Below are 143,739 nucleotides of genomic sequence, written 5' to 3'. Positions count from 1 at the left end.
ACCTCAGGAGGCCCCAGCAGGAAGGAAATGGGAGAAAAGGCAGAGGGAAGCAGGGACCCTGGGACACTGCAGAACACCTGCACAGGTGCAAGGAGCAAGCTCTGTGCCCAGCCAAGTAGGCTCAGCTGCCCTGTGGCTGGGGTCTGCCAGCAGGGAGCCAGCCTAGGCTGCAGTTGCTCGGTCCTCAGTACTCTCCCAGGCCAGAGGCCAGCCTGCTCCCTCATACCAGTTTCAGCCAGAAAAAAGAAAAGGGTGTGTATGTGTCTGTGTGTGTGTGTCTGTGTGGTATGTGTGGTGTGTATCTGTGTGTGTGTCTGTGTGGTACGTGTGGTGTGTATCTGTGTGTGTGGTGTGTAGCTGTGTGTGTGGTGTGTGTGTGTCTGTGTGGTATGTGTGGTGTATATCTGTGTGTGGTGTGCGTGGTGTATATCTGTGTGTGTGTGGTGTGTGGTGTGTGGTGTGTGTGTTTGTGTGCGTGCGTGTGTGTGTGTGTGTGTCCCAGTCTGTCTTATGGACTGGTGGGGAAAGCACAGTCTTACTTCTTGGTATCTGAAGTGGTCTGAGAGCCTGCCAGGTGGCTGATGCAGGGGTTACGTACGGAGGCTCTTTGGTGTTCTCTCCGGAGGTGAGGTAGGAACTCTTGCTGAGTCTGAGAAGTGGCAGCTGAGGACAGTTCTAGAAGGACCCCCTCTCTCTCTCTTTGCCTTTCTCTGTGTGTTTCTTCCTGTCTCTGCATCGCTTCCTCTCTTTCTCTGGGGAGGAGGAGAGAGAGAAGGAGAAGGAGGGAGGGAGCGAGCATGAAAGGGAGCATCAGCATCTCCGAGTCCTCCCTGCTGTCCTCACTGCGGGTTCTGGGAGTCCATCCTGACTCACGTGGCACCGTGGAGAGGGGCCCACGTGGCATCCTCTCCTTATCCCGAGTCAACCCGGCTCACCGAAGCCTCCGCCGCGGCCCCCGGTTGTGCTTTCAGTCACCCAGGAGAAAGGAGATCCTCTGTCCACGGGCTCCTGCAGACTCACGGACGGAGGGCCTGGCCTCCCTTGCCACCAGCCCCGGCCGTCCTCCACCGCCTCCTGCCACGCATTGCGCCTCACGGGAGGACGTAGAGGACCTGCATCTACTTTGAATGCAGCCCCCCGGGGCTGTCTGCAGGTCTCTGGATGGTCGGTCCAGAGCAGAGCAGAGGTAGTCATTCTTCCTTCTAGAACTGCCCACTCGACCTCGGTAGGCATCCATTCTTCCTTTAGAACTCTGCCCTAGGTCTGAGCACCGTCCACTCTTTGTGAGCGGACGGCTCCTTATGGTGCGGTGTCCTCTTGGGCTCCCTGGCCCTGCCCGCCACATGCCAGGAGCACCTCTCCCCTTCCCAACCTCCGGCTGTAATAACCAGACAAGTATCCCGACATTGCCAGTGTTCCGTGTAGTGCAGGACCGTTCTGGCTAAGAAGGACCGGCCGGGAGACCACAGCCGGCATCGATGGGGGCTCTTTGTGGGACGCAAAGCCACACACCGGGTGTCAGTGCCATTTCGTTGTCAAGAAAGTCCAGCTGAGTGAGGAGCAGCCAGGTTGCAGCACGAATAACCCGGCCTCCGCTGTGCTTTCTTGGCTCAGCTTCTTTACCTCCGTGGGCCTCCGGAAGGGAATATGGCGTCACAAGGTTAAAGGATGGAGGGCACTGGAGTGTGCCTGGTGACATCTCTGACGTGGAGACACCTCTGCCCTCCATGTGAGCGGTGACATCCCTGTGGAGCACCATAAATGTCATCAGAAAGGGGAGGACTACACAGAGGGCCCCCCCCCCAAACTTTTAGACCCCATTAGCCTGAGCTAATGAGGTAAGCCGATCTCTCAGAGAAGGATAGGTAATGACTCAGTTTTTTTTTTCCCCTCTGGCTCAATCTCATTCCCCAGTGAAATTTTCCTTTTCTGATTATAGCTCGGTTGCCCCCAATCATGCTGAGGAAATCACGTTACAGTGAAATTCACGGCAGAGTTGATACACCTCCTCCTAACAGGCCGGCTGCAGCCTGAGCTTGCAAACCATTCATCCTCCCTTCTTCCAGCACGGACTGGGATCTGCCGAGGCAGCAGACCCACACCCAGGAACGTTCCCAAACACAAAACACGGCTGCGTGAAGCCGCCCCGCCCCCCGGGACTCAGAAAGCTGAGGTGATTCGCACCCATGTGGATCGCCAACCCCGCTCCCGGAGCTCGGCGCTGACATGACAGCTCCGCACAGGCCGCCGTGTCTGCGTGTTTCCAGGCTGCCCGCCTTGTGCCTTATCCCTGGAGATGGGTCGGGAGCGAGGCTGAGGTCAGATGGCAGCAGGCACTGCTAGACACTGGCCGAAGGAGAACTCTGAGACAGAGAGGGGTCTTGGGTGTCACACCCGCCGCTCTTCATAGATCAAAAAGATCCTGCCAGCAGGAAGGGGGCCTCTTCTCCTTGTTCCCCAAGGAGATGCTGGATACTCTCTCAGATAGAGAACTGTTACCAGTCTCACATCCAGCCTTTAAAAGGACCACTGGGGTCTTGAGATCCCTGGTGAAGAATGTGAAGGCCGTATAGTCACACCTGTCCCTTAGTGATCACCTGACCTGTACCTGCTACTATCAGTGCATCTTACACCAGTGCCACTCTTCCTAGAGTCCTGGCCCAGCCTTGGAGAGGTGAAAAGAGCTGCCCAAAGACTTCACAAGCAGGCAGGGAACAAGCCAAGGGTTAAGGTTAGCTTCAGGATACTTGGCTATGACTTAGCCTTTGGGTCAAGATGTATCTCCAAATCCTGAGGCCCTTGGGAAACAGGGGTGCCCCAGCTAGAGGATCAAGGTACATGAATACCTTAATCCTTAACACATGATTCCAGTCAGCACGCAGACCTCATGGGTAAAGTCTCTCTCTAAAAAAAAAAAAAAAAAAAAAAAGCTAAGTTCCTGTGGAGTCAATCCCCACCTCCTACCATTTGACTGGAAGCAGATTGTGTGGCTGCAGTCAGGCCCGAGAGGTTGCTGGTGCTGGTGACAGAGCCAGAGCCATGGACGATGCGGTTGGCATGCGTTAGCCACCTGGCGAGTAGCCTCAGACGGATAATCCATCCGTCTGCACTGACCCCCAAGGCCACCTGCCGCCGTGGCCGGGGAAAACCACGGTGGAAACACCTGCAAAGCGCCTAATCGGAGCGCGGCCTCTCGGCTTCGTGGGTCCGGTCATTTCCACACCTGTGTCCTGAGAGCCCTGTTTGAGCAGGACTCATTTCTGGAGCACATGAGCAGCCCCACCTGCGCTCACCCAGAGGCTCTCGCTAAGTTTCTGCTGAGCTACAGATCGTGCCCCAAGGGCTGGGGATGTGGCCTAGTGGCAAGAGTGCTTGCCTCGTATACATGAAGCCCTAGGTTCGATTCCCCAGCACCACACATACAGAAAACGGCCAGAAGTGGCGCTGTGACTCAAGTGGCAGAGTGCTGGCCTTGAGCAAAAAGAAGCCAGGGACAGTGCTCAGGCCCTGAGTTCATGGCCCAGGACTGCCCCACCCCCCACAAAAAAATTAAAAATAAAGATCATGCCCCAGCAGCAGTTGTGAGGTTCTGGTGTTTACAGCCGTATGTATATTTACAAATGATTATAGTTGTCCTAAATCACTGGACTCAGGTTTGGAGACTTCTGTGGTTCTCATGGCTTCATTAATTTAGCTTTTCAAAGTAGTGGGCAGCGGAGAGGGGTTTAAGATGCAGGTAGCTCCGGAAGGCTCATACGCTGTTAATAAAATGACTTCCATTTCAGTATCGTGTGAATATTTAGAGCATGGGTTTATGACTTGCAGGTCGTCAGACATGCAGACCAACGTCTCTAGATGTCTTGGGAATGATCAGACTGGCTTCCCAAGGAATGTGATATGGCCCAAGTCGCCTTTTGTACACAGCTTATTTGTGTGTGTGTGTGTGTGTGTGTGTGTGTGTGTGTGTGAGAGAGAGAGAGAGAGAGAGAGAGAGAAAGAGAGGCAGAGACAGAGAGACTGAAAGAGACAGAGATAGAGAGACAGAGATAGAAGCAGAGATAGAGAGACAGAAACAGACAGAGATATAGAGAAAGAAATGCAGGAGGAGGAGAAAGGGGGCAGAGGGAGAGGAGAGATGATGTGCCCGGAAGTTATGAGGAGAGGGCTTTCCTCTGCAGCTTTAAATTCAGTATTTAACAGTAAGGGCTTCTTCCTTCTGTTCTTTGGAACCGGGAACGGAGTCCAGGAGCCTGTGAGGCACATTGGGCCCATGAAGACACTGCTCACTGGCACCCACAGCCTAAGTCAGACCTCGGCTCTTCCTCATCCACACTTCATGGCCTGACCATGGCTGCCTTGCTTTTTATCTCTGTAACGGGGCGGGTGGTGTCTGGGCGGAGTGGGTAGTGAGGTGCTGACTCCCCGGGGATCCAGGGCAGGTGCCGCTCACCTCCCCCTAGACCTCCTTCCCCTGAGGTTGCCCCGGTGGAGCAGGGCCAGCCCACTGGTGGCAGCTCCATGCTTCTGGGATGCCCCAGGATGGCAAGTGTGTCCTACCTCCCTCTAGAGCCCGAGGCTGCCGGGGAGGGAGGGAGGGAGGGCCCCCTGTGGAGGAGGGGCCAGCCCGCATGGCTTCCTGTCTTGTCGGCCTGTCATCTAGCTACTCCGGAGGGTGAGGACAGAGAGGACGTGTTTGGAGGCCAACCACAGGCAGAGCTTCCTTCTGGCAACGAGGGCGAGTAACATTGCGTCCATCTAGTGAGCATGGGGTCCTGAGTTCAAACCTCCAGGAGGCCTCTCCGTGGGGGAGCCACCTGCTAGGACTGCCGTGAGCAATGCTAAGGAGACTGGGGCTTTGGGAAGGGCGGCACAACCTAGCACCTGTGTGTTGGCCTTTGGTTATGTCATTATTAAGCCTGAATTCTAAATTCAGGGTCTCTTTAATCAGTTCTCGAAGACAGCCAGAAACTCTAGTTCCCACTGAGGCCTCTAAGGGCAGAGAAGGAACCGTGGCCACCGTCCCCACGGGGTCAAAGGGCAAGGGCAGAATGATAATGAAAAGGGGGAGACCCCAGTGGTCCATTCAGGAAAGAGCCACGTGGCAGATGACGCACCCAGCAGCTTCTGCCTCCTTCCTTCCGCCGGCCGCCCTCCGGCTGTCATCGCAGCCTCAGCGCCATTCTTCCTGTCCCAGGCCCTCCGCCGGGCAGCAGCCCATTAGACTGCGAGCCCCCACCCCGCCCCCGCCTTCTGTCCTGCAGAATCCCCATCCTGTACTCAACCCTGGCCACTGATTGGCTATGGGACGCTGGGCAGACCTTTCCCCGCTCTGGGCCTCAACTTCCCCATTTACCAGTGAGGGAGGCACAGGGTGATTTGTGGTCTCCAAGTTCTGTGGGTCTTTTCTACCTTGTATCAACGTCCAAATGTGGCCAGGGGAGCGGGACCGATAGCAAGGGGCGTGTCGGAGGTAGACTTGGAGGTGGACTGAGGGTCCTGGGCTCTTTCTGAGCCCTCCACAGCCTGCACCTCTGAATGAGGAGGGGGGACAATGGACACCAGGAGGACCTAAGATGCCACCCCCCCCTCCCTTGGACACATGGACCGAAGCTTCCCTTTCCCTCCCTCTGTGATTCGGGGTCCATGTTGGGACTCCCTGAGGCAGCTGCTATCCGAGGCCACCAGCCCCCCTAGCCTTCCCGGCCGGCACATCCGTTCCCGGAGCAGGCCATGCTAGAGCAGAGCAGAGTGCTTGCTCGTTGGTTCTCGGCCCTCCCTCGCACGCAGGCTCCTCAGGAGGAGGAGCCGGGCTCTGAAGCAGAGGCTGATGGGGACCCTCCTGTCCAGTGGACAGGATCATGGAGAGCTCTCTTGCAACTACCTTGCTCTTCCTCAGAGACATGCAGGTCCAAGGAGTGGAAGACTTTCCCCGGGTCAGCTACCAGCCCCACCACAGAGGCGACCACAAAGCCGGCAGACCGCCAGCCACCGGCCCCTGTCATAGTTAGCCATGGGGTACAATGCAGAGCTGATGTCAGATCCTGCACAAACAGCTGACTGGCCACATGGCTGTGTGTGGAGGGGGATTATTTAGCCCCCCTTCAATATGTCCTTACCTCTCTCAGGTTGCATGCAATCACCCATGCCTGGGACACATTGAGTGTCATCTCTGCAGTGGCGTGAACTGTCCCTGTCCTTGCTCTCTAGACACGGAGCCCTGGCCCGCGGTGGCTGCCCCCCCTGAGTAACCCCCTTTCGTCTCCCCACAGGCTGGTGGAGCTCTTCTCCACGGCGCCCATCGGCTCCCACTGGGGGGTGCTGTCCAAGTGCTTGGCCTACAGCAAGGCCGCGTCCGACCCTTTCGTGTACTCCTTGCTGCGACACCAGTACCGCAAGAGCTGCAAAGAGATTCTCAACAGGCTCCTCAAGAGACGCTCCATCCGCTCTGCGGGCCTCACGGGTGACTCGCACAGCCAGAACATTCTGCCAGTGTCTGCTGAGTGAAGGAGCGGGCTCCCACTGGAGACTTGAGGAGGAGATGGCTGGGAAGGAGGAAGGCAGACCGGGGCTCCCGGACAGACACCACCATTCAGCGTGCCCGGGGCCAGTTAGTGGGGTTCCTGGACACATTGTGGGACCTGCTTCCTGTTGACAGATGTTTGGACTGTCCTCATTTGTTACCAAAGGATGGCCCTGGGCCTCTCTTTCTGAGAAGATTCTTTGAGCATCTAGACGTGCCAGGAGCTCCCCAGAGATTGACAAGCCAGCCCTGTCAAGGATGTACCGTGCCGGTGACAGAGAGGTGCATGGCATTCACCTATTTGCTAATAGCTGGACCTAGGGCTCCATGGTGGAAAGCGGGGGAGGGGGGGGCCCTCCATGGGACATTTCAGTCGTGCCGGAAGTGAGGGGAGCATTGGTCATTTGGCCCCAGAGGGAACACGGTGGTTCTTCTCCACTTGGTCCTGGTGGCTGTTTTCACCCAAATATTGTCCAGCTGGTACCAAGTGAATTGTGCTTTACTGGGCTCCTTGGGGTCTACACTCAAGGGGAAATGGTTAGCAACTGGTGGCAGTGACCGCTACCCACTAGTTGTCGTAGGAGTGGTCGATTAGATTCAACTTTTGTCCCTTCCCCTACCAAAAGAAAAAAAAATACCAACAAAAACAACCCAACAACTCATGTTTGTGTGCGTCGACAATCTCAGCATGACAGTGGTTTAAAAAGGCAGGTAATACACGTATTCTATTCTTCAGTGTTGACCATGAAGTCATTTTCATTGGATTCATGTGTCACGATGGTTTTGTGGCCTGGGTTGGCAGGAAGTGTGTCACAGTGCCTAGCACGTGCCGTGCAATGGACAGGCAAGAGCTGACCCGAGCAGAGATGCAGCTTTCGTTTGCAGGCACTGAGTTCCATTACTCTGGGTGGCTCACTACCCTCCTTTCGGTGTGTCTATCCGCAGAAAGCAGTGGCTGCCCAAGATCACCCAGGAAGTGCCCTGTGCCGCTCAGGAGAAAGTAAAACGGTTAGGGCGTATAGCAACGGTACTGCACGCCAACCCATTAGCAACCTGTCTTGATCTCTTCAAACCCCAGACGAGTGGCCCCTGCCCTCTGCCCACCTCATTGTTACTTTCATTGCAAATGGACTTGTGATTGTTCAGAGCCGTTTTTGTCTCAGTCCTGGAAGCCATTCTCCTGTATGAAAGTATAGGGAGCCAGCGAATCAGAGTGCTCCAATTCGCTCTAGCTTGGGAGTAAAGAGAGAGAGAGGGACTCTGTCCTTCAAGCAGGGGAGTCTGGTGGTTTTACCTGGCCGGCGATCCCAGTACTTAGAGGCAGAGAAGAGTCTGTGTGTCCATTTGAAAAGACATCGTCTCACTAACTCTTAGCTCCTCATTTAGAAAACAACACAACCAGACCTCCTACTTTCTGGTTTCTGTTTCCATGGAGACTGGCATAGCGACAGATGTAGCATCTAGGAGGTGTTGACACCTTCCCATTGCTGGCAGAGGTATGCTCACACCTGGTCACACCTTCCTTGTCAGAGGAAAGGAACCCGGGGGTTCAGAGGAGCCCCTCAGGACACTTGTGCGGGCTTCTGCTCAAGCTCTCCTCAGCCGACCTTCTGGGCGTAGTCAATACACGTGTTAAGTTCTTTGAAATCAACCAGGATATCCCTTTCCCCATCTGAGATTTGAAGCATCAGAGCAGCTCTGGTAGACATTTTTGTTAGGGTACAAAAATCAGCAAATGCCACAAATCAGGCTTTCTTCCCCCAGAGGGTTCAGGGCTGACAGGATAGGATACTACCACTACCAGGCACGATGTCGTTACTGCCACAGAATTGCCCTGCTCACGGCTCATTTCAGCCTCTCCAGTTCAAATCACAGCAGGCCTTCCCTGCTGTCGAGCGTGCCTAGTGGCAGGCAACAGCCGTCCACCTTCCATGGTCCCCAAAGTGCCACTGCACTGGAAACCAAGCAGGGAACCCAAACAACATGGACAGATGAGTCTTATCAGGAGAAGCGTCCCATTCATACAGACACTCCTGAAGTAAAAACAAGCAGTGCTTCCCACCCCCAGCGGGTGAGGTCAGCCGACAGCTAGAGGCAGCAGTGAAACCGTGGCATCGGCGTGGAGGGGCGATGCTGGCGAGCCTTCCCTCTGCTCTACCCACACGGTACCAACCAGATTCTCCCTCCTTCTCTGCTGAGAGCTGTCACCCAGAACACCACCTCTCCCGAAAGACGCATGCTGTCATTTTCATTAACCCTCTCACACGACTTAAATAAACCCAATCTGACCAGTTATATTGGCGTCAGGTAGACCAAAAAAAAAAAAAATCACCTCAAAACAGGTAAGTCTATTGATTGGGCATTTTCATTATCATTTGGACAAAGGCACTAAAACACCACGGGGAACGAGGAGCAAATTCGCTGCCTTTAACCCAACACCAATCGAGCCTGTTGTCATTCCCTTCCCACAAATGTTTACACTCATTTCAGCAGCGTAAAACTTGCACCCCTGACTTCATTATTTCCAGTTGAATCATCTACCTCATTTCCCCCCCCACCCCGTAATTTAAGTTTTCAAAAGTCACATGGTTTTCTCAGGTCCAAGGCAAAAACTCCCAAGACTTCTTCAGCATGCAAGTGAAAGGCCTGCTGTTGCTCCCTTCCTCTCTGCTGGTAGAGGTTCTCTAGCTATACGAGGTGGCAGCTGGACAGGGTGAAAACACTGTATGATGCTTGAGGACCACTGCTTACAAGGGAGAGGCTTTCTCATCCCTAAATCCACAGGGAGGGCTCAGGCCCTGTTCCATCACGCGTTAACTTTGCCTTTTATAATCCTGCCGGCACGCTTCTCTCCAGCTTTTCCCCAGGCCCCTTCTGGAAGCGGATGTTCTGAGCCCTGTTAGTTCATAGGGCACAGTCTACGGAGGAGGGCCTGGCGTTGGGTTTGGGTATCTCGTGGCGAGCTCAGCCTCCCGCCAACCCCTAAACAGGGGTCCTCTTAGACGTCAGATGGGGCAGGAGAGGCTCAGGCTTCTGTCACCCTGAGCAATAAGCTTTGCTTCTTCTTACGTTTGTGAACTCCATCTTCTCTTCCATGTGCCTTTCTTCCCGAGAGGAGATGGAAAGAATGGGGCCAAGCGTGCGTCCTGGTTGTCACCCTCTCATGCTTGGGTGTAGACGGATGTTGCTGCCTGGCTGGGAGGAAACAAAGGCTGTAGTCTGTTAGGATTGTACCTGAGTGGTGGATAAAATAATTTGCTTGGTTTTACTGAGGACATTTTATCAGGTGCCAGGAGCCCCACGGATCGGCTCCATCATCAGTGATCCATGGGTCAAAGCAATCAGCTCATAACCGGTGGATCAGTAATTCTTTGACCTCTCCAGGGGGGGAACGGCCTGACAGATGATGAGACCCTCGCTATCTCCCCAAAAGTCAGGGGAAATTTCTGTCTCTTAAACTTCTCCATTCCCAAATGTCACCGAGGGAGGAGATGTTGAAATAGGGGTCCCGGCCTCCCCTCCTCAGAGGTCAGTATAAATGATTGGTGTTTATGAGTGGCCTTCATACCACTCCCTTGGGGAAAGTGAGCTTCGCTATCTGGATGAGCTAACTACATGGGGAACTGGGTGTTTCTAAGTTCTCCATGTCTAGTTATCTTTCCCTAATTCTCCAAAGAAAGAATCCCATCTCTGGCTTTATTAAAGGGCTGGGTCATCTTGTCAGGAGGACAAGCTGCACCTTCACGAATGCCCAAAGCTTGTTTCTGGAAGGTGCTGCTGCTCCTCCCCTTCAAAGGCATCTGCCAAGAAGCCTAGATCCTTCCTGGGGAGGGCCGGGGGAGCACAGGAGGTACCTGGGGGTGTTGGCAGATGATGCTGGAGTTGGGACTCCTCATAAGAGAAAAGAAGCTGGTGTTCGCAGGAGGCCTCTTGAGACCCTCACTCGGGTCTTAGAACAAGCACTCTGCGGGCTGCCTGGGCTGCCGGAGCCTGTGGCCTCTGACAGCTCTTCCTACCCCAAAAGCTTGTCCCACTGACTGGAGCTCCTCTTGCTTCTCGCCAGATATCTAGAAGTGGATCCGGGTTGAGTGGGCTGAGGAGAGATGGTTCTATGCCAGTCCCTGGGTATGGGGCCCTTGTGAGCTCCTCTTCCACCTGTGCAAGGCCCTCTGGGAGAAGCCACGAATGGCGGCCGTGCTCACAACAGCCGGGGTGCGTGAGGGGAACTTTTTTAAGGGCTAGGCAGAGTTTCCATTGATCTCCACCAGTGCTCTCGTCGCCTCCACTTTTCAAATCTGGGGAGATTTGTGGGTCCTGGGGCACCGAGGTTTGAGAGGGAATGCCAAGCAGAAGGTCAGGCTCGTCATAGACAAGTCCTCAACTTCCCCCAGCCCTGGGTGGGTCTAGGCTCCATGGTGGTTGCTCCCCTATTGGCATGCGCTTCGTCTCCCCCCTCCTGCCGTCTCCTCTCTATGTATGTCTAGGGGTTCCTGAGAGGAAGGGCTCTGTACCCAGCTTCGTCTCCCCCCTCCTGCCGTCTCCTCTCTATGTATGTCTAGGGGTTCCTGAGAGGAAGGGCTCTGTACCCAACACCACGACTCACAAGCGCTCCTCACCTGCAGGGCCTCTATCGGGCCAGCACCACCGAGGTTGAGGACTCGCTGTCAGCTTCCGTTTCCCTGAAAGTCTAGGCTGGCTGCTGTGGGAGCCTCGGTTTCCCTACCCACACATGGCCCTCAGACCCCGGGCTGAGCAAGTGCGAGCCGAGGACAGGGGCCGCTTGGCTTGTGCAGTTTCCTCTTGAAGAATCGAGGCGATATCAGGAGGAGCTGGGAAGGGAAGGAGAACAATGGCATTTATTCTTTTCCTTTAAGGGCATTTATGATTCAAGGCACTGTTCATTCTTCAGGAATCATCGGCAAGCGGATGAGGTGGCGCAGTCCTGTAATCCCAGCCCTTGGGAGGCAGAGGCAGGCGGATCTTGAGTTTGAGGCCAGCCTAGACTAGACCTAGCAAGACCTTGTCTCAAAAAATAAATAGATACAAAGGAAACCAACTACTCAGGGCTCAAGCTCTGTGTGTATGCTGAGTGGAACCAAATGGATGCCTTCCTCTTTCCCACGATGGCCCCACCTTTAATATCAATGCAATGTCCGAGGGACACTGTCACCTACCCCTAAGGACAAATGAAGAGCCATCTAGCAGAGGCAAGCAGGTTTCAAAAGTGCCCCTCACGCTCCTAAGCAATTCAGCACCCACCCCTCGCTTCCAGTTCCACACAGTCCCTTTCTGCACTCCATCAGGTAAATGTTTAGCCCCCTAAAGGACAGATATTAAATTGGATTGATATTAGCAGTGCTTTTCCTTTAACCATGTGTACCCTCATTTAAGGACTTTAAAAAAATCACTGGAATGTTTTTGTGTGTGCCCAGTGTGTGTGTGTGTGTGTGTGTGTGTGTGTGTGTGCGCGTGTACTAATGTGTGGTACTTCCTGTGTCCCTTCACGCATGCGCAGTGACCTTGTCACTGACCTGGTCAGCGCCATACTTACCCTTTGGCAAGGAAGCTGTTGCAAGTCTTTAATGGCTGCACCCATAGTTCCCTGGTTCCAAAGGGTCTGAAGTCTGTGTTTGGAGAGGGGAAGTCTGCTTTGAGTTGTGAGATTCAGAGCGCCATTTGGACCCAGTCCTCGGCCACACCCTCTCTTACTCCGAGGAGTTCCGTCGGTTCAGGGAAGGTGAACATCGGAGGCCACCACTGGGAGGCTGGAAGTTTAGTTTGGGAGTTCGGTTTCCTGGGGTTCAGGGCCTAGGGACTGCTGGGGCTGAGCTAAAATACCTAGTCCCCAGCACCAAAGGCTTGGCCAGCCATTTCCTTCATTCAATTCATCGATTGCCAAATCTTTGCTTGCATTATTAATAGTAACCAACCCCCCCCCCCCCCCGTTCACAAACGCTGTGAGTGCCAAGCTTCCCTTCGAACTGAAATCCTTCCAGACCTGTTTTTACAACACATGTGTAGATACAACCTCTTCCAGAGTGCAGGGATATTTATGGGGTCTGGTGTCCTGCCAACCCCATCAGGATCTCCTCAGGGGAAACCCAGCTCGCCCGCCGCCATGGACGTCCCGTGACGAATCAGAAAGGGGCCTTCCCCCCGTGACCTGGCTGTCGGGGCTGGGCCAGGCTTTGATTCCCCAGGCTCGGGCTTTGATTCCTCAGGCTCAGTCTGGAGAAGGGATTGCGGTCTCCGCCATCTGGAGGGCCAGTTCTCATTCGGCAAGCCAGCTCCTCAGAGGACAGAACCCTTTCCTCGGATGACAGCAGACACTCTCTGCCGCACCTGGCCTGCCGCCTCGTGGGGAAGGACAGACACGTTGCTTTACCCTGCCTGGTGACTGGTGGAAGACCCCTTCTTTCCCAGGTGGGGGAGGAGGTCCCCGGCCACCCAGAGGCTCATACATCACCCCAGCACCCAAATCTAGGGCTTGGCGTTCCTTGAGCTTTCACAGACTTCATTATTTTTTTGGTGTCTATACAGAGGCAAGGAGACCCCCCATCTTCTGTAGCTTGGCGTATCCAGGGAGTAGCCAGCAGATGAGAGAAACGAGCCCCCATCAAGGAAGCCTGATGTCGGTGCTGGCCAATTATTTAATGTTCTACTTGCAAATATGCGCTGCATATTTTCAGAAGATTCTTTTGGAAACAAATACTTAGAGAAATAAAACATATTTAATTCCTGGGGACAAAGTGATCCAGTAATGATGGGTTTCTGTACTATGGTACCAAATTCCTAGGAAAATGGATGGGGCATCTGTGGGTTTGTGTTGGAGTGAGTGCACCTATCAGCGTGTTCATAAACACAATGTATGAAGCAAATGTTTAGCATCCTCTCATGTTTCTTCATGGTAAGCTTTAACTTTGTTTTCTTCCAATTTTTGAAACAAAAAATGGCTCCAATTACTTTTTAAGAAACTTACCAGTAGCCTTCCCACCGTGGCAATATTACCATTCCCATTACACACCCGCCAACGGCTGTTTTCGGTTGAAATGGGACTCAAGAACTCTGAATTCAAGGCCAATGCTGCCTGCTTTGTTTACAGTGGCTTGTGTTTCATGAGTATATATCAAATGCTGTAATATATTTTTATGATAGAATTGATGGTTAATACAGGGGAAATATATATATGTATATATATATACATCTATATTGTGGTTTTGTCCAATAAAGATGGCTGTTATACAGTTCTGCTCTACAGTCCGCTAATCTGGTGTGAACATATCTTTACACATAAGTAAGTTGTCGGAAATGTTAGCTTTCCACTTTCCATAACTTCATGATGATACTACATTTTTAAATTTTCTTTTCTTTCCTGTTCCAACCTTGTACCTTCTTTCCCACTGTCTCAGATGCCCTGGTCTCATGGCCTTCAAGTTGTGGGTATGTGTCCTGTGAGACCACCTCTTGATTTTCTCAAATTTACAATAAACCTCCTTATACACACCTGCCACCACACATGCGCAAGGCAGGTCCCTCTGTCCACACGCTTCCCAAGGACCGCAGGTCTTAACTTGTTCTGTGCTGCTGTGATAGCAAAACACTTGACATCGGGATGCTTCTAAGAGGTTCCTTTCTTCTAGTTCGGGAAGCTAGGAGTCCTGGTTGAGAAATTTTCTTCTGAGGAGAGGGGATGGGAGAGAGATGGAGATGGGAGAGAGATGGAGATGGAGAAGGAGATGGAGAGAGACAGGGAAATGATAGGAAGAGAGGGAGGGAAAGAGTGGGAGGAAGAAAGAGAAGGTGGGAGGGAGGGAGAGGGAGAGGTGAACAGATGTGGACAGGAAAATGAACTTTGAACTTGAGGTCTCCAGCTCTTTTGAATTGGTCATAGTCCACTCGGGAGGGCCCCATCTTATCCTCTCAACCCCTCCCATCAGATGCAACCTTCTCATGCTATTGCATTGTAAACTGGGGCTCCATCACACTCTGAGGGGGACACACATTCACACCCTAGCACCACAGAACCTCTACAATAGTGAGCCAGTTCCCTTGGCCCTGTCAGATGACTGACAGCCGCTCCCATCCCGGAGACAGAATAGGAGAGTTCTAGAAGGGGCAGGAGCCCCACACTTGTGGGGCACCCGCCGTGTGCTAGGTACCGCATGGGGGCCCTCGGCCAGGTCCTTACTGAGGACTCAGAACTGGGATTTCTCCTTTCAACCTGCAGGAGCCGAGCTCAGAGAGGGGCAATGACTTGCCCAGGATTGCACGGCAGTTAAGGGGCATTGGGACTTGAATCCCAATGACTGATGCTAAACCCCTGCTATTGTGTTAACTACAGAGCTGCCTCCCAGACTTAAGACATGGTTCAGCAAAGGCTCTTTGTTTTACAGCTGCCAAAACCCAAGCAGAGAGGAAGAAGTAGCTTCTCCACGTCAGACATGAAGACTCCGGTGCCACTTCCTTCTTTCAGAAATCACTGCTCTTTCCTGTTCTGAACACCGGGTTGGCCCCTTGATTGCTGTGCTACCTGTGATTCCCATCCACTTTTCCACAGGGTCTAGCTCTCCTCCTCCTCCCAAGCTGTGAGGAAGCAAGAGCACCTGGAAATGGGAGGCTAGCTCGGGGGGGGGGGGGGGAGGAGGCGGTGTGGAGCCTCACCACCAGGAGTGGAGTTCAGGGAGTGAGGGGGAGGCGAGTTCCAGGCCCTGAGACCCGCTGGGTCCCGGATGCTCCACCATGAAGGCCTGCTTACATCTCTGCCTCCAGCTGGCCTCTCCCTTCCACAGGGGCCCCGGGCAGGCTGATGGGCTTCTCAAAAAGTCATCCCAGTACCTGCACCTACACTGCTTACTACACTACAGTGGTCTTTCCTCCCATAGCCTCAGTTTTACATTCCAGGTCAACCACGGTCCAAAAATATTAAATGGAAAATTCCAGAGATGAACGAGTTCCTGAGTTTTAAATTGCACACCAGTCTGGGCAAAGTGAGGGACTCTCACGCCCTCCGGCTGCCTGCTGTCCGCCGGGTGACTCATCTCTAGACACAGCTGATCCACGCTGTCCATGCTACCTGCCCACCAGGAACATGGTAAGCTCTTCCCTTATTAGACCACGCCATAGGCGCAAAGCATAGGAGCGGTGGTGTGCGCAATTGGATGCACAGGTTACTGAGTTCTTGTAATCTGTGGTAAGAATCAATGTTCTCTTTGTGAAGGAAGAAGATACTCGAATGAGAATTTGCTTTGGCACTGCTTGCCAGCTGGTTTTGCTGCTCTGTGTGAAATTGAAAGAGTTATGGCCTTGGAACTTGGTCAGAATGGAAAAGGCCAGAACTTACAGGACTCGGTACTGAATGCAGCTGCACACAGTTGCTGGGGATTTTGGAACAGATCCCTTTTTCCTGGTTTCCAGTAAGTTGAAGATGGGTATCCATACAGGCTGTCTTCCTTCTAACTTCCTTTGACTTTCTCTGTCTGCCTTATACAAGACTCTTCACTCTCTCGGCTCCAGTTTTATCAACTTAAAAAATAAATAAATCCCTCGTGTATGTGTAGACACTGATATTAAAGAAAATTCCAGAGATAGACTGACACATGGGGCAGACAGGTTCCACTCAATGGAGGGTGAAATATTTCACTGGATAGCCACAAACAAGCTCTAGCTTGTGTCCTATGTTTCACTTGAAATGTCTCCTAGACCCAAATGTGAGGACTAAACATATAAAACTCCCAGAAAAGCATCTAGAAGAAAACTTTTGCACCTTCTTGGTATGGAAAAACACGTCTTTGATACAATGCAAAACCCAGGGCCACAAGAGGTAAGGGTGATTAGACTTCACCACCATCACAACCTTCTGCTCCTGGAATACCACTAATAAAAGAAAAAGAAAACCCTAGAAAATGAAAACAGTACTTCCATCCACAAGCCTGGCCAGAGATCTATACCCACCATATACAAGCAAGCAAACAGGCAAACTAACAAACAAATGATTTAGACACTGGCAGAAAGAAAAGATCTGCAAATGGCCAACAAGCATACAAAATGGTCTCAGCATCATGAACCGGCAGAGAAATGAAGGCTAAAACCACAGTGAGATCCCACCACCTACCACAGGAGTAGCCAAAGCGAAAGACTAGAAAGAATAAGGAAGAAGTGCAACTCTCAGACATTTCTGAGGTATGGTGGGAGGAGAATGCTATACCAGAAGACAACCACTTTGGAAAGCCCATCTAGCTGTTTCTTAGAAAGACAAACATTTCCATAGGTGCTGGGCACTTACACCTATAATCCTAGCTACTCAGGAGGCTGAGATCTGAGGATCACAGTTCAAAGCCAGCCCAGGCAGGAAAGTTACCTCCAAGTAACCACCAGTAAACTAGAAATGGAGCTGTGGCTCAAAGTGATAGAGCACTAGCCTAAAGAGCTCAGGAACACTGCCCTGGGTTCAAGCCTCACAAGCAACAACAACAAAAGACAAACATACCTGTCTCAAGCATTCCATCCATAGGTTTTCTCCTAGGACAGAGGAAGACATAGTTACAGGAAGACCTGTACCTCAGTGCTCACTGTTGTAACTAGAATCTGGAACAACCCAAACATCCATCAACAGGCGAATTGAGAACTGTGGGCTCTTCTCTGTTTTTCCACGCCATAGTAATAGGACACAGAGGTGATCTATAATGACCGTAAGAGGATCAATAGTTATTTGGGTTTGGAATGATAAAGACTGTAAAGAGCTATAAAGCATTATTTGGTGGGCAGTAGAAAAGGTGTTGTGTATGTTAATCATACTTTTGGTTTTATAGGTCTGATACATCCAACTCCCAGGCCTGCACATTGACAATAGGTCCGTTGCATTGTACACAGACACCAAGACCCTTCTGGCTACATCTAGTTGATTTAACAAAATAAAGCTATGTATCACCAAGATTTCTTCTAGTTCTTAGCAATCTTGAAATTACCTTCTCCATATTATCAAAAATCCTTCATTTCTCCACACAGCTGAGATTATCCCAAGAAGAATCCAGGCTAATAAATCTTCCTTTGGAGCAGTGGTCTCTTTTATGTGTGGCTAGCATTCTATAAAGCTGATAAATAACATTTAAAAAAAAGAAAAGTAAAGCCAGGTTTGGTGATACAAGGAGAGGGGCAATGGAGGCTCGTAGTCCAAGTCTAGCTTAGGCAAACGCAGAAGGCCTTACCTGAAAAAAACACAAACAAACTCAAATCCAAAGGACAGGGGGCATGGCTCAAGTGGTACAGCATGAGGCTCTGGGTTCAATCTTGAGTACTGCAAAAAATCAAAACATGAAACACAATTCATCTATTTCCAAAGGAATCGGTTACATGAAAATATGATAAGTATTTTTTTAAATAAAGTAGTATTTGGGCTTTGTTACTAACACACTAAATGGCATGATCGTGTCACAGTCTAAAATTTGCCATGGTTTTAAAGGATGAGCCTAATGTTTCAGACATCCATGGTCACGGTAGAGTGCAGGAGGATGCCACAAGGAGCCAACAGAGACACATCGACCCTGCCGTCTCTCCCTGCTTTATGACGGAGGTAATGCCAAACGCCCTTCACACTGGCAAGAGTGAAGATGTTGCCATCTTCCCTCCAGCGTCCTACCTGCGATCACTGCTGGTCTTGTGTGTGGTTTTGTCCCTCAGACCCTCTTGGGAAACATTGGATCGGATCTCTTTCAGTTCCTTCTGGTATTGACGATGGCGAGCAGGGAGTCTGACACATAAGGTACAGGGATGCAGATGTATGGGGATGCAGAGGTTTGGGGGGGGGGCACACAGAGGTATGGGGGACACTGAGACACAGGGGTGTGAAGGTACAGACAGCTGGTCCAGCTGGAAATCGGATCCTGCTTGGGGTGTAGAGCTCCTCTTGGAAGTTCTGTGGTGCTGATGGGCCAACTTCTCTCCGGAAAGCTATGTCGATGGGGCTCACAAGCACATGTTTCCTGTGTCCCTGGATGTGAAGGGCTCAGCTCGTGGGCACTGGCAGAAGAGCTAGAGGGGAGGGGTTTGGTAGAGCTGAGACGGGCTGGGTGCAAACCAATCCAGGTGCGCGCCTGTGGGCAGTCCTGATCCCGCTGGCTGAGGGTGGGCACAGAGCAGGCCTTCTCTGTACCAGTACCAGAGTCCTGACATCCTGGGCAGGCTGGGTGGGGATGGCAGGGCCAGGGGGTCCTGGTCCCTGTATCCTCATTGCCCTTGGCTCCACTTGTGGGTGCTCTGCCTTCTCTCCTGCTAAAATCCCCCAAGAATTACAGAGAACCAGAGGGGTGTCGTTAAAAACTCCCATGGAGCCACCTTGAATGCAAGTCAGAGGAAGAAGGAGAGGCTTACCCTCTCGGGGAGGGCTCTTCTTTCCAACAAGCTCACTGGTGGACACCCCTTGCAAGACAGGAGGGAGTACGTCCCATCCGGTCCACTTGGGCACCCACAGGCACCTAGAGGCAGAGTGACCTGACACACCATTAAGCACATTTTAGTAAGAAGACGTGGCCCAGAGAGCAGAAGGTGCTAGGGCCAGATTCCTCGTCGGGCAGGGGGTAGGACCACTCGCTGGCCCTCAGGGCAGCAGTTGCCTACCTAACCCTACTTCAGCACCACCTAGATCACCCACCACACCCGGTCTGCTGGCATCTGTCCCAAATCCACAGGAGCAAGCTCAGAGGTGGCCGGACAGGCAGCAGGCACAAGGTTGCCAAGGCAATGAACAGGGTTCCCAGGGCCCCCAGTGAGACCTGATCTGCCCACAAGCCATGCCTTTTCTGACTTCCAATGACGTATCCAAGGTCCCCAAAGGGGTTTCCACCAAAAAGAACCCAGATGCTGGTAAAATAATAAAGATGCTGATAAAAATTCCTGGGCCCGGGGCTGGGGATATGGCCCTAGTGGCAAGAGTTCTTGCTTCTAATACATGAAGCCCTGGGTTTGATTCCCCAGCACCATGTGTACAGAAAACGGCCAGAAGTGGCACTGTGGCTCAAGTGGCAGAGTGCTAGCCTTGAGCAAAAAGAAGCCAGGGACAGTGCTCAGGCCCTGAGTCCAAGGCTCAGGACTGGCAAAAAAAAAAAAAAAAAAAAACACAAAAAAAAAACAGTCATTGAAAAATTCCTGGGCCCCCCAAGCTGCCATCAAGTCTCAATAGCCTTCAGGACAAGGCTTAAATTCTGCCTGTCAGCCTGGCTATCAGGGTTCATACCGAATGAAGGAGGCCCCATACTTACCCTGACCTGAACAGGACCCCAAACAAAGCATCGGTGCTCTGAAAGCTTCTCACAAGTCCCCTGCTCCCTTGCAGAATATCTCATGCTCACTTTAATACGCTTTTTTGTATTTTAAAGTATGTCCATCTGCTTCACATCTCGCTTGCATTTTCTCTCAAAAGACAAGAGAATTCAGATTCTGCTGCAGTGACTTTCCAGTAGCAGCGGGACCAGGGGACTGCCTCGGCAGGGACAGCCCAGGGATCTAACATAGGACCTGGTCCCCTGTGTCCCCTGAGCCATCCTCTGGTGAGCTTCAGGAGGAGGAAGGGCGCTGGGGTGGGAGTGGGGCCAGATTCAGGGCAGGGGTCAGGCCAAGGATCTGGTTCCGAGAAACTCGGCAGTCTTGATCTATATTCTCTTTTTGTTGGCTGCACCTAAAACTAGGGAGCATGAGAGGCAGAGGCGGAACGGAGGATGGTCAGGGAAGATCGGCCCTAGCTGAGCTGGCACCGGCGGTGACATGAGGCTTGAGCAGGGCGGCACTTCCCATCTCCCCCCGAGTGCCTGTGGTGAGGGACAGTGACGTCTCGTGGGATGACGCTGGCCTGGGCTCTAAGGTCAGTGACCCCCGGACTCGGCTGCTCATCGACTGGGTGGCTGTGTTCTCTCAAATCAGGCTGCAGGCAGAGCACACCGGCCACAGGCTCTGCTGCCCAGACTTGCAGAGATACCCTCTGAGGTTCGGGGGTGGGGGGTACCCTGCCCATCACACAGCAAGGAGCCCCGCAACCCCATGTACCCTGAAATTGGGCTCTTGGATGATGTCTATCCTCGTGGCACCTGTTTCTGCTTCCAGGGAGGCTGTGCTCTTCCCACACCCCCTTTCTGCCCCAGCTTCCCTCCGGCTCTGCTCCCAGCCCCACTCTCTGCATGGGGCTGAGGTCTCAGGGGTCAGCCACAAGAAACTCCTTGCTGGGGCAGGGCTGCCAGTGGGGAGGGGGGGTATGAATGTGGAGCCCCAGAAGCCAGGTTCTGCCACGGGTAAACCAGCACTTGTCTAACCTTGAATCTACCTTCTACTAAGGCGTTTGCATTCTTTTTTCACACATTTGAAAGGTATTTCCAAAAGTTTCCTAACGCCAAGCTTTGGGGGCTTGCTCCTATAACCCTAGCTGCTCAGAAGGCTGAGATCTGAGGGTCACAGTTCATAGCCATCCCAGGCAGAAAACTCCACAAGATTCTTATCTCCAATTAACCACCAAGTGATAAGACTCAGCCTTGAGTGAGAAAGCCAAATGAGAGCATGAGGTCCTGAGTTCAAGACCTGGTGTGTACACACACGTACACACACACACACACACACACACACACACATCTTCCCTTGATTTCCAAGTAGCTTAGCATTCCATAATAGGAGCTAGCTCAGGGCCCTTTTGCTGTAGCGGGGATCTATTCTGTTTTATCCTTGAACATCAATTTGCCATTGACCCCAAATTGCTGCTTCAAAACTTCTGAACAAATGCAGAGCATGCATGTTAAGTGAATCCCATAAAAACGGAGTGGCTGACAGAGAACTCTGAGGAAGACTGCGCGGGGCTCTTCCCCTTTTCGTCTGACCTCCTGTAGACCCAGCACTTTCCGTAGCTCACAGGCTTTTCTGCAGACGCAGAAGTCCAGCATGTGGCCGCTAAAGTATCCAGGGCCAGTGTCTGCGCTTTCCAGGCAGACAAATGGCGGGTGGAGCTCTCCCACCACCCTCCTTCTGTGTGTCCTTTCTTCCTCTGTTTTGCCTTTCTGGAGTGGAGTCAGCACTTCTGGATTTGCTTCAGCCTAGGAAATTGATGGTGAAACCAGAGCCTTAGCCCCCAGACATAAATCCCAGGGGTTCCCACGTCAGGCCCAGCCACCCATCCCCACATGCCAAGTACAGAGATACCTGGTGGTGAAGGGTACAGACAGGAAAGTTCTCATTCGGTGTAGACAGCCCCTGGAAGAGGACAAGCGAGCGCTTCCGCCATCTTGATGGAATAGATGTGAGCTTTAGGTTCAAATAGAGAAAGGATGGTGGGTGGGAGGGGAAGAGAGGTTGAATGGCCGTGGCTATGCTCGGGTTGGTCGTTAGCTTAGTTTGGGGAGGGGCTTCACTTGCCACCTGGCCGTGCGGTTCTGCTGTTCCCTGACTTGGGGACCGCTTTCTGCATCCTTCCTTGTATGAAGGTCCCCACCAATCCTGTCCTCAGACCCCAAGGGGAATGGCCCAGAGCAAGGACGGATACAAAACTGGAGGCTGGGATGCCTCGTTTTCCTCTTGCTTTTACTTATGGATTTACATATGGTTCCTTCAGTCTCTTCCTCCCACCCCGCCCTCTCCCCCACATTCCCAGTGCTAGGTACACAACAGGTACTAAATAAATCCTCCTTTCACTGAATTCCTGTCACAGCAACGCTGCGTGAATAGTGCTTCCATAACAGATTTTTCTGTCACCCCTTGAGTTGCCTCAGACATTCAGTGTCACAGTATGCAATATTCTAAGTCAAAATATTCATGATGACACACGCTGTTTGCAATTCCACAACCCAAGTCATCGCCCCATCAGTAACGTGCCGGGTGGGGGTGGGGGGGCCGAGCCTCTCCCGGGAGTGCCTGCAGGGGCTGATCTCAGCGCTGCCTGCGGGGACTCAGCCTCCGGGGCGGCCTCCCTCGGGGTGCTTCTCCTGCCACCACCAGCAGGCATCCCAGGACAGCCTGGGCACCCCAGCCGCAGCTCCCAGGTGATTCCAGGCCCCACCACCCACCAGACATGCGCTGATTCCGGGGCGGGGTCTGGAAGGCCAGGGTCCTTTGTAGGCCTCAGAACAATATGGAAATCCCCGTTGGGCATTTTCCTCTGTTTATCCCATTAAAAACAATCACAGTGTGGTGCTGAAGTTTGCTCCCGGTCTCATTAGGGCTCCTCGTAATTGTAGGTTTTAAAGCAAGCTCAAGGCATAGCCTCTCGGGGAGATTAAACCCGAAGAGCACGGGAACGAGCAAGTGCGTGGGAGCTGGTAATTGCCGGCCTGTGTCTCTGGCGGGGGCTCAGACGAGCAGAGCGGCAGATGGGCTCTGGATCGAAGAAGAAACTGAAATGAAATGCTACTCCGACAAACGACTGGCCGTCAGAGCCAGCGAGCTCTGCGCACAGGCCTTTCGTGCTTGGTCGTGGCTTTACGTGGCTGTCCTTCCTTCCTGCCCCGGCTGCCGCCACGTACCTGTCTCTTCTCTTGGAGGGAGAGGAACTGGCAGCTCTTCCCTGCTGCTGGGCAGTGGACGCCAGCCAGGGACAGACCCCTCCCCAGCAGCCGCAAGCCCGCGGGTGGTGGGGGGGGCTCCTGACACTGCTCTGGCCTGGAGCAGGGGCTGGTTTGGCATGAAGCCCAGGGGATGCTGGAGAGGGTCTGTCGCAGGAGTGGATAGAAACGCCACCGAAAGCGCAGGCTCCATCGCTTGGTTCCTTTGTGCCGTGACTCGAGCCCCCAGGGACAGAACGGTGCTTGTGGTAGCTCCACGATTGGAAGGCTTGGGATTCAATGAGCTATTAAGGGAGGTGCTGGCACATGGTGGGTGTTCCTTTCATGCCAGCTCTCCGCTGAGCCTCCAGTTTCCCTGGCACTGGCAAAGATCCTCCGGGAGCGTCAAGATTTCTAGCCTGCCGGGGCGGCAGCTCTGGCTGGGGTGCTGCGATTTGGGGAGCGGCGCTCGACGTAGGTGGATCTCTGCGGGCAGTGCCACCAGTGTGACGGTGGCCCCAGGCTCACTGTGCCTGCCTCTCCCTGGGGACCCCATCCCAGGCCTGCCCCGCTCAGCGGACCCGGCTGCCAGCAGGAAAGCAAGTCCTGCAAACTGCTGAAGAGGAGCCCTGTCCCCACCCCGGACCAGTGGCTTAGACCGACTCTGAAAACCCACAAAGGACAGCGTTCCCAAGAATGTCCTTTCCCTAGCGACACTGTGCTGGCAGGCAGCTGGTGAAGGGGAAAATGGGCCCAGCTCCAGAGGTGGGAGAACCTTGCTGATTTCCTCTGCTGTGGGGCGTGAGAGGTACCCAAAGCCCTGGAAGCTTCCATTTCCTCACGTGACCAGAAGTGGGAAATTATTGTATCAACTGGACAGCACATGCCACCTGTTACTTTCCCCCCCAGCTCTTCCACCTCGCACCAAGTATACTCAGCCTCACATTGTGTACTGGTTTGCAGTCAGTTTAAAATTCCCATGAAAGGACCAGGCATGGTGGCACACACTTGCAACCCCAGTTGTTTGGGAGAATGGGGAGGCTCTCAGGGCCGGGTCAGCTGGAGCAAAAAGTGAGCAAGACTCGATTTCAACAAATAAGCGCATAAGCGGGGGTGCATATCTGTAATCCTGGCTAGGTGGGGACACACGTAGAAGGATCGCAGGCTGAGCCTGACCATGGGCAAAAAATTCAAGACCTTATCCCAAAAGTAACTAAACTAGAAAGGGCTGGGGGTTTGGCTTCCTCCCTGGCCAACAGGAGGGCCTGAGTTGAAGGCCCTTTGCCGCCAAACTCCTGTAGGAGGGAAAGTGCTCACCATCTCACCGAAACCCATTCACATCCAAGCAGCTTTTCAGATAATTGGCTTTGACCAAGTGCTATTTGGTGTAGACTGTTCTGGATAGAGTAACCACTTTCTGGAGTTGTCCCTGTCTTACTCCCAAGAACCTACAGATGATTTATTACCTGACATGGCCCGAGGCCCTTCCCGGGGAGGTTAAGTTCAAGGGGATAGACCCTGCATTCTCTACATGGTTGACGCCCTCTTGGCCTCCTTGGAAGATGGAAGGGATGCCAGAGAGAAGGGAACGTCCCCATGGAAGTACGAGGTAGAGCCAGGAAGAAGCTATGCTGCTGGCGAGGAGGAGCCACGAGGCAAGGAAGGCCAGTGGCCTCTAGAAGCTGCGGGAGGTAAGAAGGCTGGCTCGACGTCCTCTCGGGTCTCCAGGAGCAGCGTAGCCTTCACACGCCTGCAGTTGAGACTGCCGAGACTCACTTCGGACCTCTGAACAGCAGGGCAAGAAGATGGCACATAGGTGTTGCTTAAAGCATCCTATTGGTGATTTTTTTTTTACAATAACAAAGAATATGAATACAAAGACAAATGGATACGTCTGCAATTTGTGCAGAGAAATCCACTAGCTCTGGCACAAGGAGAGACATCAGTTTAGCAGATGAGGATAATGAACAGAACTCAGTGATTACCTACCTGCCTGCATTGTAGGCTCAGAGTTGTGTGTGTGTGTGTGTGTGTGTGTGTGTGTGTGTGTGTGTGTGTGTATGTTGTACAGCTTGAATTCAGGGCCTTGCACTGTCCCATAGTCTTTTCATTCAAGGTTCATTTTCTACCACTTGAGCTACATACATGCGCACATCTGGCTTTTTGCTGGTTAACTGGAGGCAAGAGTCTCTTATATTTATAGGCTTGCTTTGAACAGAGAGCCTCAGATCTCAACCTCCTGGATAGCCAGGATTCTAGGTATGGTTACTGGCTCAGAGTTTCGTTCTTACCAGAAGCAAAGTGACTGGAACAGGCCTAAGAGTGTCTGTGAGGTCACCATGATAGGAATAGTGGGTTCACTCCGCAACAAAACAATCCCAGGAAGTTTTTCACATTGATAGGTGCAAGAGTGAGGAGCAGAGTGGAACACACGCCTTTGGGGTGGATGGAAAGCCAGAGCCAGCCCGCTAGACGTCAAGTTGGCAAAAGGTGTTAAGACTTCAAGCACATACCCTCTTGCACCCAGCATTGTATTGCTCTTAATTTGTCACACAGAGAACCCAGGCAGAGATGTCGACACTGCAAAGCACAGATGTCACAACAAAAGAGGGAGCTATCAGCTCAGCACTAGAGGCTTGCTTTACTAAACAGCTGGACCCTGGAAGATCACGCAGATTTTTTTTTTTTTTTTTAAGAATCAGGCAGGGCTTTGGGTCCTAATGTTCAATAATGCCTAATGTTGATGATTAGTTTTTTTTTAAAAATCCAAAGTACAAATAGTGTCGGCAATACTTAGGGAGACAACATGTGTAGCTGTAAATGCACAGGATTCCTTTGAAACGGCACACAGGGAGGTGTTGATGTGGCTGGCTCCCGGAGAAGGCCAGAGTCTGGTGTTTGGGGCAGGAGGCCTCCTTGGCTCCTGATTGTGCTTTCTTACTTTCTCCTCCCATGCCCCAGCATTCACTACGTCAAAGAAAAGACACAAAGAGGAAGGAAGGAAATGGGAGTTCTGAGTCAGCTTGGTTGTGGGTGTTGAAGGAACAGTGACAGCAAGGGTTCACAGATGATTTGAACCCCAAAGGCCCCTAAGGAAGGAAGCAAGCAGCCCTTGAGGAAGGGGCTTCGAGGCCGAGGCTGCGGAAGCCCAGTCTGGATAGATGTGTCTTTCTGAAAGCCACAGTGGGGCTCTCCTAGTTTCTGTAAAGTATAGAAAGTCTCAGAATTGTGTGGAGAACTGCAAATTCATGGAGGCTGCGCCCTACCACAGGGCAACCAAACTGGAACAAGGAATCTGAGCTCCATTCTAGCTCTACCCAAACCTGCCCCAACTGGAGCTAAGAGTCATCCTCTAGAACATCCATGGCATCTTCTCATACCCCTTCTAGAATTCTCTATGGCTCCCAATGTCCACAGGACAACAGCTTTCTTAGCAAGGCCTAGGTCCCCCGAGGTCAATAACTATCAACTACACCTTTTCTCCCCAGTCACTGATAAGTTTGCATTCTGAATGTTTCTGCCACCCATCAAGTCAATACATGGAAACTCTTACCTGCACGGTGACTCTGTAGGAAGAAGAGCTATGGGGAAGTTATTAGGCCATGAGGGTGGAGCCATTTGAATGAATGGGATGAGGGTCCTAAAGAAGACTCCGAGAGCTCCCATGGCCTGCTCCAACATGAGGACACAACAAGAAGATGGGGATGAACCAGGAAGCAAATGTGCCAATGCCTCAACGGTGGACTTGTGAGCCCCCAGGATTGTCAGAAATAAATTTATGGTGTTGACAAGCCACCCAGTGTTGGGAATGTAGTTAAAGTAGCCTGAATGTCCTAAGACATCCCCACTGCATGGTGCCACAGACTTAGCAGCCCCCTGGAGGCCACTGTGTCTCTTTATGGTCCCTGGTTATTGTTTTTCGCTTGGACTAAAACTCCAAGTCCATCTGTTACTTCTTTCAGGTGTTACCTAGGATCGGAGGTGGCCAATTATCCCTTTACAGACCTCATGGACTATTTCTGGAGTAATGATTGTGTTTCAGAATAAAGCAGTTTAATTCCTCTGAGCAGTTATAAAAAGTATTTCTATTGCTGTTTCAATTAGGGATGGAAATAAAAGAATGGCTGACTTGTGTGTGTGTGTGTGTGTGTGTGTGTGTGTGTGGTGGAGGGTTATTGCTTGGGTGGAGCATGGGTAAGAATTCTATCAGCTGATACCAGAGTGTAGAAGTGGCACTGGTAAGTCTGGGTGGGAATGCGTTGAATTAGAGGACACGCGGGGCACTTGGGGATCCCAGTGGACGGTTGGCTGGATGGCTTTGAAGAAGGAGGAAGAACTTCAGACAAAGATAAGGATCTGGTAGTCATCAAAATTTAGAAGGTGGCTGAAACCACACACACAGATTGTGCCACAGTTGTGTGTTCAGTGAAGAGGACCCAGAGAACGCCAGGGTTTATAGAGCCGATGGTGAGAGAAGGATGGAGACAGAAGATGAAAAGAGACAGTCACTAAAAGCTAGGAAGGGCCCAGCAACCGACTAGCGAAGACGTTTCAAGAAGGAAAAATGCAGCCAAGCACCAGTGGCTCAAGCTGTAATCCTAGCTACTCAGGAGGCTGGGGTAGACTGAGATCTGAGGATTGCGGTTCAAAGCCAGCCCAAACAGAAAAGATTCTTATCTCCAATTGAGCACAGAGAAAGCCGGAAGCGGTGCTGTGTCTCAAAAGTGGTAGAGTGCTAGACTTGGGCAAAAGGAGCCCAGGGACAGTGCCCAGGCCCAGAGTTGAAGCCCTTGGGCAGGAAGAGAGCGAGGGAGCGAGAGAGAGACAGAGAGAGAGAGAGGAAGAGAGAGAGAGGAAGGAAGGAAGGAAGGAAGGAAGGAAGGAAGGAAGGAAGGAAGGAAGGAAGGAAGGGAGAAGGAAGGAGGGAGGGAGGGAAGGAGGAAGGAAAGAAAGGAGAAAGAAAGAGAGGAAGGAAGGAGAGAAGGAAGGAGGAAGGAAGGATGGAAGGAAGGAGTGAAAGAAAAAAGAAAAGACAAAAGCAAAGAAAAGAACAATGCTAGTAGAAAGGAGTGGCAAGATAACCCCCCCCCCCTCCCACAAGATGACCTTGCTTGGAAGGCTGAAGTGAAACACCAAAGACAGAGATGGGCACAGGAGGTGTGGAAGGGCCTCATTAGGCTAATGAGATCTGGTGGTTCCTCGTTTGCTCTAGATAAGGTTTCAAGGGAGAAAAAGGAAGAAGCAGCTGAGTGTCCCCACGTTTCCTGGTCCCTTCCCAGCCTGAGTCTTCTAACTTCGTGCATGGTGTGTAGCTCTCCGTCGGCCTTTGTGTGTGTTGTGTTTGAGTCATTTTGTTTTCTGATTTTTGCCTCAAGACTATTCAAGAGAAAACTATAATGCCTCCAACACCAGTGAAGGTCCTCCGGAAGAATAGAACCGGTATATATCAAGACATTTATTGTAAGGAACGGGGTCCTGTGCCTGTGGGGGAGGTAAGTGTGGAAGTGAGTTAGAAACCCAGGCAGGGGCTGATGTAGTTGCCCTGGAGCCAGAGTCTTCTCAGGAATCGCAGTGTTTGCTGTTAGAGCCCCTCTCTGGCTGGCTACTTTCCCGTCCCAATTGGACTACTGACGGACTGTCTTGTCTGATAAAATATTAGAAAATGGATAAAGGATGAGGGGAGTTTTGTGCCCCTCAGTAAGTCACAAAGGAGCAGAAGGAGGAGGGGAGACAGCCCCACGCTCCCAGATGATGTCAGCTCTCCTGGAAGTCACCCGACATGGCCCATACACGTCTTTTTAAGAAAGTTCTTATTTACCCAACAGTTGTGGTCTCAAAGTGACTTTCTCCACAACGCGTTAGCAAGCGGGGCCCTTTCCAGGGACAAACAGTGAGGGAGCTGGTAACATGCTTCCCTCCCACACGCCGCGGTTCTTGCCGCGTCTTTAACACGACTAATTTAGTCCGGTGTACTTCCTGGCAGCCCTCCCCCACCCCCCTTTCTTTTAATGTCAACCTATTAGCAGCTTGCACGCAAGGTCCATGATCACGGCGGAAGGGAGACGCCCACAGAGCCACTTCCAGGGGCTGCTTTCCTGCTGAATTCTGCCAACGGGAAATGGATCCGACTCTGGGACCAACTGCCTGCCATAGAGCAGGAGCCGGGGATGAAGCGGGGCATAGAAATGCCTTCTGTTTCCTGCCTGCCCACCCTCTTTGTCAGTGGACTTGCTGCTTTTATCTCTCCGCAGTTGTTCCTTTAAGCCAGTGCCTCCACAGTGACCAGCACCCCGCCCCCCCCAAAGCTAGAGCTGTAGGTCTACCTGGGATAGCGTGGTCCACATTTCCCAATGGGAGCAGAAAGACTCTGGGGATCATGGAAACATAACCAAGAATGAGTAGTTGAAGGCTTTTCTGGCTGGTTCTGACAGGTTCTGAACAAACCTAATTTACCTAGCGTGCCTTCGTCCTGCTGCAATAAACGAGTAGAGCTTCTGGAGATTAGAGGCGGGTCCCCTAGACCAGGGGCTCCCCTGTGGGAATCCACGCGCCCTTCTGGTTCTATGAACCTGGATGCGGGAAATCTTCTTTGTTTCCATAACTCCAAGAGCTTAGCCTTCCTTTTATTACAAGTGTGGGTGACACTTGAAAGCAGAATCAGCAGCACTTGCTACTTCACCACCCCTAATAACCACAGGTATTTGCACATCACAGGACAGTTGCTGAATTCTAAAAATAGCAACATAGGCTCCTTGCTACTTCAAAAGCCTAGTCAGGATGAGCCGGCTGCCAAACCTTCAATAATGAAGTATCCTTATTACTGTCTCACACACTTGTCGATTAAAATATTTTTGTGATTGCATTTCTATATAATGGCTTTTCTTGCTAATTTCTATTTACACTGTTTAATGTATTTAATCAGAGGAACGTGTGGCAGAGAGGAGATCCCAAGCCTCTGTGCTGGCTCAGTGGTTTTCAGGTTGCAGGAGTGATCTGAGCAGCCACGAATATCAGGACACAAAGCTCAGCCTTGGCCGGGACAAGCCACCATGGGAAGGAGAAGTGCCCGGCATATGGCACTATCCATCATGACATGCTCCAGTCCCTGGTCCATCTGTCCGCATCCCATGTGGATGTGAGCTTCTCCCAACAAAGCAAGCATGCAGACCTGCGGCCTTTCCACCTGTGATGCCAACACACAACACACAACACATCAAAAGGTGCGGGTCGCAGCTCTTATGTTCACCTCTGCAGCCATGTAAGCCAGGCACCGTCGGGTAACTGACCCTGCGATGCCCTTGAGTTTGAGCTTGCTGGTTCACACGTGCTAGCCACCCAGTGATCCAGTCAGCCTTTGCTGTGCGGCCCCCCCGTTCATGGAAGGTTTAGGATCATTGACCAGGTGGATCCCAGGCCTTACTAGAAATTTCTCCCACCTTACCATAGACTTGGCATTCTGTTTCCAGGGCACTAGTTCTCTCAATAAGAGGGGACCCGTTGCTGGGAATATAGCCTAGTGGCAAGAGTGCTTGCCTTGTATGCACGAAGCCCTGGGTTCGATTCCCTAGCACCACATATATAGAAAATGGCCCGAAGTGGCACTGTGGCTCAAGTGGCAGAGTGCTATCTTTGAGCAAAAAGAAGCCAGGGACAGTGCTCAGGCCCTGAGTCCAAGGCCCAGGACTGGCAAAAAAACAAAAAAAGAAGAGGGGACCCGTTGTGCGCACCAGGTTATACAAGGTCTAATCTCTGTCATGCACATGTTTGCACTTGCGTGTGCACCTACCAACCTGAGATCTCACAGAAGAACCCATCACTGTCCCCTGACTGCAAAAGGAAGGTGTTGAGGCTTTGAAAACTATGTCCGTCTTCATCCTGGTCTCCATAGAAACCATGAAACCAGAGAAGACAATGCCTGGCTGGGTTGTCTCCTAAATAAGAAGTCACCACAGAGCTCTTAGACCCTGAAGCTAGGAGTTCATAAGCCAACAACTTTTCAAATAAACATGCACAACACTTTTACACCTTTAAGTACTGGGGCCAAGTAGATAAGGACAGTCCCTTCACACAGAGGCAAATGTGGTTGCACATAAGATAGGGCTGGAAGCAAATGCAGGCTAATAATCTACCAACATTATATGCCACTCTTTAGTGAGAATAATAAAAATAAGATAACAATGGCTAACAAAAATTCCCCTTGACTATGTAGGCTCCCCTTTACTACCAGGCTCTAGGTGGAAGGATTCACCTAAAGCAATTCCCTATGATCTATGTTACCTATTAGTTTCTAGTCATCACTCAGATGTCCACGGTATCCCATTCTGCTCGTATGTTTCTTCCACTGAGCACTGTCTGTGCTGGTCACCCTAGGGTGGTTGCTTTGGTCCTTTGGGTCCTATTGACAGTTACGAAATATGTGTGACCTTGGGTTACACAAATATTCTTAAATACAAAGGCATTCCAATAAAGGGGATTTCATCAAAATGAAGACAATTTTTTTTGTCAGTTGTTGAACTTGAAGTCAGAGCCTAGGCACTGAGCTTTTTTGCTCAAGACTAGCCCTCTATCACTTTGAGCCACAGTACCACTTCCGGCTTTTTTTTTTTTTTTTTTTGCCAATCCTGGGCCTTAAACTCAGGGCCTGAGCACTGTCCCTAGCTTCTTTTTGCTCAAGGCTAGCACTCTACCTCTTGAGTCTCAGTGCCACTTCTGGCTTTTTCTATATATGTGGTACTGAGGAATTGAACCCAGGGCCTCAGGTATGTGAGGCAAGCACTCTACCAGTAGGCCATATTCCCAGCCCTTTCTGGTGTTTTAATTGGAGATAAAAGTCTCATGAACTTTCCTGCTCCAGCTGGCTTTAAACTGCAATCTCAGATCTCAGCCTCCTGAGAAGCTAGGCTTACAGGCGCGAGCCACTGACAACCAGAGAAGAGGACAATTTTAAGGTAGAAAATTTGGATGTATTTGTGTTCCATTTTAGAGGTAAGTATGTAGACTGTCTTAAAGGATTAAAGCTTTACCTGAGCCATTCCGAATTACACAACCATACACGGGCTCTCATATTTCCTGACAATGCTGTAGGTCTTGAGCTCCTGATTAGAAAATAGGAACTTCCCTTTCAACACACTTCCCAGGAACTGAGAGAGGGCGAGACACTAAAAAATGTTCCCCAGCTCCAAAGAAAGAAAAGAAGAGACAAACTGGGAGAGAGAGGCTGACCCACCTATACATACAATACTTAAATACTAAAGGAAACTCCATCAAGCTATTCCAAACTCTATCATTCTGTATCCACCAAGCGGTATTCCCTGCTATCTCTGAGGAGAACGCTGTGGGATTTATCTGGAGGAACACGTTCTGCCCAGTCCTCCACTAGAGCACACCCTTGGCCATCACTCAGTCCCTACCGTGTCTGCAGGTAGAGACAAGGTAAGTTCCAGATCTGGTCCGTACATGCTCATCTGGGGACAGTGGGCTGGATGAAATGTGCCCATTTAGGGCCAGCCCTGACTGTCCTGCATCCCTGCCCAGAGCTGAAGTCTTCTTGAAAATGGCTAAGCACATACAGTTTTACATAGAGATCCTTAATTTCAAAAGAAAACCCACTGCCAGCACTCTGATAGTCCGTGCTCCGGGGCTTCTTCTCATCCTGTCATTTCCTCAGACTCAACCAGCAGAAAAGAAGCTCAGGAACAGAATGATGGGATCTGAGGAACGAGGAAAGAGGAGGCACCCATGGGCTTGGGAATAACAAGCATAACCCAAACTAACGTCCTCGGTGCGGGTTCCGCTCGTAGCCAGCCATCCTCACGTCCCTCCTCCCTGCCCTGCCGCACAGCACTTCCTTCAGGACCATTCATATCAAAGGGTTGAGGGGCTGCCCCGTCACAAGGGGCCAGCAGAGAAAGGCAGGGGCTGCCCACCCCTAGACACGGCTCCCGAGAGCCCCTGCTGGGCTAGTCTGTTCCCCAGAGCGGTTCATGTAGGGCTCCGTAGAGATAACCTCACTCATCGGGTACACCCCTGGGGAGGAGGGGTACACGCTCCACGGGGCTCACGGAATCTTAACTCATCAGACTCAAGGACGCTGCGCTTTCAGCGGCGTGACTTACAGGAGCTTAGAGTAGCGGTGTCTAGGGTGCGTGTTCTTGCTTTCAGTCAAGTGCACACCCACTTGACCATGTGGGGCCCGGTGACACGCCGGCCAACAAAACTCAAGAGTCCCTCTCTTCCACGGTCCTTTGCTGGAAACACCCTAAGTTTCCCTGGTAGTGCCATTCAGCCTCTGGCAGTGGGTGAGACAGGGCAGGGCCAAGGCCCCTGTTCATGTCCACTCTTCAGGGAGACTTGGAGCCTCATCGTGTGGGAGGCTGGACACCAGCTCAAGATAACTAGGCAGGCACGCCAGGAAAGAGCGTCATGTTCTTCCTCTATCACCATCTTTCCAGCTCCTAATAAACGCTAAAGACAGAACTCATGTCAGGAACAAGAATATAAATCAGCCTCTGGCATTTATGAGGAGTGGGATGATTGATAGTCACTTAAGTGTGGAATCCGATCCTGTTAATTTTTCAGCAGATTGACGCCTCTCCACACAAAGAACACAGCATTTCTTCACAAAACAGCTAATGGGAACGACAATCTAATCTCCGGCAGAAGGGACGCTTGGGCTCCAGAAAGATATTAGTTCTTTTGTGTAGGAAACATTACATGATGCATGGGTTCAACAGGCAAGAACTAGAAAACTTAACTAATTATATTCTCTGTGGCTATGCCACACAGGACAAACCTACTCTACTCTGTACTCAGAGGCCTTATCAGAAGCCTTGACACACCTTCAACTCTATCCACAGCATACAGAAAACTACCCTGCTTGCTGCAAACAATCTAACCACTGAAGGAAACGGGACAACACGCTCTTCTTGCAAACTACACAAGGGCAACTACTGTTTTCTTCTTTTCAGTACAAGTGGGGGGACGGGGGGAGAGGTTTGGGCACAAAGAATTTGAAGAGTGGCGGGAAGTCTTGCCTAAAGATATGCTTTTGTAATGTAATAACAGCACTCTGGTTTGTTTAGCTAAAGCCAACGGATTTCATCAGTTCAGGTTAAAAAAAAAAACACAAACAAATGAAAAGAAACAAGACCATGGCAGCCTGATGTCTCTGAGATCTTTTAGCATCTTCGCCGCGGCCCGAGTCTTAGCAGATGAGAGAAGAAGGACCAGCGTGAAGGCCCTGGAGGTTGAGAGGCCCGTGGGAGGCCCAGCTGGGTAAGTTCCACATGTTGGACATGAGGCTCAATATCTGCAAAGAACCTAAACTGTGGTCCCCTGTAGGCAATGCCTCAAAGGTCCTATCCTGTGTCTGTTTCCCCTCTGGCTAATGCCCTGTCTAGAGCTCTGTTATCTCTGATCTCACAAAGGAGCTTCCAGTGACCCCACAAATCTCCTGTATCCATGCTGCCTACACCGCCAACTCCACCCCCTTCTGCTGTGTCCAAACCTCCTTCCTAAAAGCTTGGGACAGACAAGGGGGAGAAAGAACCTCCTCCCGGGCGGCCGAGCATCCCGCAAATGCAGGTGAGTCTCGAGAGTCTTGTATACATCTGTAGAAACGCGTTTGGGCAAGTGTTACGCATGAGTGTGTGTGAGCACGAGATTCCACCAGCCCAGCCAGATCTCATGGGACTAGGGTGGATTTCTCCCCTAGCACATGTAACTACCCACCAGTAGGGGACTCCCATTTCCTAACTCTACTGTCCCCCAACTCATGGTGAAGACTTGAGGTTCTCCCCTAGCCTCCTAGCTCTCTCCAGAAAACCACTGTTTGGGGTGACGATGCTTCCTTCCCACGCATCTGCCATCTACCCTCCTCGGTGACGTTTACCTGCCCCATGGCCAAGCATAGCTCTACACCGGTGAATGGGTGGTAGACTCCCCGGGCCCCTTCCACCTGTAATCCCACGGCTCCATCTTCAACACCCCTTCTGCACGTCCACTGGGGCTAACACATCCAGGGCGATTCTAGCAACACCTCAAAAATATCATGTTCATGAGGACAGAGGCAAGTGCCGTTCCCTCTTCTCCGTGTCCCCCTGATCCCAGCACAGGACCTGCTAAACAGTAGGCACGCAGTAAGTGCTCCCCAGTCTGCTTCCTGCTTCATTACAGACATCGGGAAGATTTTTGTATAATCAAGAAAGAGTACATCAGGGAGGTGAGGAGAGACATTATCAACTGACCTTACCTGTCCAAGTGTTGAAATAGTGACTTCCGAATGTTTTCCACTTAGTGCTATTCCCCCAGGCCCTCCTTTGATTTAAAAATACCTCTGGCTAGCACAGATGCTTAGAAGAATGGCGTATGCCTCTCCCTCCATCTTTGATGCTGGCTTTGCCTCCCCTTCCTGCTCTAAATTGCTAACTTTCCTTGGGCACTCAGGAGCCCACCGGGCCTTATGAAAGCTCAGCCTGGGGGTTATAGGGCTGCAAACGCTGCAGGTTCAACCCTTGCCCAATAGGAAAGGAGAGCTCTGACTCTCCTTCAAGGGTGGCAAGCAGGGCACTCATTCTTTTTGTTACGTGCTGGTTCCGGGGTTTTAAAGCAGAGACTGAGCTTCTTTTGCTCGAGGCTAGCACTCTAACTTGAGCCAAAGCTCGACTTCTGGCTTTGTGTAGTTTATTGGAGATAAGAGTCTCCTGGATTTTCCTAAAGCCCAAGCTGGCTTCAAACCACAATTCTTAGATCTCCGCCTCATGAAGAGCTAGGATGACAGGTGTCAGCCAAGGGCACCTGGCCCCAGATTCTCGTCAAATACCCCACCTCGTGAGCTGCCTCTGCCCACAGCGGCACCTTTATCCTGGCTTCTCCTTCCCCATGCCATTGCCTCGGCACTGTCACCCCTACTTCTCAGAAGCATCCCTTAAGTAAACTTCTGGCACCCACATTCTTGTCCCACACTTAGATTGAGAAAAAAAAAAACTCCAAGGGTGGGCATAGTTCTTTTTTAGGGTTCAGCTCACCAACTCCCCGAATATCAGTTCTTCTACTAAATATTAGGTTCTCAGAATTTCTCCTTCTCAGCAGTGGCAAATAGCACAGACAAGCCACGGGCCTGGTTTCTCCATCGGTGAGACGGTGACTTCTGTCTCGCCGGTGTCACGGCTGTCTCCTGGGACGGGCTGTGTGGGACAAGCCTGGGCTGGATGTGATCACAGGAGGCAGACTTGCCGCAGACAGCTTTGCGGTAAAACCTTACGGCCTGTTCTGCGGTGGCTTCTTCTTCTTCTTCTTCTTCTTCTTCTTCTTCTTCTTCTTCTTCTTCTTCTTCTTCTTCTTCTTCTTCTTCTTCTTCTTCTTTTTAACAGCGTATATATTGTCCTTTAGTGAGAAGGCAGCATTTTTTTCCACTCCACTTACTAACACTTTTGAATAGACATAGTTTTAACTGAAGTGCCCCTCTCTGGAATGGTCCCGTTGCATCCCAACATTCCCATTCCCTTTGCATTTCTTGAAACTCTCTGTGTGGCCTGTGCTGAGGAGACCCCGGACCCCGTGGCTCCCGCAGGGTGCGGCTCCTGTGCGGAAGCCTGGAAACCAGGTGTCCCAGTCCCAGAGCCACCAGAGTGGAAGCTCAGCAGCCGCGCAGCAGCGGGCTTTGCCCCCGGAGCTCATTTGACAGGAAGCGTGCATTTGCATTTGAAGGCGTGGGTGACACTGCTTTGACTAGCTTCCTGGAGGAAGGTACAAGAACTTCAGTGCCATCGTTGTTGAGCAGCTGGAGTGTGTGTCTGTACCAGAAGACTTCACATCTCTGTTCTGAAGAATCCCAGGCCCCGAATGGGTATTTCAGCCTGCTCAGAGGTCCGGGTCTGCTCCTACTTCCCTTTCCTAGCTCAACCACCTCCTCCTGAGGGCTGAGCTGGTACCTGATGAGTCAGAACCTGTGTCAAGCTGCCAAGCTGAATTCCTACATCTGAAGGACTACAGTTGCTGTTCTCCCTCACTCCTGAGCCTGCCACTCGGGCCTCAGAAGGCCCAGCAGGCTGCTGCTGGTGGTCTCTCCTTACACGGCACAAGGCTTCTTCAATTTCCACCATCTTGGATGGGTGACCATAGAGGCCTTTATTGGCGCCCCCTTTTCTGAAGTGGACTTGACTCCTGCTCCTCCATTTCCTCACCTTGATGGTTCTTCCTCCAGTCTGTAGCAGTGGCGGGCAGCAGGAAGGACTCCTGTCATTCCTGGACCTCTGCCTTGACAGCCAGGAGGCACAGAAGCCCTAGCCTGGCAGCTGCAGAAGCCCTGCTGTCCCAGCAGCTCTGGGATGCTCTTATGTGACACAAGCTGAGCCAGAGTGGCTCTGAAAACCAAAGCCACCACTGAAGGTAGAGGAAGAAGCAGGCCCAGAGATGGGGACACCTAGAGGAAGGCTCCTCTGCGTGGAAGGATGCGTATACTACCACCCAGAGAGTGGAGATGTGAAACCAACATTCAAATGTGTGTGGTTTGTCTCTACTGTTCAAAGGGGGTCTGGGTGGGCCAAGGACCTACACAGCTCCAATAGGGAGCCACCCTAGCTAGTGGGACAACAGGTCACCCTCATCTCCACCTTCACCTCCTGCAATGTAGACCAAAGTGCAGGCAGCAGGCACCCACCTGAGATGATATAGGTGATCTACACATAAGCAAAGCCTCCTCTGCCATTGGTTAGTGAAGAATGTGACTGTCACTGATTGGTCCTCAGGCTGGAATCACTGTCAAGGACTAGGGAGGCTATCAGATAGGGTTCAAATCCTGGCTGTGTTGGATGCACATTGCAGACAGAGGCTGGTGCTTGGCCTCTGGGGTATATGCACTAGTCAGTGGTCGGGCTTCCTCCAAGTATGGCTTCTTGTGGTTCTGCTATGCAGTGAGCAGCTGGCTTTCTGGGGGTGGTGACTGTGGGTGACTGAGCTGGATTTCAGGTTGGTTGCTGCAGACTCTAGAGCAGAATTGTGTTTGATTTTATGCTCTGGCCACAACCTGTGTGTACATTCTCTGTCATTCTGTCTCCCTGTCTCTGTTGCTCTCTATCTTTCTCTCTCTCCTTCCCTCCTGACTCAAAACCCACCCTTTCACAAACACGATGTCTTTCTTCACTGGGATTTCAGGAGGACACAGATCATTTCACCCTTAATGAGATACCCAAGCAAGCAGGCAGCCTTGGAAGCTCATTACTGTTCTGCTCTGCAGAAGAAATGTCTTTGTAAAGTTCTTTGATTAACTGGTCAACCAGAAGGGATCAAGCAATGTTTGAAAGCACCACGTTTCTCTTCTCTGCGGATACAAAGTCATCTAGGCCAGTGGTGTGGATTCGGACAGCTGAACTTACATACCCAAGTGTGCAAGAACCTGGTACTATCTCTGCTTACATGCATGCAGCCAGCCTGGATAATGATCTGAAGTATTAAAGTTGCCATCGGAATCCTTCACTGGCTGCTGACCTATGAGGCACTGGCCAGCATCAGCGTGAGCAATGCTAGAGATGGAAGTGAATGGGAAGGGGCGGGGTGGGGGGGAGGGGAGGGGGGGGTGCCTGCCCAGGGCCTCCACCCTCGATGACCATGGAGAATCACAGCTGCAAATACCTTGTCAGTCACAGCTCCGCTTAGCATTTGGGCTTCAGGTTTCTAGACCTCTGAGGAGGGACAACTCAATGAGCAGCAGATGCAAGCTCCTTGCTGGGCTCGGAGCTGCTTACAGGCTGGACATGCTGACTTTGATATCAGAGACCTGGGTTTGAGACATTGGGCGTTCCTTAGGAAAAAGGCTTGGCTGTACATAACAGAGCCTCAGTAACTGAAGTGGAAATGGAGCAGACTAGAAGCATCCATAGAGAGGTAGCTGGGGACCGGTGGGGCACGCTGGTGGCCCCAAGCCCCAGGGTCTTGTCCTCCTCCATGCTTCATTTCCATCTCTAAAGCCACCATGTCTCATGTCTTTGTTTCAGGCTGACAGAAGGAGAAAACAAGCAAGCAAGCAAGCAAACAAACAAAGGTACGACTATTTTGCATGGGGGATTCCCGGAATTCTCATTGACATTTCATTGTCCAGAAATTAGAAACATGGCACTCCCTCTGCTTACAAAGAGGAGTAAGGATCTGGGTTTTCCTCCACTATCATTCTCTCAACACATACTACAGACTGGAGGTGAGAGTCTGGTGGGTTTTTCTCTCTAGGCTGGTTTTGGATTGTGAGCCTCATGTTGAACCCTCCTGAGTAGCTAGCGTTATAAGCATGAACCCCTAATGCCCAGCTCCAACAGAAACTTAAAATGAGGCTAAGCAAGCAGTATACCTGATTAGGAACTCTGATACAAAGAAAGCACCTAGGCTGGGACCTCTGAGCTTCTTCAGGGCTTCCTGCGTATTTAGTCAGTTCCTTGCTAAGCTTCCTAGGCAGGCTTATCCTATCTAGGGCTCCATCCTTCCTCCTCTGATCTCTAGAATGAGTCCCCAGTGGTTCTTGCTGCCTGGGACATGAACAGCTCCTGAGAAAGTTGGGCTGTACAGTCAGTCCTCAGGCTGCTCGGGACCTAGTTCCTGCCTTCAAGGAGGGCAGTGGAAAGGACACTCTGCTAACAGACACTGGAATATGAATTAGGACCTACAGTCCTGAACGCAGACATTCTGTCTCCAAGGTCGGAGAGAATGGACTACAGACCAAGGATAGAAATTCCAGGCATTCTTGTCGCTACCTCTTCCCATACCCTCAACAGACATAACTAGTTGGCCACAGCATTCATTCATCTTGAGGACCTTCACATTGTTAGCATCAAGTCCTAAGCAGCTATTCCTGACACACCAGTCAGCCTTGGATCTTGGGGGTGACCTTGGGCTTTGAGGGACCCTCTCTCAGGTTTGAAAGAGCCCCTACTCTCCATACACACTAGAAGGTACTGAAAGACTCTGACCCATATGTTCCTAGTCTTCTCTCTTCCTCCTGATTTTCCCTGGATTTCTTGTGCCTCGCTGGGGAACTTGAGGCTGTGTTAGAAGGTGAGGGGTAAGAGACAGGAAGAAAACCTCCACAATGTCAGGAGAGGTCACCCTGGTACCCTGAGCTCAGCAGAAGGAACCAACTCCGCTGCTTCCTGGCCAGGCTTGCTGGGTGCCGAGGGCTACCCTGGCCCCGTGACTGCCCCCTGGGACATGAGGGCACCAACACAAAACGTTACAGAGCCTCAAGCTTCTCCAGACAGAGGGGCGGCCACCTAGAGCAAATTGGAACCTGCCACTCGAAATACATTTCAATTTAGCACTATGACACTTCATCACAATGACACATTAACGGCACATTGCCCAGTTAAAGTTGTGGGACAAAGGTCGAGTAAATCCAAGGGTTTCCTGTGGAAGACTGGGCCCCAGAACTTGTGCAGAAAATGTGCAGTGATTACTGAACAATTCTGGATTGAATTTCTGTTCCCCTCTTTAGCCTGGAACAGAGGAGGGAGTCTAGGGTCAGTGAATCTGGAGCACGCTTAGAACGCTGCATTGGAGAGCCCACAGCAGAACATTCCCCTCACCTCAGAAAGTTCTACTGGACAATGCGTTCATAGCAGGAGTCACCTCTTCTCTAGCCGGGGACCACATCCAGCAAGACCTAGTTTTTGGTCAAGAAAGTTTTCTGACCTAGGGCCATACCTTCTCACTTATGTATGTACGTGCATGCCTGCTTTTGTGCCTCCGTGGCAGAGGGGAGAGTTTGTCTTGAAACACTGACCACCTGACCCTTTATCAGAAAGGCCTACTCGCCCTGCTGCCGTCGGTCCACCAGTTGTCTGCGAAGTTCTTCTGTAAAGATGCCCCTTACGGTCTGTAGGAGGCACCTGCGGGCCCCACACACCTGTCTCCCCTGATGAGAGGCAGGAAAGGCTCTGAGCAGTTGGCAACAGGGCTGACATGCCCTTCCTGTGGACACAGGGTGGCCACGGTAGGCAGGTGCCTCCTCCAGGGTGACCGACCTCAGAGAGAGGCAAGGGATGGAGGTGGCACCTGGTGGCTGTCAGTCAACCCAGAAAAACCACACCAGAGGATCACTACCATTCGCTTTATTTCCTTTTCCGCTCTTCATTCTTCTCAAGGCAGCCACGTGAAGAAGAGGTGAGATACAGCTGTTTCCTTGCATTGATTATGAATGCATTAACCCTTCCCACACAAGTGCTCCACAAGACAATCCTAAGCGTTAATCATCCCATATTTGCTGCCCAACTTGGGAAGACTGGCATCCTACACCTCAAAGAACTCCCATCCCGACAGCCCCACCTGGGAAGGGCCAGGGGTCGTGAGAAAAGCCAACGGTGTGGGGCTTCCTGGCTTCTCTTGGCTACAAATGCAGAAGACGAAATATTGAGAACATGTGAGAGTCCTTGTTTCTGAGAAGAGCAAAGCAGGGCTACCGAGGAGGAGGCCCCAGTGCCGGCACCCACCCCCACAAGAGGAGCCTGCGGAGGAAACTGAGGCTCACCTGCCTGGCCCTTGGGAAGGCCGCCACATCTGGCTCTCCCCATTTGTAGAGGCCCTGGGACCACGGGAACAGCGAGGGGGAGTTTGGGGGGAGGCAAGATTCCTGGAGGACTCAGCTTGCACGCCACAAGCCCCAGGAGGCCTGCTGCCCCGGAAGCCCTCCCAAAGGATCTCTGCGCTAGAAGGACATAGCCTTTGTTACAAAAAGAAAACGAAGCCGATTCATGGGGCACACTGATGCTCACTGAATAATGCCTCTATTGTCAAGAGAACGTGGCGTGTGTGTGTGTGTGTGTAGCAGCCCAGAATGTCCCCAGGCCAGGGGACAGAGAGCTGCTCAAATGGCAACACAGGGGACAGCAGGGGTCTGCAGTGCCGGCTGTGCCAGCTGCGAATGCACAATGCACAGGGAATTCTTGAGGTGGGGGGGGTGGGGGAGGGGGGTGGGCAGCCAGGAGGCTCCTCTCTCTCAGAATCCCAGGCTGACTCTCTCCCACCAGCCGCTCTATCCAAGGCATTTTCGGATAAATGGGAACCAAGAAAAGACCGGCAGGGCCTGCGTAGCAGTGCACACCTGCTCTCAGGCGCTGCTTGAACTACAGACGAAACAGTGGGCAGGTCCTCTACAGGGCTAGTACCGGGGCACATTTCCCTTGCAGGCTCCGGGATGCATCTCATGTGTCCAGGAGGGTCACGCGCGCTGTCTTCTCTTCCGTCCCCGGAGTTTCAGTCGCCTGCCGGGCTGCTTCCCAAACTTCTCCATGATCTCTCTGATCCTGGCCAGGTTGGTCTTGCTGAGCGTGAAATTGCACTGCGTGGGCCCCATGTCATAGCCCACATTGCAGGTCTTGGTGGAGGCGGTGAAGCCTTCTGCCTTCGCCGTGACCACGTATTCTCCGGGGTTCAGCAGGCGCCAGTAATCCCCATCGCTAGCTGTGGAAAGAAACCAGGAGACCTCAGAGCACAAAGAGTGCCAGGCCTCCTCCACGACCAGCCCTGGCTGGCAGAGAGCACTGAGCCTGAGCTCCTGTACACTGGTGACTCTTAATGCACGTGGAAAGCCAAGATGGATTTTTCCACGGAGGCTGCCTGAATGGTTTGAACAGCAAGTGGTTTGGGGTGAAGGCTCCCTGCAGGGTTTATGCACACAAGCAGAGATGGAGAAGCCATCACCAACAAGACAGCCGTTCACTATGAACTTGAACTGGCAAACAGTGGCCCGCACATAGAACGCCATCGTGAAAAGCCATCAGCAAGTGGCTTTCTGGCTTCTCTTGGCTACAAATACAGAAAACCACCCTAAAAGATGTGGCGTTCTTTGCTTCTGGAAAGAGCTAGGCGAGACTACGGAGGTGAAAGCCCTGGAGCTGGCACACCCCTCCATAACCCCCATCCTGTGGCCACAGCCCAGAAACTCAGAGCTCTGAGTCTTCACCCTTGGACACGGAAAGATAAGGAGGCCCGGAGAGCGAATGAGCCGCAGCCAGAACCCAGGGGGAGCCCATGGCACCCCGGGTCTGCAGGTCACTGTCTGGGTCCCTCCTCAGCTTCCTGCGGATGGGATAGAAGGGGTGGGAGGGCCGAGAGCACAGAAAGAAAGTAGGCTCCCTGGGGTTGACCCAGGGAGTGGTGGGACTGGAGATGCCCTGATTAGGGACTGTGAGGGAGACTTGGGCTACCTGCCCTTGGGGCTAGGGCCACCCATGCACCTGCCCAGAAGCCCCAGCATGGGTGATCTTCCGGAAAACTCCCACATGTTCACTCAAGGTAGACACGAGATAAGCACGGAGCCCTCTCCGTGGAGCCGCTTTGGAACGGCAACACAGTGGGCACGGCTCGGCATCTGCCTACAGCGGGGGCATTGGTTGGTAGGTCAAAGGGCAGTGGAAGTCTAAGCCAGGTATTTGGCGAATACATTTAGACGCGGGACCGCGTGCCTTCTTCCTCCCGGGTGGAGTTCCGTGTAGCGCTTCCGTTGACTTTGCGCGAAATCCCTCCTGGAAAGAAGCCTGCCAGCTCCCATCATCCACGGAGAGAAAGGAAGGCAAGTGCAGCGCTCCTGGGGCGCACCAGACGATGCCGGAGCCCACGACTGGAGCCCACGAGCAGCAGCCCGTCTGTGCGGGAAGCCAGCCCTCCGTCAGCAGGGCACGCTGGGAAATTATTTATGGGGGGAAATAAAGGGAGAGCGGTGCGCTCCCCATGAGCTCATCCAAACTGTCTCCTTGACGAGAGGGCTTGAAATTCAGAGCCCATTAGGCCAAGCATGCTTAGGAGGCCCCGGGGCCTTTTTACCACCTGGGCAGTTTAAACCCCTCAGGTTTTCTTACATTGCCTATCAGACACTAAACAGTGCAAGGAATGGCCCCCAGCTCTTCTAAAGGAGCTTTGCAGCATTATTTAAATTACAAATCCTATCCTACACTAACAATGGTCGTTAGCCCTCCCCTCCCCTGCCCCGTGTCCTATGGCATGTTGCAGCTGCTCAGTTCATCTTTGGTATAAGAATGAATGAACGGAGAAATTAACGATTTTTAAGTGAATGCCTATGAAGAGCTACTTGTGTACAAAAGTCTCCACAATACACCCTAAAACTTCACAATCAATGGCTGGAAGAGCCAGGACAAATTATAGGAACGTTCAGAAAGTACTACTCAGCAAGGAAATTAGTAAATAAATGGAAAGATTGCCATTTGGGGCACCCTACAACCGTCTACTATTTTGTGGGAGCGCAAATCCATCCATCCGCTTGGACAATTGGCCTTCTGGGCCAGGCAGCAGAACACTGAACACCTGGGTCAACATAAATCCTAGGTTCACCTCCTCCTACTCCCCGAGTCTCCACTTCCTGGCCCGTCAGGAAGTGCAGAGATCGCTAAGAGTGTGCAGAGGAGGGTGTCCTTCTCCCTCCTCAGGAGAACCCGCGTGGGGACCAAGGGAAAAGTTCTGGATTTGGAGTCTCGGGTCCCTGGCTCCATTCACAGCTCTGCCATTCACTGTGCCATCCTGGAAACACACACAATGTCCACTCAGCCATCTGTTCATTCATTCATTCATTCATTCATTCATCCACTCATACACTCATTCAATACATACTCATCGAGTACTCACCTCTTCTAGGTGGCAGTGTGTCTGTGGCTAAACAACAACCACAAACAGGATGATTCCCACCCATAGCAGCGGGGGAGGGGAAGCAGAGCTAAGCCCAGCATTAGCCCATCGGGTGGCCTCGGTAGAAGGAAGTGCCGCAGACAGGTAGAGGAGGTGAGGCAGGTGTTCAGTGTGCTCAGGGTGGCCGGGGCTGACAGCTGGACAAACAGGGGGACGCAATGACACCTGCGGAAAGGCCGGAAGGGGACAAGGAAGGAGCCAAGGGACCACCACCCTGGGGAAGGAGGTACAGACAGAAAGAAGAGCTCCCATAACACCCTCAACATCAGCAGGTGGCTGTTAGTCCACCCACGATAGTGGGAAGCAGGTGGCAGAATCACTCCACTCTGCCTGGGACTGTGGGAGACGCAGAATGTCCAGCTGTGTGTGTGTGTGTGTGTGTGTGTGTGTGTGTGTGTGTGTGTGTGTGCGCGCGCCCCAGTATTGGGGCTTCAACTCAGGGCCCTGTCCCTTAGGTTTTTCACTCAAGGTTGATATTCTACTACTTGAGCCACAGCTCCACTTCTGGCTTTATGGTAGGCAATGAGAGATAAGATACTCATGAGCTTTTCTGCAGAACCACAATCCTCAGCTCTCAGCCTTCTGAGTCGTTAGGATAAAACCATAAGCCACCAGCACCCAGATTGCCTGTGGTTTAGCATAAGAATTACAACCTTCTTGAACAACTTCTTCCCTGGCCACTGTCGCTGTCTGACTGCAACCCAGCCCTGCTGAGCTCTCCCATCCCCACAAACGCTGCCAGTGGGGATCTGAGCTTCCCTCTCTACTCCTCCACTCCTTTACAACTGCTGGAAGGCAGCTGTCTTCAAGTCCCAGGACAGGACAGAAGAGCCAGGAAGCGCAAGCTGAAAACCCGGCTTCCAAACGTCTCTTCGTAAGTTAGAGGAAGAAGAAACTACTTCCGCTCTGAGTAAGAAGTTTCCGGTCTTCGTTGTGACCTATGTGGAATACTTCAAAGGGCGATAGATTTCTTAGTAAGCGACGGTGTGTACGCATTCGCAGTTACCTGTTCTGATGTCATGGTTAACGCCTTCCACGGAGATAATGGCATTGGGAATCCCTTTTCCGTGTAAATCTCTCACCACGCCTTTGATGCCACGATGAACCTGCTCGGAAAACACGAGACACGGTGAGGGAACCGCGGACTAGCTCCGGCCGGGAGCAGCCCGGGGAGGTGGGCCATTCACACCACGTCAGCCCAGCCCACAACAGGAAGGCCCACAGCTCCGTGGCCAGCTCCGAAGGCTCTCCCAGCTCGGCACGGATTCGAGATATAATCTTCGTGTTCCTTTGAGGGCATCGGGAAGTTTGCCATCAGAATGAAAATATTCCAGAGGTCTAAAAAAAAAATGAGGCTCTGATACAGTTAAGGGAGGAACCCAAAGAGGTAACTCCTGTGAACGTCAAAAATGCTACCACCAAAACCGATTCCAGGAAACATGGAGTTGGTGGTGGCGATATTATCTGGTTTTGCTCTCCTCTTTTTGTCTTTTTAGGGAGAGCAAAAGGGAGGCACGGGAATGGAGGGAGGAAAGGTGAGCAAATGCAGTTATGATATCTGATGTAAAAATAAAAAGAAAATGAACCAAGCAACTCATGGGCAAAGACAGGAGGGGGAGAAGATGGGGTGAAAGCAAAGAAAGGGGTGACATTGTCCAGGAAGCACTGCGCTCATTACCTGATTTGTAACCCCTTTGTACAACTCCTTAGGTATAGCAACAAAAAATACAAATAGAAAAAATAAGAGCTAAGGTTTTCATCAAAACCTGTCGATTGAACGCCGAAATTGTTCTCCAGCTACAGGGGCTTGAACTCCCGTCTCAGTGCTTGCTATTAGAGTGTCCTTGCTGCTAAGCCCATGCCGCTGGCCCTGATTTCTTGTTATTTTTGAAATAGAGTCTCACTTATTTCCTTGGGCACCGGTGTGAGGCTCCCCGGGAGTTAAGATGACAGATGTGTGTCACTATGTCCAGCTCTTCAATGAGAACAGGTTTTGCTCCTTTTCTTTTTGCCTAGCTGTCCTCAAACCACGATCCTCCCAGTCTCAGCCTCCCACATGGCCAGGATTACAGGCACAAGCCAACAGCATGGTGCAGACACTAGAAGTTAGGTTTTTACGAGGTAATTTTATTTGGACTCGCCTGGGCTCTAATGAACTTAGTGACTTCAGAAGCAGAGTAAAGAAAAGAAAAGCAGAGATTCCTAGAAACGATGGGAGCCAGGGACCCGAGACTCCAAATCCAGTCATTCATGCTACAAGATGGACTTGAGACTTGAGACTTGAGACTTGAGACTTGAGAACACAAGCAGAGAAGGCACTTGAGTTCCCCTGGGAGGACAGCAGGATGCTCATCGGTCAGACCACGGGGACTCCGAAGGCCTGTGGGCATCTTCAGGTCTTGAAACCTTAGCTCTACTAATTCCAGACGTGACTGTTGGAGGAAACGGGTAAGGAGACCTACGGGGCACCACTGTCCTATGGGTCTGTTTGCTGGCATGCAAAGAGCCATTGGTGCCCAGTAGCACCGTGGCTGGCCCAGGACAAGGCCTACGGCTTGAAACGCTGAGCAGATGCCCTTCCAGCCCCCCTCCGCAGCTCGGGGCTCCTCCCTGTCCTCACAGTCACACAGCCGCCATACCTGTTCCATGAATACGATCAGAGATTCCCGATTGTTCTCCCACTCTTCAGGCAGCTCGCTCTCATGCGGGTATTTATCACAACCCACGTAGATGGACAGCTCGAAGCAGTTTGTATGGAGGTAGCTGAAGTCATTCAGACCTGCAAAGCCCAGCAGGCATGTTAACTGGGTGGGGCGAGAAGGGGCACAAGGGAGCAAGCAGGGATGTTTGACACGGAGACTCCAGGGAGACATGGAGGCCTCAAGAATCAGTGAGCACTAAGCTGGGCCCCGGGTGGCTCTTGTCTACAATGCTAGGTACACCAGAGGCTGTGTGTGGAAAGACTGTGCTCCCAAGCCAGCTCCGGCAGAGAAGTCCATGAGATTTCATCCGGGCAGAAGAAGCTGGGCTTTGTTGTTTGTACCTGTCCTCCCACCAATGAGGGGAAATCTGACATGGGTGGGTTGCTAGACAGTTATATTGAAAGAAGCTGGGGGGGGTGAGTGTGCTGGAGGGTCTCTGATGGGCAGCTATAGGGGCTGTGAGGGGGGCGGGCAGTGGAGCAGTAGCACCTGTGGGGCGCTACTGGACACGCAGCAGGACAAGCTTGGGACCTAGAGTCACCTCGCAGCCTCTCCTTAGGTCGCGCTAGGGGGCCTTGATGGAGATGGGCCCGTAGTCTGGGCACCACAGAGGTTCAAGGTAGTAGGCGATGTAGGTGTTCATGTATTGTATCCCAGGCGGTGACTGGTGCAGACGTTGACTTGGTCATGTGCTAGATGGTGGCCAGTTCAGATGTTAGTACCTCCTGTCCCAGGTGGTACCAACCCCGTCAAGTGTGGTGCGTGGAAGGCCTCAGACATGGAAGCCACCCTGGGGTAACTTTGCATGGATAGAGATAATGCATCGCTCTGACTAAGTGATGGTGTCAGCCACCGTACGCATCTCAGATGCATTGAGATTGTGCTATCACAGCCGAGGAGGTTGCTTGAATTATTGGCGAACCTCTCCCTTCATCCCTTCCTTCATCTACACTTTTTGCAATGTAGCTTTTCAGTTTCTTTCACAAAAGAAAAAGAGAGCTGCTTGACCCTGGCCTTCCCATGTCACATTTGGGCCAAAAGAACAAGAAGTGACCGTGTGCCAGTGCCGAGCCAAAGGCTTGAGAGGCTTTGCTTATTTCCACAAGCCAGCGGCCCAAGGAATTGAGCAGTCAGTGGAACAGATGTGCACCTAACCTGTAGTATAAAAGCAACCAGCTCTGCACAGCTGACCCACAGATACCTGAGAAAGAAATGCTTATCATCTGCTATTAAGAGTTTGTAATGTTTTGTTACACTGCAGTAGCTGACTTAACACCTAACAGAAATAAAGGATTTCCTTGTTGCTAAAAAGTTGCACTGTGGGCTGGGGATATGGCCTCGTGGCAATAGTGCTTGCCTCGTATACATGAAGCCCTGGGTTCGATTCCCCAGCACCCCATATATAGAAAATGGCCAGAAGTAGCACTGTGACTCAAGTGGCAGAGTGCTAGCCTTGTGCAAAAAGAAGCCAGAGATAGTGCTCAGGCCCTGAGTTCAAGGTCCAGGACTGGCAAAAAAAAAAAGTTGCACTGTGTTCTATCACGTTCTTTTTCACCCCTCAGCCATTTACTGGTGGACATTGAGGTTATCTCTAACCCTCACAGTGTTACAGCTAAATGTCCATGGTCTGTGTCATTTACCACGCACAGGTTGTAGAATGATCCTTTGGTTGAAAATCCCCATGAGGAATGGACATGGCTGGCCCCTGCTTCCTTTTGTTTCCAACTAGGTAGTAGCTGAGTCTCACATACATCTGGCTTTCAGACTTTGCACACACGCCGTCTCTCTCTAGGGACTTGGCCAGTGTCTGATTTGGTGCTTGAGGGCATGGGTTTGGGTCTGGGTTGATACTCACTGGACAAGTGTCTAACTTCACCATGACTCAGTTTCCTCCACTGCAAGATGGAGATAATGCAATGCCCCCTGAGAGGCGTCCTGTGAAGATTAGGTAATGTCTGCACCACGCAGTTCACATAGTGCACAGCAACCACCCAGAAAATGTTAGTGACCTTCGTTTCTATCTTCAGGTTTTATTTGTGCCTTAGATCAGGGATTGGGAAACTTTCTTTTAAGTATCAGATCGTAAATATTTTATGCTTTCTTGCCTAAGAGACAAAATCAAGACGATTACGTAAGTACTTATACAACCCTGTAAAATGTAACCCTTGGAAAATACAAAATCTATTCTTTTTTTTCCCCCTTTGTTGTTGTTTTCAATGTACGGTATGAAGTTCTTTCTTCTTTTCTTTCATTTAAAAAAATTTTTGTCTTTATTGAAAAGGTGATGAGTAGGGGGTTATAGTTACATAAGTAAGGTACAGATTACATTTGTTTTTAGACAATGTTACCCCCTCTCTCATTTTCTCCCACTTACCCCATCATAGTGCCCTCCCCCGCCAAGTTGTAAGGTTGGTATCCAACCTATTGTTAAGTGTGTATCATTGTTGTATTAATTCATGCTTCGACCTGCTGTTTCTGTGATTTCCTTTCCCTTCCTCTGGTCAAATAAGCTTATATACAAGATAGAAGGTACAGAAAATTAAGAGAGGTGAAAGAAAAAAATGACTAAAAAGAAAATAAATTAAATTTTAAAACTATGTCCAGGGGCTGGGAATATGGCCTAGTGGCAAGAGTGCTTGCCCTGTATACATGAAGCCCTGGGCTCGATTCCCCAGCACCACATATATAGAAAATGGCCAGAAGTGGCGCTGTGGCTCAGGTGGCAGAGTGCTAGCCTTGAGCAAAAAGAAGCCAGGGACAGTGCTCAGGCCCTGAGTCCAAGGCCCAGGACTGGCCAAAAAAACAAAACAAAACAAAACAAAACTATGTCCAGTACATAAAAAGAACCTCTTGTTTCCGTATGTTGGAGCTCATGTTGATGCATACACTTCATTATATATGTCCTAGGTATTAAGCAATTGGGGTGTTGCGATCCCCTGTTAAGAATGTCATCGGCATATTCTAGTTCTTACCTATGAGGGAAACCATGCACCAAAATCTATTCTTATCTCATGGGCCTCACAAAACCAGGCGGTGGCCGGAGTCTGGTTCAGCCATGGGCTGTAGTTTACCAGCCCTTGCCTTAGAACACTGCCTCTCTTTCCCATCCCTGTGTTTCTGTCTCATGGTCCTGGTCTCATTGGCTGTAATACCAAAGTGAGGGGTCTTATGCCCAGCTCTTTGGTTGTGAGAGGCCACGAATGCTTAGAGCAGGGCCCTGAACAGGTTTACTTCCAGGGACCTCAGTGGCAGTGGCACTTGACTAGAAGGGCAAAACTGAGTTGGGTGGCACCTACATCTCTAATCTTAGCTACTTGGAAGGGTGATGGTTCAAGAGATGCCTTTGCAACCTATAGCTGAGTACCGTGGCACTTGCCTGCGTCCTAAGCTACTGTGGGAGGCTGAGATTGGGAGGAGCTTGGTTCCAGATCAGCTTAGGCAGGAAAGTGTATGGAGTCCGTCCCAGTGAAAGACACTGGGTTGTGGTAGTTCAGCACAGGTGTGCTTCTGGGAAAGAAAGCCAGGTTCTGTCTTCAAAATAATCAGCATCGTTTGACTCCCTGAGGTTGGCCTACCTCACGATTTGTTCCATTCACCTTCTCTCTGATGTTTAGAAATCAGATCGAAAATGCACTTGGATATGATCAACTATACAGGTGTCTAGATATTCACACACAGTGAGACCAAAAGAGGATACTCTTAAGAGAGAAACTCAGAGGCATATTTACATAAATAATATACACACTGGAAAGAACTCCAATTTTAAAAATTTTTAATGGTTCTGTCTTCTTTATCTTACGCATAGTGCCTTCACATGCACATCTTTGAAAGGGCTGGGGGGAGGGGTACAGAACTTGAGGGGGGAAAAGTGTAAAAGTGCAGCATTGTAGCTCACTGGACACACTGATGAAAGCGAACTATACAACTCGTGGGTGGAGAAGGCTTGGGAAAGAAGGAGGGAAAAGAAGACACTGTACAAAAGGAAAAGGACTCATTACCTGGCGCTTGCAAGTGTAGTTCCTCTGTACCTCACCTCCACAATAACAATAAAGTAAATTAATTTAAAAAAATTCTGCATGAAACAGGTTGGAGGCATGGCTCCAGTGGTAGAGCACTGTGAGTTCAAACCTTAGTACTGTCAGATAGAAAGAGAAAGAAAGGACTCTACTAGTTTTAAATAATCTACCACTTCACATAACAGTGCCAACAGATGCCAAATGAGCATGGGTTGGGAAGAGTCGGGAGAGGGAGAGGCGGGAAGAACTGAGGTAAGGACAGATCCATACAGGGTAATGTTGATCAAAAAATGGGCAATGGTGGGCGAATACAGTCACTGTCTTCAATTTAATTATGTGAAAGTAGAACCAGGCAACTTGAGGAGCGAGGTTGGGGCGGGGGGGGAAGATCGATGGGAGAATGATGGAAGGGGTGACTTTGATCAAGGCCTGTTGTACTTACAGACCGACATGTTGAGTTGAAACCCATTTGTACAACTCCTTAAAGATAAATAACACAAATAAATGTAAAAATGTGATGACATATTCAAAAGTGAGGATAAGCGTAAGACTATATGGCTATAAGCCCCAAGAATCGCCATGTATATCAGAAGAGCTAGCAAACTGTATAGGTAGAGACGCTCAAACGACATTTGCTTTCCAAGATGTAGTTTAACACACCGTGTTTAGAATAAAGCTGTCATCCATCCCTTCTATGGATTTTTAAGTTTCATTCAATTGGTCTCCGCAGACAGATCTACGAGAGTTTATTATTCCGATTCACAAAGGAACCTGGGGATATTACTGCCTCCTGCAAGCCTTCCCTAAGCCGGGGCCTATCCTATGCACTGCGTACCCCGAAGATCACAGTCTTCTGCCAAGCCAAGCAGAGCTAGGCAGCATAGCTCAGGTTTAGGAAACTGAAGCGGACTCCAGATCCAGTATCTAAGAAGGCCAGAGCTGAGGTTGGAGGCTTTGTCTGCTATATTTCCAAACAGAGCCCTGCTGCCTGCCCGGTAGTGATGCCACCCGGTAAGCCCCAAAGCAGACAGACCCTCTGCACCCTGACAGTACAGCCAGCCTGACACACAATTGGTCCCTGCATGATTTTCTGGAACTGCTGTTACAAATGACCCCAGTCAGGCTTAAAACAGGTGTCTGGGTGTACCCCTGTAGTCCCAGAGGTCAGAGGTCTGCAGCCTCCACGGGGGGCCTTGTAAGTACTGAAAAAATAAGACAGCGAAGTATTCCAGGCAGGGCTTGCTGATTTGCCAGAAGCACCTCTGCAGTACTGGAAGCGGGAGAAGCACTGAGAGGGGGAGACTGGCGCTCCAAGGCGGCTTAGGTAGGCCCCACTGTCTTTGTTGCCGATGTCCTGCTATTCCCACGAGGCATAGCGAGGCCCACGAATGGCTTCAACCATTCACATGCTGTTTCCTGTCAGAGGCAGGGAAACGGAGCCAGACAACCCCTCAACACGGTGCTTGCTGAATCCGCCAGGCTACCTGCCTGCCTTCCTCAGCAGCGCGAGGCTGCAGCCCAGGACAGACAGCCCGGCCCCGTGTCAACTCCGGAGACTGAAACGCACAGCACGCGCACGCACGCACGCACGCCACTTTCGCCTTGCACTGGAAATGTGCCCAGCCTTGCTCCCCGCCGGCCCCTCCCCACCCACGGCGGCCTGCAGGGCGCCAGGAATAAGTGAGAAAGAAGGGACTAGAAAGGCAGAGGGGGAAGGGAAGGGGGGACAGCTGAGATGGCATTACATTCATCTGCAAAGAAAGGAGCCTGCAGACTCCGTCACAGTGCTCCAAAGAAGAGTGATGACGAAGGCTCCAGCTGCCACGTGGCTCTGTCACCAAGTCCCTGAGGGAACAGGACGTGAGGCTGATAGAGAAACACTATCAAACCCTGCCTCTGTGACTAGGCTGCTGTCCGCGGCCCAGGAAGTGGCGGTTGACTGAATACTGGCAAACCCAGCTGTGTCCATGCCCAATTTAATCACAGCAGCCACGAAGAAGAAACACGTTTACATGTAAGGATTTTTTTGTAGCTAGATTGCCCAATGTCTAAAGTTGAATTTTTTTTTAATTTTTAAATTAAATGTACATTTTTTTTGAAATTGAAATGACATATGTCCCCTTTTTTGTTTGCTTTTAGGAAATTTTCATGAGAGGTAGGGACTTGCATTTGCTTTTTTTTTTTTTTTTTTTTTCTGTTGGACAAAGTCATAATGGAGATAAGCCGAGTATGTTCGGCTTGGTTGACAATAAGAAAACTAACACCCAGCCTTCTCTACATACTTTATTTACTTTTCATTTATTTGTTCAGTTATTTATTTTAGGCCGTACCTGGGGATCGAACTGGAGCTTCATGCTTGCTAAACGAGTGCTCTACTCTGTGAATCATGCCTGTAGTTGTTTTGCTTTCTTTGTTTTCCAAATAGGGTCTTAGGCTCTTGCCCCCGAGTACCTGGGATTTTAGCTATGAGTCACCACACCTGGTTCTGTCCATGTTTTCAAATGGCTATGGGAACTAATGTTTCTACCTTTCCTTTTCCAAGGGTACAAACACACTTGAAATATATATTAAAACAGAGTCTCCAGTAAAATCAAATACGATGAAAGTCAATTGCTAGTAAAATGGAGAGCCAAGATATGTTCATAGTAGGGATTTTGTGGCCAGCACGCCCTGGAAGAGGCAGGCGGGGGGGGGGGGGGGGGGGGTGCAGTAGAATGTTTCTGGTAAGCCAGACGTGGAGTACAAAGGAATCCTCAAACATCCTAGAGGAAGACAGCATTGTTCCATCATCACCATGCTCACTCTACTGAGGGTAATGTATTGTGTGCCAAGAATAGGCAAACTAACTTGCCCAGAGTCACAGAGCATCTAATCAACAGGGCCAGATGTGAGCCCAGGTCTACCTACCACAGAACATTTCAAATTCATCATCGGCTTAGCCGCCCTTCACAAAATGAAGAAAACAAACAATGCAAATGATGCTGAAGTCTGTCCAGCCATGGAGAGGGACCTTAGGAACTCGTCATCCTCATCCCTAACTGAGGAACCCTGGCCTTGAGAGAGGAATCCAACTACCAATCCTGACATGAGGCCTGTGGTATCCTCCAGCCTTGGCGGCCTGGCTCCCCGAGTCTCCGCGGAATCTGTGGATCCCAGGCCTCTGTGGATCCCGGTAGCAACGCCCCCCATTCTCCATGCCACACAGTAGGCTTGAGCCACCTGCTGCTGGCAAGACCGCACCACTGGGCCTGCAGACCTCAGGTGGACAGCAGGTGTCTGTGAACTGGTCTACCCCACACAGAGGTCTCAGGCAGGGCATACCTACAACTCACTGACTTCCCACCAAGCTTGGGGTGGGTGCCCGGTGATGAACATTCCCTAAAATCTGAACAGCCCCAAGTGAAAAGCCCTGGCTTCAGAGCCAGCCCCAATATGTTCTGTCCCTTCACTGGGCTTGCTTTGGGCTTCAGTATCGCCACTAAGTCCACTTACAGTCATAAGATCTGAATAGCTCTGTGGAGAAGAGCAAGGTCAAAGAAACCTCAGCTCTTTGCCCCCTCTCTTGATTAGGTAGATTATTACCATTTTCCAAATCCCAGCTAGTTCTCATTTATAGAAACGAGGAGAAAATCACACCCACCTCAAACACCTTGGTAAGTAGGAGTGGAAGGGGAGTCGACAGAGTGCTCACATCTTGTAATTATGGTAGCCACCATTAGCAACCATGCTGAGCATGCAGATAAGGTGAGGTCTTTGGGGGGGAGACACCTGTAGACTCCTCTGGACCATCGGGCCAAGACCACTGGGCCCATGATGCTAGGCAGGGCAAATCTCAGACTTACTTCCAGCAACGGTATGCCAGGAAGCCCCGTTAACGGTTCCCTCCTCCTTTTGGAAGTCTTCTGTGTGGCACACCCTCCTCCGGGCATCTGTCATGAGACGGTGAGTGGAGGCATAGGAGTAGGCCAGCCAGCGGAAGACGTGATCGTCGGGCGTGGGGGTGTGCTCCTGGGTCTTCCACAGGGACCGCACCATGTCGTAGGGGTACGCCACCACCAGCTCACCCCCCTGTAGGTTGCCGCCCAGCACAAAAGGGATCTTTTCCATCCAAGCGATGACCGCTCTGGTCTCCATGGCCACCTGTGAAGATGCAAAATTGATCCAGAAAAGAAGAGGGAAACCGCTTCCTCTCCCCAGCTTTCAGAACGGGCGCAGACTTGTAAACGCAGTAGTCTTAAGGAATAATCACAACAATATTCGGACTCTCAAATCTGTCCTGGGGAAAGTGGATTTGGGAAACAATGGGCCAGGGAAGCCTCTAGAAGCCTCTAGAAGTTTCCACTGGAATATTCTGAGTGATCACCACAGAGGGATGTTAAAACCAGAGTAACTTGGTTCTCTCAGTAAATTCCTGGTCAAAAACGCTCATCCACAAATAGTATAAAAATGTCCATCCACAAAAACCAAATGTAACATGCCTCCCTAGGGGGAGCACACACTTAATAAAGATCTTCCCGGAATCTGGCCATGCCTCTAGTCCAGGTATTGACAGGCCTTTTCTGCAGTAGGCCATTTAGTTAATTTGGGGGGCTTGGTAAGCCATGCAGCCTCAAGCTGAATTACCCAACCATGCTACAGTTAGAGGAGCCTCACAGACAAAACACAAATGTGCAATGCTTACACCAAGGACATATCATCCGAGGAAACAGACCTGGCTTGGGTTTGGTGCCCTGACTATAGTATTCCACCCCTTACTCTATCTAGTTTAGTTCAGTCTCACGGTCACTGTCCATTTCTAGGAATGACAAAGGGATGTGCAGACAACACATAGGTCTGCAGTCAGCAGCATCCAGATAGCAGAACGCACTGCACAGAACCTAGAGGGTCACGGCAGCGCTATTGCAAGATACTCAAGACGGGCAGCCACAAAATCACAGGGTGAAAAAGAGAGAATGAGGTAGAGGGGCACTCATTATCAAAACGACTTGTAGTCTAAATGAAATGAATAGGCTTTGCTGAATCCCGATTTACACAAACTGAGGGGTTAAATGGGACGGGAGAAGATAGGAGGGAAGGAGGGAGGGAAGTTGAGAGGGAGGCCATTCACCAATCAGTATAACAAAAGAAATGTGAACCCTGAGCAGATATTTTATATCAAGAAGCAACTTTGAAATAATGGTAACACAGTGTTGTTTTAAAAGACCGTCCCTATTTTTAGATGTACCTACTGAAATATTTGTAAATGAAATAACACGGCTCCTGCAATCTGCTTGCGTAAGGGGAGGAAGGCACCATGAGAGAAGGCAGAGATGGCACGTGAATGGCGGAGTATCAAAGCTTCCTCTCATTTTGTATGTCTGACATTTTTATAATAAAATGTCGAGAAAGAAAAGGAAAGCTGACAATGTTAAAAGCTTAAATTAAAAGTTTGATACGTAGTCCAGACGCCAGTGGCCTGTAATCCTAGCTGTTCAGGAGACTGAGACCTCGGGGTTTAGATCAAAGCAGGAAAGTCCATGAGATTCTTATTTCCAATTACTAACCAAAAAGCCAGAAGTTGAGGTGTGGCTCAAGTGGTAGCGTTCCAGCCTTGAGCATAAAAAGCTAGGGTACAGAACCAAGGTCCTGAGCTCAAGCCCCAGTTTGGGCACAAAAAGAAAAGTTTGATATGGTAAAATATGGAGACGTGAATCAAGTATCTGCAATAAATTCTTAATCCCCATGAAAATAATTTCAGCATGATAAAATTGCTAGTGGAAGAGAAGTAGACAGGAAATTATTTCACTGCTCAGTATAGATAAATGAGTCTGGAACAGAATTTACTGGTTGGGAGTCATTAAGCATTCTTTTTGCTTTTAAAACACACCAGGGGCTAATTATAGAATTAGGCCCATCGGATGGGACCAGGGTTGATCCACGCGGTAAGTGCACCAGGACCTCAGAAAGAGGTCTATGTGCCTGTACAGAATATCTAAAAAAAAAAAAAATTGTTTGATTTTACTTGTCTTGCCCTTTATGTGCCAGTTCGGGGGTTTGAACTCAGGCTACATGCTCTTGCTTGTCCTTTTCACTCAAGGCTGGTAGGGGTTTTTGTTAGTAACTGGGCATAAGAGTATCACAGATTTTTCTGCCTGGACTAGCTTTGAACCAAGAGCTTCCGATCTCAGCTTCCTAAGTAGTTAGGATTAGAGATGCGAGCCACTAGTGTCTGCTCAGCTTCCTTGCTTTTAAACTAAGAGAAAAAAGAAAACCAAGAGGGGACTCAGTCAAAACCAATTCTTGTCTTCTGTCATTTCTTCCACTTAGTTTATGTTCATAAGGCTCATCAAGGATTCTGATGGAAGCTATTGTCCAGACTTTCTCTTCCACATGAAGTGTATGCTTACAAAGCCAATGAGCACTGGGTAATTTTCAGTCTTTCACTATAATGAAGTGTGTGCTTTGAACGTTGTCAACACTGTCTTTGAGTGCATAAATCATCAGAACTGGACTTACATCATTGCTTACCACCAGAAAATTTATCTTGCATGCATCACTAGAAGTACAACTAACTATGTATCGGGCAATTAGTGCCGCTTAGGGAAAGTGCCCGGAAGTTTGACTGTCAAGGGTTAAAATCACAACCACAAACACACACAATTCAGGGACCATTATGAAGAAATACAATTAGTGATTCCTGGGAAGACTCTCTCAAATGCCAATTTAAAAGGTAGTTATTATCTAGCCTACTTTTGGAGAAAACAAGAAAGGAAAAACTGGCTTTGTCTCGCTGTTAAATGTCATCTCCTGTGCAAATGCCAGTGAGCACCTCTGGCCCCCCACTGGCCTCTAGATATTTTTATACCCACCGTGGCATTTTCAGACAGGAACCACTCAGGGATGGCAATGTAGTGGTTGGGAACTTTCCTCGGGACATTCTGTCGGTCCTCCGCCTCCCAGAGCAGGGTGTTTAAGTCAGGAAAGTTGTTGTTGATGTCAATCCCATCATGAGTCCAACGGCCCAGGGACCAGCCTCCCAGCTCCGAGCCCTGGCGACAATTCAGAACGTGAAGAGCACACAGACTGCAGGAAACCCTGGACTCGCGGCACACAAGCAGCACTTAGGTCTTTCTCTTCTGGATATACCTCAATGCCTCCGTCTCTACAACCTCGGATCCAAGGATAGCATCTGCAGGCAATACTCAAAGAGAACACCCGGAGAGCCCCTCCTGCCAATGGCAGTGCTTGGGAAGAACGAGAGTCCTTCCTCCACCTCTCCCTTCCCTCCCTCCGCTGCTTGGCTGAACCTCAGAGGAGAGAGGAGCCTAGGATTCCACGGCTGCAGTAGCCACATAGTACTGGCACTGCACGAATGCATTCTTCCTGCCCTGCGCCCTGGCTCCCAAGTGAGCATTCTAAATCTCTGACAACGAGAGAAAAGGGTATCACAGAGCTTGCAATCCGAAGAGACCATGGTTCACATATTTGTCCGTTTTATTCCCAGATGCGGGAGTATATCGTTATGGGTTTACAGTATGACATACTACGAACTAGACTCAAGATGTAACTGTATACTTGTATATATTTCTTACATAACTGTGATCTATACAATTTCTATATGATAATTGGGACATGCATTGTGTGTCGTATCTCAAAATAATAATCATTGCCATCCTTGGAAGACTGAGGAGAAGATCAAAGGTAATAGCCAAGGCTGCCCTGTATCTTAAGGCTCAGCGGACGCAAGGAGTTGGAAGTGCTCCAGTGCTGCCATTGAGTATCTGCAATGACATCACTGCTCACATTGACTTCTCCAGTTTGTGTCCCTCTCCCAGGGTCACGGTGTGTCTCCATTCCTGCTTTGCATCTCTCAGGAACCACTGGGGAAACCCTAGGCCTCAGCAAGAAACACTCAGAAGAAGACCCCGAGGTAAAAATGCCCATGCACTTGGGGGGCGTGCCCCAGGGTTGAGGCTCCCTGCTGGTGTCGGGTGGGCTCTGGTGCCCTTACCCCTTCGCAGGCCTTCTCGTAGCCATCAGGATTGAGGGAGGGGAGGATGTGGATCCGGGTCTCTTCCACCAGGCGCACGACGCGTGCGTTCTGGGCCAGGTACTCCTGACACAGGAACTGCAGTAGCAGTAACAGCAGTTCACGGCCCAACACCTCATTGCCGTGGGCTCCAGCGATGTAGTGGAACTCGGGCTCACCTTGACAGAGACAGAAACACGGGCTCCTGTGGGAAGGTTCACACACCGGTGCCTGCCCATTGGAGGCCCTGGATGATGTAACTTTCCGCTACAATCATAGTCATGCTTTCAAACAAATCCCCTCAGTGTTATCAGGATAATTGCTTTATTCCCAAATAGGCACAGGCAGATCTTAGATGACACAGGCACGGGACAATGATGCTCATTCTTCTTAGCAAGGGTAGTCAAAACAACCCAGAGCTTAGGGTTGCAAGGTTACAAGTTCCATACGAGCCATAGCAAGCATTTTTTTTTTCTCTTTGGGGAAGTGATTGCTTTTCTTAAAAGAACTTTCTGTAAAGTTTCACAAGGACCCAGAAATAAGTCCATGGAGTCAGGAAGTGGACGTTCTAGCGGGCAAGTCGGCAAATAACATTATTTGAGAAAGGAAGCCATTGGAATGTTTTCTCTCTCAAAGCTCAGATTCTTATTTAAAGCAATACTATGGTTTAATGTCTATGTCCTTCCCAAATTCACATGCTAGAACCAAGACCCACTCAACAAGGTGTCTTTAGAAAGTGACTATAAAGGCCTGAGGGAACTAGCTAGGCCCTTCTGCCAATTGCCATTGGTCCCATCAGGACACATAGAAGGAGCTGCAAGTAAACAAGCTCTTATCATATACCTATTCTGCTACTGCCATGCATCCAGAATTGCTAAAAATAAATTTCTGTTGCTAATACATGACCTCGCCTCAGGCATTTTGTTACAGTAGCTGACAGATTCAAACATGGCATTGTATCAGTGCTGGGTGTGAGCTGACTCTACCTCCTTCTCTCACTGCCCAAGCTGATGCATGGGGTAAATGTGAATTTATAAGATGAAAAGTCCATAGAACCCACATCCTCGATCCTCTGTCTGCACGACACGAGGATTGCACAGTAACTCACGCCTAGCTTTACGCACATTCTCCTGGAGGAAGGGTAGGAAAGATGACCCCCCGCCGTCCCGGGGGAGGGCTCCTCACCAACTTCATGTTCCCCAGGGTGGTCGGAGATCTCCACAGCATACAGCTTTAGGCCCTGGTGGCTTTTGCCAATGTTGTAAATCCTGGTGATATTGGGGCACATTTCGTTCACAACCTTCATCAACTGAAAGACAAGGTAGACGAAGAGGTGTCGGTAACGGTGGCCTCACAGCGAAATGACAGAGAACTCCCAAGAGGACAGCCACCTGCACCGCCCCCTGAGAGCTCCCTTCCCGTACCCCTGCTGCGACACCTCTGTGGCCCCCCTCCTTCCTCTGGGATAGTGCCCGCCCGTGGCCCCACCCCAGCCCTGCGCTCGCCAGCCCTGCTGGGCTCTACCTACTGGTTTCCCCGAAGACCTGCAGGCTGAAACCTCACCACCGCTGCAGGAGCGTGAAGAGATAAAGGCATCTGCAGTGAGCGGGAACGAGATTAGCACCCTCGTGAAAGAGCCCCAAGGGAACTTATGGGTCCCAGAGGTTGAGGCCGCACCAGATACCAACTCTGCCCACACCGAGAGCTTGGACTTCTGGCCTCTAGAAGAGATCTGTGGCCTCGAGCAAGACATTTCTGTGTATACCTCACCACGTTCACAGTGCTATTATGATAGCTGCGGCAGACAGACATCGTTTTCAGTGCTGGTTGTCGCCTCCCTGGGTGTGGTTGTCATTACTCTGGGTGTGACTGTCACCTCCCTGGGTAGAAGCATTGCTTTTTCCTCCGTGACGTTCTGCTTTCTTAATAGATACCTTTGGCTACCATGTGCCCAGTGAACTATTGCATATCAACACATAATGCGTAACTACTTCTTCACGTCTCCTGAACACCTGCCCCATCTGGCAGAGGAGGCAGACAGTGCCGCTCCTGCTTTCCCGGGGGAAGCGGGGCAGACGGGAGGCAGGGGACAGCCACTCCATGTGTGCTGAGGAAGGACAGCATGTGGTAGACATAGTCATCAACACCATAGGGCTAGACGGCGGGCAAATTGGGCTGCAGCACAGAAATGAAATACACGTGTGCCGTTGTCTGGTCTTGCTTGTGGAGTCGGTCAGACTGACAGCTTCAGTGCAAAAGAGTGATGTACGCTGCCAGAGAGGCAGCCAAGGCCAAACTAGTCACTGGAGAACAAGCCACTCTGGGGACAGAGTCCGAGACACGTCCTTTCCCCAAAGACAGCCCCACATCCTGAACAAGTACCTGCGAGGCAGCTGCAGGGCTTTTGATTGCTAGGCGAGAGCCAAAAGCCCTGGTTCAAAGGACACTGCCCATTTGTCCAACTGAGGACCAGCTCCTTGCCAAGCACCTGAGGAGGCCTACACTCATGGAGGAGGCTGGAGTCCTCATGCAGTCATTTCAGGGTCATGGGTTAATACAGGTGGGATCTCGGGAGCTTCTGGAGCGGAGAGGAAGGGCACCTGAAGCAGGTCATGGGCAAGAAGCGCCCATCAGGAAGGCTTGGCCCTTCTGAGAGATGAGCTGGAATTGCTAGAACAGAGGTTATGAGAACAGAGAAGGATACAACCCCCGGAGAGACACCACAGGTCTGAATGAAGTCCAACAAGCTTCCGAAACATTCCTGATGGCCAATTATCCATAAAACAAACTGTAAACAAACCTGATGCACATTTTATGGCAGCTTGACATCTATTAGAAGTGGAAAATTGGTGGTCTGTAGCATTTAGGACAGAATTGATGGTAGCCCGGTCATTACTCATCGTAGCATGATGTTCTATGATAGTCTGAAAGAGCGGGTTTCAAGAACACTTCTAAAGGCTGCAAAGACTTCTCGCTACCATAGCTTGGCATTTATGATTTCCCCTATCAGGAGTGTAGCCTCCAGTGGCAATTCAAGGTCTAATTCTCTCATGGCTCCTCGGGGAAAATGTGCTTTGTTTTATAACTCATATTCTGGCATCATATTTAAGTGAGCAAATCTGGCCGCTGAGGACGGTTGCTTGCAAGACAGCCAAGATGGTAACCCACTGCTGGTGAGAAAAAAAAGGGATACAATATGAAATGTCCCTTTCCATGGCCTTCACAGAGTACTGCAGGGGTGCAGGGGTAGCTGGCGTCTCAACTGAGTAAGACACAACAACTGTTTCACTCGTACTGCTCTCATGAGAAGTAGCAGTGCATTCTCTGTCCGCTGAATCTCACGCCATCATGACTAGCAGGTGTAGTCGACAAGGGGGAAGAGGCTGGCCCCGTTCTATCAACATGGGGAACTTAGGCTCAGAGAAATATTGTACTCTACCCTAAGTCACATCTTGTCTAGATGGAGCAAGGACTTCAGATTCTTAAGGCTCTTCTCCAATTCTGTCTGAGCCAGAAGGTGCTATGGCCCCGCTGACCAGCACATCTCTGCTAGTCATTTCACCTGCTGTACCACACTTGTATTTTTTTTTTAATGTTGCCATTTTATTTATTTTATTTTTTTGGCCAGTCCTGGGCCTTGGACTCAGGGCCTGAGCAGTGTCCCTGGCTTCTTCTTGCTCAAGGCTAGCACTCTGCCATTTGAGCCACAGCGCCACTTCTGGCCGTTTTCTGTATATGTGGTGCTGGGGAATCGAACCCAGGGCCTCATGTATACAAGGCAAGTACTCTTGCCACTAGGCCATATCCCCAGCCCCATCCACACTTGTATTAAGGCCCCAGATATTAGTAGTCCCCACTGGTGCCCACACATTCTTAGCCATCAGCATCCATCTGAGCAGGTCTCTATGGGCAGGTGACCCACTGCCTTGTGTTCAATTTAACCACTAGTTCAGTAGACACAAGAGCCAAGTGATTCATCACTAACTAGGCAAGGAAAGTGAGCTTTTGGCATGGGCTTGACTGTCCACTACTAGTCTCCTTTCCTTTGCAATTATCTGCAGCAGCGGTGTGCCTCCAGTACTAGAGACCATGACCTTTGATACTGGGAGAAGAGCAATGTCATTCTCTCTCAGGATTCACACTGGGCCGTAGACACAGGAAGAATCTTGTGTCACAAGTCATCAGAATCCTCTCCTTAGTCTCAAGTTTCATTGTAGTATTTTTACCCCTGCTCTACTCTCTCTCCGTTGATGCAGTGTTGGTTCTTAGATGAACTGCATGTCATTGCTTCATGGTACCAAATGCATCCTTCCGTCCTGAAAACATGGGCATTTGAAGAAGTATCTTTAGGCATAACCTGGCGGTTCTCTCTGCACGGCGGTGCTCTGCAGTGCTAGGAAGCATGGAAGGTTGGTGGCGACCCACGCTGCTATTCCACCAAAGCAATCATGAGCGTCACCAGAAACAGAATCCTGCATTTAAACAGCTCCTTCTTGTAAGGGAACAAGATGGGTTACTCCTAAAAGGACATAAATACTCTTTTCTGGAATCCAGGTAACTGTGTGGGCCTTGATGGTCAGAGGCAGAGACAGAGACAGGAAGAGAGAGAGAGAGAGAGAGAGAGAGAGAGAGAGAGAGAGAGAGAGAGAGAGAGAGAGAAAAGTAGAGTTTTCATCATGGCCTAGAGCATGCATACTCAAGAGTGATAAAGAAATTGGTCCTTCAGGTGTGACAATCTTAGGTCTCACAATGTTTTCAGACTCTCCAAAGCCCAACACTACCAGAAAAGTCTTATTCTTTAAAATGGAATAAAATCAAGGGAAGAAGGATTGAAGACACAATGTCTCAAAAGCTTCCCTAGTGTGGTAATATGAAAGCAAGTTGAGAAGTACTGTATCCGAAGGTTTGCAAGTCTTGTTTTTCCAACACTAAGGTGGAAATACATATTGCCATCCTAATGTCTATTGAGATCTAGACCTCCCACTTCCTTATTCTACCAAAGAAGATGGAATAAAGAAACTCTTTTTTCCCCCTAGTAATCCAATTTCTGGCAATAGATCAGAAGGAAATTATTCCTGCAGAGTGGTAAAATGATACTCATGATGACACTTGACGTGGCATGTTTCCTACTTTGTCATCTTCATTAAGAGTTGGGAGAGACCCAAGTGCTTCCAAGCAGGAAGAAAGCCGAGAAACTGTGACGTATCCACTCGTCAACCCTGCTGCTACATTCTGAACATAATTCTGAAGACAGCAGGGAAAATGTCGATGATCCTCTGTTCACGAGAGATGAGGGACCAGGATATAACTATCTTCTGATCAAAATCAGATGGAGTTTGTGAACATAAGAAATTCAAAACCAGCCTGAGTGTGAGTATATGAATCCCCCACCCCTACTTGCATTTACATTGGAACCCAATGCCCATTTCAGCACGTAGGGGTAGGGCCTAACAGGAAGTGATTAAGTTCCGGGGCTTTGCCCTTATCCTGGGACATTGTCCTTATAAAAGGCTCGAGGAAGCCTCTTGGGCCCTTTTGTTCTTCGCTCTCTACCACGTGAGGACATAGAAAGCAGGCAGGCATCACATTGGAAAACAGCTTCCACCAGATACCAAATCTGTTGGCACCTTTATCTTGGCATCCGGACTCCTAAACTATGAGAAATGAATTCCATTGTGTCTATGTGACCTAGCCTCTGGTATTTTGATGCCAAAAGTACAAGCAGACTGAGCCCTAAGGGGGAACTAACACTGCACACGAGAATGGAGGATTTCCCTGCAGACCCACAGGGTTGCATTCGATGTTGACCCAGCAGCCTTTGTCCAGTGCACGAAAATATTATAAAGAAGACTAAAAGAAAAGAAGGCAGCAGACAATGAGTTCTCGTCTATCTTCTTTCCTCATTTTTCCTGGAAAACCACAATGCTGCCCCCTGGCCCAATGGGAAAGGATTTCCAGGGGCAGAGGGAGGGCGGGAGTCACAGTGCCAGATGCCCTGTGGGTCAGGATCTTGGCAGATCTAGACTCACGGGCCTGCTGCACTGCCCTGACTTCCGGCTGCCACCTCCCACCCCAGGGTCAGGCCCAGCCCGGAGCGGAGCACGCAAGCAGGCGGCTCGGCAGCTGCCCTCGATCACATTCCGTCAAGATAGCTGGCTCGTCTCATGAGTAGCCCTAGCCAACAGCCCTCCGATCCCTGCCTCACTCCTTTACTGTCTACTTACATCAAGCCCTAGGTAACGGGTTAAACCGTAACTTCCAGAGCATCTAGGATCCAGTCCCAAATCAAAGTTAAGTTGAACCTGAAACGCACCACAAGGGCATGCCAGCCTCCTCTCTCTTCTCAAATCATCCCAACATGTGAGATAGGACTAGCCAGCTGGCTTGGAAATGCCTTTCCCCTCACCCTTCCCAGGCCTAGCAGAGCCTTCTTTGGGGGAACCCCAGATGTAGCCCTTGCCAACCTTCCCCCTCACCACGCTGAAGAGAAGCCCGTTCTGCTCACACAGAGAACCTCACGGGTCCTCAGAACCAGGCCCAGCCTCTTTTCCCAGCGGACACACGGGACACATCTGCCTGTACCCTGTTCTCTCACAGTACGACAAGCTTTTCCACCTCCTCTTCTTGCTTCCTACTGCTGGTTCTCTGTTGTTGTTGTTGTTGTTATAACATCTCTTTCAATAGTAGCATCAACCAGCCAACCATTCTTTGCTAAGGTAGAAAGATTTCTACCTTAACCTAGCAGACTCCCTACAGGGAAACAGCTATCAATGCTGCCTTCCTTCGCAGTCCCAGGAGCCAAGAATCCAGATCACTCCCACCATGAGTACTTGTCAGGCTGAGAGACACCCCGTTGCACGGTTTCCCGTCGAGTGCTGTGGGGTAGAGGGACCTCCTCAGAGGAGCTGCCCGGAGACCCTTGGGCTGGCTGCAGGAGTGGCCCCAGGTTCTCTCGGCTCCGACATCCAGCACCAAATGACAGTTATCAGAACTGCCTCGTGTATGATGCAAGTTCTGTCGGCTCTCATTAGAACCCCGGCTCTCCACCTGGGACAACTGTGTATAAGGCCCCAGCCCCCAGATCTTCTTTGTGTAGGTAGCTCTCTTTATGTGTATTTGGACTTATTCCTCTCGACATTAATTACACCAGCTGAGTTGCTGTCTGTCTCATTTCTGGGCTCCACACAAGGTCCTGAGATCGCCAGCGAGCAAGGCTAGCTCTCAGCCCTCAGCACCTCCTGAGATGGAGTGGTGGGCAGAGCTGTATAAATACCCCGAGAGAGCAGAGCAGCAGGCATGAGTCACAGACCTCAAGCCCAAGCACATTATCTTGGTTTCTGAAGAGCAAGACAGCAAGAGGAGCTTTTTAGCACATCCCACCTCCACGTCTGTGCTGACAGGTGTCTGGAAGCGGCGTGTGAGGATCTCAAGTTAAATGACATGGAGACAAGCCAGGCATGCTCATTCCATGGGAATGGGGCTCCGTCTGATGGCTCCCACCCCAGAAACCTCTCCCGGGGTTTGCATGGACTGCTGGCTCCTTCTCTCGGTCCTGACAAGCCTTCATCCACTGGCCTCTGGTGAACCCTGTTCTGTAATGATTTGTGAAGACATTTCTGCTTGTGCTGGCTCTACAGATTCTTGGATATCGAGGGCATTTTCGTTTGCCCACAGCTTCTCATTCTTCCCACCTCTTGCTAAGGGAACGATGGGATAGGATTTCAGAGGCAGTGGATTTAGCCGAGGGGTTGCCCTTGTGACTTGTGCCAACCAGGGGCAGGCGCTGCCCCCTCTCTGTAGCTAGCCTGCACAGGCTGCCACAGCTCAGAATGACTGGGTCTGAGTATCAATCTGGGGAAAGATCAACTGGCTATCTAGCTGTGTTCAGAATTATAAAAGCATCAGCCAGAAGGTATGAGGCTGCATAAAGATGCAAAAAAAAGAGCTTTTAGAGACTGAATCTTTGGCCCTTCTCCTCAAGACTCTGTTTCACTGGGTCTGAGGTGGGCTCAAGAATCCCCAGGTGTCTCACACAGACAACCAAGGCTAAGACTGAGAATGAATAGCAAGAGGTTATGTGAAACTGTGTCTCGGTGGTTCATTTTCTTCATGTGTAAGAATCGATAGTTCCAGTGCTCTTAGAACTGAATGCAGTAATGGAGGTTAACAGCTGCACAAAGCAGCCAGGCCTGTAAGCAAACTCCCTTACTACCATTGATAACAGTTACCCCATCCTTTCTCTCCCGTGACTCACGTAAGACTAACAGCCTTCAGTCTACGATCTTAAATACAGTGGCTTTAGGAACTAGAGTATGATTCAGTGTGAAACGTCTGTGATTGAATCCTGTGCCCATTTGTTAGCAAGGGACCCTTTCTCTGGTCACCGGAAACTAAGAGAGGCATCTCGGTCTCCAGCCAACTGTTTTCAGTATACTTTCATCCAACCGTGATGACCGTTAGGTTCCTGCATTCTTATCTCTTCCATACTAACCTAATTTCTTTCTTTTCCCCCTCTTTCTTTTTCTTTCTTTGTGCTTTGTCCTGAGGCTTGAATTCAGGGCCTGGCCATCTAAGGCTGTTACTCTACCTCTTGAGCCACATCTCCACTTCCAGCTTTTTTGTTTTGCTGGCTAATCAGAAATAAAGGTCACACAGGGTTTCCTGCCCAGGCTGGCTTTGAACCATGATCCTCAGCTCTAAGCTTCTTCAGTAACTAGGATTATAGGTATGAGCCACCAGCATCCATCCCCCAACCTAATTCCTTTAGCACACACACACACACACACACACACACACACACACACACACACACACACGTGTGGTGTTTATTTACAGGCCTAGGCACACAATCTGATGTTCTCTGACAAGCTCCTGGTCCAGGTCCACATGCTCTGGTCTTACCTGCCGCATTTCCTTATAGTTGTGATGTTTAAAATCCAGGTCGTCAGTGGTGGTCATCTCATTACGTCGATGATAATAGTTATTGGGATCTGGGGACAGAAAGATGGTTTTGAATCCACTTGCAACATCCTGTGACTTTTTGCATCTTGGCTCACGGTCTCGCATGGGAACTGAGGTGACAGCAAAGGGTTCCCGGCATAGCACGACCTCCAGTTCAGAAGTCAAAGGACTGAGCCACAAGGAGCCACGGCGGGGGGAGCGCGGCAGGGGGCGGAACTACCCAGTGGCTAAGTGGCTAAGAGTGTGGAAACAGTGCCAGGGCTCTGATTTCTTTTCTGTTGCCGGACGTGTGCTGTGTGACTTTGGGAAAGTGACTTGAGCAGGCTTTGCCTTCACTCTTTACCTGCAAATAGGGGGAAAGGCTGGACCTTCCTTGTGGGTTTATGAGGAGCAATAGACGGATGGCCCACAGTCCTAGAAAACCAGTAACATGGGACTTAGGAAGTGTGACCTAAACTCTGACCCCAGATGCTTTCCCTTTCATCCTTCTTAAATCCCCAGTTGCTGGATGGAGCCAACCGGAACACAGCATTCCCACAGCCGCCCTAGCTGCCCTGGGCTGAAGGGAAGTACTGTGGTAGAGGGGAGATAATGACAACCAGTCCCCAGTTCTAGGCATGTTAAAGCATGGCCCACTTGCTGCAGTGGTCATGTGACCAAAAGAAGCACTCAAGATGACCTCAGTGCTCTGGTGGCCAGAAGCAGAGGACAGAAAAGGCCATGGATGTCAAGAGCTGCCAGGAGTCAGCCCTGCGGCTGGCCTGCCTCAGGACTCCTGCTCAGCCGGCATGAAACGTCCCTGCTAGGGGATACCGGTGGGTCTCTGCCACGAGAACGGAAGAACCTATTATGGTTTGAATATGAAATGTTTCAAACTGTGCGCTGAAACACTGGTCCCCAGTGGTGCTGCTCTTTTGGGAAGTGGTGGAACTTGGGCAGTGGGTCCCAGCTGGAGGAGGTAGTTCCTGGGGGAGTGAGCTTTTGAGCATGTTCAACCGGGCCCTGCACCCTTCCCCTCTCAGCTTCTGCCTCTTGTTCACTAGGAAGTGAGATGCTCTGCCCCATGCTTCTGCTGCCATAAGATTCTGCCTCAGCACACAGGGGCCCGGGATCAATGGATCCAAGGATCCATCCACGGATCCACGGATCAAAACCTCTGGAACAGTGAGTCAAAATACACAATCCCTCCCAGTAAGTGGTTTATGTCAGGTATCTTGTCACAGTGATAGAAGCCTGAGTAATACAACATTAACCCAGAGTGCAGGAACAGACCCCTGAGGAAAAGCCTGCTCTCGCTGGACTCCTTTCTACACAAATGATTATTTCCCCCTTTCACTCCTGTGAGCTTATGCCGTGTATGTAATTACAGAACAAGTGCACACAGAAGAAGGGAGGAAATGGGAAGAAGAATGAGGACAGAGGCTGGAAAAGATCCTTCCTCTAGACTGAGGTTCTTCTCATCTTGTTGTACCAGAACTCAGTCACGAGAAACAGAGAAGCCACACTTTGAGAGGGTGATTTGGGAGTCTTTATTAGAGAGCCCCTGTGACCGTAGGTGGACTCTTAACACAAAGACCCACAGCCTCTCAAATACACTTAACACTGCTAGAAAACTGAACCACGAGTGCAGGTGAGGGAAGAAAGAGCAGAAAAACAATACCAACAAACCAGATCAACTCCAATGGAGAGCTGAAGTGGGACACCATGGCGACCTGAGCAGAGTCAGGAGACACGAGACTCAGTCAGTCATGGTACAATGGCACCTGAGCTGGTCAAGGCCCATATATGGTCAGTGTCAGGGGGTAGGATCTCACTCGTGAGAGTCTCGTGAGTTCAAAGCACAGGACTCACAGGTCCATAAACTTATTGTCTAAGTCCCCACCCCTGTCTCTGTGAACTCAGGCATGCCCATCACCTGGAGCTGGGACTTCCCTGCCTCTACCATGAAAACTAGATGGTGCCAGTTAAACCCAATTCCCTATCACTTACCACGTGGCCAAGATGGCACTGGTTAGATCCATTTTCCTTACTTCAATCTGACCAAGAGCGGCAGAGGCCACAGACCAGCCTACCAATGTCTCTGCCTGGAGGATGCAGTCAGAACTCCTGGCCAGCACAGTGTCCCTGTCCCCATTGAACAGAACACACACAGCGCTCACAAAGGCCAACCTGCCACCTAGGAACTATGGGAGCTATCAGGGGCCACAGCAGCCCCTGCTGATCCCAGTGGCTTGAGGACTCATCCTGGACTCAGAGGCAGTGGTGGGTATCAGAAAGATCAAAGGTCACAGGCTGGGATGTCAGGACCCCCGGGCTGGCAGCACTGACTGTCGAGTAGGCCCAGCCCTACGGAATCTGAATCCCAGCTGACCCGACGGTGTTCACATTTGTAAAGCGCCGGCTGAGAGCACTGTGTACAACACCAGCCCCGCAGAGGCAGGACACCTGCTCCACCTCACACAGTCAGCCCAGCCTGTCCAAGGGCAATGTCAGAATCCCTGGACCATTGTGCTTTGCAGTTGGCTGCTCCACAGCGGTGGTTAGAAGGAGTGGGCAGCCAGATGACAGGGAAGTGGCTTTCTTTCCTGTGACACAGAATGATGCACATGTGATTCATTTGACAAGCTTATGCCCAGAAGGCATATCCAGAGACCAAGGGGTGTGTGTGTGTGTGTGTGTGTGTGTGTGTGTGTGTGTGTGTGTGTGTGTTGGGGAGGAGGTGACCAAGGAGGTAGGGAGTGATTACCCATGGACTTGGTGTGCTTTTAGGAGTGATGAGGGAAATCTAGGCAAGTGGAAGAGCGCCTACCTAGTAAGCATGAAGCCCTAAATTCAATCCCCAACACCAAAAGTGATTTAAAAAAAATAAAAATAAAAAAGGAACTAAAAGAAGAGGGAGCTGATGCGTGTGTAGCGATCGCCGAGCCATGCCTTCAGACCTTCTCTGTGATGGTCATTTTAGACACTGTCTCACTCCCTACACCGGTGCACACCTGGCCTGTGACCCTCCTAGCATTTGCTCACCACTGTAGCCGTGATGACAGGCATGAGCTACCATACCCAGCTTCTTCCACTGAAATGGAATTTTACAGACTTTCCTGCCTGGGCTGGCCTGGAACCCCCACATGTGTAATCTCAGCCTCCCACGTAGCTACAATGACCGCACATGCCATCACACCCAGAGACATGGGTTGACAAGGGGCCTTGTAGCCTTTTCTGCCTGGGCTGACCTCTCTGACCCTCCCAATCTTATTCTCCCAAGTAGCTAGGATTACAGGCATGGGCCACCAGTGCCTGGCATACTTTATGTTTTGCTTCCTTTTTAAACTTTGGAGATGCAAGGACCACTCCCATCCTAGCGTGTCACACGTAGCCACCAAACCCAGTGCCTTTGTGCATCCTAACCCCAGCGAATATCCTTCCTAAACTCTGGTAGTCACTGTTCAGCGTTCACCGTGAACTATGCCCTTTAAAACTGTGAACTGTTAGATGAATCTTGCCTCAAGTAAAAAATAAGCCTCCAACCTTGAGTAGAATTCTCAGGGGCCAGAGGCAGATTTGAGAGGTGCATTCCGGAGCAGGGCTTCTTTGCCTGCCATGAAGCCAGCCTGTGACTATTTGGAAAGGTCACGCCCAAAGTTTTTGCTAGACATGAATTTTGGGGAACATTATCCAGCCCAGCACAATCATGGCGAGCCCTATACCAAAGTCTGCTGAGAAAAGACTCGCATCTTTCTGAGCTGAGCTGCTCTGTACAAGGAGAGGTGGGCTAAACCCAGGCCCAGAGTTTGACACGAGTCAGGAGGGAACTCTGGGACAGCCACGGGACCTGCCCCTTCAACCTCCATACAGTGGGGAGCTTGAGAGCAAGGCCCGGGATTTCTACTGCTGGAGACATCCAGTCACACAAACGCAAGACAGAAAGCCAAAGCAGAGCAGAGTTAGTGGGGATGCAAAGGGGCACTTGCCCCGCCCCCCCCCATGGAATAGTGTGACTACAAGTATGGATAAAATGGCTAAACCAACCAAGAGCAATGGAAGGAGAAGGAGAAAGAGGAAAGAGTAAAATCGCCTGAACACAAACCCTGTGCTAGTTCCCGATGAGTGATTCTGTCCACTCTTCACTATATCTATGTAGCAGGGATGGGAAAGCTGTGAAGATAAAAATAAAAATGAACTGGACACGCGTGGCTCATGTCTATAATCCTAGCTACTCAGGAGGCTGAGATCTGAGGATCACGGTTCAAAGCCAGCCTGGGTAGGAATGTCCATGAGACTCTTTTCTCCACTTAACCACCAAAAAAGCCAGAAGTGAGCTATGGCTCACTTAGAGCCATATGGTTATGGCTATGGTTATGGTTAGAGATCTAGCCTTGAGCAAACAAGCTCGGAAACAGTGCCCAGTTCAAGCCAAGCAAGTTACCAGCTGGCTGGGGTCTGAAAGAAAGAAGAGAGTCCATGCCTTTGTTTAAGAATAAAACAATACAGGGCAACCTTCTCACCGCACACCTACCACTCCCAACCCCCAATCCCCAAAGATAGGAAGACAGAAGCAGGAAACCCAAACAGTAGGTTGAGACAGGCAGTAAGAAGACATTCTAAGCAACACGGTGTGGGCCAGGCTGAGGGGGAATGCGCAAGCAATAAGAGTCCCCTCGCAGGGATGACAAGGAATTGCTGGAGGAAAAATGGTGTTGCCTGTACCTGAAGGTTTCCACGTCCCTTCAGATCAAAGCCCTTTGCCCTCCTCAGACCTGCTGCACTAGTTGACAGTCCCCCAGGCAAGTCAGCATCGGGGTGACTTCTGTTTAGAATCCAGAGTACCAGGCAGCAGTGGTCCATAGGGGATCACCAGCAAAGCCGAGAGGAAGGAGGGAATGCAAGAGGTGGAAGTAGCCAGGCATTCTAGGAAGTCCCGGACATGCTATGGAGAGTCTGGAGTTTCTGCAAGGTGGCAATGAGGGCCTGAGTGGCTTTACTTGATTGTTTGACAAACAGGTGGCCTAAGGAGTTGAAGGAGTTGGTCACAATTTCACAGGGAAGATCTGAACTCCACTGCATGGAGGAGGTAGAGTGAGCAGGGGATGTTTCCAGTTGTCAAGGAGTAGAAGTAGCATTTGAACCCAGATCTGATGTAAGCCAAATCTCACTCCTTCTTTCCCCGAAAGGAAGTCATCTCTTCTTTAAACCCTTGGCAACCAGTAAGGATGCAGGGGCTGGATCGGTGCACAGAATTCCAATGCGTTCTTCGGTGCTCATCCAAAAAAGGTTGGGCCTCAAATGGGGGGAGACAACGGGCCTCTTTGTGCCACTCTCTAGTTCAGAACTTTTCAGAAGCCCAAATCCGTGACCGGCTCCTTAGCACAAGAGAGCACTCAGACTAGTGGTCAAATGGTAAAGTAAACAGAAAAGTAGCGAAGCAGACAGATGGATTTAAAAGTCTTTGCACCTGTGGTGCTCCAACGAAGCGGCAGCCAACACGTCCCCGAGGGATCCATACTGATGGAAGAAGAAGGTTGGCTGAAATATCATGACAGCCCAGCCAGACAGAAGTAGTTTCCCCATTAAAATAAATTTCCAGTGATTGGGGAAGTTAAGACGCATGGGTTGGGAGGAAGTCCAGCCTGGAGGAAGGACAGACAGAATTCCAGCTGATGCTGGTGAGCCCAGAGGAATGGCGCGGGCACTTTCCCTTCAGCAGCCCCTCCAAACTCACAAGGCTGTGAGCGCCCTCCATAGACCTCTGTGCGGGGGCTGGGGATATGGCCTAGTGGCAAGAGCGCTTGCCTCCCACACATGAAGCTCTCGGTTCAATTCCCCAGCACCACATATACAGAAAATGGCCAGAAGTGGCGCTGTGGCTCAAGTGGCAGAGTGCTAGCCTTGAGCAAAAAAGAAGCCAGGGACAGTGCTCAGGCCCTGAGTCCAAGCCCCAGGACTGGCCAAAAAAAACCTCTGTGCGGCTCATCATTAGGTTCTGAGTCAAATCCAAACACCTGGGACACCTCAGTGCTGTGCGGAAGTCAAGGTGCTCCCCACAGAGGAGCCAAAGCCCACATCACCAACGGAAGCCACTGAGCAGCTAGTGGTGGTGCCAGCCTCCGTCCTCCAACCTCCAAGGCTACTCGCTACCTAGGGCTTTGAGCACAAGCCATTGCCCCGTGCGGAAGCAGTGCGAAGCTCTGGCAGTGTGCGGTGGAGGGTTAGGCGATGCCTATGATCTTAATGTCAACTGGTATTCGTCTTAACTTGAACCTTTCATCTTCAGGTGGACTCTACAAGTTTAAGCGCAGATCTTGAGTCCAAAATGGACACCGCCATTCCGTTGGGGGAAGGGAATTTCTTTCGCTTTTAAAAGTGAATATTAATAAGCTAGGCTCAGACGTATAAATCCTAGCTAGTCATGAAGCTGAGCGCTGAGGATCGAGGTTTGAAGCCAGCCCAGGCAGAAAAGCCTATGAGACTTGTATCTCCAATTAACCAGCAAAAAGTTGGAAGTGGATCTGTGGCTCAAGTGGTAGAGCACCAACCTTGAGCAAGAAACTAAGGCAAAGCTCCCAGGCCCAGAAATTAGTAATAGTAAGCTGAATATAATATCTTCTTTTTAGTTATGGTAAAGTAATATTTATCATTTGAACTACCTCTTAAGTGTAGGACTCAGTAGTATAGCACTCATAGCACATCTGTACCATGCTGCTACCCACTTCCAACTATTTCCAGGGCTTTATCATCTTCCACACTAGCAACTCTGCACCTATTCAGCTACAACTCCCCTTTTCTTTTAAGCTTTAAAGATCCTATTAATAGACCACTTTCCAGCTCCAAGATTTCTGGAAACATATTCATGAAGTCTTAAAAAGCAACAGCACCCTTGAAGTCTGCCCCCACAAGAGAGTTCACAGGAAGATGATGGAAAGGACAGAACAAAGAGATGCAGAAACAAAGCTACATGACTTCTTCACAAAGAAGACTTTCAGGAAGAGTGGGCCGAGGTGGCTGCATTTAGACTTCAAGGTCACCTTATGTGTAGGTGGCTGACTTCACCGAGCCACCTCTGTTTCATTGGGGGACGCAGTGACAACCAGTCCTCTGACCTGACCACCGCCAGCTAGCATGTAGAATCAGTCAGCAGCTCTGCACAGACTGCTAAGTAACTTCTAGAAGAGAAATCCCAGGGGGAGGCGAAGTGGGTTCAGAACCCCACTGAGTCCATACTTGAAAGTCACCCAGGTTGCACAATGCAACTCTCTTCAGGAGTGATTCATCCGGCCCCAGGACCAATCTTCAAACACCCACCGAGAATAACTTTACAGGGAAATATTTATTTCATGGGACTCTTACAGGCTGCCCTCTGCCCTTCACCAACAACACATGAATTCTTGCTGGCAGAGAGAAACCATGACCTCACCTTTTAAAGCAAGCGGACTCGGCTGTTCTAAGACAGACTCCCAGGCTAGTGCAAAGAGGGCCAGAGCCCGTTAACTCTCTCCCTGAAGACTCCTGCGACACTTGCTCCTGTGGGGCCACTGAGACCCCAGAACCCCGTGCACCCAGGGTGCAGTGGGCAGGGCACGGGGCTGCGGCTCCCGCGGGAACGGGTAAAGCAGGCCCAAATCTCAATCAGGCAGTATTTCAATGTCCTCCCCACGTCAGCCCTTGCACTCCTACCGTTCACCATCAGGCCACTCATTGTGGAGACGTGGACACAGCAATTGCAGAGAAACAAGGATGTTCACTGTGAGGAAGTTTAGAGAGTCAAAATATTGGACACAACTTCCAAGTGCCCAGGCAGATGGAAAGCACGGGGCTTTTGTCCTTGGTCTCAGAGTAAGAAGCATCCAGAAGACACGCAAGCCTCCAGCATTTTTGGTGCCGTGAAAATGTCTTATAATCTAGGAAGTACGAACAAACCTAGCAGGAGAAGCCTGTTCGGTGTGAAGGTCTGACTTTGTTGCTAATAGGTAAGTTCTAACACTCCATGGTCAGTGAAGCGGGCTCACTGATATTCCAGGGTTGAGAGAAAAACAGTAAAATCATGTTACTGGTGCTCCGAAAACACAGCACACGCAAGCTAGAACAATTAAATGCCTAGGGCAATTACAGAAGTGCCAGCTGAGCTGGGGCAGTGCTCCGTCCCGGGTGTGAGGTAGGGAGGAGTTACAGCCCGAGCCAGACCAGGGCAGGAATTAGAAGACTTATTACCGATTCCTGAGAAGATAGACTTTTCATTAAAATCAGCATGAAGAGCTAAGGAAAGTCACTGCATATTAACAAAGGGAAGGATCCATGCAGAGGAAAACACAGTAGTTATTATCTGTGCACCAGTAGTCACGTTCTTCCTTTTGAACACAAGAAAAGAATCGCTGGTTTGCTCCCACTCTCCTTGGCTAGGCGCCGGTCTTGCACTCGCATCTGACCCTTCCAGAAGTGCAGGGGGACACACTGACCTGGCAAGGGGCAGCCGAGGACCTCCATCCTCAGACAGATGCTCCCGTTGTCAAACCAGGACTGGGGGTTTATGCGGATGTAGCGGGCCACCATGGGGACGGGCAGCTCATTGAGTACTGGGATCTCCTTCTCGCTGTTTCCTTCAAATATCTATTCATGCTCAAGGGAAAAAGAATCTTTTAGGTCGTGATTATCTAAGGGTAAGAGAGTCAAGAATTCCCTATTCCCATCGAAGGGTGTCCAATGTGTGCGAGGCATCGAGGGGAAAGGGAAATGAAGCAGGCCTGGATCCTTGCCCAGGAAGCCCCAATGAATGGGACTGGGGGAGCACTGATCAGTTATTCAGAAGGTCTATCAGCTTCTGGGCTGATACCACAGAGCTGTGAGGATTCAGAAGAAGAGCGCCAGGCAGAGTTCTCTGGCACTGAAGGAAAACCATTTCGCTCTGTAGGGACAAGTGGGTTCTCAAGAAAGGGACGGCTCTGGTTGAAGAAGGCCAAGGCCAGCGATGGGATCCAAAGACAGAAAAGCAGGGGTCCTCTCTCTGCTGGCAAACCTGAGCAATGGCGTGGGATAAGAATGAGCAGAAGGTAGGAGGGGGAGCTGCAGTCCGAGTATGAAAGACACTGGAGACTGTGCTGGGAATGTGCACTTGGGAATCAACACAAAAGTGACAAGGCCAGGCGTTTTCGACTAGAGCTAATGGTGGCACTAAAGATTCAAGACCATTAGAATACATCAGGAAAGTCCTGGTTGAACAGCTGCCCTGTGTGCTGACTTGTGGACTGGGTTAGTGACAAGCCCTTTGAGTAAAGGCTGAATTTGACCTCAACCCCAGATGTGGGCCGCTTGGCACCAGGCCTCAGGGTAGAGAAAGGGGGACACTGTTCATCAGGCGATGGTAGTTGGTTTGAGTTGGCACAGAATGGGGGACAGGGCATAATTGGCTGTCTGAGCAAACCCCACCCAGCAAGGGCCTGGTGAGAAGGAAGAAGAGACTCACCATGTCTCCAGATCCATTCTTAACGGTGACCCAGGAGTGGCTGTCATTGCTCACCATGACTTTATAGGACGTCACCCAGTCACTCCTAGAGGAAAATAAAACAGCACTGAGAATTCAGATTTCAAATGCTTGCCTCTCCCGTGCCGAGGTGTAGAAGCAGGGGCTCAGACATATTCTGTCCAACCCCAGTTCCATGACACTTACCAGCTGTGGGTCCGGTAATGGACCCACTTATACCACTGTCTACCCATCCGTCAAATGGAGAATGGGGAAATTCCCATCTTAAAGAATTAATTTGAACCCAGCTTATATAACTGTAAGCCCTCTGCACATCACCTTTACAATAGCAATAAAAAGTTGTTTAAAAAAAAAAGAATTAATTTGAACATTGCCTGGTTTAATATCCTCTAACCATTTAGGACAATTCCCAAGCCTAATTAAGCATTCAATGTTGATTACACACATAAAGATACGCAAACACTGACATATTTGTTTGAATGAACAGTTATACCACACACAGTAGAAGCTTAATGGAATCCTGCATGGAAAAATAATATCAGTAAAGGCTGAAAATTAGTCTAGAAATTTCATTTGGGAGACTGACTTGGGAAAGCAACAAACCAGATGCAAATATAAAACAAAAATAACAGCTGAGTCTCTATAAGACCTGGGGGTTTTCGTTAGCTGTCATGCCGCGTAGACAGTCCCCCTGACCCAGTAAGAGTCAAGTGACAGCCAGGCCCCAAACCAGAGTCCTCTTACCACATCCTACTGTGTGGAAATCACTGGAGAGCCAAGCATTGGGTTTCCCGCCTATAATCACAGCTCGGCTACTCAGGAAGATCTGAAGGTTCAAAGTTCAAGGTTGGACCAGGCAGGAAAGTCTGTAAGACCGACGGGATGTGTGGCTCAAGTGGTAGAGTGCCAGTGGAATGAACTCTGAGTTTAAGCCATGGGATCAGCGGAAAAGAAAGTACTAAGGAAAAAACACGAATTATTTGACTGCCCAACGGAGAGGTCAATCTGATAATCGTGGCAAAAACAAAAGAAAAACAACAAACGGAAATCTTCCACGTAGAAAGCACATTTTTCCCTCTCTGCTTTGGTATTTTAACATCATTAATTAGTGAGCAACATAGACAAATCCTCCCCTGTGGCACCGCAACTCAGCGTTTCAAATACTAGCACTAAACAGCCGTTTCTTAGTCTTTTAGGAAACACCGCCCGCTAACCTTTTTGATAATCATTTCCCCTGCTGTGAAATCCCGGCTTGGTTGCAGATCCCAGAGCAACGGGGAGAGGCTCTGAGCTTCCAGCCTGAGTCAGGCAGCCGCGTGAATTGACTCAGGAGCAGCTGGTTCGAGTTCTTCTTCCTCGCCTTCACACTGCCACAGAGTCGCTTCCTAGGTGTCTGGAGACAGCCTCACCTTCCATCTTTTTCCGCCACCCATCCACCTCACCTGCGTTGTTGGAATCTCTGCTGGAAGCCACAAGCCATCAACAACATGTCTCCCTAGGAGCTAGGGGCTTGAGCTAGGACTGCAGAATGAGACCGAGGCAGAGGAGAAGCCCCTTTAGCCACAGCTCATGTCTGTGCTTGGACAGGCTTCCCTCCCCGCCTCCCCAAGCAGCAACCTGTTCCCCCACTCCAAGTGAGGCGGAACCACTGCGCACCACTCTCTCCGCTGATGACACCAGTGACCTGGCAAGACAGATGGCAGGAGGGGCATTCTACCGAGATGGGGGTGAGGAGTAGGAGGGTTCCTCAATCCGAAGAAGCAAACAAACAACAGGACAGAGGTAGAAGGAAAGCAGAGTAGGAAAAAAGAAAACTGAAAGACAAGTAACCATTTCGCAGAGCTAAGGTATACTTGTGTCAAGATGCATTGTGCTACTAAACTGACATGCCGAAAAAAATTAATATAAAAAATACATACATATGAACAAACCTACCACTTAGGTTTGGATAGTAACAGGTTGACTGGGGGTCTCTGAGTTCCTTTCAGAACTTCAGAATGGCATCCTACCTTTCTACCTATCTGACCCCTCCATTTATGTATCAGTGACATCTCCCCAAACCAGCTGACGCATTTCCGCTACCAGACACCCCCACATGGCGGTCTAGCTGAGTTTCTACCTCAGAAAAGGCAGCGGCAGGGCTGGGACTATGGCCTAGTGGCAAGAGTGCTTGCCTCGTATACATGAAGTTCTGGGTTCGATTCCTCAGCACCACATATATAGAAAAGGCCAGAAGTGGCGCTCTGGCTCACATGGCAGAGTGCTAGCCTTGAGCAAAAAGAAGCCAGGGACAGTGCTCAGTCCTGGATCCAAGGCCCAGGACTGGCAAAAAGAAAAGAAAAGAAAAGAAAAAAACAGGCAGCGGCATCCATTCAGGCAGACCACAGTCCTGGGGTCCCCCAGACCCTCCACTATCCAGCCCATCACCAAGTTCTGGCAATTGAACCCAACCTTTCCAAAGTCTATCCAACTCTGTCCACCTCTACAGCTACAACAGGCTAGGACTGTGGCAGTTGCCTCTAAATAGGCTCCTCCAGGAACCTAACTTGTTCCCTGAGACCAGAGGCTTGCTTCGCCTCTTGGCTAAACCACCTTGCTAGTTCCTTACAGAATTCTAATGGCTTGTGAATTCCTTTTGGATCTTTTCACAGACATGGTTTGAGAACAATGGCCATTCTCTTCCTTTATATCCAATCATTAGGCCTTTTATTTCTTTTTCCTGCCTTGTTATCCTGGCTATGATTTCCAACTGAATACTGAAAGGTGTCACAGAAATAAACATTCCATTCCTATGATTAAAAGTAAGGCTTTGCCACAGTAGTAAGATCACAAACAGGCACACATTTACAAACCACTGCTTTGGCACTTAGTGAATATATAGTCATAATATGAGCGGAAGATTGAGTTCTAACCTTCTTAAATCTAATCCAGCTTTGTTAGATGCCTGACAAGCTATGTAACCTTCTGAAAAATAGTAAGAACATCTACCAGTGTATCAGATACTTAGAAACTGCTTTAACTAATGGCAAAGAAACACATGAGGAAATGCTCAACATCCCTGGTGGTAAAGGAAATGCAAATAAAAACAACCCTGAGATACCACCTCACCCCAGTTAGAATGGCCTATACTCTGAACTCAGGCAACAACAAATGCTGGAGGGGGTGCGGGGAAAGAGGAACCCTTCTCCATTGTTGGTGGGAGTGCAAATTAGTACAACCACTTTGGAGAACAGTATGGAGGTTTCTCAAAAAGCTCAATATAGACCTACCCTATGACCCGGCCATACCACTACTAGGCATCTATCCTAAACAGCAAACCCCAATATCAAAAAGACATTTGTACTTCCATGTTTATCGTGGCACAATTCACAATAGCCAAAATATGGAAACAACCCAGATGCCCCTCCACAGACGAATGGATCCAAAAAATATGGTACTTATACACAATGGAATACTACATAGCGATTAGGAATGGTGAAATATTGTTATTCGCAGGGAAATGGTCAGAACTCGAACAAATAATGTTGAGCGAGACAAGCCTAGAACACAGAAAACAAAGGGGCATAATCTCCCTGATATATGACTGTTAACAAAGGGAGACGGAGAGACAGTAGAGACCAAGTCTGTGAATACTGTATATGTTCTTGATACATTGTATATTGTATATATGTCTACCTGACCTAGAGAAGGGATAGAAAAACAGGATGTAAGATATCACAAGAAATGTACACATTGCCCTACTATGTAACTGTACCCTTTTTGCACAACACCTTGTCAAAAAATTTGTGTTCAATTAATAAACAAATAAATAAAAAAAAGAACAAAGACAAAAAAAAAAGAAACTGCTTTAACTGAAAAGCACGGACTCCCTCCATGAACCCACAAATTAAGTACAGCAGCTAGGCATCCCTGTCTCGATTTGTACCTGTATCTCTTGACCTGAACCATTCTCTCCTATAGTCGCTTTACAAACCATCAGAAGCCAGAAAGAAACAAACAGGAGACTGGACCACCTGCTAGGTGTCAAGGACCTGCTGCAACCAGGAATCACCTGATAAATCCTGAGATCACCTCTGAACCCTCTGAACAAGCCTGAACTGGAGCTTCTTAAACTACGCATACCTTTGGACCCCTGCTATTTTTTTTTTTTTGGCCAGTCCTAGGCCGTGAACTCAGGGCCTGAGCACTGTCCCTGGCTTCTTTTTGCTCAAGGCTAGCACTCTGCCACTTGAGCCACAGCGCCACTTCTGGCCATTTTCTGTATATGTGGTGCTGAGGAATCGAACCCAGGGCCTCATATATACAAGGCAAGCACTCTTGCCACTAGGCCATATCCCCAGCCCTGGACCCCTACTCTTAATTCTTTGCCTGTTTAAACCTATAGATAATATCCGAACCCCAAAGATAACTGAAGATGAGCTGAAGTGCGGCCTTCCCTTATAGATCATATCTATACCCCAACTATGCTATGGGAAGGCAGCATCAGCTCATCTTCACCATGTCTCTTTATTTGGTGGTAGTGAAATGGTCAGACCAGACGTGTTCCTTCCAGAGTTTGAGCCTAAGGTCTAAAATTCTGGTTTATACTATTGGTCAGAACATCATGGCGGAACAAGGATGTGATAGAGGAGTGTCTTCATCCTATAGCAGACTGGGAACAGAGAGAACAGGAGGCAGAGAAGGACCTGGAACAACATATAATGCTAAGGACAACCCCCAGGCAGCCTACATTCTCTGCCCCCTGAATGCAGTGTACAACACATAGGCCTTACAGTCAACTACATCTCGTAGCTTCAATGAGGTCCTTTGTCGCAGGGGAGACCATCTCTGGTGTAGGCTGACACACCAGGAAGCAGGTAAGGAATAGTGAGACGAGGGTGTGGAGTTGTGAGACTGCCTCCTGGCCATGACAAGCAATCAGCACCGACTGAGACACAGAGACTCAAATGGCCAGTTGGGCCAGTTGGATGGCAGAGTCAAATTCCCCTCAGAAGCCTGAGGAGGATCTGTGGGTTAGGAAACAGACACTGCTGTCACTATCATGAAGATCATGGAGGACACTGAACAGAGACAGGGAAACCTGGTTCCCAAGGCCCTCAACACCTTTCACTGTGCTTCCCGGAAAATCCGGTATGGTCTGAAGACAAAGCAGCAAGGGCTCCACTGCAAGATGAGGTCACACGGACACAGAGTGACCTTCATCTCTGGTGCTCAGGATCGCAAGGGAAAGAAAACGAAGGCTGTGCTCTTGGAAGTGCTGATATACATTATTTGCTTTCCGGGAGGGAGCAACTAACTGCTTTGCTTGGTTATGTTAATACAGATGGCATTTTAGTTTACCCAACGTTTCCACCGGCACACCCTTTCTTCATCTAGGAGCAAAGCAAGTTCATCCTGAAGGATCAGACGCAGGAGATGGGGTGAAATACAATCCTTCCTCTTTCAATCATCCTGAAAGGAATGACTGCACGGATCTGAGTGAGGATCAGTGGATCTTTGGTCATTGCCTATGAGTAGGACGTCCTTGAATGGAAATTACAGGCCTATTTTACAATGCACCAGGCATGTCAGAAGGCCTAACATGGAGAAGTAATATGGACTTAAACTCATCTATAAGTATTAAACTGTAACATCTATGCATGGGTCGTGATGATATAAGACCTTCTGAGTGACACAGAAGTCTACTTCTCACTCAGAGCAGCCCATGACCCCAGACCAGAAACCTCATGCCATGGTCAACACAAATACGGACACAGGTTCACATCTATCTTGTAGGCCCCGGTTACCATGTGAAACAAGAGAGCAGTACCTCCTCCCCAGTGGTTGCCCAGGAGACCATGAAGAACTTTGAGAGCTGTGTGAGTTTCCCATCACTGATGAAACAAATATCCACAAACACAGCAGCTTCAAACTGCCGATGTATTCACTTGGAGTTCAACAGGACAGAAAGCTGACACAGCTCTCCCTGGAACACAGTCAAGGAGGCAGCAGGTAGGGTTCCTTCTTGGAGAACATACAGGAGAATCTGTTGTTTGGCTTCCTCAGCTGGAAGAGGCCACCCCAGTTCCAGGCTGGTGGCCACCTTTCTCCTCCTTGCAGATAGCAACACTGAGACTCTCTGTTGGCTCATCATCGTTATGGCTCCCTCTGCCCACACCACGGGTGATGAGACAAACCCAGATGCTTAACGCAAGATGCTCCCTCCATTTAGGATCCTTGGCTTAAGCACAGCCGTCAAGTCCCCTCAGCTGTGTAAGGTGACACAACTAAAACTGTGAAACAGGACAGGAGTGTCTTGTGTGCGAACACCTGTTGCTGTAGGACCCTTACTCCAACTCTGGCTTCATTCCTGAACTTTCTAGAACCTTCTCTCTCCTGACTCAAGCCAGGGTATGCAGGCCTATCTTGCCATCCCAATCACAACAGGATAAAACAATGGTTTCCCCATTTAAGTCAATAAATGGGACGCTTAGCGCTCAGCCAGAAAACCACAGTGAGAGAAAAGTAGGTCACTCCACCCACCTCCCACACCAGACTCTCTCCTAAAGTGAACATTGGAGTCCAAATAAACATCAGGAAAATTCCTTTCCACCTGACAAATCAGTGCTTGACTTCATGATCCACTTACCATCATGAGCAAGCATTTCCTGGTATTTCTCAAGACACTTGGCTCCTTCTACACCATGTTGGAAGCCATATTTCTGGAAGAGGCACATTCTGTTTATCACCCAGAATTATCCCAATGGGCAAGAACCAGCAGGACACGATGTCAGACACCACTGGACACTTCTGAACCTCTCCTAGCTCCAGCCCGAGACACAGTATGTTTTTCTGAGCGTTCCACCATCCACATGAGTCTATTCCCACAGCTCCAGGCGGGGTTTGTTTCCTCTGCATGTCGGCCAGGCCCCGGGGAAGATGCTTCTAGACATATGTGCCTGGGATGAGGCCCCATCTGGAGGCTGCATGCAGGGCGATGGTACTCAGCTAGGGGCTGGGCACTTCCTCACAAGGGACGGCTGGAAACATTGGTCCTGATGTGGAGAGACGAGGGAGGGTGCTCTGTGCATAGAGGGGACATCGAGTGGGGAGAGATCAACGATGCTACTAACACCCTACAGTGCACAGGGAAGGCACCCCTAGCAAAGAAAGTCCCCCTCCCACCCCAACAAACACCAGAGTGCCCATGCTGAGAAATCCCATTCTACACAGTTCAAGTAAGGAGATGGTCATCCGCCACTCCCGTTGCTCAAAACTATTTCAAGGAGAAGGGTGGATGCCATTGACAACGTATCAGCCAGGAAACGAATGCAGAGCCTTGTCAGGGGCTATGACATCTTGAATACCAGGATGGATATCAGATAATACGGGCTTCTTCACCACAGTCCTGATGGCGATTCACCCAAACGAACAAGAAGGACTCAGACAGGTATGTGACTGCCCCCCTCCCAAGAAAAGCCCAAGGTAAAAGTGGTTGTAGAAAATTTTTTTGGGGGGGGGCCAGTACCTGGGATGGAACCCAGTATATTGGCCAGGCAAGTGGCCTATCACACTACCACCGCCTTTGTTTTTATTTTGTTTTTAAAACCTGGTGTCACTAACTTTTGCCCAGACTGGCTTTAATCTTCCCAAAATCCTCCTGCCTCTGCCTCTTGAGTAGCTGGGTTACAGGTGTGCGGTCCTATGCCCTGCAGCAAGCTTTTCTCTGCAGACAGGGTGAGTTGCAGCCCAGGCTTTGTTCACACTGTTGCAGAAGACACATCTGTTGGCACATGACCACACACCTGTCTATACCAGGCAGAAGAAGTGAGTTGGGAACTGGGGAAAGCCAGGCCTGGGACTCGGTCTAGTGAGAAGGACAGAGGCTGCGCCATTCATTATATAATAACTGAGCTTCTACTGTGATATTGTTCAAAGGTGAAATAGAAGGCTTGTAGAGGGGGTGGGGATGACTTTGCTGTCTAAACAGACAGCATATGAGCTGAGTGTATAAGGTAAGTAAGAAAGAGTGAGGTGAGCATTCGTTAGCATTTCCTTTTAATCCAGAAGGAACACTATTAATACGAGGGATTTGATATACAAATAATAATACTTCTAAAAATACTGACTGGAGAAAATGGAACTGACAATAAAAGTGATGATGATAATGAGAATACTAAATAGAATTTCCTAGAACTGAAAAATAGGACTTCCTTTATTCTGGGCTCATATCAAGCACAAGCTACAATGAGAAACAATGTTGTGCCGATTTTGCACAGGAACAGAAAATACCCTGAAGAAGCTATAAATGGAGGGAGGAGTGCAATGGTCCGAGAATTATATCTCCATAGAGATGCTAGAAAATCTTTAGGGAAAATTGTTTCCAAAATGCCAATCAAGCAAGAGCAACAAAACACATCTTCCTAGCAAGGCGCTGTGACTCTCACCTATAATCACAGCGAGTCCAGGAGGCTAACATCTGAGAAGCATAATTCAAAGCCAGACTCAGCAGATAAATTTGAGAGATACTTATCTCTAATGAACCTGCCAAAGCCAAAATTAGAGGCCTGGCTCAAGTGATAGAGCACCAGCCTATCAGAAAATCCTGGGAATGAATTAAGGAGAAGACACAAGAAAACCATCGAAAAGAAGGGACTGATACCTTTTTATCATCAGTAAAGGCAAAAATGTTGCCCAGGAAAGGAAAGGAACATATAGTACATACCGGGTCACCTGAGCTGTAAATAATAGTGTGATAATGATCATGACACAAACGCTGAAAACCGATTGTGATGGAAAATGATTTAAACAGCAAGCACTCACCCCGCCCCCCAACCATATCTTAGAACTGTCCTGGCTGCCAACCCCCTGGGTCATCTCCCCTCCCCTCCCCTCCCCTCCTCCTTCTATACGTCCCGCCATAGCAGGAATGCAGGTCCTTACCGCCGCACCCAGCTCCTTCTACCGGGATGGGGTCTTGTGAATTTTTTTATTTATGTTTGCCTACTCTGTCCTGGAACTGAAGTCCTCCTAACCTCAGCCTTCTGGGATGACAGGCAAGTATTTGTACTAGACTAGCCTGTCACCTATAAACACTACTAGAAGCATCCTACACTGAAAGTAGCAAATATTATTTGCTCAAAGACTGGTGGACTACCTAAATGTATGCCTAACAAAATATGCACAGGACTTGTGTGCTAAACATGATAAGAATCTAATGAAAAGAACTCAGGAAGATTTCAATCAATGGGGGGAACATTCTGGGGTCCCAGATTGGAAGATTGAGCAGAGCAAGGTTGTGGGTGTTCTCAACATTTACACCGTTGATATCATTTCCATCAGAAACCCAGTAGGGTATTTTGTAGCTATAGACAAGATTAATCTAAAAATTCATATGGAAAAGCAAAGGATTTAGGAGAGCTAATAGTAATTTAGAAAAACAATAAAGTGGGAGTCATCAGTCTGCCTAACTTAAGACATCATATAGCTACAGAAAACAAGACACTATGGCCGTCATCTCTCCTCAGTTTACCACAGAAGCAAGGCTCCAGATTCTTGCAAGGGACCTCTGCCAGCCTCAGCCAACCGCGTTAGACATGCACAACTGTCCCCGGTACAACTGGACAATTCTGTTGGGTTCAAGAGGCTTATACCTGCAGTCAACTGCTAGAAACAATATTAAGGAGGAAAGAGAGAGAGAGAGAGAGAGAGAGAGAGAGAGAGAGAGAGAGAGAGAATGAGCCAAGTCATGCAAGTGAAGGTTGAGCACCCCAGTCTGGAAACCCAAACACTAAAAGTTCATGGCACCACAAATGGAACTTTCCACACCTGGCCTTCGGTGATGGGTGAAAGCTGAGACGCAGCACACTGAAAATACTACCATTGCCCAGAGGCTATACGTGCAAGCTGGACATGAAGCATCAATGTATCGAGTCGCATCCTCACGGTATCTCAGAACACACATGCAACTATTCCAGAAAGGTAAACAGAAGCACTTCCTCCCCTGCATGTTGGATATGGCGTTCTACCTGGTGTAAGCCCATGAAGCAACCCTCTCCCACCTTGAGCGTGAGGAGAGAAAGCAGGGCTGAGTCCCTCTTCACTTAGAAGACGGAAGTGTCTCAAAGCCCGCCTCGGTTTTAGGCCAAGTCTCCGTTGGGATCACGAGGAGGCTGGCAGCTCCCCTTCCCGCCCATGGCCTCCCTGACACGGCTGCTTCCCAGCAGTCTGGTGGCTCCAGTCCCACCCAAGCCCACTTAGAGCTGGACAGCACTGTTGGGATCACGAGTCTTAGGCAGAGTCCTATTTTGTGTGCACTAAGCAGAGGAACATGCACAGTGCTAGAACAGGAGCTGCATCTCTCTCTCCCCCACCTTCTTTCCCTCCCCTCCCCTGCTTCTTTCTCCTCTCTCCCCCCTTTCTTTCTCCCCCTCTTCTTTTTCTACCCCTTTCTCTTCTCCCTCCTCTAGGTAGCTTTCCCTCCTCCCCATGCTGGCTGCTCCCTTCTTTTGCTCTCCCTCTCCCTTTCCCTCTTTCTGCTGGAGGGATCATCAACCAGCTGAAAGGCTCTGCCCCATCCTCAGCCCAGCCAAACCCCGGATGGACTCTGTGTCAAACCTCAGCCCACTGATTGATTGGGTTCTCACTTTGGACTGGTTACCATGGCTTTGGAAGAAGGCAGAAGGGAGTGCTACAAAGTCAGAAATATTATCTATTTTCCATTACCTCCAGGAAAAGTGTCTGCCAGGGAAACCGGAGGAAATGCCACTTTAGGAGCCAATGTGACATAAATTTGGGACAAAGGGAAACATTGAGCCCACTGGAGAGAACTGAAAGGAAGGTATTTACAGCTCCCAAATCTGGAGTGGACACTTGAGGGATGAGGGGAAAGGAATGGAAGAGATGGCTCCCGTAAGAAAGGGCGGGCGAGGGGCAAAGCTGGCACTGCTTTGGTTCTGGTCTGACAAGATCTGTCTGCAGCATGTCTTGCAGCAGAGGACAGAGGGCAAGGGGCAGGGGACAGAGGGCAGAGGTCAGGCTGCACTGCTCCCTGGAGGAGTACAGACCCTGTATATGAGTACTGTCAGTTTTCTGTTACTGCTACACATTTACTAGTGAAACAACACAGTTTCATTCTGCCACTGTTGTGGAGGGCAGAACTCCTAAATTCCAGGTGTGGGCAGAGCCTGGTTCCTTCTGAAGGAAGGCGGGGAGCTGCGTCCTTGTCACGGTCCCTTCCCCCACCTTCCAGGTCAGAAGTCCTCCTCTGGCTGCCATCAATCACTCTAGCTTTGCCTTTCAACCCCCTTCCACATGTAAGGTGATCACACTGAGCCCACTCAAAACCCAGGGTCACCTTTCTGCCAGGGCCTGCTGCCTAGCACACCCGTCACCCTCCTTCCTTTTTGCTGGGCAAATCTGCCTGATCACTGGTGCCCAGAATTAGGGCCTGGGTGCCTGGCAGCGGCGGTGCAGAGCACACGGCCCTTCCTCTGTAAAGGGCTATCTTATACCTGCATCAGGATAAAGACAAATACATTGCTATTACATATTAAAATGCTTTCCATCTCCAAGTGCCCAGCTTTCTCTTTCTCCGGATTTTTTTTTTTTCAACGAGTATTCTCAGGAGCTCCTAAATGTCTCCAGGCCCGGACCCTGGGCCTCCGGTGGAAGATGCCCGGCCCGGCCGCAGAAGCATCCAGCAAAGTACACACAAGCCCGTTCCAGGTGCCAGCATGCCCGGAGAGCCTCCCTGCAGAGAAGCGACGCCCGGGCACGGTGGAGGAGGGGGCAGTGGACAGGGATTTCACCCTGAGACACGTGGCTTGTTTGGAATTCCAACCCCTCAGTTTTCTCATCCATACAGTGGGGATAAGAAAGGTCTCTGAGCACCTCGTGAGGTGACCCTGAGCATCCCTGTCCCATGACCTACAGAAATCCCCTGCCCACCAATGTATGCCAACGAAACGCAGGTGCAGCAGGACTCAGACCCCACCACTCTGCTGCCACGTGGCTCAGGAGCAGACTTTGCAAGGTGCTCTTTGGAGGCATGAGACACTGAAGGCCCCGGCTCTGAATGCATGGGGAAGGGACTTCATGGGGAGCCAGGTAAGGAGAGGCTACTGTGCAAAGGGCCACACACCCACTCTAGGATGGTCACCGCTACCTCCTCCTCCTAAGGACTCTGAGACACAGCAATCCAGAGCCAGGAGAAAGCAGAGAACACAGTCTGAGCACACACTTCAGAGAAGCAGGGGTGGGTAAGCTGGCTTGTACGTTCCTGCACAGGAAGGAGGAAGCCCCAGGAAAATGGCAGCCATAGCTGGGCACTCACTGTGCGCCAACAACCACCTCAGCTACTTGCTATGAATGAACCCTTTCGGGGCTCACCACAGCCTACGTAGTGAACGCTACCACCAGCCCATTTTACAGACAGCGAAGCAGAGGAACAGACGGGGTCTGGAACCCTGTGGTATTCCAGACTCTACGCTGCAGCTGTAGGCATGGGTCCAGAGTGCTGTGGCTGGCCCCTTTCCATTGCTGTGACCAACCCCCTGAGCAAAGGACCCTAAAGGAAGGACGACTTCTTTTGGCATCTGGTTTCAGAGGTTTCAGTGCACGGTCACCTGGCTCTGCAGGTGGGCCTGTCATGAGGCAGAGCTACATGGTGGAGAGGGCACAATGGAGTAAAGCTGCTCATCTCACGGGAGCCAAGAACAGAAAGAGAGGAAGAGAGAGGATGTAGCTCCTAAGGACACAGTTTGGAAGGCCCATCCCCACCATCCAGGGCCCACCTGCTCCGTTCCCGTCACTCCCAATAGCGCATCCAACGATGGCTATCCACCAAGGGATCAGTCCGCTGAGGGGAAAACCAAATGAGCCCCATAGCTGAAATCTAATACAAGACAAAGAAACTATAGCGTGCCTGCCCTTGGACCTAGCCATGTTTTTATTATAATCTGCCTGCTTCATGGCAGGCTCCTGATAGTTCTCTACCAGGTAAGACAGGAGTCTAATTCTCTCTCTCCACACACACCCCTGCCCCCTCTCGGGTGTCAAACACTTCATTAAGCAAAGACACACCGCATGACACATTCTGAGAGCTCACACACACCCCTCCCAGGGAGCCGGCGGAATGAATGAGTGAATAGTGGTTGAAGCACTTGTTCTGGTTGAACTCTGCCTCCAGGGGTTACAAGGCTCTCTTCCGGAGCTCCTGATGCTGGCCCTGGGCCCCTTTCCCGCACACCTGGGCAGGTTGCTGTCGTGTGGGGCCTGGCCCACCCAGTAGGAGACCATAGCCGCAGAGACCAGGATGGTTCTCAGAGGAACTCCAAACCAGGTGGCTGAAGAGAGAAGGAGAAGCCAGCGGAAGATTTCACTCTGCAAATGGGGCCTCAGCCAACGAGGGTGTCTAGAGGTTCCATTCTTCCATTCTTCCTCCCCTGCCTTAAACTAACACCCTCCCCTGACTCCCTATTTATCTCCATCTCTTCTCACCTTCGTTTTTCCTCTTCTGTAGCCTCCCTTGCTCTTGTCTCCTGAGCCCTGGGCCAGCCTAAGACGCTGAGAGGGAGGAAAGTACTGAGTTCCAGCCCTGGGGCCCTGGCCTCACCTCCGCTGCCCTAAGGAGTCTCAAACTGACAGCCAAGCTCTATCACTTCTCAAGCCTCATCTCCTCCAGGGGCTTTGAACTTGACCTCTGACTTAAACTCCTACCACACCAGTGCTGGACCTCAACCCTTCAACTTCCTTTCCTAAGACCAGGTCCGTGTTTAGCAGCACTCAGTGTCCTCCTCCACTGACTTCTTGGGCACACCTGCCATCAGCTCTATTGCCCCTGGGTGGCCAAACCATCAAGGGTGCCATGGATGTTGAGGAGAACAATTCCACTGAGCCCTCACTGCAACTGGACGAGCAAATTCCCTGTGCTTTTTCCTCAGCGTAGACCTCAGGCTAAGTGTCTCGTCCCTAATCCTGCCACACTGGCTTTCTGCGGGGAACCTCGCCTCCTCTTCTGCAAGATCACAAAACCCTCCGGAGGAAGGCTGAGGTCCACTCAACCCCTCTCCCTCTCCTGGATTGTCTAGGGGACCAAGAAACCCTACTCATTCCCAGGAGGGGGGAGCCCTCCACCCGGGGTGACCTCTCTGCACCATGGGCCCCAGGAATCTGCTCCACTTCAATGCCAGTGTCACACACACACTCCAGATCCTCTCTTGAGACTCCCAGTCTTAATGTCTTCCCCCTGCCTTGAGCACCTCCCCTTCACAAAGAAGTCCATGCCTACAATCCCAGCTAAGATGCTCCACTTGAAGGACATGCAAACTTCCCTGGAGCTCTGCCAGTCTTGCCATCCTTGAATTCTTAGGCACAAAGCCTGGCTCCTGGCAGGAGCTCCATTTATCTCCTTAACTAGACTAACCTTTTGCAAACTCAGCCAACCAGTCAATCTTCCTTATTCCAACCTCGCAAATCCTTCACTCAAACTGCTGCCTCCCTTACAAAACAGATGGCTTCATCTACCAAACAGCCAAACTGGGAAGCATTTAGCTTTGAAAAATCATCTGCCTTTCTTCCAAGTCCTTACAAGCACTGACTCACCTCAAGGAGAACAATGAACTTTCCAGTCTTCGGGTTGGTTTTAATTGCAACTCCTATAGCGAATGTGTTTTCTGGTATTCAAAAAATGAAAGGTCCGTTTTCATGGGCCAACTAACATTTCACTAAATTGCAATGCAGCAGGGAATGATGACATATTGGTAAAACATAAATTGTTCAGTGTAATTAAAACAATTATATTTTATTACTTTCAAATAGCCTGAAGTATTTGAAAAAAAAAAAACTATGAAAACTGGAATTGTAGACTTTGTCATCAACTTGTCTGTGAACTAGCGGCGGGACCACGGTGGCCTTAGCATACCACTGACTCATCATCCCCTTTTCTATCACAGATCTGGACCAGCTCCTGCCACTTTAAGTCAGGGTGGACGTGCTGTTAAGAGACTAGATTCTCCCAGGAGATGGGGAGTTCATAGCTGGTCTGTGTTCCTAGTGCCTAGTATAGGGGCACTCAATAAATATGATGATAATTGCTTACAGAAAGTGTCAGGAACATACAGTATTACGGATTTCCATTTAAAATATCAACCATAGGGCTGGGAATGTGGCTTAGCAGTAGAGTGCTTGCCTAGCATGCACGAAGCCCAGGGTTCGATTCCCCAGCACCACATATATAGAAAAGGCCAGAAGTGGCGCTGTAGCTCAAGTTGGCAGAGTGCTAGCCTTGAGCAAAAAGAAGCCAGGGACAGTGCTCAGGCCCTGAGTCCAAGCCCCAGGACTGGCCAAAAAAATGTATATATACATCAACTATATTGAAAATGAACTGTACAACTTGTGGGGATGGAAGGAAAAAAACTGGGAGAGAGCAAAGAAAGAGGCGATGTTGTCCACAAAGAACTGTACTCATTACCTGACTTATGGAATGGTAACCTCTCTGCTCTGTACATCACCTTTATAACAACATTTTTAAATAAAAACAATTAATAATTTAATAGCAACTATATCCAGGCATGGTGGCATACTCTTGAAATCCCAGTTATACAGGAGGCAGATGTGTGAGGATTTCTGTTTGAGGCTAACCCTGAACAAAAGCACAAGACCCTAACTAAAGCACCTGGGAGTATGGCTCATGTCGTAGAGCCTAGGAAACACACGGCCCTGAATTCAACCTTAATGCTGCCAACACAAGATGTGTGTAGGTGGGTATGTACCAACTATGTAAGTTCTATAAGTGAAATTATTGTCAATATTCCTATGTACCCTTTTTCACTCCATCTATTTGCCAAGGATTTCTGTATATCAACAATCAACAAGAATCACTGGCAACTCATTTTCTCTCCAGGCCTAAAACCTACCTATCAAATTCAGTACTCTCTGAGAAGGGATTTCTGTTCTCAATTAGAACGATGACTCAGGACTCTGGCTCTGACACTGTAGGTTTGACTTGAATCCCATATCTGCCTGGGGCCTGCAGAATTCAAGAAGTAGGAACTCGTATTTGGGAGAGCCTGACCTCCAGAGTGTTCTATGGAGAGAGGGAAGGGCAGGCAGGCAATCCTTCCTCCACCCAGAGACCCACCCGTAACACTCTTACTTTTCCAAAAGTTCCCCCCAAAAGATTCTATCTTGGAGAAGGGTCCATAGCTAAAAGTAAAACTAAAAGTGATGGAGGGAGAAACTCCCACCTTATTAGCACTTCCTATGTGCTGTGTAATTTTAAAACATAACAATACAAGTACAGCTAACCCTTAGTATTCAGAGAATAAGTATCTCATTTCAGAGGTCAAAAGGCTAGGGTCCAGAGATGGGAACTCTCTTAACCAGCACAGCCAAGAGTCACGGCATGAGTCCAGAGCCCTAACTAAGCTCTATGAGCTGTCCAGCTCTGGAGATCTCTCTCATGCCTCAACCTCTCTTTCCAAATTCTCTCCCTCCTCCCCCTTACATCTGAAGCTTGCTCCCAGACATAGACCCCCTGATCGACATTCAGTGTGAATGAATCTTTGCCAATTTGCTTAGGAGTGTTATTCGTTCACTCATTAAAAAATCACCTATTGAGCCTTTAAGAAACACTTTCCCAAAAATATAGACCATCAAGTGTCTCTATCCCCGAGGACTTTATCAGCTACTGGAGAGAAATACAGAAAGCCTTTCAAGGAGACACTAAAATGCTCATGAGAACGGGGTGGGGACGGAGATCAGAACGGAAGAAAAAGGGATAGCCTTCTCTACTACTCGCATTTAATGGCATCTACTTTTGACATGTTTCCCCCTCCCACTGGAATAGATTTTCTTGCCTCAAGCATGATCCGTGCTCTCTGAGAGAAGAAGCGCTCCTGATATCAAAATATACCGTTGTTCCACTTCCTGTCCCTATTCTGTGGAGACGGCTATGAGAGGAGACACGGAAACATCAGATTTCTTCTTTCCATTATCCCTGAGAGTAATTTGACTTGAAATACATTTAGACATTTTTTCAATCTGACTCTTAAAAGTAATTCTATCCCTCACCTCCTCCTTTGATGCTCTTGCCCTCTCCCAGCCAAGGAAAGATAGTGTTCTAACGTGATTTCTGGCTTACCCCACACCCTCTTGTGTGTTTGGCTGGAGTGGAATTGGAGCATTAGACCTACTTTGCTCTTATTTTCTAATCCAATAATAACCCGACTACTGGATATCTCATGACAGTGGCCAGGCAGATTAGTATGCAAGCAAAAAGGTCAAAATCCTTGCTCCCATTCCTTATAATCTCAAGCCAGTCTTTCTTTCCAAGTCTCTATTTTCACTGAACAACCCAACTGCTATGGCTGTTGTCATTCTTTTTTTTTTTTTTTTTAGCATCTAAACAGTAGAAACAACTATCATGGGAATGAAACCACTGAGGGGAACACAGTGCATCTATCAAGGGGCAAAACTCAGCCTAACTGTGCCAGGTGCCGGTGGCCCACCCTGCAATCCTAGCTACTCAAGAGGCTAAGGTCTGAGGATCCCAGTTCAAAGCCAACCCGGGCAGGAAAGTCCATGAGATTCTTAGCTTCAATCAACCAGCAAAAGGCTGCAAGTAGAGCCATAACTCAAGTGGGAAAAAAAAGCTAAAGAAGAGTTGGAGGCCCTGAGTTGAAGCCCCAGGACTAGTGCACGCACGCACGCATGCGTGCATGTGCACGCGTGTGCGCACACACACATGCACACACACGCACACACACACACGAGAACACCACCAGCTAGTCTAAGTGCCCCAAAAAGCAAAGCAAATAAAACATCATCTACAAAATAGCACAAATACATAACTAAAAGTTGTCAAAGTGAACAAATTATCCCAGCTCTGAAATGTTTATCTCAAGCAAATAACTCAAAGGAACATGAAAGTATGGAAATGTTTCTTGCAATATGATATATGATAGCTGAAAATTGGGACAGAGGTTGAGGCGTGGCTGAGTAAATTACAAATCATTAAAAACCATCATTATGAAGCCTGAGTCACAGCATGAAAGATGTTACTGATATATTAAGTTAAAAATAGCGTGATGGGATACGCAATATGATCGCAATGTGTTAAAAAAAAAAATCTATTTGCATCCAAACAGTGGAATCCTGGGTAATGTTTTAAAATGCTTCTGGATGCTACGGTATTATCTTTACAATTAAAAAAAAGAAAGAAATGCAGAGGAGACCAGGTGATGAGTCACTGCTGATCATTGTCACAATGTAAGAAGGTCCCCGTGCAAGAACAATGACAGGTGATGAATTGTCAGGACAGATGCGAGGCAAGGCTCTTTAATCCCCATTCACTTAGAAATATTGACCTTTGTCAAGTTACAGCGCTACTTCCTGATATTACCATGGGGCCCGCATCTCCTTGGCTTCTCAGGAGCACAGACGAGGAGGAAGTTCGTGGTCGTAATGTGCTAAGGTCTTGCTGGGAAGCCCCCCACCCCCCGCCAAGCCTCTTTAATGGCACTGTCCACAGGCTGCTGTTTGGTGACCACCTCAAGGCTAGAACCCCACCTCCATCCACCTCATCTCCACTACTGTCGCGGGGCTGAGATAGAGAAGGTCTATCTCTCACATTTTGTTTTGCTTGTTGTCATAAAAGACATATAGCACAAAATCCATCATTTTAACCAATTCTAGGTGTGCATCCAGCTCTAGAACATTATGTAAATGATTTATAACCATCACCGTGGACCATCGCAGAACATTTCACATCCCAAAGACGAATCTGTCATTATAAATGCTGGCTCCCCATCCCTGCTCCTCCAGCCACTGGCCACCGCCTTACTTTCTTTTCTGTTCTGTTCTTTTTTTTTTTCTTTCCTTCTTTCCTTGTTTTCTTCCTTTCTTTGAGGTACTTGGTTTTGAACACAGGGCCTTGCACTCTTGCTTTGCTTTCTTGCTCAAGGCTGGTCCTCTACCACTTGAGCCATACCTCCAGTCCAGCACTTTTCTGGTTAGCTGGAGATAAAAATCTCTTGAACTTTATCATCCAGGTCTCAGTCTCCTGAGTAGCTAGGGTTACAGGTATGAGCTACCAGTGCCCAGCCTGCCACTCTACTTTCTGTCTATGCGTCTAACTACTATGGGTGCCCGTACACCTTCTCTTGCATTTAGCAACATGCCCTTAAGGCTCATCCACATGCGACATTCATCAGAATTTCCCACCTCTTTAAGTCAAAATTCCACCGTAGACATAAAACTATGAGATGGGGGATTGGAGAGGTTGCAGCCACCTCTCTTGGGATCAGGTCATGCATGGTTCTGACCTGCCCTGATCTCAGGCCTGAAACATGGCCTTCCATCACATTCCCAGAGGCCTCCCACTGTGTGACTGCTCCCCCTGCCCTCCAGGACTACCTCTCTAGGGCTCCTTCATCTAGGAACCCACCCAAACTTCTAGTTCTTCCCCGAGTCTGAAAGTTCATACCCTCTCCTCGAAGACTATACACTCACATCCTGCCCCTTCGCTTCCCACCTTAGGCTGAGTTCAGTCCATCTGTTAGGATACCTTTCTCTCACTACCATCCAAGATGGCAGCCACCTGCCTGGAGAACTTCATTCTTAACTTCACCTTTGCCTACTCCATCCTGCCTTCCTGCACAGAGGAGGAGCACAGGCTGTCTCCATTCCAGTTTCCTTCCCTCCCATCACCACTAACCAGATCTTTTAGGAAGCTTCCCTGTGTCTGTCCAAAACTTGAATAGTAGCCAGAAGACATGGAACCCAGCAAGCACGGTCCAGACCCACTTACAGCCAGAGCGAGTTCCTTCCTTGGGTGATGACTCCCGTAAACCTGGTCAGGCGCCGAGCGTCCACTTCAATCCACTGCTGGAGGTCATTCCGGCCAGCACACCACGCCCCATCATAAAAGTCGTTCTCATTAATGCCTGCCTGGAAAGAAGAGAAAGGTGTTCCTCAGAAAGATCCTGAACTGGAGACCGTTAAGACAAATCTCTCTCTGTGATTAAGAAGAGGGAAGAAGGGAAGGAGAACAAAATGGGGAAGGGGATAAAAATCCTTTTTCTAAATCACATAGAGCAATGACTTAGTATTGACAAGTTGGAAAAAAAGAACTCCCTGTGACAGGTCCTGTTCTTGCTCCATGTGAGGGATGAAATTTAATGAGCTCTCCTATTACTCATTCACCCAGCACACGAGAGCCATCTCCCACGTCCCTGCCCACGCAAGCCAGGTGCTGGGAATCAAAGGTGAGCGCTTCCCTTCTGGGACCTCACTTACCCAGGCAACAAGCAAGACACCAAGACAGGGGATGCTGAGCTGAGCAGAACCGGTGCTATTCTAGAAATCAGAGCTAGCAGCTGGGGGAGCACTTAAGAATGGATAAAAACAACCCAGCGAGATGACAGGGAAGCCCCCCCCAAAACACTGTGGCATCTGAGCTGGGCCCTGAAGTATGTTTGTTTACGAAGTGAACATGTGTCCATTCATCTGTAATTCATTCGATGTGTCCATGGTCAGTGACCATTACTACCCCCAAAGTCTTCAGATCTGACTTTGTAGCATAGGGGAAATGTCCACTCAGAAATGATCTCTATATTATTACCATTTGAAGAAATCATTTCTTGACCTAAAAAAAAATATCAAGCTAAATGATAAAAGGACATCTGAGCTGTGTGCAACATTGTACATTACTCAAACCTTTCTGCAGGAATCCTAGCTTTTCCTGGCTAATCCACAAAGATCTAAGCCCACAGCCCTTCCCCTGCCTGCTGTCTCTGAACATTTTCAGCTCAATTTTTAAATGAACATACACGGCTGTATAGTTTATTGTCACTGGGCTTGACTAGGCTTTCTTCTTTTTACCTTTTTTAAAAATGATCTCTTTAAGTAATTATAGCAAAGAGTTGCCATTTAACAAAGCAGTTTATCAATACAATGCACCTTGATCGACGTCACCCCTCTCGACACTCCCCTACCCCCCCTTCCCTCACTCCTCTTAATGGTGTAGGATATACATTGGATTCTTGACTGTATTCTCCCCTCTTCTCTTCTTCAATTTATCTACCGCTTCCCCCTTGGCCCCAGCCTACCCCTTTCAAGTATACACTTCCTGGTGATAATTTTGTTGAACTTTGACTTTGCCTTTCTTAGGAATTACACTACTTGAGTTCTCTTTTGAATCTACCATATTTCAGTTAATACACTTGTGTGCACTTGCATGCCACCTGATATATTCACTTACGAGATTATAAAAGCTAAATATAGCTTCCACGTATGAAGGGAAACATGTATCCTTTGTCTCACTGGACCTGACTTACTTCACTTAACATAATGTTTTCCAAGTCTTTCCATTTCTTTGCAAATGTATGATATATCATTCTTCCTGCTGGATGAATAAAATTCTGTTGTGCATATATATGCATACATATATATATACATACGTACATATATGTATACACACACACACACACACACACACACACACACATATATTCTTGATCCATCCTCCACCAAGGGGCATCCAGGCTGATTCCATACTTTGGCTATAATAGATGCTGGTAAGGATGCAGCCAAAGTAGAACCCTAATACACCATTGGTAAGTATGTGAACTTGTTCAACCACTCTGGAAAAGAGTGCGGAGGTTCCTCAAAAATAAAATAAAACAGAGAACTACCCTATGATCCATTTACCCAAAAGATTACAAACCAGGATACAGTAAAGCCATCTGTTCAAACCTTTTAGACAACCTGGCTTTTCATGGGCAGAAAAAAATGTGAAATTCAGGGAAGGGCTATAGTAGACGAACAACTTGGCCAAGGGATCCATGAGCAGAACTCCATCCATCACCACATAAGCTAACACAGCCTTGAACAACAACCAAACCAGAGCCTGTGCCCGCCCAGGCCAGGCCTGAAACCATCCTCAATGAACTCGGAAGCACCTGCTGGCATGTTAACACAACAAGGTTTAACAGAAGCACTGCCATCTCACAGGCGATGAGTCAGCATTCCCCAGAAACCAAGCCCTCAGTTGTGCAAGTACCAGGATGAACATGGCCCCAGAGATATCTCTGACAAGGACCTGGGGACGCTGTGGTTTCTGCCTTCTAGGGTCATTGGAGAAAAGTAAGTATGAATTATGGGGTGCCTTGGTGTGTTTTGTTCCAGGCTAATTCTTAAGGAGCAATGGCGCCTCTTGGCACAGTGTAACAGCTCAGTTCCCAACCCTGCCAGACAGCAGCTGGAGGGCTATAATTATACCACCACTTCCGCTCTGCACTGGAAGGCAATTATCCTCCTAATGACAGAGATTTGTAACACATTAATGACCTATAATATCACAACTCATCTCCTTTCAAGAAACTATACCGTGCATGTATTTTTTTTTTTATTGTGGTTCCTCTGTTCTTGGAAACAGTCTGGGAAAGTGCTGTTTAGAATAGTTCCATTTACTTGGCAAGAAGGAACCTGCCCTGGCCTCCTGGGCCTCCATTATGCATGGACCACTAAAGGTGGAAAACACACACAGACCCATTTGTTCTCCAGCTTAGAACATAGGCAGACAGACCAACATCTACACTTGGCATTATGGCAAAATCAGCCACAGCACGATGCACCAGGAAAGACATACCAGCTGGCCATGGGTCTCAGCTCCGCTGCTTGCAGGTGGTATAAACTCAGGTGATTTGCATAAATGCCATCTATAGACCTCACTTTCCCTATCTGTCATTTCTCCTTCAGAATGTCGATGATGCTTTACAATAGTGCCTGGCTCCAGGTGTGGGCTCAAAATAATGAGATGTTCCCAAAATGTTAGGTATCAGGATATTTAAGGCCCTGGTGATTTGATCAGCACTGGCCAGATGTAAAAATATAGGTGGCTTATGAATTATCACCTTTTTCAGAGTTCCAGGGAATTACGCCGCTGTTCTGATGCATTTACACATGTTCTACAACTTCAAGCACCCAGAGCAACATTAGCCAACAGTTAAAAGGAGGCCATAACCTCAGGAGGCCCTTGACAGGAGTCCACGCTCCTCTCCAGGGGACATTCAGCAATGCCCGGTGGTTCTGAACTGTCACAACCTCAGGAGGGGAAGGACTCGACCTAGCAGGTAGTGGCTAGGGATGGGGTGGCTATCCTACAATGTGGGTGCTGCTCCCTGGTCCAAGGTGAGGATGACAACCCCAGTTCACTATGCTTCACCCCCAAATTGCTCCCCAAGCCTGGCAGAGTCATTCTCGTGCTTCTTCACCAACACCCACCAGCCAGGACTTGGAATTGCATTTTAGGTCCCTGGCTTTGCCAGCCTGGAGATTTTGCTTCTGCTGCCAATCTTGGTTCTTTTCAAGCACACCAGGCAGTCAATTAAATGTAGTAGAGTGTCAGGCATGGAAAGCAACTCCCAAAGATGACTCATTTGGGAAATGACAGCCAGCCCCAGAGGTGTCACCAAATTACACCCGAGTGCAATACACCATACTCATGAGGCCTCTGCAAACCAGGGAACTTCAGCCCGTTCGATTCAATAATCTAGAGAGGTACTTGATCCATTTGGGGAAATTTTTAGTTAAAGTTATTGAAATGCAAGATGTGATTCCCAGTGGCTCGTGCCGATAATCCTAGCTATTCAGGAGGCTGAGATTGGAGGAATGAGATTCAAAACCAAGCCAGGCAGAAAAAAAAAATGTCAGCAAAAAGAGAAATGGAGGTGTGGCTCTAGCCTTGAGTGAAAATGCCAAATAAGAGCACAAAGCCCTGACTTCAAGCCCAGAACTCCCCTCCCACAAAGATTTGATTCTGTGAAGGAACTGTCACACAGCATGAGTTTTTCCATGACAGCAACAAATAAATGAATGAAGAATGAATTCTTTACCTTTGAAATCAGAGCACCTCACAGACTCAATTTTGCCTAAGACAAATGTGGGAAATATTAAGTTGGTAACAAAAAAATATAATCTGAAACCATCTGCTTGAGATCTCCCAAAGAGAATATCTCTATTTCAAGATGGTGAAATACATATGCTGGTTTTCCTCTTTTGCTTTCAAAAGTTCCCTCCAATGATGAAAACACAGATGATAAAAGGAGAAGAGGTTTGTAAGCCTTACATTACAAGGCAGGAAGACATACACGAAATGGAGGGATCTGGAATGACTCAGTAAGAGGAGAAAGCACGCAGAGGTCTCCCCATTGCTCACCGATGAGAAACAGGCCATGCTGTCCCTTAGGAAAGTCAGGACCTGCCCATCAGGGTGTCTTGGGAGGTCTATGTCTCAGAATGATACAGGGAACTGCTTCCTACTATGAATAAGAAAACAATTATATTACCTTATCTCCAACCCCACTCCACAGATGGACTGAAGCTTTTCCTTAAAAATAAATAAATAAATGAATTAGGAAACCGCACAGGCTGTGAATTTGGAGACAGAAGAAAGGAGGCTCAGCATGCTAGGACAGATTTCAGTAGATGTCAGCCTCAGGAAGGGGAGAGATGCAAGCTCTTCTCCTCCCAGCTAGAGAACTCCAGGCGGCCACACTTATAGGAGGAAAACAACAAATGCAAAATGTTAGCAGAGCGCAGTGAAGAATGACAAGGCAATTATAATTAGTATCTCTAGAAATAAGACCTTGCTTGTATGAAACAAGAACTGGACACTGTAGGAAAGGGGGGAAAACAAGGAAGGACAAAGATTTCTTAGAAATTAAGACTGTAAAGGCCAAAAAAAATTTTAATGCAGGAGAAATATTAGAAAACAGAAAGCTGAAAAAAAATCTCACAAAGAAAGTAAATAGCACACAAAAATAGACAGCAGGAGAAAAGCAGAAAGAAAAGTTGGTTTTGTTTTGTTTTGATTTGGTTTTTGGCTGAGGGGGGAGGGGAAATAGCAAATGAAAACAGTAGGATGATTTCCCAACTCTGAAAGGCTCGTCTCTGAAACTCTAAGAATCTAGAACAACACATAAAGGAAGGCCTATTATTCTAAGACGTCAAAACATCAGAAAACAAAGAGATGACCATGAGTGCTCCCAAAGAAGAAAGAAAAAATAAATATATAAAAGTGAAGAGCCAGGACCAGGAGGCCCCCAGAATTCACTATGGCGGCATCTGAAGGTAGGGAATGGGGAGTAGAAACCTTCAAATTCCTGTGTCAGGTGCCAGCGACCCACGCCTGCAATCTAGTTAGTCCGGAAGCTGAGATCTGAAGAACACTGTTCAAAGCCAGCCTAGGCAGACAAATACATGAGATTCTTATTTTCAACAAACCAGCAAAATTCAGACGAAGAGGTGTGATTCAAGTGGTAGAGCACCAGCCTTGAGTGAAAAAGCCAAGTGAGAGAATGGACCCTGAGTTCAAGCCCCAGTATTGGTACACACACACACACACACAATCTGAATTCTCAAAAAGGATTTTTCATCCCAGAATTCCACGCTCAACCAATCAATCGGTCATGATGGTAAAATAACAACACTTTGAGGTTTATTAGATGCTCAGTTTTAAATTCTTATGCACCATTTTCATGAAGCTACTGAATATATACAATTTAGACAGTAAGAGTACTAATTCTCAGAATGGAGGTAAGAAAAGACAATTTCTGTTCAGGGTCTCAGTGAGCAGCACAGTCGAGGAACCTAAAGACAAAGCCAGAGATTAAAAACAATAAAGTAAGACTGAAAAACATTGCCCAACAGGCTTGTCCTTGCAGAAAACCATACTGAAGAATACTTCGCCAACCTGAGCCTTGTCACCCAGCATCTCCTGAAGAGATGCTTTCAAGAATCTAAGCACTTTTAGGGAAACAAAATGACATTAGAGTTTCATCATTCAAAACTATAATATATCTTGGCTCAGTAGAAGATATATTTTGGTCATAAAAAAAAATCCTGAATATAGACCAAAAGCTGAGACATCATGCTATGGTACACATGAAAGATGGGCAGTATTTGTTAATACCAAGTAAGTAAGAGCCTCATCAATAACTGGAAACAGGCTGGAGGGCATGGCTTAAGTGGTAAAGTGTTTGTCTAGCAAGTGCAAGGCCCTGAGTTCAAACCCCAGTACCACTGGAAAAACAATTTTACTAAGTGAAAACCCTGCAGGAATAATGACACTTAATCAAAGAGATGATAAAATCAGCTGATAGCCCTATCTTCCATAGCAGACTGGTGCTGGTGGTTGATACCAGCATTCACCGCTACTCAGGAGGATTCAATCTGGAGAACCAAAGTTCAACAGACTCCACCTCCAAAATAAACAGCAAAAAAGCAGGCTGGAAGCGTGGCTCTGGTGGTTAGAGCACCATCAAAGTAAGCTCAAGGTCCTGAGTTCAAACCTTAGTACTGCCAGAAATAAGTAAAGATGTATACATGAATACACATTAACATGTGCATATTATTTAGGACATATTAAATACTCAAAGAAACAATTTTAAAGGATGTACAGTAGTTGCCCTACCAAGTGCCTGATACTTCAAGGGGTAGAGAACGAGGAATACATTGAGAAGGAAACGGTTTTAGTTTTCTTTTTCTTGTTGTTGTCAACTTCTTAACCCAGGCTTCTTTTATCCTACTTGCTTATATAACTGGTAAGAATACATCTTAATTTTTACGTGTGTGTGTGTGTGTGTGTGTGTGTGTGTGTGTGTACCAGTCCTGGGACTGACTTTCTTTTTGGTCAAGACTAGTGCTCTACCACTTGAGCTACGGTGCCATTTCTGGCTTTTTGTCTGAGTAGTTTATTGGAGATAAGAGTCTCACAGGGTTCCCTACCCAGGATGGCTTCAAACTGTGACCCTCAGATCTCAGCCCCTGAGTAGCTAGGATTACAGATGTGAGCCACTGGCACCAGGCTACATCTTAATTTTTTAAAGCAAAAGAAGGAGACACATAGACACCATGTCGATGACAGCACGGTTTTCCAGGTGCTGGCAGAGCATGACACAAACGCCTTGCTTCGTGTTCTGTATAGGAATGGTGACTGAATCACAGTGTTATGCTGAAACTCTCTACCTCAGTGTGTGCCTTCCACCATCGTGAGCTGAGCCACACAGAAATGTCTGGAAGCAGATTAAAAAATCATAACCAAGGGAATGCAACCATTTAGTCAATTCTAAGATAATTGACTTACAGCTGCTACTCTGTAGATGTCACCCAGGGCTATTCAGACAGCCACAGAATAAAGTCATAGCTATTTTTAAATATTTGGGGGGAGAAGTAATTGGAAGCAATGGCTAAAACTCTATAGGATGCCAGTAAGTACAACCTCTGGAAGCTGATTACCTACAAACATTAGGTATGACCTCTAATTAGTAGAGTTAAGTAACTAACCTGTCATAAAGTAGCTCAGACTCTACCTTTCATGAACCTCTGTAATAAACTTTTATAACAAAACTTGGATAAACCCATAAAACTGCCCAAGGATGCAAGTGGATCCATCATCCTGTAAATTAACCATACATCTTGTTCTAATTCAGACCTAAGTCAGTTACAAAGAAATGCTCCCTGGTTTTGAAACCATTTTTAAAACTCAAAATCACTTCTTAATTATTTCCTTGCATTGGCCCAGGAAACATCCCAAGTTGGAAATTAGAAACACTGACGATGATCTATTACAGGCACGATAACCGTTGAGTGCTTAAATAAAGAGAAAATGAGGAAAAGTGTGTGCTCATTGAGAAAGAAACAGGAGAACGTCTCCACATCCACGTTCTAATTCAATTCAACTACAATTGGAGGAACACTCGGGCTATTAAAATGAGTATGTTCGGAAAGTTCAGTTCGTAAAGTACTGTCGGTTTGTTTACAAGGAATCCAGTAAAAACAGAGCCCAGCCTCCCTCTAGGGAGGAGCACAACGCCATGGCCCCTGCCGTCCCACTGTCAAGTTCAAGACCTGGGTCTACAGCTCCAATTAGACCCGTCTGTGCATACAGCAGGGACTGAAAGAGAATCGACGTGAGGGGCCCGGGCCACGGCTACACGTGTGAGAAACGTGTGAAGTGTTCTGCAGAGAGCCTGGCATAGAACAGGCCCCCAGTAAGTGAAAGCCAGGGCTGGCACGGGACACAGCACAATTCATTCGGTGATTGCATTGGCTTTGCACTGTGATCTACGTTTCTCTCTACTACGAGGCGAGTTTGACCCATTTAGCCCATTGACAGTTTTTTGAATGAATCCTCATTTCTGCTTAGATAGTCATTAGTTCTTTTGGTTTCTGTTGTACCTTTAACTTGTTGGGCTTCTCATTCTTTGCTTGAAGTGAATGTTTCCTCTGGAAATTCTAAACCTCTGTTTTTAGGGGTTGATTTAGAATCCATACCCTTGATGTAACATATTTAATTTCTATTTTGCTTACAAACGACCTATTAATTCCCCACCATGGGTAGTGACAAAAATCATTGTAACCACTTCCTGCTCCCTCTCCTCTTGCTTTCATAGGACCTCACTTCAATTACTACCTTATTTTTTAACACTCACACTCGGTGTGAACAATACATAGTAATTGCACACATGTATGGGGTACAGAGTGATTATAGCAGGACATATATACAATGTGAGAGGATCGAATCAGGGTGACTGGCATATCTAAAACCTCATCTCATTTGTGTGTGTGTGTGTGTTGGGAACATTGAAAAAAATCCTTGCTGCTGGCTCTTGAAATATATTGTTACCAACTACAGCCATTGTGTGTGCAATAGAATACTGGAAGTTATTCCTTCGATCTAAGTGCTCCCCTATACCCTCCTGTCCCTCCCCTCCCCTCCCCTCCCCCATCCCTCCCCTCCTCTTCCTTTTCCTTTCCCTCCCTCCCCTTCCCCACTTCTCCATTCCCAGGCTCTGATAATGAGTCTGCTCTCTCCTTTCAGCTCAGCTTTTATCTGTGCTGGTCGTAGAGCCTGAACTCAGGTTCTGGGCACTGTCTCTGAATTCCTTTGCTCAAGGCTAGTGTTCTGTCCTTTGAGCCACAGTTCCACTTCTGCCTTTTTGCTTGGCTAATTGGAGATAAGCGTCTCATGGACTTTCCTGCCGGGGCTAGATTTGAACTGCAATCGGTTCTCAGATCTCAGCTCCCTGAGTAGACACGATTACAGGCAGGAGCCACAGACACCTGGCTCAGTCAACTTGTAAACTTTCATAGAACAAGAGCATACAGTATTGTCTTTCTGTCCCTTATTTTTACACGGCATCATGTCGCTCCTGCAACCTACGCTCATTTTTCTTTCACGGCTGATTAATAGTCCAGTGTGCATACACACATGGCACACTGTGTTAACCCACTCGTCCGTCGGTAGACACGTCAGTCACCTCCCTATCCGGACCGTTGTGAACCTGCTGCAGCACACCGGCGTGACCGTGTGTCCTCCACATGCTGACTCCCGTGCCGCTGCCATCCAGAACTGGGATGGCTGAGTCCTCGAGCACACCATGCCGAGCTCTCCTTTCTTGAAGGACGCCCATGCCGTTGTCCATAACGGATGCGCGAGCTTGCGTTCCCACCAACAGCGTGTGAGACTCGCCTCTCTCTCTCTCTCTCTCTGCGTCCTCGCCCACATTTGTTGAGTCCTGTCTTCTGCCCACAGTCGCCATGCTTACTTGGGTGAGCTACTCTCTCAGTGTTCTTTTAATTTTCATTTCCCTGTTAATTAGCATTTCTCATAGACAGGGTCCTTTGTGTCTCCTCTTCTGAGAAACGTCTATTCCGTTTTTAATTGGATTTTTTTTTACTTTTGTCTGAGCTCCCTATTTGTTCAAAAATAATCTTATTTTTTAACTTCTTATTATCATATGTTAATTGTAATAATGGCTTCCCTGTGACATTGTCATACGTGCGAGGAACACACTTGGGTCATGTTCACCTGCCCTCATTACGCTCTTATTCTCCTCCCCAGCTTTTCCCAAATAGGCCCCTTTCTACTTTCATGTTTAAAACAGAAAATCTGCATCGTGCAGCCAGACCCCAGAGGCTCACCCTTGTTTTAAGAAAAATGTTTCCTCTGGAAATGTTAAGCGTCTGTTTTCAGTGGTTGATGGAGAATCCATGCCCAAAACAGTTAAACCTATATTTTGTTTACAAAGTATCTATTAATTCCCCACCATGGGCATCACAAACGCATATGAATAATCCAGAGAAGAGTTAAAGCTGTGGTTGATGCTATGCAAATACCGCACTGTTCTCGATGAGGGATTTGAGCATCCTTCATCCCCGGCTGGTACCCGGGGAGACCCTAAACCAGCCCCTGTCGATGTGAAGGACAGCCACCCTGGCCACAGGAGCTGATGCCACTTCTGTGTCACAATGACGCCCTCCCTGCACCTGCCAAGCACTTACGCTTGCTCACTCGTGCTCAGGGAAGACCCGGGAAAGCAGCACGCACGTTGTGTACACGAGCCTCCGCAAGGGCAGCACGGCAGACGTGTCAATCAACGTACGATGCCTGCCTGGAAAGAGAGGTCCACGGCCCACTCATCGTTCCAGAAGCTGCAACCCGGGGCACCCCAGGCTCCTGACATGGAGGAGATTAGGGCATCGTGAGGAACAACAACCCGGCCTTTCAAGCTGCTCAGATTCCTAATTGGCCTCTCCTGGGAAACCTTAGCCGCGTCACCCTGAGCTCCCTTGTGTCTGTGTGGAAGGAGACAGAAGTAACAATGTCGAGCGCTCGATAAAATAGCGCACAGAGAGAACTGAGCTTGGCACAGGCAGCGCCCGGGGCCGAAGCCAACTCTCCTTTGTGGGAGATGAGAATGGCTGAGGAGTAAATGGATTCTCTTCCTTTCCCCTTTCCCACGTCGGTCCTCGACATACGGCGCAGTCAGCGGCCCTGGGACCTGCGCTTTCCTGCTGCAATGCGGGGTACGGGAGACGGCGAGCCCCTCACGTAGGGCGCTCGGCTGGCGGATCACCGCAGCCGGCCAGCCCTGGGGGCCCGGGCACGGGCCACAGGCTCCGCGGGCCCGGATCCGCTCATCCCCTCCTCGCGCTGGCACGCGATTTAAATACAACTTCTAATTCTGACACCTCAGTGTTTCACACTTCAAATCCCATTAGCTCAACACACCTACAAGATACTCCTATGTGAGACAAGATGCGGTTATATTTAAACCGCCTTTGAAAAACCATTCTGTGTGGGGAGAGATATTTCTGGAGCCGTCATTTCGATCGTGCACCTGGAGCAGTCAACTCACGATGCTCACGTCACTGGCACAAACCGGGACCTGGTTAGGAGTTGCTGGTAGAGGTCATAGGTCAACGTTCACTGACACACACTGAGAGCCACACCCCAGAGAGTGGGAAATGCGGCTCAATGGGGTGGGATAATCGTTCCAAAGGCCTCCCTCCACATGGAGAAGCACCCAGGCCCTAGCTTGAACCCCACGAGTCTGACTATGACATCTGTGCTGTCGGGTTTAAGTGTAGGGTTAAAAGAGCCTTTCGTTGTGAGAGGAAGCCTGGACCGATGTGGCTGCTTCTTTTCAAGAGGAGAACTTGTTGCTCTAGAAGAAGAGTTCGAGGCGCCAGAAGGCAGTTCGTTACTGCACAGAGCAGTCCTGCGCGTCCGCTGAGATCCCTTAGAGATCTGGAGCTCCCTGGGGGCCCAGAGGAACTCAGAGAGCCGTGGTCACCCCTGGGTTACCTCTGAGACGTCACCTGCTCACCCTCTCCTAAAGTGCAAGAGGGGTGTTTGTTTTGCTTTGCTTTTAAAAGTTTCTACCCATATATATCGAAGTGCTCCTTGACAGCTGTCACTTTTGAAAGAAGACTTACAAACCAATCAAGGTTCCTAGGAAGGGACCTCAGCCGTTCTTGCCTCGGTCCCAGCATAGACATTATGCCTGACCAACAGGAGCTGGGGCGGAAGGAAAGGCATGGAAGACAGGTCGGCACAATGGCACCACCCCGTGTCCAGTCCCTGGAACCCGTGCACACTTGGCACAGAGGAATGAAGCCTGAAGGTGGAAGTAAGGTTGTGATCAGAAAGCAGATACTCGTGAGTTACGGAGGTGGGCCCCTCCTGGGGTGTACAGGATTGCCAAAGTGACAAGATGGCGTCGGAAGAGAGAGGGCAGGAGATGGCAGGATGAGGATTCAGCCCGCCAGGCTGGCTCTGCAGAAGGACAGAGCCGGGAGTCGATTGCAGAATGGCCTCTCGATGCCAGAAAGAGTGGAAAACTGTGTCCCGTTCTCCAGAAGAAACCAGCCCTGGATGAAACCCACTTAAGACCTCCCTCCTCCGGCAGCGTAAGAGAACACACGTGTGCTCTCCGCACCAGCTTCCATTCCGTTGTTACAAGGATGGTGGGCTGATCCAGCCACAGAGCAGCGGGGGCTTATGTCGCCTGGGGTACCAGACAGGGGTCCCCGATGGAAACTGGCCTAGTCTCGGGAATCACATGTTGTGTAGAGTATGTGCAAGGTGCTCAGGAGAAAGAATAAAGACAATAGGAAGAGCCAAGGTCCCCTGGCCTTGGCACCCCCACCTCAGGGAGGGAGGCCAGCCAGGATGTTCCTGGCCCCAGTAACGACAGAAGATCTGACTTGGGAGGATACGATGGAGGCAACCACGGAATGTCCTGGATAGGTGGGCATGTGGCGATGAAGTGAGCAGAAGAGCAAGGGATGACCAAGGTCTTTGCCTTCCTGAGTCACGTCCTCAATCAGCTCCTATCCTTTCTAGACAGATGGCACAAGGAGGGGAGATCACTTTGAGGGGCACAGTTGGACCCCTGTGATTCTGGGTACTCCAGGCCTCCCTTTTGGAGAGTTAAACTCTTCCACATACAGAGGGAGACTCTGCGGCGCCCCCTTACGGTGAGAACTGGGATCACGGATTTTAAACGCCACACAGGAAACCCAAAGTGAGCTCTGGAGGAAGTTCCAGGTGCGGAAGGCCAGGGCACGCCACTGAGGGGCTGGTACCTGGATGTTGAGTCTCCCCCGATGGGCTCCGAGGCCGTAGCGCTTTGTGGTGGAGGCGTGGAGCTGGAAGTCTGTGATTTTCAAGGTCTCCAAGCCAAGAGGAGGGCAACCTAGAAAGAACAAGTCTTGTTAGGAACAAGGACCAACATTGAAGCGATGAGTTGGGGGGTTTTCTAAATGTGACCACGTGCTTTACCCTTCTCTTCTGAACTCCTAATTGCCAGCAAGCTTTGTATTTCCAAACACCTAAGGTCAAGGCAACTATCACCGTTCTGCCAATTTTCACGCTTGATGGCCTTTGCTTTCTATATATTTTGGCTCTGATACCCTTTCTCCCTGCCACTGCCTGAGACTGTTTCCAATTAAGGACTCTTCCACAAGAGACTCAGTCAGGGAGCAACACTGGGTAGATTTCAGAATAATCCCACGGTTGAGCTCTGTAAATTAATCAGAACTTGTTGATTTTGCTTCAGTAACCCTGGCCTTTGTAGTGTGCATGCTAATGAGCAGAATGATATAAATAGAAGAGGAAAAACACTATTGTCTTCTCTTCCTGGGAGAATGGATAACTCTGAAAACAGCCCGTAAACAGTATTTCTCTAGAACACAATTGCCAGCACTCAGGGAGACCCTGATGACCTTTCCTATCCAACCCATTGTCCATGTCCATTAGTGTATTAGCAGCCAGACCTCCCAGGCCTGAGCCAGCGGCTGTCCTCACCCATCCAGCCTGCCGAGACGAAGGCATGTTTCAAAGGGAGGCCTCCGCCTGGCCATCAAGCTTGGGAAAAGGAAAAGGAAATCTCCTGGGTAGGAAGATACTTGTTACTAAAGTATTAGAGGACTCTCAAGTATAACAGAAGCATGCGGGGGGCGGGGGGGGGGGCTCAAGCCAATGCTCGAATGGATGTGCCTAGCATCTGGCGCACCCCGAAGACCTGTCTGCACACCCAGGATAAATAAGCGCATGCAGGGAACAGGCTACACCGATCTCAGGAGGCCAGTGGATCCTGGGAAGATGGCAGCCACTGGGGCTCTGTGAGCACCTGGTGGAGAAGGTCTGCCTGGCACCGAAGCAGATGTCTTAGAACCCAAGACACCATCTAACCCTTTCCCCCGAGCTCTCAGAAGAGAAAAAGGAGGCCCAGGAGCATGAGGTGAGCTACGACGGAATGTTGCCACCAGCAGAGCTGGACGGCAGATCAGCCCTCGGGCTCAGCTCGGGCTGGCAGACAGGGCCACACTGCTTCTCTGGCCCTGCCAACACCTTCTGGGAGCCACCTTTGCCACGCGGGGAGGCGGGGCTAAGCAGCCTCTATTGATGTGAACTATACAGGTATTCAGATAGCCAGCTGGACCGAGTGAGTGTGTGTGTGTGTGTGTGTGTGTGTGTGTGTGTGTGTGTGTGTGTGTGTGTGTGTGTCCGGCTCAGTAAAGCAACAATTGCAATCCGAATCGTTTCTTTCAGAAAATGAAACTCCTCATATGTGTGCAGATGTTTCTATTCAAGGCTGGACATGGGTGGCTCACGTCTGTTATCCTAGCTACACAGAAGGCTGAGATCTAAGAGTCACAAGACAGTTCAATCAGAAAAGTCCACGAAGCTAGCTCCAATTAACCAGCAAAAATGCCAGACTGGGGCTGGAGATATGGCCTAGTGGCAAGAGAGCTTGCCTTGTATACATGAAGCCCCGGGTTCGATTCCCCAGCACCACATATATAGAAAATGGCCAGAAATGACACGGTGGCTCAAGTGGCAGAGTGCTAGCCTTGAGCAAAAGGAAGCCAGGGACAGTGCTCAGGCCCAGAGTTCAAGACCCAGGACTGGCAAAAAAAAAATGCCAGACTGGAGGTATGGCAAAAGTGGTAGGGCACCAGCTATGAGCAAAACAGCAGAGCAAGAATACAAGTGCCTACATTCAACAGATCCACACAAATTCAATCTTTCAAACCAAGAAGAAAAATACCTGAATCACACTGCATACTTATCAAGAGTCATTTCCGGTTGATATGCAGAGGTTCTGGTAGTTCTCTCCTCAAGATAGGAGTGAAAAGGAAGTATCCTTAATTGAGGTGTTCCCTGGACGTGCACCCACTATCAACTCAGGAGTTCCGTGTCTGCCTTCTCCAGGGTGCTAGTCTATCAAACGCTGGTAGCCGGAGTGGAGTTCACACCGCTGCAGCCCCCACATCTGGCAAGCATCATCGGCTCCTGTCCACTCTTCCGAGGGAGTCAGAGCAGACGACAGGAAGCCTGCTCTCCATCCCGCCCCCACCCACTGCACAGCTGATGGAGCCTTTGATGGGAGTCCAGACTAACACATGGCCCGAGCCAGCTCCAAGATGTCATCCTCCACCACCCCAGAACTCTGATACTGGAGATTTTTCCCTTATTAGAAGATGCTAGCTTTAAATATCTAGTTTTGCTTGGAAGCCTTTTCTGTTGTTCGTGCCATTTAAAAACAGCCCAAGCAGGATCCACCCTGAGAGAACACAATGTCCTTGAAAGGCAAAGACACAGCTGCTGACCAGCGTGGGTGAGCGAGTGTCCTTAGAGGAAGCACATCAAGCAGCGTGAGAATGCCCTGCTCCCCCGCCCTGCAAAGTTCTCTGCATCGGAGAGAAAACTGAGCAGCACAGTCAAAGGGACCCATGCAAAGCACACACGGACACTCCAGAGAAGGCAAGGAGAGGCCGTCTGGGGTACCTCTGAAACCCCCAGATCTGCAAAGGGAGCCAGACCGTTCCTCTCTCCTGCTATTCCCAAGGCTAGAAAAAAAATCAGAGAGGAATATAAAGGAGAAAAACAAAGCAACAACGACGCACCAGCTCCCTCCTCTCCAGGGCCTACACCAGGGGCTGATCCTGCGCCCAGAAGTTACATCTTCAGGCCTCTAGCTAGGCTGGAGACTTTGAACTCCCGCTGCCAATGGAGGGAGCTGCTAACAGCATATCACTAAGGCAGAGCCTCTGCAGCAACGGCAGCCAAGCAAACCCACAGCACGATGGAGTGGGCTTTAAGAACTGTCCACAGCTCCCCAAATCAGAAGCCCAAGAGAGCAGAGACGGGCTATAGGCCTGGTTGGTCTATGAGATGAGTCAGAGTCAATGCAGTGTCCCGCAGGAAGACCCTGCAACCAAAGGGCTGAGGAAAACAACAATTAGAGTCTGGGATTTACTACCAGCTAAACTATCAGCCAGCAGTCAAGGCATTTTCAGGTATAGAAGTAGCTGGAAGGGGCTGGGGATATGGCCTAGTGGCAAGAGTGCTTGCCTCGTATACATGAGGCCCTAGGTTCGATTCCCCAGCACCACATATACAGAAAATGGCCAGAAGTGGCGCTGTGGCTCAAGTGGCAGAGTGCTAGCCTTGAGCAAGAAGAAGCCAGGGACAGTGCTCAGGCCCTGAGTCCAAGCCCCAGGACTGGCCAAAAAAAAAAAAGAAGTAGCTGGAAAACCCACCACTTTCCACCATACACACAGACCCTTTCTAAGAAATCTAGAATAGCAGGCGGAGTCAGGCACATAAACCCTGGGATAGGACGAGAGAAGGAGTCTGTGGCCTAAAGAACTTGGAATGCAGCACAACAGAACAAGCAGTTAGATTCCTCCCGCTGTGCATTCTCAAAGAAACAGGTGGCCCCCGTCCAAGGCCCTGTCAATCACAGTGCCACTTTCTAGTGATTTGGAATTCCCTGCAGCCTTCAGGGAGCATTACTGAGGAAGTCGGGAGTGGGGCGCATTGATGAGCAAGTGGAATGAAAAAGAGAAATGAGTGTCTCAAAGCCTAATTTAAATATCTATAAACTAGAAAGTTTAAAAAAAAAAAAGCTTTGTTGGAACCACAACGTACTTGTGTTATCATGCCAAGCCATGAGATAATTTCTAGATTACGAGGCATAAAATTGCTCAGAATAAATGGGGAGCGCATCGACGCTCAGGTCTTCGTCCCCGTCCCGCCCTCCTCGGGTCCTCCTCAGGACAGGCTCCTGCTCTCTCCGAAGAGCACAGGCTGGGGGCTGCTCCCCTCATGTCAAGGGTCTGTCGCTTCTAGGAAGGAAAAGGTTCTAAGGCTGAGAAACACACGGGTGGGGAGAATAGGAAGGAAAGGTGTGGGGAAAAAAAGGAAACCTTCGGGAAAATAGTAATTAGAGATCCAAGATGTGTCACAATCTGGAGGAGCAGCGAGTGAGTGGCAGTCAGCAAGGGTGAACTTACCTGCTCCGAAGGAAGGCACGCGGCTCTCCAGTGCTAAGAGCGGCACCCGCCCCCACCTCGGGGTTTTGCCCGCCCCCACCTCGGGGTTTTGTTCTTCAGGCTGTCAAAAGGGGAGCCTCTGCAGTGACCCCCTCCTCCTCCACGCTCGCTTCACGGGCTCCTGCGGGCGTTCTCTGCGTGGCAACCCTACACACTGTCATGCCGTCGCCCTGGCATAGAATTATCAGTCATCGGGGTCCTTACCATTACCACCATAAACTGCTCTGGGTGTGCTGTGTCACACACACACACACACACACACACACACACACACACACACACACACACATACACATCAGCTCCCCAAGTGAGCCTGTTTTCTTTCATTTCATGGGGCTATTGGTGACCTTGAAGTTAAGACAGTCAGAATACAATGTCTAACTCCTAAATCGAAGGCGCCCAAACTCACGCCGCCTCTGTGTCCTAACTCTACAGGAGCTATCTGAGACTTGGGGGCAGCTAAAGTCCATTAAAGAGCTGGGAAGTGTCCAAGATCTAAGTTGAGAATTGAATGTCCTATCAGATCCTAAGCATAATTTTTATACCACCTTTATACATACCATTTGACATGAAAACCCCAAAGTAGAATTCTAATGGGTGTGTTTAGGGTAAAAACAGGAAAAAGGTTGATGCTATGATGGCGGCGGTGGGGGGGGGGGGGGTTCAGAGTTGCGGACCTAGTGGTCACCTACTAGGAACAGGGAAATCTTAAAAGGCACGGAGGGCTTGTGGGACACGTTCCTAGCTCTCTGTTGTTATTGTCGCCTATCAATTGAACAGCTTTGACTCAGGGAATTCTTTCCTTCACTAGGACTAATGAAGACCCCGGAGGCCGCGTCCCGGGGCGCTGAGGATGTGTTTACCACGGCTGAGAGCCTGGCTCACGCACCACAGACTCCCTGGTGGGACGTGGGCCTCGCACTGGGTCTTGGGAAATCTATGAGCCAATCTCCATCTTACCTAATCCCTCTTGGAAAGCTCCTCAGCATCCACAATATCAAGGAAGACCCTCCTACCCTTCCTCACTGGCCTGCTGGCCAACAAGGCTCCCTCAGACGAAGCCCCAGAATCTCAGAGGAGCCCAGGAAGAAAATGGATGCCGCACTTCTCCCCAGCCAGTCCTTCTTAAGCACCCACAGGTGCCTTCCATCCCCCAGAACCTGGCTGGGATCTCACCTGTGAGGTAATGCTCAGGAGGTTCCGACAAAGGGAGCGGCCACGGAGCTGGGAACGGAGCCCAAGCTGCCCCAGTCTTTAGTGGCCAAGAGGGACCTTCATCCCCATGTCCCTGCCTCGCCTCGGTGGGCGGTGGACGTTCTGCTGCTTCATCCGAAAAGCTTCCACCTCCCCCCACCTTGCTCATCCTCTTCACCCCACCTGGGGTCCAATCTCATGACAAAAGTCAAGGCTTCGAGAGTCTCAATTTAATCTGCCGCCCTGAAGAGTCGGGGGCACCTTTACAGCAGTGACAATGAGTTTTCCTCACTGAATTCCCAAGGCTTGACTAAACAAACAAATCTTATGGACCACTGTAACTGATCATTGCTGATGCACTGCTAATAACTCCCCCTCCTCCAAAGTGAGTATTGCACGGCCTAACCCTTAGTCCCTTATTTTATCATCTTTATAACATTTCTACGTCTATTCACCTCCCACGCTATTATTTACTCCATCTTGTTATTTAGATCAAGCAATTTTCATGCAAATACAAGAATATGAAAAGAAATCTTATCACTGGAAGACAGCTTAGGAAAATGTCTTTTGGACTTTGGAGGAGGCACAAAAAAGGGAAAAAAGTTAACAGGAAGGACAAAGAACAACCCACAAAAGAAAAGATTAATCGGTTTCTTTTAAATTTAAGAATATCTGTTATTTAAAAGACAGCACCAGTGGAGCGAACTGACTACGTAAGAAGTGGGAGAGGAGCCGTGGTGTGGATGTAGCTGACACAGGACTCAAAGTGCTTAAGAAAAGAAAAGAAGGAAGAAACAACATCTCCCGTAGATCAGAAAGAAAACCAAGAGCAAACTAGGAGCAAAATCGATCTGAACAAATTAAGCTACCCAGATGGCAAGGGAACATCTGTCATTAGTCACCAGGAAAATGCCAATTAAGACCACCATGAGATACCAGTGCCTTCTCACCAAGATGAGGAAAATGGCAACCATCCAAAGATGGTTTCCAAGACCAAGATGCTGACTTTCAAGGAGGTCAAGCACCCAGCCTCCCATTGGCTGCTGGCGAGAGTGTGGATTGTACAGTCCGTGATGAAAACCCTGTGGCTCTCACTAAACACTGACTGCCTAACAATGAGATGGGATGGGGGAGAATGACCGGAGGGCTGACTCTGACCAAGAAGCCCTGGACACTTAGGTCATTGTGTGGATTTGTAGTCCTGTTGCACAACCTTTTGAAGTCCCAGAAATGTAATTGTTACAATAATGCATTTGTGCGTGTAGCATGGTCTCCACTGCACTATGTAGAATAGCCAAAAACGAAAAGCAGCTCATACGTCCTTCGATAGGAGAATGAATGAATAACTTGTGGTGTAACCCTGCAAGGGGACACCACAAATCGGAGCAGTAATGAGCCACGCATGCACAAATATCATTTACATCCATAATCACAGCACAGTAATGAGCAAAAGAAGTCAGACACGAGTATACGATGGACGATTCCACAGATGTTGTCTCATTCAAAACCAGGAAAAGTCATCCAATGATATGATCTTTAAGAGGAAGTGACTGTCCAGGGCACAAAAAAGATTTCAGAGGCTCCAACAACCATCTGTTTCTACGTCTTCCTTTAAACTGTAGTTACAGTGTTGCACATACATGATACTTGAATGCAAGCCAATTGTGTATGTGTGACTTAGGGAATTGGGTGGTGGGGTTTCTATTCCTTCCTGGCTATGTGTTAGAAAAGGGCTTAGCTTTCCCTGACTAATCATTTTTTTTTCCAATTTAAGAGCAAACAAGAGCTGTGCCAAACATAAAACCATCTACTTCAAAAGCTACATGCTGCACAATTCCTTATAGCTCATTAGCTCTAAAACAAATAAATCATAGAGAGCAGATGGTCAGTTGTCACAAGTTGGGAACTGAGCAGAGGGCACTGGCTGTAAAGAAGCAAGTTTTGATGGCCAGTGGTATTCCCGTGAAACCGTGCGGGATACATTGAGTAGGACTGGGCGCTCATGCTGCATGAATAGCTGATGAACTCTGAACTTGTGCTGTGGCTTACAGCAATGTGAATTTCCTGATTTTGTCGTTGTACTTCAGTTATGCAAAATGCCAACACCAGAGGGGGCCACTGTGGGGGATGCAAAGAACCCTTCTCCCTGTTGTTTGTTTGTTTGCAACTTCCTGTGAACTCATCATTGTTGCAAATATTCTTTAGAAAGGTTTCTTGAAAGGGAATTTAAAAGGAGAAACTTTCTTTTTACACTGTGTTTGGGATCAGTTCATGTACTTCATAAAATGATCCATTATTCAGAAGTGTCACAGACTTTGAAGAGTTTGAAATTTCACAACCCCTCCCAAACTTACCCTAAAAAAAAAAAAACCCATAAACTGCAAAAAAGGAAAGACTTCCAACAATGCTTCAACTTAGTACTAGATATGGAAGGATATTTGCCATGTGTGAGTCAGCTGAAGATGGCTGAGGGAGAAAATAGAGATTTCTCAGAGGAGGGACCTGCAAAAGCATTATCCCTCTTGTACTGTGTGCCTCCAGTTTCAAACTCTGGGTCTGCAACAACTAGAAAACCAAACACTGTGTCTCAACTCCATATGTGACTTTCTGGGATGGCAGGGAGTGGCCTCTCCAATCCAGTCACCCTTCTACAACTACTGGCATTGTCAGTGCTCAAAAAACCACTGGACAGAATGTAGGAGGCAGTGAATTACCATGCCAATGGACAAGAACATTGACTGACATCAACCTATGCAGGTAATTAGGGTCGCTCAAGGATGTCCTCAGATCGGAGCATCTGGAGCCAGAGAAATTGGCACCTCAGAAGCACAAGAATGTGCTAAAGATAACAGGCTGCTGGAAATGGAGATATGTGCTGTGCTAGGTGGGGAGAGATTTGCATGTGGCCCTGGTCAACTGCACATCTGAGAAAAGCCCTGGACTGTTCCCGGGGTGGGGGAATCTAGCAGGCTCTTAACCTCACTCAAAGCTAACTAAAGAGAAAACACTACTGTGCAGAACAGAGGACCAAAAAGGCCTCCAAAGAACATTTAAAAATGTGTTTACCATCCAAAGGATTCTGTGAAATCACGTAACTTTGAAGGCAATTTGTTGTGATTTACCAGGGAAAGGTTTCTCACAGTAACTGTTCATTCTAACTTGTCTTCAACTAAGAGAGGCACATGCTGAAATTAAAATACATATGATAGTTTTTTAATATTTAAAATAAATGCATCTATCAAGAAAATTTAAAAATGCAAGGCAGAAATAAAACCCCAAAAGAAAAGGCTACTCTTTTTGAACTGAGATCTCTGGTATTATAACAGAGGGAACCAGACCATGAAGCAGAAACATCAGGAAGTGAAAAGGAGGTGATTGGTTTGGGGGGGGGGGGCGCTTCCTGAGGCAGCATTTGCAGAACACCAGTGTCCCAAGGCAAACTGCAGCCCATGAGCGCACCAGACCACCACACCAAACAGGAATGGGGTTTACATTCTGTTAAGGGCTACATTTTACACGGTTATGTAACCATTCACATAATCATCTTGATTTCGCCTCTTAGGCAATAAAACATAAAATATTTACGATTTGATTCTCTTCAAAAGTTTCCCACTCCCTGATCTAAATAAAACCTCAAGATAGCAATCAAGGTCGCTAATGTTTGCTGGGAGCTTGCTATGGACTGTGTGAACTGAGCGATGCAGACGTTATATAATCTTCACTTCACAGGGTGTATCATCTGTACCTAACAGAAGGGGAAACTGAGTCACGGTGACGTTAGACACAGAGAGTCAACCCGGTCCCAAATTTGTGTCCTCAACCACCAGCTCAGATGCTGCCCAAGTCCCTAGAGAGAGGATGGGTGCATAGAGACTTAAAAGCCCAGGACATGAGCAAGAAATAAGCATCCACTTGGCTGGGAAAACGGGAAACAGGCTAGCAATGGGTACAATCCTGGTGGGGATTTCCAATCAAGGAATCATTTTGCAACCAGTTCATGGGACACGGCACAGCGCCTGGACATTTTGCTGCAACAGTGTAGTAGCAGAGGATTGGAGACAACCCCAATGCCTGTCATTAGGAGATGAAAGATGGAATACTATGCAGCCTTTTTAAAACAAGGATATCTTTTACAAATCATTACAGACTCTTTTTTTTTTTTTTTTTTTTTTTTTTCGGGCCAGTCCTGGGGCTTGGACTCAGGGCCTGAGCACTGTCCCTGGCCTCGTTTTGCTCAAGGCTAGCAATCTGCCACTTGAGCCACAGCGCCACTTCTGGCCGTTTTCTGTATATGTGGTGCTGGGGAATTGAACCCAGTGCCTCATGTATAAGAGGCAAGCACTCTTGCCACTAGGCCATATCCCCAGCCCATTACAGACTCTTAATAGCACATAAGAAACATTTCTTTCTCAGGTGTCCATAGCTCAGCTGGGCACAGCTGGTTGAGTCTAAATTACAGATTAGACACACATCTGTTTCACGCACTGCTCAATTCCTTGGACCATGGACCAGGGTACAAATATGTGGAAATAAGCAAAGTGTCCTAACTCTTTGGCTTGGCACTGGGACATGGTCCCCTCTTATTCTTTTGTCCTAAATGGAACACATGGAAAGGCCAGCGTCTGAGAGCCCTTACCTTTTTAGTAAAGAACTAAAAAGCCACATACATGGATGGAAAGAGATGAAGAAGCAAACAAATAATTCATGCAACCCCGTAGACTGTGAGAGCAACACTCAGAATGCATCTCAGCTGCCTGAGGTAGGTAATACAGTTACATATTCTCTCCTTCAGTGCAAAGATCCTGAGGGTGACTTCTACAACTGAGACAATCCACCTACAAAACTCTCTGGCGTAGGAACACCTGCAGTGCCCTCCACCTGGGACACGATGTAAGCACCTCCACACTGACCACCACCTTGGATGCAAAGTCGACATCAGTACTGACCACCACCCTGGACGTGAAGGAGTGGACACCTGTAGCAGCCATCCTCTGCCCCCCTCTCCATCAAGGCCTAAAGAGATGCTGCAAGGTGCCTGCAGGTCCTGAGCTCGTCCTGCTGTGTGTCCAGTGCCCCTCCCCCAGTGCTGCGCTCTGCACTGTACCTGTGCATCCTCCATAGACACACATCAGGGACTCCCAGCTGGCTTCCCTTCCCGGCCCCTCAAGCAGAGGACACTCAGTGAATCACAGCCATGATGACTGTCTTTGAGGAGACAGGATACCAGGTCCCAGGAAACAACTCCAAATGGGCCAGGAAGATGTGGAGGTTGGCAGAAGAGGGGCGACTTTCAACGTGTGTGCCTGTCTGTCTGTCTGTCTGTCAGTGCCTGTGTCTGTGTCTGTGTAAAAATAGTCCTTGGAAACCTTCCTAAAAACGCCTCCCCGAGTTTTAATAACTTCCAATTCTGTGAGTAGAGAACTAAAATAATTCAACCCAACTCTTCTGCTTAGGCTGCTAAAAAAAAAAAAATCTGGACACAATATGTTTGAGAACATGTTTGAAAGCCCTGAAGAATTTACAAGGCGGCGAGGATTATCTGTCCCAGATCTGCTGGCAGGGAAAAATCCAGAGCGGCCCTGAGGCCAGGCACCGGCACCTCAGCCCAGAGACAGCCTGAGCCTGAGGAAACAGCTTCGGCAGCTGACTCCAGATGAAGAGATCCTAAAGACCGTAGCATCAGGGTGAACCCCAAAGCACAGCTCAACATCACATTGTACCCAGGAAATACCCTGCCATCAGTCCGGGTCCCTGCAGTGGCAGGAGGTAGGGTGTACGCTCGCCCATTTTAAGATGGATTGCGGAACGTTCATTGTTCTTGACTTCTGTTTTGATATCAGGATGCGGTTCGGTTTACCTATGATTTCTCTGATGGTGAAGTCTTGGTTAGAGACACAGCCCCAAATCATTACATTGTGCCTAAGGGAATATGCAAATCCCCCTTGGTGACAATCAGCTCAGTGACACAGTTTATGGGCTCACATGGCAGCTGAAATCGGGCTGTGCCTGTAAATGCAAATTCGTGAAATGCTCTGTTTATTTTAAGCAGCCCAGTCACTCAGCGAGTCTAGAATCAGAGAATCCTGGATTCAAATCTCTGTTTTACCCCGTACACGCTGCACAACCCAAGGTACATTATCTGTATTACTGAGCTCATTTTCCTCACTTATAAAATTGATGATGATGATGATGACAACAATACCCATAATATTCAGAGGGGCACCGAAGATGTCAGACATTGGACCTGGCAATTACTAAGTGTTTCAAAACTGGCTGTCCCCATTTCCTGACAATCCATGGCGTGCACTGGCCAGTATATCCAGCATCCATCCATACAGTGAGCTGTCCAAAACTCAGAGTGGGAAACTTGTTTATGTTTCCCCATCCTGGAGTATGTACAGATGTTAGCATTTTCTAGTGGGTTGGAAATCTTTTTTAGCAAAAAGAAGCACAGGCAGTGGAAGGCTTCAAAGTAACCCCATTCTGACCATGTCATGCGACCGAAGGATGGTTTAAATTATTGTCATTCTTTGGCCTGGTAGGTTCTTTTTGAGTGATATTTTTATGTCTTTGGCAATGTGGTTTAAAAGGTTAACTATTTAAGCTGAAGAGAACCGTAAGTGGCTGCCAAAATACTGGAGAAATAGCTATATTTGTCTTTTCTATTGTAGCTTATGTGGAAAGGACAGTTTCAGGTACCATGTATGCTTACCTCTTCCTGGACATCATAAAGAACCCAACTAAAACAAAGTTGAAAACAACTGCAGATGGGCAAGTCTCTCAAGGTCAGTATTTTATTGCACAGAGTTGTGTTATATTTGATAAGTAACTCTTTGTACTGCAACGCTGTGGCTTTCAATTTTAAAAAGGAAACATGGGGTGGGGGGCACTTGGCTGTTTCTTACTAGCATTAGCAGGAAGCTATCTTGGCTATTGTAGTTTAGAATAACAAAGACACAGTACTAGTGACACAACTGCTTATAATAGTACTAGCTGTAGCTACTGGGCCACAGTGTGTCTGTGTACCTGGAACCAAGCCTTGAACATTCCGAAGCAAGTCATTACAGCACCAATGTCTTCACCTGGCACTGAGCGTGCAGGCCTGACCCTGTATTGTCTAGAAAGAGAAGACATGATCTTGGGCCCTAAAAGCCCTTGGATCAGGTTGAGAGACGAGACATGCACATGTGGCAGGAGACAGCTAAAAAGGACCCACAGGAAAAACACTGATTTTAATTGGGGGAAAGGAAAATCCAAGAGTGGGCAAGCCACCAAGGCTTCGGACACTCAGAAATGACGTCAGCAAATCCATCAGGAATATCTGGCTGGGGCAGCAGGGGGTGTGAGCTCTGGGGAACACCTTCACCCCCACACAATGGCTCAGAACGGACGCAACCTAGGCAGCCACACAGGTGGGGAATCTGAGGTCCGGGCAGCTGCCCTGGAGAAGTGATGGGGATCCGGCTTTCCATGATTCTCACTTACTCTCTCTGAGATCTGCTGGGGCCGCTGGAACACCGTGATCGTCGCTGGCAGCCTTCTCCAGACCCTTGCTTCTCCGGCCTTTTCTGTTGCTATTTTTCCCTAAAAATAGAAAGATGTCTTTACTTCCAGTTAGAGGAAAGGAAGCATCAAACCACCGAAGGAAAACAAGAGGATGACAGGTTTGTAGAAGAATAGACTTCAAGAATAACAGCCTAATAGGTACAAGAGATAGTACAATGAAGTGCCAACCAACAGCCTCAGGCATCAGCTGGTGCCAATTAATGAAACCACTTCTCATTATTTGACAGGAACCCCTCCTCCACCGAAAAGGATATTTATCAAGAAAACACTAGATCTCCCGAAGGCAGGAGGAGGGGTGGTGACTAGTGTCGTGTCCTGGGCACACCGTGCTTGCGCGCAGGGGTCCTGGCTGGTCACGGTGAGGGAGGCCACTTCTGAACACATGGACGGAGGGTCCGGGAGGACCTGGGCTCTCTAGCAACACGGGCAGCCTGGAGGCTGGAGACGCATGAGTCTCATTTGGCAGAAAGATAAGATGTGTTACAAAAAATACATTTTTTTTTAAAACAAAATATGCTTAGAAAAAAAGCCAACGTGCTGGGAGTGGATGCTCTGTTTCAGGCCTTGCCGGCGACTGTGCTCCTTGGAAGCCGCCTCCCAGCTCAGAGCGGTGGCAAAGGTCTGGCCCCGGGAACACCCCAGCCCAGCAATGCGGACAGTGAGCTCTGGACAGACAAACAGGACCAACACATGGGGAGCAGAGCCTGCCCCCCCCACCCCCCGAACGGAGTGATCACAGCTCCAGGGCACAGCCTTCTTCATTCTCCGAGGTGAGCGATGGTCTGGGGCAGCAGGGTGACTCAGTCCCAGCCTCCTCCCTGCCGTCCCGCCCCGCCGGGGGCACCTGGGCCATCCCATTGACCTCTCTGCCTCACATCTTCAGAAGAAAGAGACGAGAGAGCTGACTGCACCGAAAGTCGTAAGGGCCTCAGAGTGAGCCTGACCTTCCGTCACCGATCACGTGACGACAAGCCTGAAATCCTAGCTACTCAGAAGCCGGAGACCTCTTGAAGGTCGCAGTTTGAAGCCAGACTGAGCAGGGAAATCCACGAGATCCTTATTAACCAGTCAAAAGCTGGAAGTGGAGCTGTGGCTCAAGTGATAGAGAACCAGATTTCAGAAAAAAAAAAAAAAAAAAAAAAGCTGAGGGACAGTGCCCAGGCCCTGAGTTCAAGCCCCTGCATCCGAACAAAAAGTAAAATAAATACAAAAAAAAATAGATGACTTCTTTTTCATAATCAAAACCGAGGACTGCCTAAAGTCACGGGCGGAGCCAGTAGGTGACCGAGCTGGAGGCTAACCGGAGATCCGAGCCCTTCCCAGCCAGCACGGAGGCCTCTTCCATGGCCTCTTCCTGTTCTAACAAGAAGGCAACATATGGCCGGTACAGATGAAAGAAGGAGAATGGAAATAGTGTTCAGAGAAGGAGCCAGAATCAAATCAACATCTCCATCTGGGCGGCGTGACAAAACAGAATTCCTTAAAAGTAGCAAAGTGAACTGCCAATGCGGGCCACATGTTCTATTCTGGTCGATGGTGATAAATATAATTCCTCTGGGTTAATAGAAAACTATTTTTCCCCTCTCTATACAAGGAGCTTACAGTAGCGAACCACCCCCTCCCATCCCAGAAATTCAAAACCCGGTCCCTCGGCTACAGTTTTACATTTTGCCAGGAAAATTCCAGTCCAAAGGGGCTCACATTCCCCCTGAAGGAGGGGCCTGGCCCAGCCTTCCCACCGTCCTTGCCTAGTTCTTGATGGAGAAACACATGCTAGGAAGAAAGAGCCACCAAGCGGGGTTTTCTGAGAGCTCCCCAGAAATGGAACCTAAAGGCCTCTCTCCCCAGAAATGCGGCCTGGAAGCCTCCAGTGAGACAATGATTACACGTGAGGCCTGAACAGCAGAGGGGAGAGAAGAAGGCGTGGGGGGGGGAAGGGCCTGCGCCCCTATACCAGGATGGGCAGATCCCAGAGGAAACCAGAGTCCCCCGGGCGTCTCGGAAATCCGGAGCTGGCTCAGAGGCTGAACACTGCTCTCACCTGCAGCCATGCTGGCCACTCGGTCTGGCGGGAAGGGAGGCGGAGGGCAAGGCGGGCATCAAGGACAACCTCCTGAGGGCTTCCCACTGGGGCTGGTCCAAAATCAATCACTGCCCATTCCGTGCCCACCCCGTGTCTCTCAGGCTGTCTTCTCTGAAGAGCCCGGCTGGCTAGCTCCTCCGCTCCAGGCCAGCCTTCCGTGCAGAATATTCCGTCAAACTTGGGGGTGAGGATGGTGCTCTCAGCAAGATTGGCGGCCTTTGTGGCCATCCCCCCACCAGCTACATGGTCCGCTGTCCCCTTCCGCACACACAGCCAGATGAGTCCCTTGCCTTTAGGATGAGTCTTTCATCGTTACAGCGCCTGCAGCGGGCACGTGTGAGCTGCCATTTGCAGGGAACCTGAGATTGGGGTGTGCCCAGAGCCCAGCCTGAGGCATGAAGGCTAGAATTGCAGGAATGCTCTTGGGCGATGGTTTCAGGCAGCACAGGAAGAGGGGAGTAGGAGGAGAGACAAAAGGCCAAGAACCCAAGGGCCTTGCCTGGCAGGATCTAGGCACACAACTTGGCTGGGGACTCAGGAAACAGGAGAGAGGTGTCGCCATGTTGCCCTCCAGAGCCCAGGCAGCTGGGCACTGACTCCCTTAGGGCCCGTGGGTACGACGCTGCACGCCACCGGGAGGAATCGGGGCCTGGCAGAAGTTACATGTGCCCACAACTGACCAAGCCAGACTGTGAACTCAGGTATCTCCAACTCCTGAACAAACTTAGCATGAAGTCCCACATAGGGTGTGCACAGACCCGGCATTAAGCACAACTGTACCAGCAGTGGCTCAACACCGGAAGGTATTCTATACGCGCCATGAATAGCTGGAGGGCTAAGGTCAAATGGGGTCACCAGCCCCTCTCCTACAATCAAAGAATTTCCAATTTGTGGGTTTCCTGACCCCGGAGGGGCAGCTGCAGTAGCAGGGGTCCGATTGGGCCACATAAGGCAGAGTCTGCCATCGCTAGGGTGGTCAAGCCTGAGTGCTCAACTCCCCAGAGGGAGCCACACCTCCGGATCCAGGCCCAGGAGTCAGGCTGCCTTTGTCTCCGCCCTGGAGGCACTGACTACCTTGAGATCTGACAGTCACAGATGAGGTCGTATTCCAGGAAACACAGGACTACTTTTCTACCCCGGAACACGCAAGCCAACTTTCAGCCCTGGGAGGGCTCCCCACCCTTAGCCATCCGGGCAGAAGTCCTGTTTCTGGAAGCATGGGCACCGGCAGGAGGGAAGGCGCCAGCCCTGAGCTGACTTTGGAAAGCATTCTGGAAAGGGCGGTGGCGGTGGCGTCTTAGAAAGCTGATGCTTTTCTATAATGCATCCTTTCCCTTGGAGCCTTGTGAGGAAGGAAACACTCAGGCTTAACTCTTAAGTAATCATATGATCTGCAGGTAAGACCTGTCGATTATCAGTGTATGCGGCACGATGCCGGGCTTTTAAAATACACGTTGAAATATTTGCAGACACGTTCTCCTAAGCCTCACAATCCAGCTTTGCCTAAGAGCTGACATTTTCACCCAGAGGCCAAATTGCACAACAATTGAGAAGAAGCATAAGAGTAAAAGGAGCCCTTTCCACCTGCCCTGGGCAGTGCACAGAACAGAAAGAGCTTTGTTTACAACCCCGTCTGTTCAAAGAACAACTTCAGTTATGCCCCCTCCCCCATGGCTGGGCACAGCACAATCCAAGATGCAAACTGTACCACTGTGGCACAAGTGTGTACACAGACACGGCCCACTGCCCACTCTGAAAAACCCCAGCTTCAGGACTGTGGTCTTCAAGCAGGGGTTTGCACAGTAGCACAATGGTGCTTTCTGGTCAATGCTTAAAGAAAACTGCCAGCAAAGGAGCAAGCCAAAACACAGATGTAAAGGCTTCCTAGGCGAGCTAGCTTCTAAGCCAAGGAGCAGCAAATGGAGGAGAAGCACAATACTCAAATCATACCTACAGTCTTATTCATTAGTTTGTTGATTGCTGCCTTGGTGTGTGGGGGGGGAGGGGAAGGTGGGTGTTCCATTTTCTCTAGAAAAAGCATGGCTGCCACCCCAAGTGGTAAGTTTGGAGGTTCTGTGTAAAGCAAAGCACACCCCAAATCCACTATTACGCCCTCTGTTGGGTGCTTACCATAGAGTCAAGCCCAAGGCTCACTCCCTGACCCCAAGGCACCCCAGTAGCAGCGATCTTGGACGCTGTAAGATTCAATCAGAAACAGCTGCATAAACAGAAGCAAGTTGTCAAGCCCATCCGAGGAAGAACATTCTAGCAGTAAGTACTGTCCATCCAATGAAGGGGCAGTCTCCATGTGGGGAGGTTCCAGACATCTGTGGAAGGATGTCGCAGAGGCTGGGCAGCCAGCTGTTGGAATCCTGCCATGAACAGGAACTGGCACTTGACCAATTAAGTGCCTTCTTCAAGGTCGAAAATTCTACTGCTGCTCGCACAGACTTCAGGACTTCTTTGATAACCAAATCCTTCGAACTTCTAAAGAAGATCCCACAGTTCCATATCCTGCTGGACATGCACATACATGCATGTGTGCACACATGCACACGGGTACAAACACAGGTGAGAACTAGTGGAATGTGATTAACATTGTAATCCACGTAGCTGTGTGTACACCTGTCGATTTCCTTGTGCCTATACTGTATGCAGAAGTCATTCTCGATTCCCTGAGAGTATTTGCTCGTGGGTGGAGATATTACTGGTCAGGACAACTGGAGGTGGGATGTTACTAGGTCAAGATCAGGGACGCAGCCCAACAGCCTACAACACAGTGCCAATCTCCCTCCATACACACCCACAATTAGTTCAAGTGTCAAGTGTGCCAGGCTGAGAAAGGCAGCACTACAGTCATGGAAGCTCAGGGGGGTGAGCCCATGGAGGGAGGAGCACACATCACACTTTAGCGTATTATGTTTGCAATTTCTTATAAGTGTATAATTATTCTAAGCTAAAAATAAGCAATAGCTTTAAAGATTCCATCCCCTTCAGTATACTGGGACTCTACTTGTCTGAAATTTGTCCACCCTCATGGAAAATGCAGGCTAGTTTGGGTACCCATTACTCAAATTGATTGGGGTCAGGAGTGCTACGGATGTACAAAATTTTCAAGGGGAATATTTGCATATACATAATGAGTCATCTTGGGGATGGACTTAAATCTAACCATGAATTCATTTGTATTTCGTATCTACCTTGCACACAAAGCCTGAAAGGCACTTGGTACAATATTTATAAGGTTTTTGTACCTAAGACAAATTTCCATGGTGTGGAGATTCCCACTGGTGGCACCATATTGGTTCTAAAAAGGTTTCAGAGTTCGGGGCATCCTAGCTTTGGGATCTGCAGGTACCCTACACTCTCAATTAGTCCAAATACCCAGTTCTCCAAGTCAAAGCCAAAACCAAATCCTCAATGGCCTCGGTTCCTCCCACCAAGTTCCTCCGGATCCACACCCACTCCCTCCTAGAGCCCACTGGACACAGCCTTCCTGCTTATCTCCCAGCGAGCCCAGTCTTTCTGCTCCCGAGAGACACCTAAGATGCTGCCTGTGGTGGACTTTTCCAGAAACCACCGTGCTTTTGTGCTCTTAGCTGTCTCTCAGTCTCTTCCCTCACCCCGACCTCAGCGTCCAGCCAGGGCCAGGCACTTACTTAACAGGCAACATCCACCCAGGGAAGTCAATTCCACAAGTTGACATTTAACACACCCAGGGCACAGCGCCAGGTTCCCTCTGAAAATACCTTCCTCAGATAAAGAGACAAAACAGCCCACCCACCATGGAGATGAATGCCGCTACTGCACCAAGCACCACCACTTAAAGCAGGAAGCGGTCAGTTTCGCCCCCTGCAATTTACCTCCCCAACACTCTACAAACTATTCTAATCAAGGTCATTCTTAAGCTAGTCTCCCTACAACTTACGCTACTTAGGTCTAGAGCAAAAGAATTCTACTAAACACACACACACACACACACACACACACACACACACACACACACAGAGTAGGCATTAAGAGTATGAGATGTCACACTTGCATTACTCTAGTTGGGGAATGTCTAAGAAGGCCAGCCCCACACAGTTCATCAGAAAGGAGGTTGAAACAGCAAGCCTGGAAGGACCGCCCCAGCAGCCCATTCCCTGCCTTCAGCTGGGGACTAGGATCCAGGTGGGAGCCAGAGGCTCATTTCCTGTAGGGGCAGAGCTAACTGTTCACCAGCTTCCTGCCCCATAGCTGATCTCCAGCAGCAAGCCGGCCTTCCAAAAGCAAATAACTTTCTCTTCTGCATCCTGATTTCTCCTCCAGAGACTACATTCTGAGCCTGGCAAGTGCGGATGCTCAATGCAGAAAGGACAGCCACATTCCAACGGCAGCACCTCAGTCTGCAGACGCATTAACTAGAGCGGCCTGGGACTTCCTGAGCTGTTTTCTGTCAGGAAAGAAAGCTGTCCCTGGAATGATGAGTCCCCAAACAATAAAGTGGGCTCACCTGTCTAATGTCAAACACTACACTTGTATTTCTACCACTATTTCTATTTGTACTACTACCCCTGGGAAACATTGCCCAAAATCTCTCTCTCTCTCTCTCTCTCTCTCTCTCTCTCTCTCTCTCTCTCTCTCTCTCTCTCTCTCTCTCTCTGTCTTTCTTGTCTGTCCTGGGACTTGAACTCAGGGCCTGGGCGCTGGCTTTGAGCTCTTTATGCTGAAGGCTAATAAATGATCTACCGCTTGCCACAGCTCCACTCTCAGATTTCTGGTGGTTAATTGAAAATAAGAGTCTCATGGACTTTCCTGCCTGGGCTAGCTTTGAACCACAATCCATAGATCTCAGCCTCCGGAGTAGCTAGGATTATAGGAGTAAGCCACCAGCTCCTGGAAGTCCCCATTTATCTGTCACTCCACACTTTCGTGCAATACTCCGCACACCTGTGACTGTGCTCTCAAAGTCTCCCAGCTTCTCAGGAGAGCAAAGGCAGGGCTGCCTTGCCTGTCCCTGGGACCTCACTAAGCTTCTGGTGCTGAGTAGATTCTCAGAAAAGAGCTGCAGAACAAATGAAGGGTTCCAAGGAGCGTGGCTGAAGGCTTGGGGAAGCTGCTCTGTGTGTGTGTGTGTGTGTGTGTGTGTGTGTGTGTGTGTGTGTGTACTACAGCTTGAACTCCAGGCCACATGCTCTCACTTAGCTTTTTGGCTCAAGGCTGGTGCTCTACTTCTTGAACCACTTCCACTTTTGACTTTTTGCTAGTCAATTGGAGATAAGAGAGTCAGAGATTTTTCTGCTCTGTCTGGCCTTGAACTGATATCCTCAGATGTCAACCTCCTGACTAACTAGGATTAGAGGCGTGAGTCACCAAACCAGCTCCAGGCCAGAAAGGTTTTGCAGCAATGGACCGAAGTGTGGTGGCAGATGGTACTCTTCCTCTCCTCAGGTGAAGAACCTGAAGCTCAGGACATGGATCTACAGAACCCTAGAGGTGAAGCCTAGACCTGGCCAAGAAGCAGTAATAGTGCTTTTTCCTCTGCCACCCCTTGTCCCCACACACAGAGACACCCAGAACCCAGCATGTGTCTCTCCACCAACATCTTTCCATAGCAGGTGGAAAAACAACACATGCAGATTTGATTCAAAAATACCCAAACAAGCAGGTCTTGGGTCATAAGCACATGGGAAGGGTGTCTAAATCTCCCAGTCAGCAAGTGACACGAAGGAAGACACTTTCTCATCAGTAAAACCAGGACAGCCAGCCTGCATAGCCACAGAAAGAACAGGAAACAGGTGTGCACAAAATGCCCACAAGGACCACAGGTGACATGGAAGTGCAAGTGTCTCTCTGCACTTGTGCGATCGAGGCACTGTGGCTGTCCCATGATTCCCTAGTCCAGATGGACATCTCACACGCCTCCTTGTCAGGGAAGACCCTTGCAAGGCCAGTGGATTTGGTCTCAATTCTGCTTGCCCACCCCTCCCCACCCTCCCCCCCACCCCCGCATTGAAATCGCAGCCCTTGGAATGGGCCAAAGGCCATTTGGAGCATTGTCAGAAAGTCCCGCTTCTCCAGGTGTGTGATCAACCGAGCGGAAGTCACTTTCCAGACGGTGCTGGCAGAAACTGACCATGCATTCAAAGGGCCGAGCCCGATGGGCGGGAAATGGCGCTTTTCCGGGGCCTCCTGCAGCCAGCAGCCACCTGGGCGCACGAGGGGAGTGGGAGCTGGACGGCCCTGAGCACACAGGGGGCCCCCAGGGAGCCCCTGGTACGGCAGGCAGGCGAGGTGGAGGGAGCCAAGAGGGGACACGGGCTGGATAAGCAGCGCCCTTCCCGGAGGGGCACCTGCCAAGCCCGGCCAGCCATTCCCGCGTTCACAGGGGAAATGAATGCACTCGAGCCATCCCTGCCTCTGCGGACTGAAGAAGTAGACAGCGCGGAAGAAGCAGCGCCGACGCCCGGCCCGGGGAGCCCGGGAGGGGCGGGCGCGGCTCTCCGGAGGTCCCGGGGCCCGTGGGGAAGGCGGCTGCGCCGCCCAGCCCAGCGCGGTTACCTGGTGGGGGCGTCCGGGCGGCTGACCTCTCCCTCCCCGGCGCCGTCTTGGGCTTGGTGGCCTCCCTGGCTGGCTTGGGCTCTGGCGGGCTGAGGGCGCCCCGGTCCTCCGCGGGGCCCGCGGGCTGCTGGGGCGAGAAGGGTTGGGGCTCGGTGGTGCCCGGGCGCTCGTAGAAGGGCTCGGGGCTCCAGAGCTCCTGCAGATACGAATCGGGGTCTTCCGGGGCTGCGCCCTGGGGGCTGATCCCAGCCAAGGCCCAGGCCAAGAGCGCCAACACCCGTGCCAGGGAGGCGGCCATGCCCACCCCCGGGTCCCGCACCCGGCACGGGGTCGGGGGGGGGGGTCAGCGGGAGCGCCCGGCGGGGTGCGCAGGCGGACGGAGCGGAGCGGCCCGGGGCGGGCGCGGGCACTGGGGATCTGGGGATGGGGCGCGCGGAGGCGGAGGCCGAGTGTGCCCGGCCAGCCGGGCGGGGCGCACGGGGCGGGAGGGGCGCCGAGCCCGGGCCCGCCCCGCCCTCGCTCCCTCTCCTCCGCCCGCCGCCGCCGCCCGCGGGACAGCAGGCCGAGGCCCACCCGCCCCAACAGGTGTTGGAGCTCCTCCATCCTCCCGGCCGCTCTCCCTCACCCTCCCTTTCCCCTCGACTGGCCAGCGATGCCCAGACGGCTGCCCCTGCCCCGGAGATTGGGGGAATGCCGAACGGAGGAGCGTTCCAGATCGTTCCTTACACCCCTTCCTTTTACATGGGGACAATCGGACCATCCTGATCAGAGAAAAGCGATGATCCAAGCTACCAAGGCGAGCAGACTGCTGTGCGGGCTGCCCCATAGCACCCAGCACCGCCCAGCCGGGGTCCTGGTGCCTTGCCAATGGGGAAACTCCTGGGAGCCCTGCTCCCTTCTCCCTGGGGTTGTAATTCTGTAGGAGAGAGAATGGGCGGCCAGGGCCACCATCCACCATTCCCTCACCTGACCTGTCCCGCCGAGAAAGCACTCTGCCTCCTAGTTAGAGAAAAATAAGTCTCAGAAGCCTCAAACACACAAGTTTGTTTGTCTTGATTTGGGGGTTTTGATGGTGGTGTTGGTGGTGGTGGTAGTGGGGTGGGTAAGTGCACACACTTGTGTGCACATGCAGTACTAAAAAGTGTGTGTGTGTGTGTGTGTGTGTGTGTGTGTGCCAGTCCAGGGGCTTGAACTCAGGGCCTGAGTGCTGTCCCTGAGCTTTTGTGCTCAAGGTTAGCACTCTGCCACTTGAGCCACAGCGCCACTTCCCGGGTTTTGGTGGCTAATTGGAGGTAAGCGTCTCCAAGAGTCTCCTAGATGTTCCTGCCTGGCCTGGCTTTGAATGGCAATCTGCAAGCGCTCATCCTCCCCAAATAACTAGGATTACAGAAATGAGCCACCGAAGCCTGATCTGAAACCCTTAAGTTCTAAAGGCATTTTACTTCCTTCCTGGCACCTCCAAGGTAGGGAACAGAAGACACACCTGCCCTGGGTGTCTGGAAATCGTCCGGAGGCTGCCACGTGGACACGTGACTCTCCATCCATCCCTGGAGCCGGGAAACTCGTGCCACTCTTCACTGCATCCCTGCTCGGGCTGGCTTGTTTGTTTTCCCTGGAGAGATGCATAATTAAAGCCAGCAGAACAAACAGAACCGGAATGCATTGCACAGTGCCAATTCTACAGGGCTGCAGCCGATGGCATGGTTCCTAGAAAGCTTTCATTCTTCCTCTCTCTTGCTCCCTTTCTCATTCCCCCTCTCTCTTGCTCCCTGTCTCTCTCTCTCTCACGCTAACCCCCACACACACACATCTTACTAAAAAGGTGTGGCACACAGTCAACATTCACCAAGTGTGACACCTAAGTGGGCAAAGCTGAGCTCTTTCTCTTGATCTCCAAGTCTCTCCCTGTGCCCTAATTTCTGCCCATCTACCTAGAGTGAGGGGGTAGCACTGCACCCGGCAGTGGCCCCAGGGCATCTGGGTCCCAGCTCCCCTTTATTTTCTGAGATAGCTAAGTCCCAGCGACCTGTTACTGCTCTTTATTCATTAACTGCTCTCTCCACCCCACCCCACCCCCGCTTCCTCTGCCAGTCTCAGTTCGTCATTGAGATGCCAGATTATGGGAACACTTGCTGAGTGGGTCTCCTTGATTTCCACCCTCTGGCTTACAGCCTACTCTGCACTCTACAGGTTGAAGGTCACTTTCTCAGTCACTGAAGAACCTGCCTAAGACCAGCCCCTCCATGTGAGAATCCGCACTCATTTATCCAGCCTGGGGAGTTCTATTCAATTTCCCCGTGGGTAACTGCGGTAAGGTGCTCTCTTCATGACCCCTGGCATAGCATTTGTAAGTTCTTTATAAACTAGTGATCACTATGATCTGCGAATTTTATACAGAAGCCAGCAGACGCAAGAAAGACAGGAAATCCTTGTTGCATGACTAACCTTGGCTAAGGTTTTTCATGGCATCAGCCTGAAAGCAATTCTGAGATTGCTTTGTTCTTAACCTAATAATATGTCCGTTTAACTTCAGCCCAGAATCTCCATGAAGCGCTGTGAGCATCTCCCCAGAGCATAAGTGAAGCTTGGAAAAGTGCTGATCCTATCTGGACCATGGCCATGCAACGAGCTAGGGCAGCCACAGGACAAATAGGAAACCAAAATGGCAGCTCAGATCTGGTTTCTGCCTTTATTAAAGGCAACTCATTGCTTTCTTCACTCAAGAATCTGTTCATGCTTTCCTATTAAGCAAAGTGAAGCCAATGTTTGTTCATTCATCCCTTAGATTCAGGATGCTGGTAAGCCAATTCCTGTTACTCAACATAAATCTGCACCTGTCAAATAATCCTCAAAAGCTTTACACAGCTAATAAATGCTCAAATATTTACGAACACCATGGAGGAGATTTACATTAAGCTGCTTGACAAGGTACTAGAGACTGTGCAGGTCTGGGGAACATTCTGTTGAAACAAATATTGTCAAGATATCAGTACTTTTGTAGCATTTTCTTCATAACGGACTTTCACACCTGCTCATTTCCCTAATTACCCCCGAGATCTTTCCACTTTCAGGGAGAGAATGAAAATGGGATTTTTTTTTGAAAGATGGGTAATTTGAAAAATTAGCTGCTATATAAAGAAAAATACATACTCGGGCACAGCCATTTCTAAAAATATAGTCTAGAGATGGATGCTTGGGGAGAAAGATACTGAGTTGTTATGGCAACTATGATCATAATTACGAAGCTGGAGGGTTTTTCCCGTTCATTACCATGTTGAGATGTGGCGGTTTAAATGTCAGTGTCCTTTGTAATGTCCTCAATCTCATTACTACATAATTACCCATTTCATATTTAATCTTCAACGTGTTTGTGCTTGTTTCAATACCCTGTAGGTCTGGCATCTTTCAATAAGCTGTAGTCTAGGTTCATCAGTGCCCCTTTGCAACTCCATTTGCCTCCTTGCCCTTGCCTCTGCCCAGCAATCTTACTCTCAATTTGGCCTTTGGGGAAATAGGCTCAGGCATGAGCTGTTCTGTGTGTAAACAAGATGCCGTTGTGAAAGCTGTTGAGAAACCACCCAACAGACACTTGGGGAGACGCTGAGCTCAGCAGAACCAGAGCCAGGACCAAAGCCAGAGCCAGAGCCAGAACCAGAACTGGGCATTTTTGGAGACCCAAGGTCTCTTGATCACCTACTAAGTGCAGGGTAACTTGCAGAAATGGTGACACTTCCCCTCTATACGGACTTTTCTATGCACCACCTTTAGTCTCAAGCCTGCCTAGGCAGTCCATGGGCACCCCATAAGGGCCAAGGGCATGGGTCAGAAGGAGGTAAGAAAATGAGGAAGAGAAGCCTGTCCATTTCTTCCCTTTCCCCAACCCTTTCCCAACTCTGCCTCGTGTGGCTCCAAGAGTGCTGGAGGTGACTGTACCTCTCACCCGCAGCTGGCTCGAGGCAAGATGTAGGTGGTGTGACTTGCTGCAGGCCCACACCTGTGGCCTCTGGTCTCTGGAGCCTCAGTGTCTCTGTTTTCCCCCTCCTCCCAGCCCAGTCATCATTTACCCACCCAGTCATCTGGGTTGGGCTCTGCTTCCTATTGGGTCCCAGATAGGTAAAACCTTCTGGAGTCTGTGAAAGGCGACTAATTCTCCCCGTCCCGCAGCTGCGGAAATGGAAATGGCTCGGTCACCTGCTGAAGGATCCAATGAACAAGTGGATGAGTTGGTGGAACCTCCATCTGTTTGGCTGCAGATCTTCTGTCTCTACGGTATTTGCTACAGTCTCAGACCAAATGAGACTTCAGCCCACAGGCAGGCTTACTCCGAGAAGTATTCCGACAGGCAGAGTAAGGGGCAGGAGCCCTCTGTGGTGCTCAGGAGTAGGAGTGGCTTTACCCCCTAGAAAAAGCTCTAGCCCCTCCTTCCAACAAGATTGCTTGAGATTTAAGTCTCCCTGCAAAGCTTCTTTTAAAAGTACTTGCCTACAGAATTCAATAATTAATCAAAAAGTCATACACTATGATCAGGTTGGTTTTATTCCGAAGATGCAAGACTAGTTTAAAATACATAAATCAATAAAAATAATACACCACACTAGCATAGCCAAAGACAAGAACCACATGATCATCTCAACAGATTTAGGAAATGTCTTCAACAAAATTCAACATCCCTTCATGTTAAAAGCTCTAGAGAAGCTAGGTATAGATGGAACATACCTCAACATAATAAAGGCTATATGTGACAGACCAACAGTTAACATCATACTAAATGGTAAGAAACTAAAACCATTTCCTCTAAAATCAGGAACAAGACAAGGATGTCCACCCTCTCCACTCCTTCTCAAAGTAATTCTGGAACTCCTAGCCAAAGCAATAAAACAAGAAAAAGTCATAAAAGGAGTGCACATAGGGAAAAAAGAAGTCAAACTATCCCTATTTGCATATGATGTGACCTTATATCTAAAGGACTCAAGAGACTCCATTCCCACGCTCCTACCTCTACCAATAACTATAGCAAATCAGCAGGATACAAAATTAATCTACAAAAATCAGTAGTGTTTTTGTACACCAAAAGTGTACAGTCAGAGAAGGAAGTCAGGAAAACAATTTCATTTGCAGTAGTCTCAAAAATTTTTTTAGAAATAAAGCTATCCAAGGAAGGGAAACACTTCTATTGTGAAAGCTATGAAAATCTGAAGAAAGAAATAAAAAACATCAGAAAATGGAAGGATCTCTCTCATGTTCATGGATAGGTAAAATTAACATCATGAAAATACACATACTGCCAAAAATGATACACAAATTCATTTTAATCCCCATCAGAATCATTCCTCACTGAGACAGGAAAAAAAATCCAAAAATTTATACAGAACAACAAAAGACCTCATATAGCCAAAGCAATTTTAGGCAAAAAAAAAAAAAAGCAATGTTGTATGGTAGTATCACAATCCCAGACCTCAAACTCTACTACAGAGCTATCATAACAAAACACAGCTTGTACTGCCACAAAAAAAAAATGGTCTTAAGATCAATGGAACAGCCTAGAAGAGCCAAAACTAAACTTATATACTTACAGTTATCTGATATTTAACAAGGGGAAAAGCCTCTTTAATACTTGGTGCTGGAAAAGGAAGGAAAGAAGAAAGCAAGGAAAAGAAGGAGGGAGGGAGGGATAAGAGGGAAGAAGGAAGGAAGGAGGGGAGGAAAGGAGGAAGGGAGGGAGGGAGGAAGGGAGGAAAGGAAGGAAGAAAGGAAGGGAGGAAGGAAGGAAGGAAATGTTTTGGTTAGAAAATAGACCATAACCCAATGTGTTCTGTGTAGTTTTGGAGATAATCTGTTTAATGACAACAGATTCTTTAATTAAACAGATTCTTCACTCAGTGGCCTTGAGAAACTTGGGTCTCTATATGGAGAAAACTAGAACCATAAAGAGAAAAATGAAAAAAAAAAAGGGAAAAGTGTCTTTGTATTATAGAGATGGGGGAAATTCTTCTTAAATAAGATCTCAGAAGCCCCAAACAAAGACAAAGACAAAAAGAGAGAGAGAGAAAGAGAGAGAAAAAAAACAGTAGTTGATGATGTTGCTTTTTATCCTGGTGAATTTATTTTCCACAGATGACAAGTCGACTGGATGAGATGAACAGGCAAATATTCTTGAGACAATACCCTTAATAACTGAATCCAACAAAAAATTAATATCCATGATATACAAGGGAAAAAAAGAGGACCCCCAGTACAAAAATGGGCAAAGAGGATGAACAGGTTATTGACAGAAGAGGAAACTCATAAAGCTAATAACTCCTAATGAGAGCCTCAGAGTTATGAGGAACTAGAAGTGTAAATTTATGTAAGAAAGTATCCTCTGACAGCCATAAGCTGGGCAACAACCAAGAAGCTGGATGGTCAAGGGATGGCGATGATGTAGGATTAAAGGGTCCCCCCTCCCAATCACTGCTACTCGTAGGCCCCACCAATCTAGCAGAGTCGCGCTCCTTGAAACATCCCCCACGACACAATGCTGGTTATAGCCAGCCTTCTCTAGGCCCTGTCCTCAGGTTCCACATCCGGGACCACCTTTGGATCAAGAGTATTTGGAGAAAACAATTGCACCTGTACAGAACACCTGCATATGTTCTTGCTGTCACTAGTCTGTAAATAACGCCATGTAGTATCTGATTACACCACACGTACGTACCTTGTACTAGATATTCTAGGTAACGGAGAAATATGTTAACGTGTCCAGGAGGATGTATGCGGGCTGTATGCACACATTGTGCACTCTTATAGAAGGGACTTGGCCACCCATAGATTCTCGTATCTTCATGAGTCTTGGAGCCAGTGCCCCACGGATGACTGTATTTGGTGGTTGTTCTTGTGGTGGTGCTTGTGGTAGTGTTACTGAGACAGGTAGCCAATACAGGATCCAGGGCCACCCAGAAATCCTCCTCTGCCCAAGGAATGCCCCAGCACACCCCAAAAGACTGAAAGGATGCTATCTGTCGCATTCCGGGGTCAGTGTAAACCAGCACTCCACCCTGATAACCCAGGCGCTTGTCCACAGAAGCAGAACCTCTCGTGAAGGCGCATGCACAGGAGCTGCAGAAAGCTGCGTCCTTGGATGACTTCTCAGGAAAAATCCCTCTTTCAGAGCTCAGGTTTATGCACTGCACATCGTTAGTATCATTATAACCGAATGCACTGTGGGAAAGGGAACACACCACTGAGACGCTGTGACATGCCACCGCCCGTGACCCCACACCATCTGCCACAGAGGATACCTCCTGTGGGAAAGACCCCGCAGCCCCCTCCTCAACTCCTGTCAGTCAGAACTTGTCCCAGACACCTTTGCGCAGGCCTTGGCGCTCTCCTGCTCAGTCTGCGCCCATGCTATAGAGCACTGTCCACTGACTTGTACTTTACTTTCCCTCTGATACACCTGGGCTTCTCTTGTTACTCCTGTGCGCTTCACTCGGTTCTTTGGGGTGGTAAGAACACGGAACAATGCCTAACAGAGACCACTGCCCTCTGACAGTGCCCAGAATTAAGCCTAGGATCTTACACTTGCTAGGCAGGCATCCTCACGCATGAGTTACACCCCATGCACTTTCGTTCTTAGTTTGTCTTTGAGATGGGCTCTCGCTGCTTTTGCCAGAGCTGATCTTGAATCTGAAATCCTCAGCCTCTGGAACAGCTGGGATGACAGGCATAGTCCACACTAAGTTAAATAACTGTATTCGTATATTCAAATCCCAGCCACCCAAGAGGCTGAGATCTGAGAATCACAGTTCAATGCCATTGTGGGTAGGCAGGAGATTCTGTGAGGCTTCTATCCCCAATTAACCACCCAAACTCCAGAGGTGGAGCTGGGTGAAAGAGTGCTAGCTTTGAACAAAAAGTCCTCAGGGGCAGTGCTCAGGATGAGCGGTAAATAAACACACAAGAAAGACACGCATGCCCTCCCAGCTTCAGACACTGGAAGAACGACCCAGATTCCAGGCCCAAGGCCGAGCCCAGCTGGCTTGTCCCTGTGCCCGTGTCGCCACCCCGCCCCAGCTGGCATGGCACCTTCCTCCTCTGCGCTGCCACAGATGGTGGTAATGAATCTGTCAAATGGCTGTCCCAAACCTCAGCCAACCCCCTGAGCTTCTAGGCCTGTGTTCGTGACTTGGGAGTAAAGATTGGACTCCAGCCGCCACCTTGTCAAGATCAAACTGCAAAACCCTGGCTGTGGGTCACCAACCCAGCAAAGGAATCCAGTACTCCATCTTCCTTGTGCACCCCCCAAGTACCCCTCAGTTTGTTCCTGTGACCTTCCAGAGACAAGAAATATCTTCGGAAAACCTTTCCACCAGACTCAGGTTGTGTCTGCAAATTTCTAGCAGGGAAGAGGGAAGCAGGGTCTCCAATCAACGAGGGGCAGCCAGTGAAGACGCCGGTGGAGTCAGGGAGAGGAGGGCAGAGGTCTTCCTGGCTTCCCAGAGGATTTTCCCTCACAAGAACTCACTCCTTCCTGCTCCAGCTGCCCAGCAGAAAGAAGCTGGGTGGATGTCCACTCCCCATCTGGATTTTCACTTCCAGGATTCGGGACTTACAGAGCAATGAACTATGGGTAATGCCAGCCAGCTCTGGCCAAGGTGAGTTGGCTTCTAAATGGCCAAGCGGCCAGGGCCTGGGTTTTCATGAGGCGGCTGCTGCCGGCCCAGGAAGGGGACGATGATTTGCTAACATAATTACCATGCGGGCTGAAATGGGAGAAGGCCGTTCAAATCACAATGATTCTTTTTAGCGGCCTCCTAATGGAAAAGTCTTTTCCTTTCAAACCACACGGCTTTCTGTAATTAGAAGAGAGACTATTATGCAAGTCCAATTGTAATTTTTTTTCTCAAATTTCCACGCTTTATATGATGTTATCGTGAAAATGCATTTGCTTAAGGCCAACAACACTTAGAGCAAGCAGCGCTGGCCAGGCAGCTTAGGGGGAGCAGGTGCTTAGGGGGAGAGGGGAGAGGGGGAGAGGGGGAGAGGGGGAGAGGGGTGTCTCCTCCGCGGGCTTCGGTCTCCACCCTGAGGACCGCCTGCCCCTGCTGAAGATCACTTAGTAACTACCATGTTCCTCACAGATGCCCTCCACGGGTTCGTGTGGGCACCGCCCAACTGCAAGTGCCCGCCTGGTGTCAGGAGAAGGAGGGAGTGGACCCGTGAGGCCCCGTGCTCATGGGCTCAGGGGCCATGGTGGCAGAACTCATAGAACTTTCATTTTAGTGTTGGAAAGGCGGTGCTAGATAAACAAGCCAAAACACCAGCAAAACATGCGGCTTCTGATCGATATTTAAGAAGAGAGAAGAGAGATGAAGAGGGGTGGTTAGGAAATGGAGAGAAAAAGGGAAGGAGGGACAGATAAAAGAAAGGAGAAAGTCAGGCACTGGTGCCTTGCAAATGTAATTCTTGCTACTCAAGAGGTTGAGATCTGAGGATCACAGTTCAAGACTAGCCCAGGCAGGCAAAACCTGGAGACTCTTGTCTCCAATTAACTGGAAAAAAAAATCCAGAAGTAGAGGTGTGGCTCAAAGGATAGAGTACCAGCCTTGAGCAAAATAGCCCAGAGAGAGTGGGAGGCCCAGAGTTCAAGTCCTAGCACCAGCACAAAAAAAGGAGAGGAAGGGAGCAAGGGAGGACATGATGGACGGGAGGAAGGAGGGAAACAGAAGGGAGGATGCTATGAAGACATTAAACAGGGGAGGGCTGTGGCCAACACTCGAAGATTGGAATGGGAAGTAGGGATTCCAGTAGCTCAGTTTTAGGAGCACTTTGCTGCCTAGGGACAGGGATGGCAGCGGGCGCGACTGGAGTCCAAGACTGTGAACAAGGAAGGAGGGGGAAGATTCAAGCGAGCTGGTGGGATCCGGCCAGTAGAACCTTTTGGTGTGGCTGTCAGTGGATATGGAAGGGTTTTGCACTAGAGACTCCAGTTGAAGAATCACTAGGACTGAAGAGGGTGCAAATCCCAAAGGCCAAAGCTTGAGCAGCAGCAAATGACAGAAAAGTCTAGGCCCCCGTGCGGAAACCGTCCTGTTTGCATCCGAGCCAGATTCTCTCCTTGTTTGTCTACTCGTTCTGTCAACAAATGCTTGCTGAGCTCAGGCCAGCCTCTGGGCAGACCTGGGGCCGGTGTGGGGACTCAGCTGCATTCTGCACAGGAGGACTGCCGCCCTCCCTGCTGGACAAGGCTAGGATGGTGGACTGGCACCCTGGAACTGAGGCGAGGGAAGGGTTGCCCATCAGTGTAGGGCACCGGACGACTGAGCACAGTCCTCCAGGGCTGGAGCCGGGCAGCATCGATCCACATGTCCAGAGCAGAGTAAGAGCCATGAGGTGATCCACTGGGAACTCCCACCGCGGTGGAAGCGCTCCGTGCTGTGGCTTCGGGGTGACTCCTGTACTGTAATTACATGCAACCAGGCACCAGGTGGCAGTGGCTCACGCCTGTAATCCCAGCTGCTAAGGACACTGAGGTCTGAGGACTGCAGTTCAAAGCCAGCCCATGCAGAAAAGTCTGTGAGACCCTTATCTCCAACTAACTCCCCCAAATCAGGAACTGGTGCTGTGGCTCAAAGCGGCAAAGCAGTAGCCTTGAGCAAAAAAGCTCAGAGATGGTGCCTCAGCCCTGAGTTCAAGCTCCAGGACACACACACACACACACACACACACACACACACACACACACACACACATACACCTCAACCAACTGCACTTCATATCTATGTTGCCGCATGTAAATTCTATATAGGTACATTATACCCTGACTTTTCTTAAAACAGAGATTTTAAATAGTGAACACATTTTTTTTTAAGCCAAGAAGCCTGTGATTAACACTAAGTTTAAATGAATGTTATATTATGGCTAAAGATGGTGACTTCTTGTTGTTGCTAATTCATTTTTCTTAGCTTCTGGTGAACGTCATTCTTTTTGTCGTTCTCCCCCACGCCTCCCAACCCCTCCCCTTAGTTTTCTTAACTTTTTAGGCTATGCATTGAGTCTCGCGACCTGTTCTTCTTTCGAGGTAGCTTTGACCTTCAGAAGCTCTGGTTTCCATCCCTCTGCTTGGCTTAGCACTCCCGCGTCAACCTCGGGGCCCCGCGGTCCTCCTGGTCCTCACGCAGGTCTCGTGGACCCCACACAGGACAAGAGCAGGATTTGTGTGCTGCATGCCTTCAGAGGGAGTCTCTGGCCTCCCTCCATCCTGAGGTTCCACCCAGGAAAGGCCTTCAGAAGAGCCTGCTGTCAGCCGGCCTTGCCTGTGACAGGTCGCCGGCCGCTGTGGC

General features: G+C 49.5%; 2 protein-coding genes across 2 annotated transcripts in view; one reads left to right on the top strand and one right to left on the bottom strand.

The window, feature by feature from the left end:
- The window catches only part of Gpr26 (G protein-coupled receptor 26), a 14,190-nt gene extending 7,686 nt beyond the window's left edge, over window positions 1–6,504 (top strand). The window contains exon 3 of the mRNA XM_048336180.1: window positions 6,270–6,504. Within this exon, the coding sequence (XP_048192137.1) occupies window positions 6,270–6,504 (235 nt within the window). The remainder of the gene's footprint in view (window positions 1–6,269) is intronic.
- Window positions 6,505–41,133: 34,629 nt separating this feature from the next.
- Window positions 41,134–132,716, bottom strand: Cpxm2 (carboxypeptidase X, M14 family member 2). The gene is made up of 14 exons (XM_048336170.1): window positions 132,419–132,716; window positions 123,712–123,810; window positions 110,776–110,885; window positions 97,649–97,788; window positions 77,842–77,926; window positions 76,838–76,988; window positions 68,331–68,419; window positions 60,615–60,738; window positions 59,412–59,608; window positions 58,270–58,449; window positions 55,264–55,561; window positions 47,343–47,482; window positions 45,710–45,809; window positions 41,134–42,465 (listed from the first exon to the last, which is right to left on the bottom strand). The coding sequence occupies exons 1-14, from the start codon at window positions 132,714–132,716 to the stop codon at window positions 42,224–42,226; spliced, it is 2,253 nt and encodes a 750-aa protein (XP_048192127.1). The 3' UTR covers window positions 41,134–42,223.
- Window positions 132,717–143,739: the final 11,023 nt, after the last annotated feature.

The sequence above is a fragment of the Perognathus longimembris genome, chromosome 2, assembly GCF_023159225.1.
Source record: "Perognathus longimembris pacificus isolate PPM17 chromosome 2, ASM2315922v1, whole genome shotgun sequence".
NCBI classification, from domain to species: Eukaryota; Metazoa; Chordata; class Mammalia; order Rodentia; family Heteromyidae; genus Perognathus; species Perognathus longimembris.
Note: the sequence above shows the minus strand (reverse complement) of the source record. Positions and strands in the feature narration are given on the sequence as shown.

Coding starts and splice junctions, on each gene's coding strand:
- Cpxm2 (XM_048336170.1), bottom strand. CDS start 132,716: ATGGCCGCCTCCCTGGCACGGGTGTTGGCGCTCTTGGCCTGGGCCTTG. Junction 76,989..77,841: donor AGAATGGATCTGGAGACATG/GTGAGTCTCTTC, acceptor GAGCATGAATAG/ATATTTGAAGGAAACAGCGA. Junction 59,609..60,614: donor CCCTGGGGAACATGAAGTTG/GTGAGGAGCCCT, acceptor GTCTCTGTCAAG/GTGAGCCCGAGTTCCACTAC.